Source organism: Seriola aureovittata, chromosome 10, assembly GCF_021018895.1.
Source record: "Seriola aureovittata isolate HTS-2021-v1 ecotype China chromosome 10, ASM2101889v1, whole genome shotgun sequence".
NCBI classification, from domain to species: Eukaryota; Metazoa; Chordata; class Actinopteri; order Carangiformes; family Carangidae; genus Seriola; species Seriola aureovittata.
Genome location: NC_079373.1, coordinates 3,590,805 through 3,712,700, shown reverse-complemented (window position 1 = coordinate 3,712,700; position 121,896 = coordinate 3,590,805). Strand labels below are relative to the sequence as shown.

At 40.2% G+C, this 121,896-nt stretch overlaps 3 protein-coding genes across 3 annotated transcripts; all 3 read left to right on the top strand.

Moving 5' to 3' along the window:
* Window positions 1–301: 301 nt before the first annotated feature.
* On the top strand, window positions 302–19,993 carry ldhd (lactate dehydrogenase D). The gene is made up of 11 exons (XM_056388094.1): window positions 302–459; window positions 4,094–4,206; window positions 4,751–4,892; window positions 5,198–5,339; window positions 8,476–8,635; window positions 8,796–8,995; window positions 13,100–13,228; window positions 13,499–13,626; window positions 14,046–14,136; window positions 15,234–15,345; window positions 19,079–19,993. Exons 1-11 carry the CDS (start codon window positions 367–369, stop codon window positions 19,257–19,259), a joined length of 1,491 nt encoding a protein of 496 aa, XP_056244069.1. The 5' UTR covers window positions 302–366; the 3' UTR covers window positions 19,260–19,993.
* Window positions 19,994–24,440: 4,447 nt separating this feature from the next.
* znrf1 (zinc and ring finger 1) lies at window positions 24,441–91,510 on the top strand. The gene is made up of 5 exons (XM_056387837.1): window positions 24,441–25,581; window positions 73,311–73,406; window positions 85,527–85,632; window positions 88,064–88,155; window positions 89,648–91,510. Exons 1-4 carry the CDS (start codon window positions 25,188–25,190, stop codon window positions 88,119–88,121), a joined length of 654 nt encoding a protein of 217 aa, XP_056243812.1. The 5' UTR covers window positions 24,441–25,187; the 3' UTR covers window positions 88,122–88,155; window positions 89,648–91,510.
* A 4,323-nt stretch (window positions 91,511–95,833) lies between these two features.
* Window positions 95,834–100,089, top strand: gins3 (GINS complex subunit 3). The gene is made up of 3 exons (XM_056387595.1): window positions 95,834–96,334; window positions 97,028–97,261; window positions 98,836–100,089. Exons 1-3 carry the CDS (start codon window positions 96,164–96,166, stop codon window positions 99,064–99,066), a joined length of 636 nt encoding a protein of 211 aa, XP_056243570.1. The 5' UTR covers window positions 95,834–96,163; the 3' UTR covers window positions 99,067–100,089.
* Window positions 100,090–121,896: the final 21,807 nt, after the last annotated feature.

The window sequence follows — 121,896 nt, the reverse complement described above, 5'->3', positions numbered from 1 at the left end:
AGAAAAGGTACATAATTGGTCTACATTATTAATGCATCCACCAAGTTAGGAAGGAACCTTTCATGCCTTAATTAGGATTCTGTTTATGGAAAATACAAGTGAAAACAGGAAAACTATTATATGAACACTTCCTTCTCTAAGTTTAAACAGTTAGCCTTACTTCCAGGTTCCAATTGTTTGTATAATAATAATTACACAAACAATACATGTTACAATAATAAGTATTTTTGAGTAACTATCTGTGGCTTTGCTTTAATTCTTCGATGGTTTTATTTTATTCTGAAAATAACGTACCGGAAGTCGTATAGTTGTCACGCTCAAAACTTTGCTAGTGTCTCCGCGTCACTGATCTTTACACAGTGAACCATGGTGATTAGCTTGACATTGAGCCGACGGCTGCCGTCTCGTTGGCCCGGCTTCCTGCAGTGCTACAGTACTAACACAGAAAGCTCCGCAAGAGTAAGTTGTTTCAAAAACAGTTTTACATTTGCTCGTTTCATTAGTGGTCACATGTTGAACCAACGTAATATCTAAATGCAGCAGCACCACGTCGAGGGTTTCATGTCTTTAGTGCAGAGACAATCTTTGTTTCCTACTGTTGCTTTAATAACGCAAATAACAGATTAATAACTCTGTGACATAGCTAAGCTACTAAAGCACGTTATGCAACAGCTTCCTGTTAACCAAGCTGTTATCGTAGCAACCCCTTTTCAACTAGATTAGCGATATTTGAAACAATAAAACTAACCAGTAACGGTAATGTAACCTACTTGAAAGACTGACGTTAGCTTAATTTTTAGCTGCACCTTTTGAGGACTTGTTTACCTGTGAGGTTGCTAGCAAAGTTGTTGTAGCACAGGTCGTGTGGCAGCAGGGTTGAGCGATATGGGCAAAAATGCAATCACGTATTTTCATATTGATCCATATTTAATTCCATTAATGAGGAAGGAAACACAGTCAACATATTTGTTATACACCAAGGATACAACACAATGTGTTTAGGGGAGCAACACTGAATATATATATATATATATATACTCTAAAGGATCCCTTTTAATTTGAAATTTAAGTACATCCTAAATAAAATAACAAAACAGTTTTATCAAAAAGCGTAAGTTAAATAGTTTCACAAACATAACATTACATTCTAAACACAGCAACATTGTTGGGTCCAACTGTCACCTTTGTGCAACAATATTTAAGAAAAGTCTAAATTAGTTTGTATTATTACTCAAAACGCTTGTTGCTGCTGGACTCAAAAGTTTCAGCATTCAAATTTTGTTGGGCTTAGAGATACCATGTCACATTCAAAATGGTACAAACCTTGATTAAATAACTGATTAAATGTGTTTTAATACCTAAATCTCTATAGACATTTTTGTTTTTATGCACTCCCATAAGAGTTGTGGCAGGATGTGTGATTTGAGTCGTTATCTATCTTAGATTGTAACAAATTTAGCACCACAAAGATGCATACATTTCCAGAAATAACATTTGAATTAAATGATGTATGGTTGTCAGAAGAGGATGAAGGGAAGAAGCCTTGATACTTCAGCGCACACCTGAGGTAGTGTGTAGACAGTAGCAAGGTAGGGTGCACTGTGCAGGTCAGGAAAATGTTTATGTGTTAGCAACAGTCCAGTACCAGGAGTGTGGCCTCATACCTATGACCAAATCACAGCCGTGCTGATATTCAGTACATCACTCCCTCTTGTATGATATTGCTTAAATAACACATTTACAATTGAGAGTTAGTTTTTTTTTTTTTTTTTTTTATTAAAGGCGAGGTTTGTTTTGATACTGCCACCTTGTTGAAGCCACAGTCAGTGGTTGGATATAACAGACAACACAACCTCGTAGTTGTGTCATAGTCATTAAATGCCAGCGGATCCACAAGCCTTCTCTGAATTCTGCAATATGATATTTGTCTGATGGAAGTTCTATATGTACTGTATGTACATGTAGGTACTAACAGGAAATCACAGGTGGCACACATCACAGGACAAACCAGCCTTATCTTCACACTTGATGTGGCCTTGGACAGACCCTCCACAACAAAACCTGTGGAGTAAAACATCAAGCTTCACAAGGGCTGTAGAACAAAGACTCTAATAAATAGCCAGTCAACATCATCGCATCCAATTGATAAGCTTACAATAGCTTTTAGAAAGAGATATGTGTGTCAAGTTTGTCATCACCCAGAGTTCTGACGCACTAAATCAGCAGATTTATGGAAGACCATGTTTCCCTCCAGCCCTAGAAATCAAGCTCTTACTCTCTGCTGTCTATACACATCTTCATCTCAACTGAACTAAATAGAATAAAGCAAACTCAGGAAAAGACTGGTTCAACTCTAATGCACTGTACTGTATTTCCTCTACAATTTTCAGGTGTGGTAAATGGGATAGAGGTGGTGGTGGTGGTGGTGATGATATAGATTTAAAAAAAACAACAACTATTTAACAATAACGAATTGTGATGCAGGTACTGGATTCCTTGGTATGGTATGGTGATACTTTTTTTAGTAATATACTGTGTGTCATATTATGACATGTCGTTAAAAACACTTGTACATCAGACTTGTATAAAAGACAGAGATCCATTCCTATCTTGATTGAATTAACCTGTAGGAAACAGTATGGTGAAGTTATGCTCGAACTCCATGGTGTGAACATTTTTGCTGAAATACTTTTGCAGTACCGCAGAATAACTGCAAAATTTACTGCACAGCTGAAGCTGTGGTTGAATATATAATGCTATGGATATGGCTATGGTAGCTGTACTGAAATTATGTTTTACTGCTCCTATTAACATCAGCTGAGGATGCACCAACTCACAGCTGTGGCTGTGGTCACAACCAGCGGCGCTCTACTGCATAATACTACATGATACTATACCATAATACAGATTAGCCTCCATTGTTCATGAGGAATGCAAAACTTAATGTGAGGCAAAACAAATATTATTGGGAGTCACCACAAAGTTAGTTCAGAAAAAAAGTCCAGTTATTTGCAATTATTTTGCAATCATAACCTGTAGTGATGACCTTTCTGCTGGGCTGTTTATCCAGCTTTAGAAAAATGAACCATTTCCAAATCACCAATGTCTTGTAACCTCTCCTCGCCACAGTTTTCTTTATCTTGTGTGGCCATGTGACTCCTCGTGGCTGTTCATGTGTATCAGCTACATAACTGTATTAATAGAGTGATGGTTATCCCTGTGTGGGACTGTCTCATCCACTGTGTGGTGTATAGTCCTGGAAGCTCCCAGAGAAAACTGCTGGGAAGTTGAGCTAGGGCAATTAACCAGATGTACACAGGGCAATTAACCAGAAGTACACAGGTAGTCCTCAACCTGAAAGTCTTTTTCTTCTATAAGAGAAAACTATCGTTTGAAGCACTTTCAGTTAAACTAGCGATGGGTGAATGAAGCCTAATTCTTTGGGACTTACTTTCTATTTGTGCAGGAGAAAGATTTATAGCTTTGAGGCTTCAAATAAAGGAAGTATAGCAACATCTGGTGGTTTACAAAGTATACAGCAGCCCCTCAAGACTAGTGGAAGCACAACGAGACCTCACTGATTTTCATAGTTTTAGTCTCGTGTGTCAATAAAAGTCTGTTAATACTTTATGTGCTGCATTAAATTTAGATGTTACTGTGCAATACGTCACAGTAAAATAAGTAATGAATACATTGTCCAGAAAGCCTGGATACCAAATATTTTTGATGACACAAACTATTACTACATATTATTGGTATAGTTTAGGCCCAGTATCATTTTGTTTCAACTTCATGGTTGATATTATGTAACATCTCATGAGTTGCACTGTGATGTGATTGGAGAAAGATATTCATTATATTTAATTTAATATTTACCACTAATGTCCTTCATATTAGATACATGTTAAACTGACTGGTTTGAATAGAGTTTGACGTGTTGTTCTCTCTAAATAAAAAAGCTGAGCTTTTCAGGGCCAGTGTTCCAGTCAAGTGTATTATTTCATATTTCATCTTTACCTCCCACTCTCTTGCGATGACTCACTGCCCTTCACTGTGTGTATCTGTATGTATGTATGTGTCTGTGTCTGCGCAGAGTGCTGTTCTGGACAGTGTGCTCTCTACGTTCAGGTCTATATGTGGTGAGGACAATGTCTCATTGGGTGAAGCTGTCAGAGAGCAACATGGCAAAGATGAGTCTGTACACAGGTTAGTCTCTTTCACTCTGTGACACAGACACACACTTATGGTACAACAAATTGTGTGACATTACACAAAAAGGAAATGGTGCCTCAACAGACATGCTAAAAGCTAAAAATATATGGTCAAGGAGGTGAAAGAAATGTTACAAAGCAGCATCAGGACATTCACACTGTGTCATTGAAGCCTTGTAGACAGCTGGAGCAAAACACATGTTAACACACACAGATAAAGACGCATTTAAATAAGATCAGTGTGCCACTTGGCACCTGAGCTTCAGGGTGTATATGCACTATGCATCCCGTGTTGGTCATATTCAATGAACCTGATTAAATATGAGGAGAGCTGTTTGTTCTTCTCCCTGTTAGTGTTATAAAACTCCATCAGTAGATTTCCGCCCACTATTAAGTTGTCAAACCAGATTAGTTGGCAAACAGTTGTGTATTTACACATCCAGCAGATACAGGGGAATATTAGTATTCATGTGGTGTGACAACCTTACCCACTGTTGTTTCATTCATTGTTTATATAAAACTATATTGCTGCTGTCCAGGTGTTGTCCCCCAGATGTGGTGGTGTTTCCTCGTTGCGTGGAGGAGGTCAGTGCCCTGGCCAAGGTTTGCCACCACCACCGCTTTCCCATCATCCCTTTTGGCACCGGGACTGGCCTGGAGGGAGGGGTCGGCGCAGTGAAGGTGAGAGAACGGAGGCATTTGTGTGTGTGTGTGTGTGTGTGTGTGGATGTGTGTGAAGTGATACTTTGGTATAGTAAGGGCAGTAATAAAATCAGTGGAGCCATATCATTTACTGAGGAAGCAAATAGAGAGCAAGATTTTAACTGAACTTAAAATTTCATCCTGTGAAATTACTAGTTACAGTGTGTATGATAATTTCAAAGTAACAGAAGTAGAACCTTAGAACAGTAATTTACAACGGACAATCTAAAAACACAGTATAAGTATTCATGTACTGTATACATGTGTCTTCCTTCTGCTCCCAGGGCGGTGTGTGCTTCAGTCTGAGGAACATGGACCGGGTTCTGGATCTCCACCAGGAGGACTTTGACGTGACAGTGGAGCCCGGTGTGACTCGGAAGGCCCTCAATGCCTACCTCCGAGACACCGGCCTGTGGTTTCCTGTTGGTCAGTCACACTGTCTCCCAGCTTTCATTGTATTTTTTAGTAGCTTAGTGCGAAACCTGAGAATTTTAAATTAATTATTTTTAATAAACGCTCACAGAAGAAATTTCTTATAAAACTTTTGAATCTGAATAGTAAAATAAACTACAAGGAGGCCATGAGGTTCTGTCAAAACTACTTACTACAAGTCCTCCTCCTAGTCCCTCCTACATCACTGTGATTCATTATGTCCATCAGTAGAACAACAGTCCTCCTCCTTCTTGTCCTGCCAAGGTTTACAATGTAATTCACTAAATCAAACCACGAAAACGAAACAAAAAACGCAGCTAAATACTAGACTTGCTGTTGCTCTCCTCCGCTGTGTGCTGCCATGCGCTCTGCAGACACACATGCCAACAAATTGACAATGTTTGGTGCTACAGGGTCATATGACCACTCATTGGAAATGTATTGCTGTGAGCTATAACAAGGCTTTCAGTTCTCCATTATGACCAGCAGATGGCACAAAACTCAGTGTGTTCTTCAGTGAGGCTTTCACTCAACTCATAAATCAGTCTCCTCAGTAGAGGGTGAATGTGAAAGTGTATTTACAGGCTGGAAGGTAAGATTCTGATTTCAATCCCTTTTGATCTGTGTTTCATGAAAAAGCATAACTGAAACGTAGAGTTTTGTCTTTGTGGCTGTAAAATATTAAGTATAAATTTGAATCTCCCTCTGGGCTTTAATGTTGTGTTCATCTTCTGATTTGTTTGGCATGGTTAGAAAGGTGAGTCAGTCTATTTTTGTATGATAGAAAACATGTTGTGGCATGAGGAAAAAGTCATCAGTAATTTTTCAAACATGACAGGACCTTACATTTATAATTAGATATATTATGACACACATTTTAACCCTTTTTATGTGAAATATGACATTAGTGGAGAACAGAACTTATGGATATCAAAGTAAAACAGTGTAACTGGTAAACTGATGGATCTGGCAAAGTGATAGGGTGATATGAAGATGATAGAGTAGTGGGGTAGGTGTGGGGGTGTGTATGGGTGAGTGGAGATGTGTTGATGGATTATATGGAGACTATGAGGACAGAGGGGAGCGAAGATAGATGAGGTAAGGAAGAAAGAGTTTGGTTTATGGGGGGCTGAAAGGTCAAAGTGCGATGGTGTAGGGAGTGACTGCCGATTGCCAACGGGTTGGCACACTAAAGCTGCAGTGGGAAGAGCCACATTCTCAGTCCTTTACCGTATCAGCGGGGAGTGCAGAAACTCTGGGACCTCAGAGGGAAAAGTGCAGCGGAGCGGCTGTGAGCTGCTCTGTAATAGAAATACCTGTTAAAAAAATACTTACAATAAACCCTAAATCGCTCCTTTGTGTGGCTTGTTTTCGAGAGTCTTCTTTGCTTTGTTGCGGTGTGCAGAGCAGAGGTGGGCTCATTATTCTCTCCTGATTGGTTTGGGCTTGCAAGAGAAGAGACAGAGTGGAAACCTCGTCTGGTACCTTGTTTTAGCTGAACAGGGGGTGAAATGTGAGACGGTGATCTATCGTCATCTACTACTCTGTTGTTAGGTTGTGTAGGGAGATGCTCTTCAGAGGACATCCAATGGCTTTTGTGTTATAATGTGTATAGTTTAGAGGGTAAGGAACTGAGAAGTTGGTTTATTTCTAGTGGATCATAAGTTGTGGTTCCGGCTGGGTGTTCAGTTTTAGTTCTTTATAGCATTAGGTTGACTGGTTAGCAGAGATCCTGTTCAAAACGTTGCTGTCTCAGATTGTTTGTCAAAGTTAATTGTGTCTTCTGGCTTAATAAACTGTTTGGTTTGAATCTGGTGCTGATTCATTTTTTATGGAATAATCCTGATGGATTCTGTAAAATGTAATGATATAAAGTTTTGATTTCTTTCTTAATGTCTCTATCGCATCAATTTGTTTTTCTCTTTTTGCAGCCTGAGAAAAGGAATTCTTTTTTCCCTCATTACTGTTTTTGCTGTTTCCCCAAAGGTTGCATGCTGACATGTCTGGTCAGTCATTGTCTACTAGAAAGGATTTCCACACTCGTTCAAAGTAGTCAATAGTAGAAGTTCTTTATCTCTGAGTAGTGTGTTGTTCAAGTGCCTTTTATAAAAGAGATAGAGAGTGATAGTACCTAGAGTTACCAGTTACTAGGTAATGTTATGCTTACTCGTGCATGGTGAATAATAATTAGTATAGATCTCAAATAAACCGACAGGGTGGATTTGTCAGGTTGTGGATTAAGGGCTAGGTTAAAATCACCTCTTGTGAAACGTTTTAATTTTAAGAAACTATTCCACATTAGTTTTGAGAATTGGGAGGAATTGCTGTGAATAAGCGAATGAAATGAAAGAGTGGTTGCCTCTACATCAGATCTCACTTTTCTACCGTTAAGTTGAGTAAATGTAGCAGTGTCCCGCGTAACAAGAGGAGTATTTCATACCCAACAGTATGGAGGGTTGGCCTTTGATGTTAATAAACAGCAACATTAACATTCCACTGTTGAAAATAACCATAAAGAAGTCAGCCAACATGAACACGTCTGGCTGAATGAATGAAGCAATAAGAAAAGGCTGCTCAGTCCGATAATCAGGCTAACATGTTTTGTTCCACCTCCCTGATGTCCAGGGTGTGTGATTCTGTGTTTCAATCCAGCCTGGTCAGTCATGTATGCCAGCAGCATCAATCTAGCACGTGGATATCTTTCACTTTTCCATTTCCCTGTTGGTCAGTCACATAAAAACTGTTTCACAAGATAAATCTTTTCCATTCAGGCGTCCACCGAGGATGTTATGTGAAACAGTTGAAGTCCTCTAATAAGATTTTGTCATCTTGCAGAGCTGTCAGAGTCAGTAATGCCAGGTTTGTTTTCCAACGGCTGAGTTTGACTTGTATCAGTAAACTGACACTGAGGCAGATCATTTTACACATCTTTGTTCCTTCAGAGGTGACACAGAAAATGTTTCTCAAATATGTTGTTATGTAAAACAATGTTTTTAAAATCAAATTTTAGCTGCCATTAAATTCCTACTTCCAGCTGGTGACGATACTGGATAAGAAATCTCAACAACCCCAAAGTGAAGAACTTTAAAGTAATTTAGGAAACACTAGTGATGTGCTGTTTCCATCTCAGATCCTGGAGCTGATGCCTCTCTGTGTGGTATGGCTGCCACCAGTGCGTCTGGTACTAACGCAGTACGTTATGGAACTATGAGGGAGAATGTTATAAACCTGGAGGTGGTGCTGGCTGACGGGACCATCATACACACAGCTGGGAATGGCCGACGTCCCAGGTAACCTCACTACCTTTACTGTTTCAGGATTTCTCCAACTACACGTTAACAGACATTCACATTTTCATTCCCAAGCCAGAAATATTTAACATCACCTAATGCATCTTTAAGCCTCTTATTTATGTTTTCCTTCCCTGCCTTCCTTGTTGTCAACCTTCAGGAAGACTTCAGCAGGTTACAACCTGACAAACCTATTTGTGGGTTCAGAGGGCACCCTGGGGATCATCACCAAGACAACGCTGCGCCTGTACGGCATCCCAGAGGCCATGGTGTCAGCAGTCTGCTCTTTCCCCTCTATCCAGGATGCTGTAGACAGCACTGTGCAGATCCTCCAGGCCGGAGTACCCATCGCTCGCATCGGTGAGGAGATGATGCCTCACAGCCATACAACAGATAACTGCACCATTTCAACATGACAGTCAACGTAGCTCAGTATATTTTATTGATCAAGGTGGGAGCTGTTGGTTGCTGACCTTGGTGACAAATAACACTGCACCACTTGTAGCTGCTTCACAACAAAGCACTGTGTTTAACTAGTAATGTGAACAAAGGAGGGAGGAGCAGATCTTTTCCAGTTTCTACACTTCACTGCACTGGATCACACTAATTAACGAGTCCATTGTGTATAGGGATGGGAATCGGCTGAGAACCGGTTCCTAACTGGTTTGATCCATCGACATCATTTGCTTTTATGCTTAACGATTCCCTTATCGATGCCTTCCACTTAGTTCCACGTGCCTCGCAAAACAATGACGTCACGCTTTCGTGAGAGGCAGTCAGCGCGATGGGCAACGAAGGAGTTGAGGAAGTGTGGCTTAAATTCACACAAAATGACGCTAACAGCGCAACGTGCAATGTCTGTGGCACTAAGATTTCAAGCAAGGGCAGAAACACCAGCAACAAGCTGAAACATTTGTAGACACAGCACGGCATTAAATATCAGGAGTGGCATGTGTTTGAGAGAAAAATCCACAGGAATCAATAAGGGAATCGATAAAGAATCGGATTGATAAGAAGAATCGATATTGGTATCAATAAAATCTTATCAATTCCCATCCCTGATTGTGTAAATATACAGCTCAGTGAAGATACTTTGTTGGTTACATTTTATTTTCTGCCACAAGGTTGACAAGTTAGGATCAACCATTCAGTCTTACAGTAACAATCAGTTTATAATACGACATTCAGAGACTCGGGAGAACGGATGCTATTAATAGCAAACATGTAGCATGTAGGCCTGCTGTACATAAAATAATAATAATATGATCTGCTTAATGGTTTCTGTCTGGAAAAAAAAATTCAACGACATCAATGAAAGTATATGATATTTATATTGATGATAAATGTGTTTACATCAACCTGTTTGATTCACATTTTCAATTTTTGCATTAAAAAAAAAACACCTGAAATAAAAAAAAAAGTCCAAATATCACAGAAATGCTTTTTCACTTGGCTGAAGTGTTTGAATAATGTAGGGCTGGGACGATTATCCGACGTAATCGACGTTGTCGATTATAAAAATTATTCGACGTGGAATTTTAGTGTTGACGCGTCGTGTAAAACCACACATGGTAAATGTTCATAGAACAAAACCGGAACATTCTAATGGGACCGTTTATATCCATCGTCTTTGGTTTACCCGGATACAAGCGCAGCGCACGGACTGGGACAACGCGGTGACGTCATTGAAGTCGTTGACTACGTGAATGATTTGCGTCTGTGTAATCTATTTGAACAACACGGCGGCGTCTACCAGCAGTACGACGGAGCGTGTGGAGCAACACGCGGTAAAAAGGCTCGCACACGGTCCTCCAAAGTTTGGGAATACTTTAATCTTGACACCAACAGTGCAGTAGTCTGCAGACTCTGTGTGTGTTGGACGGGGCAAATTGTTATATTAAATGACTAACTGGAAAATAATTTTAATAAAATTACTGTTAGGTTAATAAAAAAATAATCGTTAGATTAGTCGAATAATCGAAAAAATAGCCATTTGGGACAGCCCTAGAATAATGTATGAAACACTTCAGCCAAGTATGTATGACTCTATTTGTCACCCAAGCTACCGCTGAAGAGACCCAACTTTGGCAGAAGAAAATATCAGACTCTGGTGGCTCACCTGGTAGAGAGCATGCATCATTAAGTCTTAGTCCTAACCGCAGCGCGCCCAGGTCCAAATCCAACCCGTGGTCCTTTGCTGCATATCATCTCCTCTGTCTCTCTCCCTGACTTTTCTGTCTCTCTCTCACTGTGGCTATCCGCATGAAGGCAAAAAAAATACCCCAAAAACTTCAGATACATGTACTGTATGTGTTGACCAGTGAGAGGAATGTTGCTCACAGTCTGCTTGGAGCAAAGCAGCAGCAGCTGCTGGCAGGAGGAAAGTGGTTATAGAGGAGATTCAGAGGCAGGAATATGCTGCTAGATGCACAAAGCAGGGGTTGTGCATGCGTTTGGAAAGTGTAGAACAGAAAGAAAGAAACTTAGCTGGAGGGGAGTGTGGGGCGTGGAAGCAGGTAGGAACTTGGGGATGTGGAAGTACATCTTTACCTTTATGTTCAGGTGTAGCTTCACCACGGCACATTCTGTCAGGGTGTAAAACAAGCCCAGGGTGATACACCTGCAGACATAACCAAGGGCTGACATGTCTGTCAGGAGCCGCTGAGGGTGAGCGCCTCGAGGTAAACTCACTGGATTGTTTAGGTATGGTGCAGGACAGCTGCAGACAGGGAGGGGCTGACAAGAAAGAGTATGTTTAGGAAAACATCTCATACAGTCCCTCAGGAGACAGCTACCACTAATCTAAGCCCAAATCTTGTGTTGTGGTTAGACTCGCAGTGTGTTGTGTGTTTTGTGGAGCTGGCAGGCTGTAGAAGTGGCCTATGAGAGGTAAAAGCTCAGAGCTACAGAGCTGGTAGTGGAGGCAGTGAGCAGCACTTCTACAGACAGAAACATCTTGTTGATGAGAGAGGTCAGAGGAGAACGACCTGACTGCTTCAAGCTGACAGAAAGGCTACAGTAACTCAGATAACCACTCATTGGCGTCACTGGATGCTCTTGACGGTCATTTGGCCCCCAGTGGCTCTTCAGGGGCCATCTGAATGCTGATGGTATGTCAAGATTCTCTCAAACTGCTCTGTTGATTATTGTTGCTGTGCAGTAAACGTTTTTGTTATAAAATTAAATTAAATGCGTTGTTCTGGATGAATAAAATATTTAATAAACAAAGAAAGAAATCTTACCTCTGTCCCTCACTAAAGAATGACCTTTAATGTGGTTGTTAATTAGGGCTGCACAATTAATCGAAATATGATCAAAATCGCAACATGACCAAATGCAATATCCAGATCACAGGAGCTGCAGTCTTTTTGGTAAAGGTAAATTGTGTCACATCATACCATAAATAAGTGTTGTGGTGCTACAAACCGCCCGGCCACTGTTTTTCAAATTAAAATGCAAAAATGATCATTTGCGATATCTGCCAAGATAATCACAAGATGATTTTTATCCCTATTGTTGACCACAGATTTCAGGTAGAGATGAAGTTGAGTGCTGCTGCATTTTTCTATTGTGGGACTCTCGCCCTCCAAAAACACACTAACATGTCTCTATACATCAAAGAAGATAGGTGCAGTTAGAAAAGGCATGATAATCAGACAGGCATAAAAAAGCAGTAGGGATTTGATTCATTATTCTACATACTATGTGTAGACCCTGTCTAGATAACTTAGATAATGGCAGTCGGCATCAAGGATAACTGTTCAGAGCCAGTTAAACACAACAAGGCGTACACTGAGGAAACAAGAGAATCGATGATCTCATCGATCACATAACTGTTCATAAAGACCAAAGTCTGCTACTCAAATAACATGAAATGGGTGCCATATCAGTGTGGTAATTGGTTATATAAAAATGCAGCACATCACTGGTCAAACATGAGTATTACAAAGTACATGAACTATTTCCTTTATGTTTTTAAACATGTAAGCCAAGTTTGAGTAAGATGCGCTTTTGTTGACATTTGAGCCACAGAGAGAGAGAGGGAGGAAAGAGGAACAGAGTTTAGGACAATTGGGTCAAAGAAAGGCAGAGATGAACCTTTATTGATCCCTCAGAGAAAACACTTTCCTGCAGCAGGAGGATAATAATATCCAGCTGAGAGAAATGGATAATAAAATTAACAGTGAAAATAGATCAATGTTAGTTATTGGCAGTTGGAAAATATGTTTACAACCATTAAGCAAAAGTTGACAAAAGTCAGAAGAATGACCTACTTAGATGCATCACACTAAAAATTTGTCTTCCCTCCCTCTGTGTGTGTGTGTGTGTGTGTGTGTGTGTGTGTGTGTGTGTGTGTGTGTGTGTGTGTGTGTGTGTGTGTGTGTGTGTGTGTGTGTGTGTGTGTGTGTGTGTGTGTGTGTGTGTGTGTGTGTGTGTGTGTGTGTGTGTGTGTGTGTTACCCAGAGTTTCTGGATGATGTGATGATTGATGCGTGCAACAGGTTCAGTGGTCTTTCCTATCCTGTGACCCCAACTCTGTTCCTGGAGTTCCACGGCTCTGAGCAAAGCCTCGAGGAACAAGTCAACACAACTGGTGTGTTAAAGTACAAATTACAAACACAAATAATCAAATCTCTAATAACTGACTAACTGTTGCTGTTCGATGAAAGCCTGATGTAGTGTGTGTAGCAGAAAATTTTCAGACGTCATAATTTTTTCTAATTTTATTGTGTCGTAAGTTTCATTTTAAATGGGTGAAATTGACATTTTTGAGCATAAGTTTACATCAATAACTCACGATGACAAACATTTTTGACATTTTTGCTAAGAAATTAAAAATGTAAAACTGTAAATCTCTCTACAGAGGACATCACCCACAGTAACAGAGGGTCAGATTTTCAGTGGGCTCGAGATGCAGAGACAAGGAACCAGCTGTGGAAAGCTCGTCATGATGCCTGGTACGCTGCTCTGGCTCTCAGACCTGGCTGCAAGGTAAGGAAAGACAACTGCCACTTTACCGGTACTCCTAATGTCTAATGAGTATTAATGCTTAACCCCCATCATAACCTTTCCTAAAGGATAAAACAGTGTTCAGCTGTAGTATCTTATTTTCATCGTTTACCACAATATCATTCTCCCCTGCGACTGCTGCTACTCGAGCTAAAGGTATGGGGTTGCTGGAGGTGTGATCAACAACAGGGCAGTTAATTACTCCTCTGGTTGAGAGGCTTTGTGTGAGAACTCCATGCTATCACCATCACCAGTGTGAGGCACTTTTACACCTCACTTTATTAACAGTTTAAATCCTAGTGGTTGCAAAAGACGACCACTTAATGCTGTTCCAATTCAGTGACCTGACGCGTGCGTGCGTCTGTGTGTGTGTGTGTGTGTGTGTGTGTTTGTGTTTGTAGGCCTACGCTACAGATGTGTGTGTCCCTCTGTCTCGACTGCCTCAAATCATTGTGGAGACAAAAGAGGACCTGATTGAAAACAGACTTACAGGTGAGCACCGTGCTGTTTACTAAATTAGACTCAGTGTTAATGATGTTAATAAGGCTTGATGTGATTCATTGTGAGTATAATGTCTCTGCCTGCATCATTGTTAACCCACAAATGTGTCATAATTATTACAATCAGAGCATTTACTGTAGAAAAAGAAAAGGACGTCTTGCAAGGCTGCTTTAAAAATCACTGCTTCTAATGATTACAAATTGATCTGATCAAATGTTCTGATTGCAGACTGATCGCACTAATTCAAAATGACCTTTAGATCAAGTTTTAATCAACTGCAACTTTCCTATGTCGATTATTATTTAGTCTGTAAAATTTCAGACAACAGTGAAAATACTCTATACATAATTTCTCAGAGCCTGAGGTGATGTCTTCATATCACTGAACAATAATATCGCATTTCATCACCATAGAATAAACAAAGTTTGGAGCTGTTACTATGTCTCTAGATTAATACTGGATTGATGTATGACTCATAGCCATAGTTAGTAGATGTCTGATCAAGATGAGAGATGAGTGTTTAGCTAGGAACTGGATCATGTAATAAAGGGATTAAGACAGAAATACTGGACTTGTCAGGTAGAAATATATAGATATCTGCTTTTTAATAAAAATTCAATAAATTAGTATATAAAAGAGCAAAAAGCTAAAGCTAATAAATATAGCATTTTAATTAATTAAAAGTCACAAGACAAGATTTACTTAAACTGATAAAAGAAGAGTTCTTTTCAGTACGTCAGTTAGACAGTGATGTTCACCAGAACCCTGCACTAGTCATGCCAGTAAAAGTAAAGCTATAGCTTTAATTAGATTTACAGCAAAACCCAAGAGTGAACTGAACTGACAGAGTGTTTTATTGCTTTCCTTTTTCTTTTTTTTTTTTTTTTTTTTTTTAAGAGGAAGAATCTATTAATTATTATTTCATAAATTACATACTTTTACTTTAAAGTGCATAGTCTCAACAAAAAGAAGAAAACAGCAGCACTGACAGATCACTAAGGAAGATAAAAACATAGAAGAAGAAAATAAAATAAAATTCATCCTGTATGTTTTCCGGTAAAATGAATGAGAATGTTATCTACCCTCAGGTCCCATAGCGGGTCACGTAGGAGACGGTAACTTCCATTGTCTGATGGTGGTGGACCCCAACAACGCAGAGGAGCTGCACAGGGTCCACCTGTTCACTGAGAGACTGGCCAGGTAACCCCCCCCCCCCCCCCCCCCTCTTCTCCTCTGACACCTATCAGTTTCCCACAATCCTCCACCACACAGGACCTTTGTGAACTACTTCAGGAATGATGAATGTTGTCATACGAATTTTACCCATTTACTGTACAGTCTTTGTTGCTGACATTAACATAGATTCGACTTTAAAAGACTTATTTGGTGGGAGTCAGATATTTACAGGAGCATCGGTGTTGACCTGAATTTCTTGTTTCGTCAAAAAAACTCTAATTGCAGTTTTTTTTCAGGTTGTTCAAGTACATTTTTTAAGCTGCAGTAAATGTTCAGCCCTGAGGCCGGTCAGGTAGACAGGCCTCACTGCTCCTGCAACTTCTCCTTCTTCTTCTCTTCTGTCAGTCACTCCTCACTCACACTTTGCCAAATCCTTTTCACTCCGCTCGGCTACCTTCAGAGAAATTCACCTGCCCTTTGACATCCCGCTCTCACCCATCTCTTTTAGTTGATATTGATTTCGGAGGACTAAACTGTAAGTGCTGGGTTTTGAAAATGTTCTTGGAAGCTGTGATAGCGTCCAAAATCTATTTTGTAAAGCTGTAAAAAACCACTGGCTGTACTGGGGTCAGTCATAGATCCCTAAGGGTAATGGCACAGAGGAAAATAGATTTGAATCCTCAGGTAGATAAAGAGAGAAAGATTTGTACAGTACTGGAAAAGGTGCAGGTATAAAGTACGAAATGGTTGTGGTTACAGGGTTATCAATATTTTATGTACATAGTTAGAAATAGTTATTTTTAGGATTTAAGTTAGAGATGGAAACAGCTGTATGCAAACATTTGTGCACCTTGGGCAGATTACATATATTACATTGCCTTACATAGTAAATAAAACCCCTGCAGGAAAGAGACATTAAAAATGAGCCTTTAAGCAGCTTTTAAAGCTCCCCTCCAGACATGTTGTAAACTGTGTAAAAATCCTCTTCTCTGACTAATATTTTGTTTAACATGGTTCTTACACATAAAAAGAAAAAAAATGTAAGTCTGAAGCTTCTCTACTTTTACTATCTCATTGAGAAATCTGGATCAGACCTTATGCCCCGCCCACCACCTGCTTGCTCCAGGTGGACAGGTGAAAGAGCAGAGAGTATCAAGATGGTTAGAGAAGGAAACATCAGAGAGACTCAGCCACATGTCTGTGTGAGACATGACTCAGATGAGGAGTCTGTTGAGTCCAGAACGGATCAGAACGGTTAGCGCAGTTAGCATCTTTTATTTGTTTATGTTGTAACTGGCAGTGGCTGACACAGTGTTAGCGGTTGTGCTAATGCTAACACTCTCTCTCTGTACTGACAGGTTTATTTAGCCCCGCCCCTTCATCCCCACAAGTTGACAGGATTGGTTCCTGAGGTTTGTGACATATGAAACCCTGGCTGTCTGAATCTGTTTTTATGAGGCTGTCATTGGTTCTCTGCAGTTCAAGGTGGAAACACTCAGTCATGGTGTTGACTGATTATTTACTCATGATATGTCTTGTATTATATAACAACACCATACGGACATATTAACTTTATTTTCATTGAAGAAGGGTCTTTACAAATTAAACAATAGTGGTGCTACGTGCAAAAGAATGGGCAGCGTACTAAGTCAGTACCTGGTGTGCCCTTTAACAGTTTGGAAACACAGTAGCAGATTTTGTACAGTCTGTTCTTGATTTAGGAATTTTCACCCTCTCTACCTGCAGATCACTTCAAGTTCTGAGATATTTTGGGCTGTCCTGCTCACACAGCATGTTTAAGAGAGAAAGTCACACAACTGATTGACTGCGCTCTCAAGGATCGTAGACAGGAAGGAGAGGTTAGATATATTTGGCTAACACACCTGGATCAAGAGTAGATTTTTTGAGAAGAGGTTTAGTTACAGCCGCTTTAAAGGACTGTGGCACAATAGTCTGTTTATATATCTAGTAAGGAAGTGGTAACTAGGGGTGAAACTTCCTCGAGCATTCTAGTTGGGATCGGGTCTAAGAGAGGTTGATTATTTATTAAGGAATCGCTGAAGTTGTTGGAGGTTGACTGTCTAAACATATATCAGGTTTCACAGTTTGAGGATAAATCTGTGCCGTTGAGGGCAGGAGATAGTGAATTTAGTGTTTAATAGTTTGAATTGCATCATGAAAGAATCTCATGAAGTTGCTATTACTAGCTATAGCTATAGGAATTCATGGGTAAATAGATCTATGACTGTGTCAATGGCCACAGTGCTGAAAAGAAACATGGCGTTGTTTTTATTTTTCTCTATTAATGAAGAGTAATACGTGCCTTTGGGATTACAGAGGGCCTTCCTATCTGTTTTAAGACTATCATGCCAGACTAAGCAGGATTCTTCCACTTTGGTGGAAGGCCTGTCCTTTGTTTGCTTTAATTTTCAGGTTGGAGAATGAAATCATTGAACTAACCTCCTTTTTTTTTTATTATCACCTTTTTTAGAGGAGCAATAGAGTCGAGAGTCAGGTGGAGTGCTGCACCTGCTTGCTCCTGCAGGTCCTTTACAGTCATGTGGAGGTTTTGCTTTGCCTTTTTGTCCAGCAGATGTGCAGAGGTTCACACAGATGTGTTGCACTCGCAGGTTGATTTCTTTTCACCTCTTCACCTTCAGTTCATCCCAAACCAGCTCCATGGGGTTTAAATCTGGAGACTGTGCTGGTCTTCATCATGTGAAGTCTCCATCTGGTGTATTCTTCTAATTATCTTACTGTAGGATGAACCCCTGACCAACCAGTCTGTCCTACTCTGTTAATGGTCTTTTTCACACACCATTACCTCCCTGCAGTAATGGTCCTACTAATATATCAGAGGGCGTAGTAACACGTTTGATCCAATGCTGCCTTTGTACAGGCAGAGGGTTTGTCAGTCATCAACCTGTAGGAATTGTTTGCATTAACTGGCTTCATTTACTTCCACTGCTGCAGGAGATCTGGAAGTTAACCATTTTCTTCATCCCTGAAAAAGGGATGAAGAAAATGGTGTGAGATTTTTCAGTTTTTAAGAAAAGTCGATTTATAATTATGTGGGCACTGAATTACAACAGAAGTTATCTCAAGGCACTTTTCAAATAGAGCAGGTCTGGGCCTTTTCTTTATAATATTGATTACAGAGATCCACTAATTCCCAACAAGAGCAAACACTTGGCGACAGTGGCAAAGAGAAACGTCCTTTAAAGAGGCAGAAACCTCGAGCAGAACTGGACTCAGGGTGGGCGGCCACCTGCCTTTTGTGACCTAAACTACTTTTTTATACCTTTATTTTGTATCATTTATGGTTTTTCACTGGACTCAAGCTGCTGACATCTCAATAAAAAACTGGAGAAACATTTAAGTGGTAATGTACTGTACTGTCATGGTGGATAAAAAGATCCTCAAGAGGCCTTTTAGTGCAAAGTATACTCCTCTTTTACATCTATTGTTTGGTGTGGTGTGTCAGACTAAAAAGGCTTCACTTCGTGCGAATCTGAAAGTTCCATTGAGACATTAAAATGGAGATGTTACAATATTCACCTTTAGATATTAGTTTAAAAATGGTTAAATTAAATTATAAGACCAAATTACAAATTGTTCTAGTTGATAGTAGCAGCTTCAGTTTTAGTTATTTTGTTTAGTTTTATGAAAAGTCATTAAAATCTTAATGTCAGGGGCTGCTACAGAACTGAATAGACAACTTTGTGCAGTGAATCAATGTGGTTTGTTCTCCCTGTAGGCGAGCTCTGGCCATGGACGGCACATGTACGGGGGAGCACGGAGTGGGTTTAGGGAAGAGAGCGCTGCTGTGTGAGGAGATGGGACCCATGGCGATCCAGGTCATGCAGGGTCTGAAGGACGCCCTTGACCCATATAACGTGATGAATCCTGGGAAAATCCTGCAGCCAAGAGAACTATAAACAGTATTTTAGTCACTAACCATGGGAAATCTGCTCACTGTTGATGGCTCGATCAGAGACTGTCACAATGAAGTTGTTTTTTTAGAGCGTGTTGCATGTAGAAATGCTCCTGTTAAAACAGGACATTTGGAAAACACTGAACAGAGATGGATCAGTCAAAAGTGAAAAGCAATAGGATGTGACTGGGAAGACGCTGTTATTCTAATGTGGGGGGTGTTAGATTTTACATAAATCTGTGATGATTTCACTGGTGTTGCTGTTTCTGCCGTCAGGTGCACTGTGTGCTTCTGCATTGTTTTACAGGGGGATCTAAAAATGTATGACTGGAATCAAGAAAGTCAAGAATGGTTTATTTTGAGTAGATTGTGACAGGTACATGGAATAATCAAGAATAATCAAGCAGTACAAAGACTCTAAATTATCTGTGGCTTTTCAACACTAAAAATAATCATTAGTTTGTGCACTGTTTACTGTGTTACACTGTGACACATGTAGCCGTCAGAGATGTGGAAGGCTGCCTTATTTCCCATAGAAAATGGACAGAGCAACAGCAGGTATCATACACTGTCATAAAACCACAACATACTGTATGTCTGGAAAATATCAGCATTGAAGTTGGTACATGGTGTCAAACAGTTTGAAGGAACAAATTTGTTGAGATAGCAGTTGTTCCCAACCTGTGGGCTGTGAGCCACTATAAGAAAATGTAAGTAATAAAAATGTTAAAAAACAAATTGTTGTTTTCTTCTTCTCATATCACTGTGACAAGCCAATGATGGGAACTGTCATGTTGTTGCCACCGGACCACATCTTATACTTATTTGCTATTTCAGAATGATTGCACGCTGAAAGATCACATCCATGGCAAAAACAGGATAGGTGTCTAGCAACAGGTAGAATTCTTCCTACATGTTTCCCCTGTTTTCAGTTCAGGCCTCAATGTTCGATCATTATCATCAAAATAAAAAGTGCTGTGAGAGCGTCATTTGGCCTCTGTATTGTTATAGAGTCAGATGTGGGCCTCCAATATTAGTGGGCCATGAGTTGGAAACCATTGCTCTAAGGGAATAGTTCAACATTTTGGGGAATTTGCTTATTTGCTTCATGCTGAGGGTTACAAGAGAACTGATACCAATATTTAGTTGGATCCAGCAGCCAGTTAGCTTAGCTTAGCTCAGCATAAAGACCTGAAACAGGGAAACGGTGTTTTCCAGGCTAGCATTTTCCCCTCTTGACAACAAAGCAAATAAGTGTATTTTCCAGAATAATAAACATTTTCTTTGCGCAGTTTGGTTAAATATTCACATTTTAACAATTTAATGTCAGTTAAAAAAGTATGAGTGAATTGAATTGAAGTCTGTAAAGCAAGCAATCATTACACTGGCAGTGATCCTGTTTAAAACGCAATGCCAATAATATATTCTGACTTCTGACCCAGAGAAGAAGCTAATTTTTATATTGTCACAGTTCATATTCTCAGAGAACTCCCAGCATCCTCAACAACTTTAAGAGTGTTTGTTCTTGGCATCGACTGCACCAGCGCTCAGGCGGCTGAAGGTGACACAGCAGTGTATTGTGACACTTGATTAATATGAAGAAGTGTATGTTGGCATCAGAGGGCAGCAGCACTACAGGATGAGGATTTTTACTGCTCTGTAGCAGTGAATGCCGCTGGATGGTTGTGAGGCTTTTTTTGTGAATCACATTAGAAGACAAAATAAAATGCTATTCATTTGTTCCTGCCTCACTAGGCCCATAAATATTATTGTCACAGCTCACAGCCTTTAACTGAACATTAAGAATGAATAAACAAATCTATGCACGGCCACTGAGGTACAATAAAGTGTCTATTTAATTCTCAGTCACAGTTCGATCTTCCTGCTCCTTTATTCATCACTTTAAAGAGGTTTTGTTGATTGTGCGTTGAGTAATTACAGGATTTAAAATAATTTCCATGTATTGGTTTCAGTTGTTAACAAGTGTGTTTTCATTGACCCACTTATCAGAACTGTAGCTGCCACTGAGGACACCAAGGTCATGTCCTCAATCTTCACTATTTCAATGCATTTAAGCGGATTAAAGACTTGATTATATACACAAAAGAAAAATTTAAATTGAGCAGTGTCTACCTTTATTACATACTTGTCAATCCAGAGGCGGCTTTGAGGTCAAATTCAGACCATAGAAAATATAACTGAACAAAACCTTACTCTTTAAAGATGAATTACCTAAAGTCTTTATTAAGGGTAATGAATCATATGCAAACAAGCCATGCATTACATATCACTTATAGATCATTGCACATATATGCTACATTATACGTTATAGATCACATTGTAGATCACTTAACACTTATCCGCCATAATTACAACTGCTTAATAGTTTCCAGGGTGAGAAATCCTTCTGCCTCCTGTTTGTTTTTTTCTTTTTTGTAATAATCCAGTTAGAAATGTTGCCGATCCATCAATAAATATTCATCAGGTTTGTATTTACACGTGTTAAGAAGATATTAATAAATAAATATCCAATTTTTTGTTTCATAAATGCTCCATAAGATGAACTGAGGAGCTAGAGAGACGTCTGAAAGGTGTTCTAGTGGAGGATGAACTGCCAGTGGAATTTTTCTCAACATAAAAGTTATTAATGATTTATTTACACATGAATAAATCCATTATACATCTTACAAACCCTTAATAAAGTCTGACTTATCACACTTACTAGTCGGGTTCTTCAGGCTGAACTTGGAGCCTGATTGTTACTATAACACTGTGTGGCCCTGTCTGCTGCTCTAGTTTTGTTGTGAGCTGTTTTGTGCATGAACTAACATTGAAATGACACAACCAAAGTGACCAATTACTTTTGAACCCCAAACCTTTAGGCTTTGTCTGTTAAAATGGCTTCATCTCCCACCCTGTTGTTTCTACATGGATGTGAACCTGCTCAAACCAAAGCTGAGGTTTGTCATTTTAAATGCAGTGTCCATTCTTTTATTTTAGATTGAATGTGCTGAAGCTCAGAGCCTGAAGAAAAAAAAATCTATAACTGTCCATATGCCTATAATCTGGACGGGTATATAGTAATATTCCCCCTATATTCAATGTGTGGTAAACCAACAGAAGGCACTCAGATTAAACAACCAGACAACAAAGTTTCCCCAAAGCCCTGCAGGCTTATGCCCCCCCCCCCCCCCCCCCTGGTCTTATATTTATACACTGACTGTATTAGAACCATTTACCATTGTATTTTAGAACCGGTTTATTTGTGTGTGCGAGTCCGAGGAGCAGAGAGGGGACCATTTATAGACCTGCTGTCATTAAAGCAGGAGAGATGAATACTTATGTAAGAGAGACTTTACCTTATTGGGCAGTGAGGCCAAGGAGACGGATACAAGACTGACTGTGTGTTATTGCGAAGAAACAAAGAGCCAAAGAGAATAAAACCTGCCTGATTACACACACATGCACGCACAGGATTAGACCGAGTAATCCTAAAGAAAATATGTGAGAGCCAGTAATCCCAATAATTTAGCATATGGCAGAAAAATCTGTGCATAACTTGGGAATGGCAACAACATGGCGTCCCGGTTGAAGGCCTGAAACCCAAAACTAAATCCTCTGAAAGGTAACTTTAGATTTTATAGTGGAAAAGTCAGAACAAAGAATAAAAGATACTGAACCAACGTTACAGAGTAACAAACATGGTAGAAATGTATGTTTTCGTTGCCTCACTCTTATTTATTTATTTATTTTTGAATAAAAAGGGGAATGTAAGGATCTTTTGTGTGGGAAAACACTTTGAAGCCGTGACCACAAGTCTGAACCAATCCTGTGTCAACAGCTGTTGCAGTGATATGTGCATCCGAAAATACTTTGCAGGAGACTCGGAGCTTTCAAACAATGAATAATTTGTCAAGGTTGTGTGAACATTGAGTCCAGTACAGACAAAAACACACTAAAAGTAGAGCTACAGAGGACTGTGTGTTAAGGAATGACCTTGAGTTGGGATCCCCTATACATTCACATATGTCAATTTCCCACATTTTCTTATGCGAATAAACTGAATTTCTGTGTAAGATATGCTGCTCATATATTTAGTCTTCTAAATGAATTCCTGAGGTTTTTGCTTTGTAGTCTTTGCTCTTAAACACAAATTAAAGTCAGTTTAGGCTCCGAACACAGGCTGCACCTCCTCATGTCCTCAAATGCATTTTGAGACATTGCTGTGGAGTTAAGTTTGTCAGCCTTTGGGGCCCCCCCAACAGCATGGGACCCCCAAGCAGGGGCCTGCCTTGCCTGTGCACAAGCTGCACCTCTGACTACAGACATTACTTGTGCACTGCAGCTAATCTGAGCACACCCCTGGTCAATATCACTGACATGTTCAGTAATTGCAAATCCTGTCTGTTTAATATAATAGTGAAGAATGTGCTGCCAGTGTTCACCCGGCTACTTTTCATGTTCTGTGGCAAAGTAGTGCAGCTTTGTGAGCAATGGTTTTCCTCTTGGGGCCCATCTGTTGAGATTGATTGATTGATTGGTTGATTGATTGACTGACTTCATGTGAAATCCTTCTCACTGTCTGATCAGTCACTGAAACACCCGTTCCCACAGATAATCCTTGTGCCAAGTCTGAAGAACTTACCCATGTTTTTCAATGAAATGTTGTGTAACTAGTGAACTGTGTTGAGGACAACCACTGCACCTGTTATTGGTAGTATGGATCTTCCTGTACCACCTGACCACCTGACCCCTGTTCAGGTTCAGCCCACTGAAGCTATCCTCTCCATCTTTATAAAGTTTCTCACTCTGGTTTTTCTAACTTGTTCAGGTCAGTTTACCATGTGGAGCCACGTTGCATTAGACACTACCCAGGCCAAGAAGCTGTGGTGTTCACGGGTTCTTTTATCACCTTGTTCATGTAATCACCCTTAATTGGAAATCACAGGTGTGCTCACTTCTGTTGCACCGAGGTCTCAGCTTATTTTCAATGTAGTCTATCTGACCTGTTTTAATTAAAGGCTACATAAGATCAAACACTCCACAACACTTGATTATTGTAAGGGAGATAACATTTCAGTGATGTTGCTCAGGGGTTCACTCAGTGTTGTTGTGTACTGTAGGTGTCTCCTCCCAGCACTGTTCCCCGTCCTGTCTGTGTTTATGATCCGAGCTTGCGCACTGAGCGTCTCCATTGTCTGGCCCGTAGCAGCAGCAGCACCAGCGGCAGCGGCGGCGGCGGCGAAGCGGAGAGGATTGGAGCGCCGATGTGAGCGCAGGCGAGCGGCATCACTGTGACCCCAATCTCCGGGGAGAACCGCTGGTTGGACACCGTCGGAGCAGACATACAGTGCGGAGGGCGACGTCATTTTTATTTTGTGTGTGTGTGTGTGTCAAAGACAGACCGTCGTTTTTGGCGGTCAGACAGACAGCAACAGTTGTCACGATGTCTGAGATCAGATGAGGCCAGAGCAGCGGAGTGAACATTGCGGCGCTGTTGTGAACCGGTCCGGGTGGGTTAAACGTGTTGCTGCCGCGTCCCGCCTGCAATGATCCAACCGTCTTAATCACCTGGGACGGCGAAGGGAGTGTGGCGTACATCTGTTTGTCAGTCTGGGCTTTCGCCGTCGTCCTGCTCGTCAACCATCCCCCGGTTGTTTCGAGGTTTTGTCTGCGGGTGAGGTGAATCCAGACGTCAGGGGTGGCTCATGTTCCGCTCAGCAGGGAAACGGGCTGTTGCGTCTGCAGAGAGTCAGAGCTGACGAGCCAGCTGAGACACACGGACTGACAGGCAGGCAGGAAGGCCGAGAGACAGACAGGAGCGAGGGGAGGGGGCGACAGCCTGTTTCGGCTCTCTCGACCCCTTTGCGGATCGAGCCGAGCCCCCTCCTGATTCCACCCAGAACCCCCACCCATTTGTCTCCCGCTTTGGATGGGGGGAAAGCAGAGCACGGCGGGGCGGCCCCGGGGTGCTTTTCCTGGTGTCTCTACGGATGACAGCGCGGTGCCACCCTCGGCCCACTTCGGCCACTACCGGCCGAGCGGCACCATGGGCCTGCGGAGCCGCTCAGTGAGCTCCGTAGCCGGGATGGGCATCGATCACAGTCCCGCCGTGCCCTTCGGCTTCTACACCCCCAGAGGGACGGACCCGGATCGAGCTGGAGGGGGGTCAGGGGGCACTACAGCCGCCCCCCACGGTACCGGTTACCAGGACACTGGGGGCGGAGGGCACCACACGGACGGGGTGCTGTATCTGGGGTCCCGGGGGTCGCTGGCTGACACCTTACCCCTGCACATCGCACCCCGCTGGTTCAGCGCGCACAGCGGTAAGGGCGGTCTACTCTATACACACACACACACACACACACACACACACACACACACACACTCTTCAGGCAGAAATTTGGGTGACGCTGAAGGATTAATCATCAGAGAAAACCACATATAAACTCATTCCCACGGACATCAGCTCCCACCTAGACACCTCCAATCACGCTCACCTTGTTTACCTGCAGGTAGGAATGACACCAATGCGGTGCCATTAAATGTCACTGCTGAGAAGGGACGTTGAGCCCAGCCTGAGGATGCACTAAGAAAGAAAGACAGGAAACAGAAGAAGGCAGCTTTGGGCTTCAAAAAAATAAGCAGACCTGTGCGTAAAACAATATGTTTCCCTCAGGTTCTGACCCTGTGTTGGCTGAGGTGGGTAAAATGCACAGGAACAGCAGAAAACAGTGGGGCCTTGGGCAGATGTCAGCTTCTCCACACTTAATACTTGACATTTTTCTGCAGGAAAATGTCTGGAATTGAAAATATTGATTTCTGCAGCTTCAGTTAAATAAAATCTAAGTACTTTCAAACATCCATTTCATCAAACACTCACATGAAATTGCTGTTAATAGCTCATTTTATGAATTGAGAGAAGTATTTTTGCTCCATGAGAGTGTGTGTGTGTGTGTGTGTGTGTGTGTGTGTGTGTGTATGTGTGGGAAATTGCATTTGGTGAACACAACGTTGCAGGGTGTGCTTCGTCTCGACTGTCACCGCTGCACCCGTCTGCATAGGTCATTCCTTGTGTGACATGACAGTAATAAGCCTGTTGCCAAATCTGGCTGAGTCAATTAGCCCTGCGATTAGAGAGGAGAGGAGGGGAGGGGGAGGGAGAAGAAGGTGAGGGAGAGAACAATCAGAGGAAGGCATGGACTGGATGGAAAGAAGGGTTAAGCGGGTTGTCTGTGGGGCGATGATGATGATGATTCTGTGGATGACCGATAAGATAAGATATACTTTATAGTCCCCAGAGGGAAATTGTGGACCTGTCACACCACCATGTACATGCATACACCTACATCTGCACACACACATATGTAGACAAACACATAAACAAATCTGTAACCACATGGCCACAGCTGGTTCCCTTCCAACTGCATATACACAAAGACACAAACACTCAGCAACAAAGTCCTAGAGGAAGATTAGACACACACACGCACACACACTCACACACACACACTCACACATGCACACGCACGGCAGGCTCAGCCAGGTCCCCAGGCTCTCATTACCAAAGCCCTGACCGGCTCACAGCAGGAGAATAGCAGGATGGACATCAACATCTCAGCTGTTCTTCCTTGCCTACATTGCCATGACTCCGATGTGCTTTTATATCAGTGGGAGGAGATGACAGGGTTGGAGGGGGAGGGGGGAAGGTGCACATGTCAGGAATAGAAGATGAAGATTTTTTAATCAAAACACAGGAAACACCAGTATGTTCACATCCAGAAACACCTGTTTGGCTCAAAGCACCATCGTGGTGTAGTTCAGGACATTTTTCAGATGCTCCACCACTGTGTGATTATCATATGGGCGTGGTCAGCAGCTAGCTTGTTTTTGTTGGTTAAGTAGGTGAGGCTAGTAGCAGCTACATTGCAGAAGGCGAGCAGAGAGAAAAAAAAAAAACCCCAAACAAAATCACTTGAATGTTGAGAAACACGGGGAATACAATGCTTTAGGGGTGCCGGTGATTGATGCTGCACACCTCAGCCTCAGGCAGGATCACATTAAAGAGACTGACAGCCCATCAAGATGACTGGCAAGAGCTGGGGTGAGATCTGGACCATCTGAGGGAGGGGTGGGGGGGGTGTCAGGACTGACAATACTCCTGCCTGTGTGAGAGGAGATACAGCTTCAAACTGCTCTTCTTTTTCTCCATGTGCAGACAAGGGTGGAGGCAGATAACCTTACGCGATACGGCCTCAAGTGTCTGGTGAAGGTCGCTCTCACCAACATGTCTGCTCTTTGATGCTGTAATAAAAGATTGGTGGTAATGGTGAGGAGTTTCTCCCCCTTTCCATCCACCTAGACCTGTGCTCCGGCTGCTTAGCACGACCTTTCATTTAACTTGTACCTGCAGCAGAAATGCTCCTCACGGCTTTTCTGCTGCTGAATGAGATTTTTCCGGAGACTTTGCCGCCTCAGGCTGTATTCACAGCGACAATAGCGCCGTGTCAAAAAATCCAGGATCCTCGTTTATTTCTGGGAGAGCGCTGCTTTAGCTCAGTGGGATGCTGCTGCTGCCGCCACGAGGGGCTACGGCAAGAAAACGCATAGTAGTCTGTCAAAAAAAAAAGTTCACCCTGCTTTAACTTTAGCTGCAGCACAGAGCAGTGTCATCTGGGAATGCAGTGTGTTTGCCGGTCCAGTGAGAAATACAATACAGTGTATGTTGTAATGTTTTACCTGTACCTCTTCCAAGGTGTTTTCGTGATTGCACAGATGTTAGCTTTGTGCCCAGGACGACAGCGTTTGTGCTCATGCGGAAAACCAGTGTTTGATTTCAGTATTTTCTGTTCAGAAACAGCAGCGCCATCTTTGGTTGGAGGATACATTACGCTCTCCTTCACTGATATCTAAATGCTTATACAAATAAATGATAAGAAATAAAAAACATTTTTTACCTCAACAATCTGTGTTTGTTAGAAGTTGTTCCTTTTAACGGTGTATTGACGAGATCCTCGATACATCTTGTGAACTAGCGTACAGCCTGTGCAGCAAAGAAGATAACAGTGGAGCCATGTTTGTAGTTCTGCTTCTGAAAATCTGGGTTCAGTTTGTGTAAACACTGGATTCAAGCATTGGTTATGTTCCGGGCGCAGATGTTCTGATGACAATAAACATCTGTGCATCATTAAAATACCTGCTGCCAGTTAACAGATAAAAAATATTATTTGGATTTCCCCCATGAGGTTGGCGTTGTGAAACCTGTGTGACTGAGTCAATGAGTGTACAGTGTCATGATCGCATGTGGGGCTGGGGGCTCGTTCTCCCTGTGAACCAAGTTGCTGTTGAATTAACTGAAAACACTCAAATTATGGTTTATGTCTCAGCATGTGTTTCCACCCACAAAGCTTTGGTGCTGGGACAGTGGTTGTCTGTTAGCTGAACAATGCTAGTCCCGTTAGCCCCTGGACATATAGCTTATGTAGCCACTGTTGCTACGGAAATGAGTAACTGCAGCTGTTATTTAGATATACTGTATCCTTCTGGAGCTTTCGCTTTACTGATGAGTTGCAGCAGCACTAGACAAACTGTTTCAACTGCAACAATCTGTGTCAGCTGTAATTCAGATACAATAGAGAGCAGAGAAAAGGTGGTGTATTGAGGGGGGGTTGGTGTTATAGGGTTAAAGTAGAAGACCCACATCCAAGGTGGTTGGCGTGATCACACCTAGTTAGAGCGCTTCTGTCAAAACCCTGGAGCATTTCAGTTTGTGTCCAGTCAGAGCCAGACCTGCGCTCCCCCAGAAGCAGGTCCAATAGCGTTTCAAATTTGGGAGGGGGTCTCGAAAAATGGATAAATAACCATAAGCATTTCTAATGCTACAATGAATGACAAAATAGATAAAGTCTAATTAAAATCTAATGTCATGTCTAATGTCATTGGTAATTTGAAATGTACTGTATGTGTGCCCGAGTCAGTGCGCCTGACTTTATCAGCTGCAACACGATCAGTCGGGACATGTGCAGGTCATGCTGCGTTCATGTATTGTTTTGTTCACCTGTGCTTAATTACTGTGCGTGGATTTGGTGTCAGATAGCAAACTCTCAATGACTGGCTACTGGAGCGCTTCTCCTGCCAACACAGTTCAGTTCAGCCTCTCTCATCTCATCAACACCCTCCTGTATATTATCCCATGAAATGACAAATGATCAACAGATTAGTTATGAAACTAGAAACAGGCCTACATTTTTTACGAAGTGCAGTGAGATGTTTTATTTTTCCTTGTCATATTTGGTATTAAGCAATAGATTCATGAAGCAGCTGTCTGTGGCTCTGTCAGGTTTATAATGTCAGATGTATTGTCTCCACAGCTGAGGTCTTATCTGATACTGGAAGAAATATACCAGCTATCTGTATGGTCTTGTTTTGTCATGATAAATATAAATAACATTAGTGAGAACCTGTGTGTGAATGCCATGTAGGCTATATGCGCAGATTTGAAAGTTCCTTGATTTACTTAAATTACTCTACAAATCATATTAGGGCTGAGCAATGAATCAAAATATCAAAATCACAATTATGGCCAAGTGCAATATCCAAATCACTGCAATTTTGTGGTGCTACAGAGACGCCCTGGCCTACCAATCATATTCTCCAGATGTAAAGGAACATGCTTATTTGATACAGACCCCATCAAAAATCACATCATCATCACTTTTATATTTCCGTGAAAATTATTTCATTATAAATGAAATAAAATCAAATTAATTGCAATATGATTTTTTTTTTTGCATATTGCTCAGTCCGACATCATATGTATTATATTGCCGTCATTCTTTGGACGATTGATAAGCAGAATTTGATTTGGGCAACTAAAACACATGGTCAAGGTTTTGTGATGAAAAAATCTGAGGCAACCAACATGCCTAGTCAGTCAGTAATAAAAAGGTGAACATCAGTTGCAGGTCTTGGACTCAAATCTCAGTCTTCTGCATGAAAGTCTGTATGTAAATGTTGAGTTGTGAATTGTCCAATAATGGATCTAAGTCCGAGAGCTACTGGGTTGTATTACCTGATGTCAAAACATTTTAATTTTATTTTACTTTCTTCTTGGAAGCATCTGTCCGAGCTTTTCACCTGAAACGGTTCTTTATGTCAAACGAGCTAGTAGACCAGCAAACACTAGTGAAATCCAGTGAGTGAAAAGAGCAGGTCAAAGTGAAAATGCATTCGGTTATAAAGCCACTCATGCTCAGTGTGAGGTGTTTGAGTCATGGGACAAACAAACAGTAACACTTTCTGGATATGTCACTGTAGTTGTGAGATTACTTCTGCATTCAGGGAGACTGTGTGGTGTTACCCGGTGTGATGCCTTATCTTAGAGAGACATATTTAATAAAGTCAGCTCACATAGGACCAAGGCTGGGTTACCAACTGGGCAACGCGGGCGACTGCCCTGAGGCCCCTGAGCTCAACTGACATGATAAGGGCCTTGAGGTGGTTCCTTCTCTGTAACATCACCTCGAGGCCCCTGTCATTAAGAGGGCTCCTCTAGTCTTAAGACCTTCATTATTTCAGTTCTATGTGTGTGTGCTGCAAATGAATCAGGTAGAAGTCTTGAAGAAAAACTTCACACTGCAGGTTTTTGGTTGTTCCTTATGCATTAATGCACAATCACAGGGGATCATTATCTTCTAAGTAATGGCTCAGACTTTGCTGTTTGGATGTTGGGTTTCCTCGTATGGAATCTGTGCGAGACAAAGAGAAAAGAGACACACACAGTCCTTGACCTTTATATTCCCATATTCACAAAGTGGTTATTGATATAAGGAGGGTCTGATGTTGACATAGTTACCCACCATCGCACGCACGCACGCACGCACGCACGCACGCACGCACGCACGCACAGGTTTTATTCTTAGGTGGATTCTCAGAAGACACTCATCATTCCTGTACTGAAACACTTCAGACTCACTTCCTCTATAAAATGGATGTTAATCAGGCAGGCTCCAAGTGCCTCTCCTCCTGTTTGCCCTTGGGAGGTGTGTGTGTGTGTGTGTGTGTGTGTGTCTATGTGTGTTTGTGAACGAAAGACAAAGAGGGAGGGTGGGGGGCCAAAATCATTGTCATAAGGGAGAAGAGATTGTCTCTTTGAAATTCAAGACAAAGGCCAGTGGTGATACAGGATTTTGTGTGTGTGTGTGTGTGTGTGTGTGTGTGTGTGTGTGTGTGCGTGCGTGCGCGCATTTGTGTGTCTGTGTGTATTGATGAACATCCATTCAGACTTTAAGGGATACATTTAGGCTAATGTTAGTCATAACACGGACCAGTAAGAGCCTTACATTAGCATTTGTAAATAAGCCTCATGTGGTCTCGCCTTGAGATTGCATCCTCTCTTGTGCACTGTCCAGACACACACACACACACACACACACACACACACACACACACACACACACACACACACACACACAGCTTCTTCCTCCCATCCAAGAGGTCCGAGGTCAAGCAAGTCTGGAACATGGATGAGTTTGAGGACTTGGCATTCATTCATGTTTGCACAACAGCTTTATTTTGATCTGGTCTCCCTTCACTCTGCCTCTGCTGACAGAACATATGGTCGTCTGCATCCATGTGAACCAGACGTTATAGGGACTAACTGTAGTTCAGTGTTGTGTCTGAAGTTTATATTCACTATTCAGTCATAAGCACCAGTGTTGGTACTGATGAACTGAACCAATATCTTTTTTGTTATTGGTGTTACCCGGCAACACTGGCACAATTTAGATCTTAATTGGTTTGGTAGTTTATTTCCTTGGCAACATTTAAACTGTTGAAAAAGGTGGATGAGAAGATGATTGGATGTAGCTGTGATGTAAACAAAGACTGATACTTAGACTGAAGAGGAGTTAATGGTATCCCCTCACATGGAGGTTATTAGTGCCATATGCTGATGTTTACTATCGGTAAGGCGATGTTGTACTTCGGTCCATGCACCCTATATAAAACAGGTATCATATGCATTCGTGTTGTGGCTTTTGCATTGTGTTGAGCCCTCTGGGCCACCATAGATGACCACTCCTTGCAAACAGTTGTCACTAAAGAACACTTTATTTTTGTGGTAGCTGTAGCTTTGTGGTTGCTAGCATAGTTTAGTTTGAATGACAGTATCAGAAAATTGTTAAAATGTATTTTACATTAATTATTTTTAATGAGTTGGGAGTTGCACATGTTGTATTGGCTCCAGTGTTAAATGTCCCAACATGCCACACACACTGTTAGCTCGATGTCAATGATCATTATGTTTCCAAGTCAATTTTAAATGTCATTTTATTTGTTTCCAGTGCCTGTATTAGTAGAACAACATCGACATACATTAAGCCACAGGAGCAGTATACCATAGACACTTGTTGCTCTTCACTACAGATAATGTTTTTTTTAACAGTTTTTACACCTTTTACCACAAAGTGTGTATTGACAGTACATATGTTATATTGGATTTTTGCTCATAATGCTTCTACATAAAATGACATTATATTTTGCATACATAGATATTAAAGATTCACATCAGGACACATAATGCTGACTGGATTATGTATTAATTAATTATTAATCTGTTGATTGTAAATGTATCAGTATAATATTCATCACCCATGTATTTGTGTTCCAGTCTTGCAGGACAATATCTACTTATAGTGATGACAACATCTTAAAGCTTTTGCACTGGTGTTTGAACACTGGCAAAAGATCATTGTCTGGTTTAATACAGAAACAGTCACAGTGGCTTGAGTTGACCTGATTCAACCATAACCATGATCTTTCACTAACATTAACCAAAGTGCTTCTGTCACCTAACTCCAACCACAGCTGGAGTCTGGATGTGAACCCTAGTCTTGGGTGCTGTTCATAAATGCAGCGCTTCATTCATAAAAACCTCTGAACATAATCCAGCCAGCGATGATGTTTGTCAGCAACGTTATTAAGAAAATAATTCTGTAATATATAACCATGATGTGCATAGTGAATCCCTTTGACACAAACAGCTGTAGCTTTGTTTAGCTCGCTGTCTGAACGTTGTCTGTTCAGCTGTCGTCAGAGAAAACAACAATGTGAAAATGTGAGAAAGGTTTCTGAACAGATTCCTCATTAGCTCAGCGATCAACATGGCAGCCACTTTAATATTTAACAGCACATGTTGTGCTAAGTGTGTTGTGGGGATTTCCAAGGCTACTTGAAGATCGTTGCCGTGGGTCACTGGCACTGTGGGAAAGCTGCAATTTATGGTAATTTAATTCTGTAATGATCCTAGTCAAGAAAAATGTGTATGATGTGAAAAATAATTCTCAGAGAGGTTGCCCACATTTTTCAAGTTCCTTTCATTAATTAGATTTTATTTAGTCACTTTTGAGCAGCAGAACAAGCTGAAAACCCAACATTGACATGATCTCATATTCAGCTGTCAGGCCATACTTGTTAGCAAATATCTGCTAGGTCTCCCATCCAGCAGACACTTAGCAACTTTAACATTTATCTGTTGTTGGGTTTCCGTCCATCTGATGGATGAAACTGTTTGATTGATGTTTCCAGATGAGAGAGAACAGGGATGGGTGTTTGTGACCAGGCGTATAAAGTTTTCATGCTCATGTTAACGTCAGGTTGATAAAGAGCACCTGTCAATCATCAGTCTTACATCTTACCTGAAAAGACATTTGTATTGAACCCTGCCAGGATTAGCAAAACAACATGTGTGTGTTGCCTTTAGGAATTAGCAGCGTGGTTGAATTACACCTTTGACAAATCAATGGTTGGTTGAAAATATTATAACTGTGCATATAAATCATAGATTTATACAGAAGGTAAGTTATATAAACACTAAGCCTTGTTTCTCAACATGAGCTTTTGCTTTGAGTAGTCTCATGTTACACATCTGCCATCAGTGAGGAGTACGAATGGCTGGACAGTCTGAAAACAGTCTGAACCTGGAGACCTGCCACTATAGGCTGGAGACCCTGTAATTATTATTTCAAAAAAACAGACAGACGTGACAGACTGAACAGGCTGGAAGAAAGCGAAAGAGAGAGAAAGATGGACGGGATGAATGACTCATTAAAGGAAACAGAACAGAATAAATCTACTCATTGTGGCAGCGCATCACTATGACTGAAGGACGAGGCGGAGACAGACGAAGCAGGGTCGTAGTGAAGAATAACTAAAGCAACTGAACTCCCTTCAGTCACCTTTTTACACTGATGCAAAGATTTCTGACCTACAGACAGTGTAGATCAGTGATTCTCAGCCAGGTGTACATGTACCACAGGGGAACCTCTGCGTGGACCAGGACTGTATGTGATATCCTCTAAACAATTTCTAAAACAGTGATTACATCACAGTTATTAGTCCAAGTAACATGAATAGGCTATTTTATGATGACGTGTGGAGTTTCCATGTTCTCCTCCTTGCCACTGTGATTTGCCCACGGTTGTGGATGTGAGTTTGAGTGGGATTAATGACGTGCAGGAAGGATCAGTAGAGAACAGACCATAATATCAAGACTTAGATTTGGACCATAAACTGTAAATAAAGATGGACATAGCCTCCGTGACATTACCCACAGGTTCCTGAAGAGTTGTTCTCAAGCTCAGAGTGAGCTGTTCCACCGTCGCCATCTTGGCAGTGCCTGACTCCGCCCCTAACTTCCAGCTGATCCAAAAATGGACAAAGAGGAGGCGAGACTTTGGTGCAAACCAATTTGTCGCAAGCATACGCTCACCCGCCTTTCACTCAACCTGAATACGTCACCAATTATGCAGAATTATGTACTAATAAACTGTGAACAGGTGAGTTATATAAACAGTTGTCATGAAGGAGGAAATTAGCTTTAGAGACCAAAACAGTTTTTTGCACCGGGCTGTAAACATGTTTATTTCTGCTGTAGAGCTGGAGTTTTAACATGGGAGTCTATGGGGACTGACTCACTGTTGAAGCCAGACTCTAGTGGTCATTGGGGGTTTTGGCACTTCACTGTGAGCTTCATTTTTCAGCCTCGGAGGATGCTGCTTGATTTGGACACATTGAATAGGTAAATATAATACAGGCAGATGTGACTACTGTGGGCAGGAAGAAACAGTAGCGCATGTTATAATATGAGGTAGAAAGACTGCATCTGATCCAAAACTTCAAAGAAGAAGAAGAAGAGGACGAGGGAGAAGGAGACAGGTTTACTTTTAACAGCAGGATGTATTGTCATTATTTTCAGTTTGTCTCAGTCAAAGACGTAAAGAACATTGTCGTCTGTTGTGCCAGCAGGAAAATCCTGCCTACTGCGAGAAATACAACATTTAATTTATCGAAACATCTGCTACAGCAGCGATGTGCAACAACACCAGCACTGACAGGGAGGCCTCGACTTCCAGCGATACAGGCGCTCTGACTAAGCAACAGAAAGTGGATTTCAGACCAGGGCACGGTGGTAGAGAGACGTTAAGTGGACAAGATCTGAAGGAGCTCGTCGCCGGGTTTATCACAGAGGAGATTTTACCTCTTTCCACAGCTGACTGACTCTCATTTCGACGCATTATAGAGGAAATACCCGTGAAGAGCAATGTCAAGCTGCCACAGAGAAAGACGTTTGCTGGGTACCTTGTTGAAGGATAAGTGTGATGGAATCTAATGTGAAGCCCACACCTGAAGAGGTGTTTACACCACAGCTGACGTTTGGAAAGCGATCAACTAAAGCTTTCAGGGTGTAACTGTTGGACCAGCAGCTCCACACGCCCGCTATAGCAGATTAAAAAAAAACAGACACGTTTGATGTTATTGGCGCAGAGATATAACAAATTCATTCATCATATGGACAAAGCTGTAGCCACTGTCACAGACAATGCATCACATTTATCCAAGGTGTTTTAAATACATCAGCTTGTTCATTCTGAGTCTGATTCTGAACAGGACAGTAACAAGGATGTCACCGTGACGGATCTCACAGAAGTCAGTTACTCTTCCTCCACAGCACAGGTGTGTATCGCATACAATTAACCTCATTCCTACTGTTGAGAAATACTTCGCCTCCAGTGCAGAAACCACTGCTGTTTATGGGAGTAGTATCGTGAAATGCACAAGACAAGTCGATCTACAGCTACATCAGAACATTGAGTGCTGTCGTGAATCCGCTGATGGCAGCATTGGACGTCTAATGAGGGAAAAACTGTTATTATGGGATGTTATTCCCTCTTCAAGAATGACACCTGGCTTACCAGATGTCATTGTGAAGGTTTACCTACATTTCTAGATCTCTTATCTTTTTGTACATTTATTTGGGCAGATTTGTTGCGTTGCAACATTAGTCCAAATAACAATATTCATCACAGCTAATAAAGTAAAGAGGTCAATAAATAGCCTGAAGCAAAAATGTATGATATTGATGCCACATGGTTTAGATCTATAGTGAATATTGCACATAAAAAATGGCTCAAATGCCAAATTAAATAGTAATAATTGTACAACTATAATAAAAAGATAGCTGGTGTACTGGATAGCAGCTTGTTGCAGCTGCCACTTGTCTGAAGTTTGGTTGAGAGACGAAGTTAGGAGACAGTAGAGTGCTCCTGCAGAGGAGGGACCTCTGTGTCCTCGACGTCAGGCAGCCATGATGGAATGGACCTTTTTTTGCATTTGAGACAGAGCCGGAGGACAGCTAGTTGGCAGAACAAGTAATGGACTATTTGAGGTCATGGGTGGTGTGAGGTTGAGACTCTGGACCAGTTCTCAAATGTCATAACCATTTACATGAAGTCAAAGTCCTGAATGGCAGGTCTCGCCACTCTGCAGCCGTCTTGGCAACGCCCCCGGACAGCTATTCCAGGCTAACAAGCAGACCCAAGGTTTCATGATGCCAACTTTGATGATGCCGTCTGCTACTCCCTGCCACCATCAGTCGTCATAAACTTCAACTGCGCACATGTGTCAGTACAACAACACAACTGGCTCGATATCAGCTGTAATCAAGTAGATGATTGGGTGTTTTAGCGATATCTAGTTCGTGGAAACGAGTTATTGCAATGAGCACAAAAAGGTTATTTTGAGATAAAGATGATAGCTGAGATGTGAGCTGACCCTGAGTCACGACAGTGCTTTTAAATTGTGAGTCAGGTTAGTCAGCTGACTCTGGCTCGGATCACGTAGCCAATCTAGAGCTCACATCTACAATAGGGACGACCTAAAAAAGCCTCAACACACTGATCCGAGCTCAGTTTGTGTCTGTTTAAGAGACGTTATCTCTGGCTACAAGAGGTGAAGTCGTGGAAATTGACTGAACAGTGTGGATTCAATTTAATTCATTTTCCCCTCTGCTGGGGAGCTAATGCTAACTAGCCGGCCATCTGCAGATATCACACCGATGTCAACTCAAACAAACAGCAGACGTTCAGTTTCTGACCTGTCTGTGCTCAAAGTGATAATAAAGTGGAGGCCTGTTTTCTGACAGTCCATATGCAGCTTGATGGGATAACATTATTTTTTAAAATATGCATATTGATGATGTCCTTGCAGGTTTTTATTATTCTTATTCTGTTTTGCACATGTAGGCCTAAAAAATGAGTCATTTTGCATTTGCAGTTTTATAACCGGTGTGTTTACAGTTCAGCCTGTAATGTGGACTTGACACAATTTTATATTCAGGGAAACAACAGTATTGCTCTCTTGTTGAATGTGGGAGAAAATTGAAGTTCCCAGGATAAATTCTGAGAAGCTCTTTATGCGACATTAGTATTTATCTGATGTAACTGAATCACAAACAACCGAGCTGTATCAAAATGAATCAATTCTGGACTTTGAATCAAAATCAAATCACATTAGAATGTGACACAACTGTTTTCTTGTGACAAAGAGATTTCATTGTTGCCAACAGAACATGTGGTGTACAGACCTTGATTTTCTGATACCAACACAGTTAGCACTGCAGTGTATGGACACCAGTGTCCTTTTCACTGGTAAGCTAAAACTCTTGTGGAGATTCACAATTGTATATTTTAAATCCTACTACACACCTGATCCAGAACCTAATTCTCAGTGCTGTACCTGTGCAATGTTTGTTCACCAGTCACAAGCTGCTGCATGTGGCAGCAAGACAAGTGAATAATTAATAATTAATATCACTAAAAAGTGGATTTTTTTTGAACATGTCAGTCACACCATTTGAAATAATAATAATGGTCGTAGGCTTTGGCAGCCCAAATATCTGATGTATTATATAATCGCAAGGTTTGAAAAAAATGTAATTATATTGTTGTATTTTATGTTTCAGTAATTTATTTTAATAACACATAATTATATTATTGCATTTAATGTTTCTGGTGTTTTTTGTTTACAACACATAATTAATTTCAATATGAAAAATATCCCACATGGTGGAAAATATTTAATATTATTGGCCCAAGCCTGACAGGTTGACACACACACACACACAAACACATACACACACACAGTTCAGGAGAGTGGAGCCATCTTCAGTGTTATTAGATACACAAAATATTTAATTATGAAATTACATTTGCTAAATTCAGCAGGAATGTCCTTGTTATTCACTTACTGGTAGGATAATAAACAGTAAACAACTTTCAGTACAACCACCACTGATCCAGGTGTTTTATTAACGAAATTTCACACGTCCACACACACACACACACACACACACACACACACACACACACACACACACACACACACACACACACAAGAACCTACTGTTCTCTTATTCACATGCACAACAGACACACATTGGAGAACACAATTTTAGTCTCTCACACTGTTGACCTAAACCAGGTTAGAGGCTGAACCAATGAGTCTTTTCACAACACTGCATGTAATCCCCCCCCCCCCCCCCGCTCTGTCGTCAGGTGTCTGCTTGCTATTGTTCTCAGATTACACATGTGGGCAAATCTGCCGCCTCCATACACAGGTGCTTTTTAATTTAAATGTAAATGGTGATAAAATAAATCATGCTCTCTCTCTGTCGCTCTCTCTCTCTCTCTCTATCTCACACACACACACACACACACAGATTTGTGTTACACTTCAGCAGCTCTCCACTGATTATGATAATTCTAACATTGACTCTGAACTTAAATTAATATAACAGGTACTGAGAGATTTGTTCATATTTGTATGCATTGCATGAAGCGAGTGAAGTAGAATCACAACCGTACAGCGATTCCTCCTGTTTCGTTTCTTTCAGTTGGAGCGAAGTGAATCTTTGAGGAAAAAAAAGAGCAGTTCAGCTCATATTTAGTTAAATATCATATTACAGTTCACACTTTCCCATCCATATATCTTACTGTAAACTTTTATATTTTGTAGGTAGATTGATGTTCCTATTTACTTCTCATGTAGAAGGATGTGAGTGACAGATATCTCAATATGAGGCCAAATGAAAACTGGACAGATGACACTAGATGTGGGTGAGAAACAGCCGTCACTTTTTAAAAAGTCAAGTTTGAGTGAATTTGAATTAACACATAATTGAAGGTCAGAGACGCTCTAACTCTTCAGTCTGTAAATGTCCCCACATGCTTTCATGAAAACATTATTAAGCATTATTTGTCTTGAGATTGTGATTTTATATTGTAGCTGCAGTTCTGTCATTATTGTTAAAGCCTCCCAGTGGTCACATATCCTTTCATGTAATCTTGCCATTTTAAGGTGATGACGTTCTTATGAACTTGTGGAGAGGGTTGTGAGGATGAGACATTATTGTACAGCTGATGGAGCTCCTCTCATCTCTGGTGCCTCCAGTCAACTATAGCTTTGCTCGATGGCGTCCCTCACTTTAAAGGTGTAATGTGTAAGATCGTGCTACTTGCTCCACCTCCATAGGGGGCAGCATTTCACCTCTTCGCCCCTGTCCAGTTAATCATGCTGTTGTTTCCCCCATGTTCCTTATAATTTAATATTTATATGTGCATTTATTGTCAATAGTTGTGGATAGCACTGTAATAATGAGTACTTGTAATACAAACAGTATCTTTTTATCTACCTATAAAAATATGAAGGTAAGCGGTTACTGCATGACACATGAGTGTCAGGCCACAGCAGCATGAAGAAGGGATGATGACATCATCACAAAGGCAGAATCAGAAAATAAGGTTTATTGCCAGGTAGGTTTTTACTTACAAGATATTTGGCTTGGTGTTTGGTGCGGTATCCAATAAACATATTGACAGGAAATAACAATAAAAAGGCAATATACTGCAACAGTCAAAAAAAATAAATATACATTGATACACATATTAAAAAAAAAATAAAACTATGAAAAAAACTATGTACAAAAGGAGTAATACTCCAAGGTGTCACTGTAATGTGGTGATGGTTGATGAGGCCAGAAGCAGAAGAAAAGGCAGGTGCTGGTCCATCGCTGGGAATGACTGGACTGGAATTCATTCAATACATGTGATAGAACAATTAGTTTAGATCATACAAGTTCTTTATATTCAAACATGTTATCTCTGTTGTGTGTGTGTGTATAATAAATAGTAAGGATTAAATAAATACAGTATTAGGCAGTGGTATAACTATGGTATAAATATTCATTATTATGAATCAGCAGTATGAACATGTATACACTGTGGCTCTGATGTAATCACAGTTCAGTGGCAACAAAGCTGACATAGCAGGATCTGTGTTGAAAAGAAGCTAGAAATACTCCGAACAGCCTGACTGGCACCAACACTCATGGTCAAAGTCACTGAGATCACATTCCTCCTCATTCTGATGTTTGATGAAAACATTAACAAGCTCCTGGCCTGTATCTGCAGGATTCTGTACATGACACTGCTGCTGACGCACGATTTGCTGATCGCATATTTGCATGAATAAGCAGGTGTGTACAGAAGGTGCTCAGTCAGTGTATATTATATATTGTATATACAGTATATATTAATAAATCTAAATACATGGGGAGTACTGGGGTTTAACTGTTAACCTGAATCATGTTGTAGGTGTCATGTTATATGATTTAAGAGATACTTATCAGGTGATCAGTATTTGTCTTGTGCCTGTAATAAAATACATTAATGGCTATGACAGAGTCTGGCATTTTGGAAAATGTATAAAATTATAATTTTTTGTATTATTTGTCTTATGTAGTGTTGTATTATGTATCATCTACTTTTTATAAAATCCCTCCTCATGCTGTATTAACACATTTCCTACTTGTGATAGTGTCGCCATGAAACGAGCAGGAGTGGAGACAAACAGTCTCCCGGCTCAGTCTGGTGCAGAGAATGATTAGAGGTCTGAGGCCTGAAATAAGTCTTCCTCTCTGCTGCTCCGCCTGTGCTTGCATCATCAGGTTTAGGATTTGGAAGGATAAAAAGAGCCTTCCTACCAGATACAGATTATTGACAAGTGTATAATGGCGTCCATAGGCGTTACTCTGACATATACACGGAGACAAGGCCTGAAATCAGTGAGCAGCTCCTTCAAGCATAGAAATAATCCAGCACAGATCTTCCCACACAGACTGCTACGGCACACACAGGCAAATAAATACTGATGCATAGCGTACGCAGGACACAGGGACACACAGGCATAATTACAACGAGTCCCGTCTACACAGCCGGGTGTTGTGGCTGGATTTAACGGCCGAGGGTTTCAGGAGCACGGGGATTGGGGGAACATCTGTGCCGCTGAACTGTCTGGTTGCAGGATTCAAGAATATAGGTCAGCACTGCAATTTATTTCTGTTTTCTCTGCCTCATTCTCTCTCTCTCTCTCTCTCTCTCTCACACACACACAAAAGTATAGATACACACTCTCCCCATCTTTCTTCGTCTCTTCCCTCCCTGCTAACTCAGTGCAGTGCACACACAGAGGAGGCATGTAAGGTCACACACAGACACATCTACATTCTGCATGCATGCAGGGGTAGAATGAAATGACGGAGAATGAAGGAGAGACTGAGAGGCGAGGTTTGGAGATGGGTTTTTGTTGCTGTGACAACCACATAGCTGCCTATCACTGCTGTTTTTCTAGACACGCGCAAGCCCCACTGTGCATGCTCTCACGCAAGCACAAGCGCACACACACCCCTCACCTCGGCAATTGTCGCCTCAACCGCACTGTTCCCCTTCTGACTGACTGAAGCGCACACACACACACACACACACACACACACACACGCATTTACAGAAAAAGAGGTTGCGCTCGAGGTCAGGAAAGAAAGTGTCAGGGAGTGAAAAAACGATTAGAGATATGAGAGTCTGGAGAACAGTAGATAATGTTCACTTCTTGGACAAGCTTTCATAACAGGATATCAAAGGTTGTGTGAGTCCTGTGGCTGAATGTCAGCAACATATGTACTGTTATTGCAAAGGACCGGCCAATTACAACAGTCGGCGGGCAGGGCGACTGTTGCTATGGTCAGCGCCTAAATGTCGTCAAGGCAGAGCAGATTGAACAGGAGGAGCAGGGATCCACAGCCAGACCGCTGTACTGACATCTGACCAAATGTCTCTCTCAAAGCCTCGTTCACTGTCACACGTCATCACTTCCCTTCAGTCAAATCTGTTTGTGATTGAGTTTTGCAGTCGACTTTCATGCTGTTTGCTGAACCCACCTCTCCTTGGTCTGTCTTTTTCCTGCATTTCCCAGAGCACACAAATGTATTGCATAAGATCATTCATTCGTTATTTACTGTATGTTCTTTATGGGGCTGAAATTAGCTGTTAAATCAATTGGTTGATTAACTGAAAAATATATATAATATAAAACAGTTTTGATAATAAACAAATTGTTTGAGTCACATCAAGCAAAAAATGTCACGTTTGATCTGGGGATCAGTTGCGTTCGCAGATGCCGGCCTGGTTAGAGGAAGGTTCCAGTTTCTTTTTCTTCGTCTTGACTGATCAGTTTGTAGTTTGAGCCGTGGCAACTGGCAAATTGTGATGGATATTTTTCACTCATGTCTGACATTTAATAGAGCGAACGATCCAGTGAGAAGATAATTGACAGATTAATCTAAAATGAAATGATAATGGAAATAATCGTGAGTTGTAGCCGTAAGCCGAACATGGCATTTGTTTTGTGAAATAATGTAGCACCATCAGTCTTTTCCTCTGAAGGTTAATGTTTAAGATGAGAGCAAGGTGGTCTTGGTACATACAGTGTATCTAACATAGTGTGACACAGTGTGTTGGTGTCTGTCGACTTATTTTTATCCACATTAAGAAAACCAGAGTGATCTCCAAATATCACAAAAAAAAAAGGTGTAAAACTTTGTGTATGGATGAAGGCCTGGGGTTGGCTGAGCGGGCGGCTGTGGCTCAGGAGGAAGAGCTGGTCATCCACTGATCAGAAGGTCAGTGGTTCGGTCCCTGTTCCCTGCGTGTCAAACACACTCACGACTTTCATGAAGGGTCTGACTTAAACGTCCATTGAAGCTTCTTCCGAAGAGACAAAACAAACATTAATACCATATTTCAATTATGTTTTCTGCATTTTCCTGGTGCTCTTTTAATGACGCCATCTTTTTGCACCTCTTCTTCTCCGCTGGTTTAATGGGACTTTAAATTTTGTGCCCTAGTTAGTTTATCTTAACTCTGAATATTCACACAAGTGGAGGGAAATTCATTTGCAATTACATTAGAGTTTTTTTTTTTTTTAATGTGTGTTACATTCGGATGAAAACCTGCAGAACTACATGCATAATGATTAAGATGTTACACTGGGTGGTGCAGTTCAACTACAACGTCAGAGGTTTTATTAGTAGCTCCTGTTCTCTGAGACTGTTTCCTCTTTCAGAGCTGAAGGATAATGCAACTTAAATATCAATAAGTTTTCAGGTCTAGAACATTCTGATCAGCACATGATCTTAGGAGACTGGGAACAGGGTGAACAACAAGCCTGGCTCTGTCCAAAGGTAAAAAAAAATCCACCCACCTACCAGCACCTGAAAATCTCACTAACGTCGTTTCTCGGGTTTTGTACAGAGGAAACAGATGAAAGACATTTTTACCTTATTTTAGAGAAAACATTAATTGATTTATAGTAAAAATGATCCATGAATTGAGGCGTAGTTGAAGTGTTGCTCATGTAACATCATTACCTAATGGGCGTTGAGGGACCTCGAGTTATATCCGTTGTTGTTTACTGATCCCTGTCAGGCCCTCTGTTCTCTGGAGAGCAGGGCTCTGAGGGGTTGACTGAGCATTCGGAGACTCTCTGTAGCAAACACACTAATTTAACCCCCGGTGATGCTGGAAGCACAGGCCTCACTGTCTTCAAGCTGCGGCCCCCGTCCTTTCTTTCCCCCCCCCCCCCCCCCCCCCCCCACCGCTTCACCTGCCTCACCTTCATCAAAGGTCACATTACCTCCCCGTGTGACAAACACAACAAAAGACATGTTTCTCACTGTTCTGTCTCTGTACACTCTCTTCTCTCTACACCCACAACATCCATCCTCTCCTCCGTCTCTCCATCTCTCTCTTGTCTATTTTTCTCATTCTCTTGGCTCTGTCCTGTTCCCATGGAAACTGCTGGTCCTTCCGGTAAGGTAAGGAGAGTTTTGTTGGCGAGAGTTGCCTTAGTTGTAAGTTGTGATGTAATCGAACCAACAGTTCCCAGGGCTGCTGTTTATGGTCATGACAGTGGTAGGCTGCTGACGACGATCAGGCTTCCTCCTGTCTGACTGTGGCACAGAGTGGCTCTCTGAGGTGGAGGGTGTGTGTGTGTGTGTGTGTGTGTGTGTGTGTGAGAGAGAGGCTGTATACATATATATTGCTATTTGTGTAGAGCTCTGAATGTAACTCCTGCTGCTACACAATCAAGTTGGAGAAAACAAAATGGAGGTGACACTAGGAGCCTGGTGATAATAAAAGACGATGGAAGGAGTAAAAACACTAAAATAACCAATATAGTGTGATTTATTTCACAATGACAAAACATAGAAACATGCATTATTATACCAGCAAATCAAGATAGTGTATCGGCATCAGAAAGACAAGTATCAAAAACAACAACAACAACAACAAAACAGTGGCCTCATGAGGATAAATGGTCTCTTTTCATTGACAAAGCAATAGCTCAGTCTGTGTTAGTCTTAATGGATAATTCCAGTTTATCACAACTTAGTAGTTTTGGCCATCGTTCCCCTCAGTAATAATAACACTGTAATCTCAGAGTTGATTGCCGAGATCTGGAAACACAGTAAAATCAGGTTGTAAACAAATCCCCAGATTAGCTGAATTTAGGCCACGTCTAGACGAAGCCGTCTACATTTTAAAACACTGAAACTATTCGCCTCCACATGAGCGTTTCCGTGTCATCTGTCACTTGCTGCTGAAGCTGGAGTTATGCTGCTTGGAAGCATTAACTTAACAGTGCATTCAGAAATTAAATCTAAAAATTTTGAAATTTCAGCAAATGTATTAATTAGCACAAACTTAAATATCAGATTGACACAACTATTCAGAGACTTTGATATGACACTTGAATTTTCACACACATCTGTCGATATAAGGTCTCACAGCTGACAGTGCAGATCAGAGCGAAAACCAAACCATGAGAGAGAAAGGTTCTGCCTGCAGAGCTCAGGGGCAGGATTGTGTCGAGGCGGGAAGGCTACAAAAACATTTCCGCTGCACTGAAGGTTCCCAAGAGCGCACTGACCTCCAAAATTCTTAAATGGAAGAAGTTTGCAACAGCCGGGAAAATACTGTATAACCTCTTTGGCAGAGAACAAACAAACAAACAAACCAACTACAGTGTCATTCAGCCGAGTTGAAATATTGTTGAAAAATGATCTATTTCGCAATGTTGAGGAAAGACATAAAAATTCCTGGATCATCACCAGAATTGAATAGGTTCCTTCCTGACCAATGCCCCATCCCTCCAACAAGTTCAGTGCAAATCAGTTCAGTATTTTCTGCGTAATCCTGCTGACAAACAGACAAACAGGCACAGGTGAAGAGATAACCTCCTTGGTTGAGTTAATTATAATAAACCAGATTGAGGGAATACACGTTCTCACACTCAGAACAGGTAAAAAAAAAAAATCAAGCCATGTAGTAGTTTGGATGAGATTATTTCTTTTTCCAGTCTGATGAATTATTAAAACTGCTCAATTTTAGATGAGGTTTGTAACTGAGGAGAACAAGACTCCACATTTATTTACCTGGACATCAAAGGTGATGCCAGCTTCGAAGATGACTATAGATATATTCAGATGATAGATTACCATCTACTTTCTATTGAGTATTTTTAGTAATATTTCTGGAAAGAAGGCCAGATAATACTTTTTTGTCTCTATATTGTGTCTCTGGGTAACCACAAATGGATAGGACTGAAAACTAGTTTTGTCTAGATAATAATAATAGTTTTGGTATTTTTACATCCGCTTACATCTGTACAGATGCTTATAGGAGTCTGAGTGTTACATCACCTTTATGTCTCATCCTGGTCTCTCAACGTTTAGATTTTGGTCATTTTTACAAAATACATTTCATTACTAAACATCAAGAATCCAGCTCTCGCTCTCCTCACCTCCTATCCATCCTTGGGCCTGGCTGGCTCTGCAGTGTGACTAGAGTTGCTCTCAGACTTTCCATCTGTAGTATTAATGGTGTCTTCTCTCTCCTCCTCTCCGATCTGTCTGCCTGACACTGGCCGCCTGGAGTGCCTGTGTGTGTTAAATCTCCGCCTTCAGTCTGCCATGCCACAGAGCTAAAACCCCAGAGTGGCTTTGTTGTGCTTCTGCAGTAGAATCTCTGCCTTCAGCCTGTCTGCCATAGAGCTAAATCTCAGCATGGCTCTATGTATGTATGTGTGTGTGTGTGTGTGTGTGTGTGTGTGTATGTGTGTGTGTGTGTGTGTGCATGTGCGTGCATCTGCAGTTGAATCAGTTTCCAACTTCCCTGCCACAGACCTAAAAACCTCAGCTCTGGTTTTCCCTGAATTAAAACAAAAATTTAGAAAGACATCCTGAGCATGTGGATGTGATCGTGCCTCTAGCTTACCTTCACTGGAGTGACTTGGCACTGCATTTCCTGCTCTGCTATTCTTTTTCTTGCACCTAAAAGTTGCACCTTAACTTTAAAAAGAGATACTCAAAAAATGCAAATTACACCAAGTCCGGACTCCCGTACTTCGGAGTTCGAACTTGAGACAGGTGAGCTCAATAGTTCATTTAGCTTTTTATAGCGTTAGCAGTATGAAAATGTGCTACACAGTGTTAGCGCTAACAGCATCTGTACTTGCAGCAGGTGAAGGCAAATTTAGAGCAATTTTGAAATTAGATTACATTTAACTAGATGAAAGGTTTGATCAGACAGAAAGCAAAGTGAATTTTCTCTCTCTGTTGTTTGTGCGAATTTGACTTCTGGACTAAAAAAGCCAATTTACCAACTGGTTGCATAATATTGGGAAACATCCTTATTTTTTGCAGCTTATGTTCACCATGTTCACTGTCTAAGGTTAGCATGTTAGCATGCTAACATTTACTAATGACCACAAAAAAAGCTGAGTTGAAAAAGTTGAAAAGTTGAATGTTCAGCCTACTGGTGGTGCGAGATGAAAAACCAGGGGGTCAGCAAAACTATTGGGATTCACTTTCTGGGGATCAGGAGTGTCTGTACTGACACCGCCGTCTCCACTCGGTTAGCTTATGAAAAATGTGAGGCTCATTTAAAGCTGAGGCACAACTGAACTTAAGCCAGTTCTTTTTAGCCAACATATTTTTAGCCAAGCAAGTTGTCTACAGGAAGACGAGTACTTTTGTACTATAAGTAACTTAACTTATTAATGTTGCTGGAATGTCATAAACACATATAAATAAATATGGCAGCTACACCTCATACTGTGGTGAGATACTGTAGCATGCGGTGAAGGATGATGTTACATGAGGTACATATATATATAGATATATATATATGTGCGTATGTGTGCGTGTATAAAAGGTATATTATATAATATAGCTACTCCAAAAATGGACAAAGGCATTGTTGCAGTTTCAAACCATCGCTGCCTGACGATAGTAAAAGCAAAAGCCTGAAATTGCAACAATGCCTTTATATGTTTTTGGAGCAGCTCTAATCCAATCACCACCTCCTTTTAGCTTTGATAGGAAACTATTTTGCCTAAATATCTGAACAGAATTCCACCTATAATATAGTGTGAGGGTTATAACTTTAGTGTTGCCCAATCAGCTTTCAGTAACAGGCCTCTCTCTCTGCCCATTAGCCTGCCCACTGTTGTAAACAGTGAGACAAAGTGGAAGTGTTTCTGCTTTCATAGGTGGTTTTAGTAAACTGGTGAAATCAGCCTGGATAAGGTAGAGTGAAAAAGAACAAACAACTGTCATTTTACTTTGTATCAAAACACCTCTAGCAGATCATGACGTGAGGCAGCAGAAATCTGCCAGCTTTTATTTGTATCAGCATTTCTCTTGCTCAATTTTCCCTTTTACTTTTACCCACATCGACTTTGTTTCATTTACCACCATGTCCGCTCAAGGTGATATTGATTATACCATTACCTGTGAGTTTTACTTGTGGATGGTGACCTTTCCTGTTTACTGTCTCGCCGATCTTGCTGTGTCACTGTGTTTAAGACTACCCAGCACTCTGCATCTCCCCTTATCTCTTTTATTATCTTACCCAAGTACCTGTCTGCACCACTGCTATAACATCTGCTCATGCATTTGTCCTCAAAGTAGCGTCCAGGGACCTCTCTGGGTCCTTGAGGGCCTTCACGAAGGTCCTCTGCAAAATTAGCAACATTAGATTAATTTGAATAATTAAAAATAGGAACACTACAGCACTGACTTGGCTTCGGTTGGTGCTTTTTTGTTTATTTTGAATTTAAATGTGCAGATGCAAGCCAAAACTTATGGGGAAGAGGGAGGAATGTTATGCTCACTTTGGCACTAGTGAGAGTTATCTTACTCAGCTGCCTGAGTAACCAGTTGCTATGTGCTGGTGACTGTTGTTAACGCTGAAAATTCCTCTGAGTTATTGTCTGGTGGTTTAGCTAATTATCCAGAGGCTCTTGCTAATGCAAAATGACCAGCTTCAAAAGAGCCAGCTGCAGATCACACAGTGGAGGGGCGGAGCAGTGATTTTAAAAGTGGGGCTCTAAAGGTGTGACATGAGCACTGCAACCCTTTGCCCTGAATTCAGTCTCCACAACATGCCAAGTCAAAATGAATGCCATTTTTTTCTACATTTTCCTCATCACCATATGCAAATATTATTAGGTTGAAGATGTAGACAACTAAAACCCTTCACTCCAAAATAATATACTCACCAGCATTCACATAGCAGACTTTTTAGTGTCTGTTAAAAAAACATGTTTTTCACCAAAACATAAATAATAAGACTTTAATTCTCTTTTCTTATTTCATCTATGATACACAAGATGAAGTTGAGCTATAGTGCACTGATTCTGATAGGATAAGGACAAACCTTAAATCTGATTTAATTTGACTGCTCACCTGTGCAGCATTACCTTCATCCTCTCTTGCTGAGGCTGATGCCTGATGTGATTTCCTCTCCTAAACAAGCAGGACACAGCACTAAGAGGGCTGAGAAGATGTAGGATTTTTTTTTTTGCTTCATTTAAAAAAAAAAAAAAGGTTTTAAGGTAAAAAAAAAAAGCTTTAAGTTACATAAATCGACACCTACATAGCTTTAGTGCAAGAAAATTAATTATTTAATAATACCGTAGCGTGTATAAGGAGCCCCACTGCAAATATTTTAATTGCCAAGTACTTTGTGATAGATAAATAATTGAACAATATACACATCTCCATTGCTTCACATTGTGTCAAACACACCCTCAAACAATTGATATTGTGATTGGCAAATAATCCCAGTCCCAGCAGACGCCTGCAGTTGCTCTGTGCACCCTGAATGACAGGCACATAGAGAGGGCCAACAGAGATGGAAAAAAATTTATGGATTTTTTCACAGGCCACCAATGCAGCAGGGATTTCGACTTGGTGCTCCTGATGGCCAGTCCGACTATGACAGATGTGTTAGAGAGAGAGTGAGAGAGTGGGGGAAGTGGGGCTGAGTGAATCAGTGTGCTGTACACAGCTGTACAATGAATAAGACTTTATTCATTTGAAATAGTAAAAAATAATATAATAATAAATCAGTGAATGGGAAACACTGAAATTCTTTTGTAACTCTGAGCTGTTATTCCCTAATCTTACTGCGGCAATGAGTGACAGACGTCTTGTTTCTGCATGTACACAACTGTTTACTCTTCAATCAGTCATCAATGACTACCTCAGTAAAAAGATGGGGAGATGGAATCATGGTTCTGTAACATAACACCCATGGGTGCGACGTTCCTGGAAAGAACTTTGGTAGCTATCATTGTGGATAAGCAGTACTACCAGCTACATCAAAACGAATGTCATGAGACTCCTTTCTTTGGGTGTAAAATCAATTTACTGGTGGAAGAGAAATGTAGAAAGGTACCCTTGGTTTGTGAAGTTGGCACAACTTTGTATGTGCATCTCTGGGACATCTGCTCCACTTGAGCAGGTGTTGTCAGCAGCTGGACCAGCTACAGTGATCAAACAGCGCTCAACTCACCATGATCATGTAGCTACGGTATTTTCCTATAAAATCAGTGAGATTGACATCTGTTGGTTTTAGATTGGTGTCACCTACAGTATGTCCTCCAATGAAGCCTAGAAGTCATGCGTCTTAGCTACATTAAATATTTCTAATATTTGATTCATCTAGCAGTTTGCTTAATAGTGACAAAGCAGAAGCTGCATTTTTAAGTCTTTTTAATATAGAGACTTTTGTTTTGGCAAGATTCAGGAGAAGCCTGGCTGTATAGACAGAGGACGTTGTTTCCAACATAAGTGATGGATTTGAACCTATTATTAATTTTGGAATTGTATGTGATGATTTGTTATGTTGCCATCAAGTTTATGGTTAAGTGTCTTGTAACCCCACATGGGATGGGCAGCAGATAAGGTGCAAGATAATCAAAGAAACAATATTCATTCCTTCATTAGTTTAAAGGTACGGAGCCTATTAATACAATAATAGATGAAATGAATATAATGTTGGGAAACATGCTTATTGGCTTTTTTATTAGCATTATAGAGATCAATACCATTCTCATATCTGTCCATTGAATATAAGTCTACAGCTAGAAGACGGTTAGCTTAGCTTAGCTGGACACAGATAAACAGTTAGCTTGGCTTTGTCCAAAGGTAACAAAATTTGACAACCGGCACCTGTGAAGTTCACTAATTCATTTTGTCTTAACAAAAATTAACATGTCATGTGGACTGGACTTTTTCATTGCTGAGAGCAGCAGCTTCCTGGCATCTCATATCCACTGTGGATGGATTAAGGAGAACTGGATGAGTGTGTTCAAAGATGGCAACCCAAGCCTCTACAACCTTCCTCATGCTTTGAGTTTGAGGCCATAGAAACTGCATACTAGACTATACTGGTATAGACTAGAGTCCTTCTCCAGGTGAGTTGCTTGAGGGCAACCAGACAACCATACTCCAGGAAGTCATTACTCTTGAACAATATGTCGAAATATTCCTTTAAAAATGAGTTTAAACTCTCACTTTGTTGCAGTGATGCACAGGTGTGCTTCAGCAGCCAATGACATTACCGTTAGCTGTGGTAACAGGTGCAACAAGCCACCTTTCTGACAGATGTAGAGCATGCTGGAAATTTCATCCAGAGAGGGCAGTGACCGGAAGATTTCCAGCCTGATTGTAAGTAAATTGCCTGACACGGTCATTTCCTATAGGAGAGAAACTCTACGTAGAAGCCTCTGTTGTTAAATGTAAAACTGGCACAGTCCTGAATGAGCTGCTCAGGTGAAAACTGAAAACAGCCTGTTGGAGCTGCTTGGACTCACGGTCACTCTGCAGCTCCACAGCCATGAAAGTCAGAAACTGTTTGTGTTTGTTTTTTCTCTCTCTCTACATTTTAACCCTCATTTTTTTCGCTTTCCTCGCTTCGATCTGCCCCTCTCTCCGTCCACTTGTCTCCCCTCCTCATCTCACCGTTCAGTGTTTCTCCTCCTCTCACTCTCTCCTCCACCGCTCAATCCCATGATTCAGCTTCACTCCCTCTATTTAGTCTTAGTCTTCTCATTTTTTATTCTCTATCGCTCCCTCGTGCACTCTCTTTTTCACCAATTCCCCCTTCAACTTTCTGTCTCGCCGCCTTCTTTTCTCTGCTTTACTGCCCCCTCTATTTCCCTCCCTCTGCCCTCTCCTCCTCCTCACTTCTGCACCATAAAGTAGACGGCTGGATGATTCATCTCTCCCTCTGCCCCCGGACTGTTGTGATCCTTATTTTACTGCACAGTTAAACCAGATTCCCCTTTCCTCCTCCTCCGACGTCTGTCTGTCCTCTGCAGCTATTGACACTTGTCAACCAAAGTGTCTACTGTTGATACAGATAACTGCCAGGACTGGAAACAATAACCGAGCCTCCATCTAGGTATTTTATGTGAGGTTTGACTACAGTCAGGATTTTACAGTGCTATTGATTTGATCTTGGAGAGTTGTTTGTGCAGCCATTATGCTCCGAGGCACTGGTTTGATTTAAACTGGCTCCTCTTGATTACTGTGGCTATCTACAGTCCAGCCGTCCCCTCCTGGACATTATTCATCATTATGAGACAGGCCGATCCATGTTTTAATTATATTGTCTGCTCCAGTATTGTTACGTCTCACAGTCATTCACTGCGTACGAGCTCCTTACTAAACACTGGTTGAGGTGTTGCTCCATGCGACTGATGATGTTGATATAGAGTCAGTCAATGAGAGCTGTAATGAATGAGTCAGTGTTTGCTGACTGATATCTTTCCTTCTCATTTAAAACTACATCTCTGGCAGAAGCTGCTGCTGCAGGGTTCAGGTTCCACTTGAACTATTACAGCATAACTCCTCTGTTTACTCCGGCCGGAATATAACAGTCCACCAGCAGAGTGACTTCTGACTGTCCTCATAATTCCACACAATCTGCCGTTGCATTTAGGTTTTAAGTTTCCTTTCAAGACAGTGGGCTATATCTTTGTGAACTCAGTGGTGCAGGACAGAGTGCTGTCCAGTGTGCCCTGACCAGCACAGAGTATCAATATCAGTACTGACAGCTTCAATACTGATTCTTAACTGTCCTATTTTCAATACCAATTTCATCAAATCCATTCTAACAAAAAGAAAATTACTATACACATGACAGTACCAATTTTAGTTTCATCTTTGAGCTCGGTCTCTTTACACACTCACACTCACGCATGCTTGTGTAAATAAACAGCCAATCGCCAGCATTATTAGATCTTGATCCAAGCATGCTGATTGGCTCATTTACGCTGATGACATTTATTTATTAACTCTCGGTATTGAAATTTGGTCAAATAAATGATTACCAGCCACGACAGTAGCTGAGTTAAAAATGGCGGGTGTGTTCCAACCCGTGAGTGCTGAGTGCTCATAGAATAATGTAGTAATAACCACTGAGTACTCATGGGTCAAAGCGTCATGGTGACAGACATCACATTGTCGTGTGATCCCATCATTACTTGATCTTGTGATCAAAACACAACAGAAGAATCATCGTATGGCTCATCATGTGATTTATTGGCTCCAGCGCTCCGTGCGCTCTGCTGAGAGACCTTTGGGTAATTAAAAGTTGTTAAGTAAGGGAAGAAGAACGGTGAGCCAGCGATTATGGCAGAACAAGCCCTGACAGGGTGAGTGAAGACCCCTGAAGGATTTTATTGCACACCATAGTAACTTACACCAAAAACCTACCATAACCAATGATCATAACGTGTCACAGGTTAATTTAGTCATTAATAATCTCAGTATAAATAGAACTCAGATTAGCTGCTATTTTTAAACTTAACCAGAAACTGTCTACATAATGTGTGTGATGAAAATTTGTGCCTCATCTACTGAAAGTCAGTTTTTAGGAAGTAAAAACACATGTACAGTTTTTAGACCAGTGAAGTGTTTACATGCTCTTTAGTCCCACTGTGTGTGAGGATGTGTAGACGGACATGAGGCAAAGAAAAGTCAAACCAACTTGAAACACCGAGTTTTGAAAACACCACCTGACCTGTGAATCATCGTGTCAAGAGGCTGATGAGACAGTGAAATAGTGACGCCCACATTAAATGTGACTGGACAGACATCCCGTCCCCTCTGCTCTGTGTTTCCATGTATGAGAGATTAACTTCTCATATTTATTTATTTATTTTTAGAGATTCTTTAAAAGATTTTTTACATTTATTCATCACCAAAAATGCACTTCTCCTCCTCTGTGGTTGTATAAAGAAATATATACAGGCAGTTTGAATGTACTGTGGTGGATTTTTGTGCTGATTCATTAATGTGCAGTTACAGCATGCTGTGCAAAAAGGTGCTGCGTATATACTATTTCAATTAGTGGCAACAAATTACCAACAAGATAGAAACATGTACATTTGTTAAACTGTTAACTGCACCAGCATGTTGTAGGCTGTATAACTCGCATAAAGTTCATGTTTGTAAATAATTAAAAACAACGTTAATTTACAAGACAGATTATTACAAATATTGTTTCATAGCAATTAGCTCAAAACAGATTTAGGCTGCTAAATAGGTATTTTCATAAAGTATGATTAGCAGTTTAGCCAAATCTATATCTATATATATCTATATCTATCTATAAAGTATCTTCTAAATTAGAATGATCTAATTCAACTTAAACTTAAAACAATTCTTAATTGTAATTAATGAAACACTTTGTCAAGACAAGCTTTGTTTTACGGCATTGCATGGTATTTTATTGCATAGCATCGCAATATCAGTAAAATAGCTACATTTCTTGGTCATGCCGTCCAAAATATGAAAAATATAAATATATGATATGGACAATTATTTATAAAGTACATTAACACAACTGTAAAGATTACAACAACAACAACAACAACAACAACAAATTAACGAGTCCTATGGTTGCAGGGGAAAACATATTTACACTTACTGTGATACAGTAAATATAATGAAGTATAAAGTATAGTGCTCAGTGTTTTTTTCCATTGACGTGATTTTCACTGCAAAGGCATAACAATCTGTTATCCTCCACCTTTAGGATTCTCACAGACATGGAAAGACATGAATGACCCCACACTAACAGTGGAGGCATTGATGATATTTATTTTCTTACAGTGATAAAACGTTGACCCCTTTTTGAAGTTACAAACCACATGTGCCAGTCTTTGAAATGAATTGTTCTTGGCCTCATGCTCAACAGTTTAGACAGAGGTACAAACAAAACCATCATCCTCAGATAATGTGTCATAAAATGATGTTTTGGAATGAGATTTGCGTCATACAGAATCCTAATGAGACTTTAGGGCTTTTGGAAATACTGCAAGCCCATTTGAACAACTGGTGCAAAGATGATGCTGCACATTTCCCTTTGCCAAATCAATTAACGGCAATGTTGATTTTTTTTTTCTGTCTACAACATCCCCTCATAAAAAGAGTAAGATCAGTAAAAGGCAGCCCATTTGAGATGTTGTCTGTCTCAACTGACACTCGGCTCGTTTCTCTCATTTCCATATCCAAAGTCAGAACTGGAAATCCTGTCGTTCGGCTGTTCAAGTAAACAGCATTAACTTGACCTCTGAAGAGGCTACACCTTGAAGTACATGATAATATCACCTGTGTTCTCTGTAACGTGAGGTTAAAGAAGAGTCCTTCACACCTGTTTTGCTTGGACGATTTAGGCCGTGAACTGTGCATCGTTTTTGAAGTATCCACAAAGTGAATGAATGAATGTATCGAGGGGTGGTTGCAAGATCTTGCCAGATCCGTAAACCTCCGAACCTCTTGAACCCCGGTGGCGAAGTCTTTGAGGTAAAGATACACAAGTACTATCTCATGTGTTTTTGTTTTTGAATCTATGCTCCATCAAGGTCAACAAAACAAAGTGCAACTGTATCCCTGTATCACCGTAATAACACATTTATCCGCTGCCAAGACCTGTGGGCCAGCAAGATTCCTTGAGGTTTAATGAGGTAAATCTTCTCAGTGAAGTACTTATTCATTTTATATGATGTGTCCTCCACTTCTTCAAATATGTGTTTAGCACTTTCAGACTCCTTCATTAATACCTGAACGACCTCGCTGCTATGCGTTGCATTCAAACTACTCAGTGAAGAAGCAGTCGACCACATTTCTCTCAAGCAACTCCTTTGTACAATCAACGCTTCTGGTCACATTTGTTAAAGTCATATTTTATGAACATATGTGCCATAAAGAAGCTGCACAGTCACCAACATCGGCACATTTTCTTCAATATGATGCTACAATTGGACATTGCTAATATTCCAGTGATATCATCGTCACTTTCAACAAAATCATTAGATGCCCATCTTTGGCAAAGTGTTGAACTGACACTGTGCTCACTGATGATGGGTCAGAATGATCTCTTTGTAAATGAAGTGGAGATATGTCCTTGAGTAGCCATCTTGGCTGCATAAAACTTCATTGTTTTGTCCATCTTATAAGCAGTGTATTCCACAGAGGTGCTAAATGAGATTTTTCACCTCTGGCAGCACAGATTCTACATTTCAGACAGGTGAACATTTTGCTTTACTTTAACGCTTTACGCATTCAAAGAAGAAGAAAAAAAGAAAAAAAAGTGATGACAGATAAGACAAGTTACACACCTGGTACAGGTTGAAGAGCTTGTCCACAGCACGTCAGGCCATCAACCAGAGGAAAGGTAACCATGTCATTCTTTGTTGTAGTCTTTGGATCACTGATGCATCAGCCTGAGTTGGTGAGTTGTGGATGATGTTGCAGGGTCATTGCAAAGGGATGCTCGTCCAGGTTTTAAGACAGGAAACGGGGGACACATTTTGTGTTTGTTGAATCTTTGTCATTCAGTAAATGATTGAATACATGCCAGTGAAGAATCATCAATTTATTGCAGATCTCAGACTGAGAGTTGTGTAACAAATCTCATTTGACATCAAAAAATGAGACGCAAAATTAGAATGTAGAAATGCTTCATGCTAAATATTCTGCATGTTGTGTATCTGCATCAATTTGAAGCAAATAAAGCTTGAATTTATTTGGATTCTTCACAGCAGCTGAAAACACAATGTCTGACATTACCACCTAGAAATAAGTGGTTTTTAATGAATTACAGCTGCACAAGTCCAGCAGACACATAGCATCATATGTGTCTACCTGATGATTGTAAGTCTAATATTCTCTCTTTTTAGCTCATTTGTTCTTCACCAGCTCTTCATACAAATAAATCTGGCTCTACAGCTACTGGATGTGCCAGTTTGTTCAGCAGCCTGTTTCTAACTGTGTCTGCTGTGTGGTGCTGGGCAGGTAGTGGACACAGAGCTCGTTTGATGAAAACAGCTGCTGAAAGCAGCTTTCACCATGACCAGCACCTTTCATGCTGCCACTTAACCCGTTTCATTTTATTAGCTCAGGCTGTTCAACGCATGTGTCAACGCTGTCAAGCTTTATACACAATTTTTACACGTCTTATGTTGGAATCCACAAAATGTGTTGCAAGTGGGGCGTCGAGTGGCGCAGTGGGTTGAGCAGGCGCCCCATATGTAGAGGCTACAGTCCTCGCTGCAGTCGGCCCTTTACTGGATGTCATTCCCCCTCTCTCTGCCTCCCCATTTCCTGTCTTTCTCTACTGTGCTATCCAATAAAGGCACAAAAAAGCCCCAAAAAAATATACTTTAAAAATGTGTTGCAAATGTAGCAACATGTTTTTTTTTAATGCATCCGTTCACAGAATACTGATTACTCAGAGAAACCAGATTATGTGGTTAATCAGAGAACATGTACATACATACACTGTAGTAACCTGGTTACTGTAAATCTGCATATACGTGCAGTGGGTCAGTACTCAGATTTCTCTCCTACCCCTGACCTTATTGTTGAAGCATGGCTTTTTTATTTTAACTGTAGAAGTGAAGAAGAGGTACAAAACCAGGTTTCTTATTTTTGTGACATTTAAGCAATCAGCAAACTGGGAAAAGCAACTGTATCCCGGTTACTTAAGTGCATGTAAACACACTGAATGGGTCTCAATGGCTTCAATAGGTGAATAGATTGAATGTATAGTTTGTTGCATATATAAATGACACTATCTCTGCCCGTTGTTTAATTCAGTGAATGTGTTGGCTTTTACTACCAGTAGCACCAGAAGTGCATAGTGAAAAAAAAAATTCCCCAAGTCAATGAGCATGTTGTTAACATTTGAAAAACTGCAGCATCGACCATCCAGCTACCAAAATCTCTTTCCACATACTCCCACTGATGGTGCTCTGTGTGAGTTTGCAGGTCCTGTAGTTTACTGACTACTTCCCTTTTCATGCAGTGTCTTACAGAATATGTAGATTTATCAGTGTAAAATCAAAATACACCACTCTGACAAATACCTTTCTTTCAGGTCTTACCCAGTCAGACGACATTATGAAATGTTATGTTTGTGTGTCCAGTAAAAGAATTGTTCGAGAGCATGTTTACTGGAGCTGAACAGACACACTGAAATCTGGGTAAACTACAAGCCTAGCTACTGCTAGCTACTTAGGAGTTGGAGTTGGAGTTGGAGTTATGACTGTGGGCAGCAACTCAAAAGTCTTTATAGTGGGGGTGCAAGGTTTTAGTATTGTTCCAACTTGTTGATGCACTCATGTAACTTGTAGCTTTCTAGCTAACATTATACAACAAGGGTCTCAACCCTTTTTACAAAGAGCCATGTCATTACATGCAATTACAGAGCACACACACAGACGCAGTGAGCTGCTAGCTGCCGTGTAAACTAGTAAAATGGATCTGTCTTGTCTCATCCCAAGGGTTGGTACTCAAGTAGCCTCTGTGTGAGACGCTTCGATCGGTGATTGTGTGTTTTTAAAACTTATTTCTGGGCTGCAGCTCACTCTTTCATCCTTGAGTGCAGTGTAGCTGTGGTGTTTGTGGTTGAATAGCACTGTGCTGGACAGGTGTCAGATGTGTTTACAGTGTCTGTGCTCTGTAGGACGTCACAGCAGGAAAAGGGACGAAAATTTGCTCGTTCACCAGGGTGTTGTGTTTACATCAATGCCAATCGGAGCTGATTAATACTCACGTCTATTGTAGAGTCATTTGACCCGGGTATGAATACCAATTGAACCCTTTTCCATAGCAGACAAGCCTGGTGTTAGCGAGTCTTAGCAGGTTTTTTGCCTAGTGGAAAAGGAGCTTAAGTTGCTTGGAAGGTGTATTTTCATCTTCTCTGGTCTTTTTGCTAAATGAAAAGCATCCTGGATGTATGTTTGTCCTGAAGATTAGATTGATATCAGTGTTCTCCTCTGACTTTGATAACAAACTAAAACTGAATCTTTAAAATCAAATACAGCAGCTTTCAACTTACTGAGACAAAAAGTGTCTGTGCAAACATTTCATACTCAATGTAGCTGCTCTGTTTATCTGCAGTTAAGACACTTCATGCCGTTGCCCTGGCACAAGTGTCTTTGTTAGTCTTGAAGTCTTCATCAGGGGACAGTGGTTATATGGGAGCTGAGTCAGGGTCTCAGGCTCAGCCAGGCTGGCCAGGGTTGATGAAATATGCATTGGCCAGAGACTGAGTTGTGTGACCTCACCTGTGAAGTGTGTGTGTGGGAGAGTGTGTGTGTGTGTGTGTGTGTGTGTGTGTGTATTGTCTGAGCAGGGGTTGACAAGAATAAGTCTCCACGGGACAATTTAATAGCACTTGAGCTCAGAGTGTGTGACAGCTTTATCTATTCAGCCTCTTTCACTGTTGTTATTGCATAGTCATGCAAGGTGTCCATGGGTGGGTGGAATCATTTAATTTGAGCAAACAGGATGTTGTGTTTCGGTGGATTTTTACACAATTTTTTACCAGGAGATTAACACAGACGACACTTTGCAAACATCATGAAGCTCACCAGGTGTACATCATTACCTACTTGTCATTTCATTTATAACTAACTTTTTTAAAGCTAAGTAGAGTTGCTGCTAGTTTAAAGGTTTACATAAAAATCATATAAGTTAGCATATGATCACATAAAGTAACACCACACATAGGGCAGACTCAGGGTCGTTAGTTAAAGTTTCAAAGTACATTTACCTGAAAACATATGGCAACACCATATTTAATAAATATCCTTTTCTATTATTAGGTACATTATTTTAAACTCAAATTTTAATGCAGTTTGAATTCAGTTTTCTTTCAAAAGAGTTTTCCGCTAACTCGACCTACATGCGTAAGTGTGGTTCTTACACATTAGCTAGTCAGAGTAGCTAGCGGAGCAACATTGAAGGCTACATCTACACTAATACGTTTTAGTTTTAAAACACATCACTATTGCTACGTTTGTGTTTTTGGCGTTTTTGAGCAACTCCCCAACTGCAGAGTCAACAATCTGCTTCCTGTTAACACTGGCACATGCCTGCCCAGTGTACATTAATGATCATGTGATATGTGTTTTAAGGTGTGTTGATGTAGACAGAGATTATTTTCTGATGTGGTCTGGTGCTTTTGTGGATTTACATAACCAAAGACTGTATTTGAAGTACGTGCAAGAAATCCCAAAATGTCTCAATGCAATTGAAACACAATTATAATGCCGTTTACCTAATGCATAATGGGATCCTGAATATGGCTAATAGTGAAAATGAATTCATGCTTGACTAAATTAATGTAAGCTAAGTAATATACAGATACAGATCTATTATGTCATATATAGATGCATACAGACATGGTCATTTAAAACCTCCCCTTTATGGGCTCCTATGTACTCAGATATCTGGAATGAAGTGTGTGGTCTAACTGGTCTTTCATCCTGCATTCATCCTGTATTGTATGGTATTATATTATGTAATAATCATTTGCATTGGTTTATTATCAGTGCCTCTCTTTCCTTTTGTTCAGTGAAGAGCAAAATACTTGTGTTGTAAACTGCAACAATGCTAATTATCCGTCTCTCAGTTAAATTCCTCTGTGGTGTAATGAATAGAAGTTTATTTAAGGGTGATCTATTATTGTTTTTATCAGTCAGCACAGCAGTGTTTGGCCATTGCTCAAAAATATGTTATCAGGATTGTGACTGATACAATTACATGATAAGAGGATTAATCACTGTTAATCATAAATCTATGTGTTTTTAATTACTTTGGCCATAATTGGCTGTTTCTATTTTTATGATTAATAGCTAATTTTGAACAGATAAACTGCAGTTAATATCTAACTTTATCCATACTTCAGAACTTGTGATTATTGAAGAGACCAGATTACTCCTTTTCATATTCACCAAAGCTTGTTTCCACTTAAGGCAAGAGTGTGACTGTCCCCATGTGACAGAGAAGTTTTCAAGACTTCAATCTGCTCTAAGAAAATTCCAAAAACAAAGATATATGACTGTGTTCTGCCAGAATATTTTTTTTTCCTTCTCAAATACTGTGATTGTTGCTCAACTCCTTCAGTGACTGCAGAGCCAGTGTTGTGTTAAGGAAAAATCATATGCTGATATTTGTATTGGCCAAAACTAAAATAGAAGTTCTCATCTATTTGTCAAAACATTAATATTATGTGTATGGACAAATGTTGAAAAAATATAACGATATATAATAGATGAAAAAAAACCCCAAATAAATAAAACTTGATCTTGCAAAAAAATTTAAAAAATGAATGTGTCTTTCAGGGTTTTTGTATGAAACAGATTAAAAAGTAAATCACCAATATAATCAACCCAAAATAACAAGAATTCAAATCAGTGTTCACAAAAATAAAACACACCAACTTAAAAAGCAAAAAATCAAATTCTTCTCTTTGGTCTCGCAAATGTATCTGTTTTTACCCATAAATGCTTTACTAAAATCATCACATCCAACATAATATAACTAACCTGGATATACCTTTAACTTCCATCTTCTCTGTGGTATTCCAGTCCAGTCATCACACTTCATACACATCACATTTGTTTTCTTACAGTGTATTAAAAGTCATCTGTCGTTAATGTGACCAATCAGACATGAGCGCTGACCATGTGATGGTTCCTCCTGACAGACGATATGATTCAGTGAGATGCTGTCCTCCCAGTGATGAGCAGCTGCAGGAGAACCCAGACGGGAAGCCTGATGACTGATTTAGCATTTGAGTCATTATCTGGCTTTGATCCCCACCACTCACTGAATGTTAATTATTGTATCACAGCATAGCGCTGCCTGTCTGTGAAACTTTGATTCACTGATGTGTTTCATCACTAAAACATCACAGAGGGTCTACCGACAGCAGGCTAACACAACATTCACTTTAGTTTGAGTGTGTGCTGAAATAAATGCAGCACCTGCAGCCGCCACGAAAGACAAAACGGAATTAAATGAGTTGGGTTTTTTAAGTTTCACATTTTAAAGTTCATCATGTAAATGTAGAAGCTACCCATAGCAGTTTCATTTCCACTAAATGGGTTTGGTGCATAACTTTGCCTTTTTTCTAAAATGAATATATGATTATTATATACAGTACACAATAAAACTGAGTATATCACAAAATATTACATAATTACAAATCCTGTCCATTTAAAACTTTTTTTTTTTTGTTGCCAAAGCCCAAAAAGAATTAAGCTAATTGATTTTTTGGGGAAAAAACCCTAATTGACTAATTAAAAAATAATGAAAGGTCCATTTAAAGAACCAAATGGAACAAACATCAGCACATCCCTCATTATTGAAATTCTATTCTTTCATTTATTTACATATTTTCTAATATTGTGTATGTCCCCCTGTATTTGTGATGGCAGATTCAATCCTCATGAGCATGTGTGATACTAGTTTAACACAAATCTGTGCAGAGATGTTCTGCTCTTTGCTGCAATGCTTTTGTTGCTCTACCTTCTCCTCTAAAGTACATCTATAGTTTTCTGTTGGACTCGAGTCAGGGGGACAGACCAGACCCTGGTCATAGTCTTCACTTTTTTCTTCTTTAAAAACTCATGTGTGATTTTTGCAGTGTGCTTATAGGATCATCATCATGTTGTTAAAATTATCTCCTGCCAAACTTCTTCAGGCTGTGAGTCATCTTTTAATTCAGTATTTGGGTACAAACCTGCATACATAGCACCATCTATAAATGTCATCTCTCCTACACCTTTTGCTCTCATGCAGCTCCATATCAGCTCACTCCCACCTCCTCGTTTCACAGCTGACACTGTGCAGTCACTGAGGTGGTCCTGGCCTGGTCCACACCGAACATGCTGAACCCCCATCTGATCCAAACAAATTTATTTTGGTTTCATCTGCACTGCCAACATTCATCAGGCCTCTTTTCATGGTTTTGGCAAAGTTTAATGTTGCAGTGCTGTGCAGCTCTGTGAGCAAAGGTTTTCCTCTTGGACTCTGTCTGTAGAGTTTGATTTCATGCAACGTCCTTCACATTGTGTGATCAGTCACTGAAATACTGGAACAAGTCAGAAACACTTACCTGTCTGTTTTTCAGTGCATGGTTGCATAAATAGTGAATTGTGGCCTCTACGCCTTCTGTTATTGCTTGGCTCTTCTTATATTTTCTTACTTGTTCAGACAGCTCCTCACCACGTGGAGCCATGTTGCATTAGACACAACCCCGGCCAACACTGAGAAGGCTGTGGTGTTCACACTAATTTTATAACCTCGTTTATGTAATTAGACTTAACTGGAAGTTACAGGTGGTAATCAAATTTGTTGCAGTTGCCATAGCTACTCACTTTGGTTGTATTGAGGTTGTACTTTTATTTTCAGTGTCTATCTAACCTTTGTTTTTAATAACACCTATTAACACCTCAACTTAAAACATCTTGGTGATATTGCTAGGTTGGTTGACCCAGCTATTCATAAATCCTTTACTAAGTTTCTGTGCAAAATACTCACTACATCATTAATAACTACTATCTAGTTTCAAACTAGTTATTGATAAAACTGAGTTGCTACATTAAAACAGGAAGTCATTGTAGCATCACAACCTAGGGTTTAACATAGTTGACAATATAGCAGTTAGCTTCCAGTTCTTTGTAAATTTACTATATACTTTTTTTTAATGTCTGCACACATGGAGCAATATGTTTGTTTCAGATTCATTAGTATTCACACAGTTTAGACTGAGGGGAAATATCTGCTTTTGCTAATGTAGGTAGTTTAGAGATGTAGCAGTAGGCTACTGTGTTATTAGCTTAACATTTTGTTATTTTAGGTGCTTTGTGATATTATGTGAAATGTAATTTTAAGTCTTTGCAAATCAAATTCTAGGTCAGATGTGAGATTCAATATGATGTTTTTTAACGCCTCATAGCACGCTAATGTTAGCTTTGTCGGTTCATTCAGTTAGCTATGCAGCAGTTATACCAGGCAGTTACTGGGTGTAAATGTTTAGTAAGAACTAATCGCTTTGTGACAGCTAGTTTATGTGTCACAACCCACAACGCTTTTACCTAAAAGGGACTTAAAGCTACTGGAAACAATGTAGAACTGCCAAGAACAATAATACCAGTCACCATGCACAGATAACAGAACACAATCTACTCAATTTATGCCTGCAAACACATAACCCCAGAGCATGCTGGGAAACTCCACTCACTTATCCCAAATAAAAACTCCAGGAACACAAAGTTACAAGTCCAGTTTACGTGCGTGAACTTAGTTTAATACCTTTTTTAGGCAAAAACATTACTCACATAACACGAGTTGAATCAACAGGATAGTGAGAAATAAGTAAACTACACTAATGTAATTCAAGTCAGCATGGGTATTACCTTTTACAGTGAACCGAGCGCCTGAATGCATCAGAGCACTGAAGCTACTGCTGCTGCTCTGCTAACATGCTGCACACACAGTGCCCCCTGTGGAGACACAATGTCAGTCTGAACTTAGACAGGCTCCAGAATATTGGAGTTTTGTATGACACAAAAGTGGCTCATTCACCAAAGGAATGCGAAGCTGATCGGAAAAAAACAGAGTTAAAGGGGGATAAAATCAAAAAATCAAAGTTGCAGGTTGCATTGTTTTTCTTCCTGCTGCTGCAGAAAATGTTGGTTGGGTATTTTTTGTTTATTTATTTGTTTATTGTTTATTCTTATTTCTATCAAAAGACTCAGTCAGAACTACACATACTGGATAGGCAGGGTGGGCCACGCTGACAGAATCACAAAGAGTACGGAGGCAAACTTTATACTTGCTTGACACGCATATACAAGAGACATACAACATACAAGAGAAGTACAAAGCTTTTTCAGAAGCTGCTGGAGATAATGACAAAGAAGACAAAACAGCTCAAAAGTAGCGGTAATAGTTTTTTTTTTTAACCCTTTACTGCTGTACAGGCCAACAACATTCACTGAGTTACAGACTTAAGCATTGAATAGCTGCAAACCCTAAATCCATTAATCTGGGTCTGAGTGCAGAGTTTGGCCGTCCCATGAAGACCCCAAAAGTCCAATTAGTTTAGTTTAAATCAAAGCAGCCGTTGCAGCTCTGTTGTGCTGGGGTGAGGCTCAGCAGCCTGAACTGAAACCTGTTGAATGTGTTTGTATCGATGCCTGGTTGTGACTTGGGGCTTGTTTGTATAAATGTATTATACAGGATGTTGCTGTACTGTACTTAGTGTAGTGTCCACTGTGTTGTAGAAAAATGCACATGGCACTACTGGGAGGTTTCAAACATTCTGATTTTATTCTGTTTAAATTTGTCAAAAAGGATTTATAAGATTTATAAGGGATTTTATTTTCCCCTGTTCACCTTTTCAGGTTACACTGCTTAAAGATGAATTCACTGTTCCCTCTATACAGCTGTGATAATACTGTGGACTTTGTCTCTGTTACGATCAATGTAATAATTGGACCGAACAGTTTGTTGTTGAGAAGCTGACGAGAGTTTAGGTTGGAGGAGCGGGCCAGGCAGGGGATCAGGAAACTGAGCCAAGATAGACAATGGAGTGGATAAAGCAGAGGTTTGGTTCTTCAGCCGGTACAGCAGACAAACCAGGAAGTCAGGACATGGTGGACCTGAGGCACAGGCAGACAAAGGGTTAACAAGCTGTTGGAGCTGGTGAAGACTGGAGTGAAGAAGCAGGGTTTAATGCTACAAGTGCTACAGGTTCAGCTGAGTTGATGAATTGCAGGTGTGCAGGTGGATTAGCAGGAGAGGCAGCCACGCCCAGGCAAAGACACACACACACACACACACACACACACACACACACACACACACACATACACCTACAGAGTTTTATCAACACTTGTCGATTTCAGCAGCCATCAGTAGGTTAAACATCTCCAACTGTGTAGACTGATGCAGTGCATATAAAACAATTGAAATTATCAGTCAAGTCGAGGCCTTTACTTTACAATCATCTGAGTTTTCTTCTTCATGCTCTCAAGTTAGTTGTTTTGATATCAGGGGGATTAGTTCATGGACTGTCCTGTAAACCTGTTTCATCAGCAGGGTCAGGGCCTCATCTCTGCTTCATTAGGGACAAATTTTTTGTGTGGCTGCAATTTACAGGATTCATCCCTAAAGTAATCAACTCAGGGGTCAGTGCCAAGGTCTCTTGATTTATTAGAATAAAGCATCTTCATTTTGTTCACCCATCTTTCCTAATGAAGTATGTTGTACATTAAGAATTTGTAAGAGTGGAAAAAGGGCAGCACAGTGTGGGATAGGAGAGTCCTGGGTTTGAACCTGCTGGCTGGCTGTTCTTCCAATGTCCGTGTGTGTGTTCTTGCCTTTGAGTGTGTCTTTGATGAGGGAGGGATGGAGTAAAGGAGCTTTAATGTCCCTGGGGGGCAGTTTGGTTTTATTTATAAAATAAAATGCCTTGTTAAAGATTAAATCAGTGGTTCCCAACCGTTTCAGCTTGTGATAAAAAAAAAGTAGTTTTTATTAGCAGAAAGGCCAAAGAGCAGCACAAAAACAAAAATCCAATCTCCCATCCATTTCCAAATTTAACTTTAAAATCTGTCTCCTCAACAGCGTCAGTACGAGCTCAGCCCAGGAAAAGCTGCTGGGCTCACAGTCTCCTCAGTGTCAGTTGGTTTAAGGCGTCCCATGGCCACTAATGTAAAAGTGCTGTGTGGCGTTTACTGACATCACCTGCAATCCACAGTTCACAAAAAACATCTGAGAGAAATGTCCCAATTTGACATGAAGCAAAATCCTCAGAGTACTGTACAGGCTCACTGGCACAAGCTGCTCAAATCCACACGTGCCTCACACACATCCAAATATACACTCTCACACAGGCACCACCAGGCTATAATTAATTTATAATCTAGTCCTGTGATTTATTTTTGTCCCTATCTGACCTTATGTGCTCCTTGAATGTGAAATGTCCTCAAGGATTTGTGGTGCTTGGCTGAGCTGAAGGCAAACGCACACACGCACACACACACGCGCACACACACATACACACACATGCACACACACACCTCCCTGACTGCACAGCTAGAGTCCTGCTGGACCAAGTATCATAAACCTTCATTTCTCCTCGAATGCCTGAACCGCCTCACCTTCCTTCTGCACGTCTTTTTCACTCATTTCCTTCATCTCTCTCTCTCTCTCTCTCTCTCTCTCTCTCTCTCTCTCTCTCGACTCGTCCCCATGGAGCATCTGAAAATAGCAGCCCAGGGAAAAGTGGGTCAGCTGCCATGTGGAAGAGGGTGTGTGTGTGTGTGTGTGTGTGTGTGTGTGTGTGTGTGTGTGTGTGTGTGTGTGTGTGTGTGTGTGGGGGGGGGTCTGTGTCTGTGTGTAGTGAGTGTGTCTGTGTGCGTGTGTGTAACCAAACAACTGTACCTCTGTATCTCAGATTTGGAAGTTTTTCTTTAATGAAGTGTGTAACATTCGGGCAGACAGCTGGTTGTTTTCAGCCACACACACACACACACACACACACACACACACACACACACACACACACACACACACTTCAGAAAGCTGGAATCATACATTTGCATAACATGTTTGTAGCTTTATTCATTCATGTCATTTTTATCCCTTTTCACATGGAGACAAATCATAGAAACAACAGACATGATTTTTTTGGATTAATTCTTAATTCTAAAACCCACATATATCAAATTTACAATTATATAAATCAGAGATAAACAGATCTTCACACTGGAGAAGTTGGAACCAGGGAATGAAACAGTTAACTGGTTATGATATTGTTGAAGATTCATTTCATTCATTCTCACGATTAATTGATTAAACGACGACTCATTTCCGCACTAGTTACTTTGTCTTCTTAACTAAAGAAATGGAGTTATAATGTCTCTGGAAAATGCATCTCTGGTTAGATTTTATGTTTTTTCAACTGCTGTTCTTGAATTTCTCTGTAACTCAAAGCTGACACTAAAGCTGACTCTTGTAAAATAAACCCTCACTCATGTCCGCACACAAGAAGCCTGTGAAATTGAGAACCAAAAACAAAACAATGCAAAACAATCAGGGGAGCTCCACCGATTTCACACTTGTACCATGCAGCCTGTTAAATCCCCTGATGACACCGTCACCTCCTGGTGGTCCCTGCTGTTCTGACTTCCTTCTGAGCTGCACTGAAGTCCTGGATGTCAAAAACCTTTCTGCAGCTAAACCAGAATAAAACAGCTGCTCCTGATCAATAAACGAATGAACTCAGTGCGAGTGTCTTCCACCTTAGATCACTGGCAAATTAAAATCGTTCCTGTCGGTTCAGGATTTAACAAACATTATTTCCTCTCACCTCGACTATTATAATTGTCTTTATGCAGGAATTAGACAGTCAGCCTGATCTTTACCGCAGCAGCGAGACTCTCTCCCCTGTGCTGGCCTCTCTACAGGATTGATTTTAAGATGAATCTATTTTCCTTAAAACACTGTGTGGACTGGCTCTGGGTTTTATCCCTGAACTCCGGTCTTATTCCACATCCACATCTCCCGCTGAATCTCTGCTCTTCATTCCAGCTCTCAGTTGAAATCCAGGGCATTTTCCATCGTTGTGCCTTAACTGTGGAACAGTTTGACACTCACTGTCAGACCGTCCCCCATCGCTTCCTTTAAAACCCGCCTGAACACGCATCTTTTCTTTAGCCTTTTGATAATAATCATGAAGACATACTTATTTGTTTGTATTTTATTTCCTCTCTGTGCAGTGCTGTTGTGCTTTTATGACTTTCCCCAGATATTCTGTGCTTTTATTAATTTACTCACATCCTCTTAGTTATGTCTGTGTTTTCTGATTATCATCAATCAAAACATCTCCTAATTTCATCTCTGTAGAGCCTTTGGTGTGTTCAAAGGGTCTGATACAGGGGTTGAGGAGTCACAAGACCACCGTTAGACCATCCATCTGGTTTAATAAAAGTTGTGTTGCATTATGGGAACTCTAGGATCCATCCATGCAACAGACCTCTTGCATGTTCCCCAACCTTATGGAAGAGTGGCACTAAATCGCTGTAGTGTCACAGTAGTAAGTTCAAGCACATTTCTTCATAGAACAGAAACAGAGGAAAAGAAAAGAAGGAACAGTAAGGAGACAGAAAAAGAGAGAAATAGGACAAAACAAACCAACAGACATATGTAACACTGTCAGGAGCACCAGCATCACCAGACTGAAAACTGGAAAGAGCGCAAAGAAAAGTCCCACAAAACATCCCCAGAGAAAAAAAGAATTCCCCCAAACCAGCTCACAAAGAAAACCCAGAAGGAAAACCCCCTGACGATGCTGTTGTTCATATACTGGTAGATCTCATTATCAACCACATGGCTATAACATGAGATCTTCAGTCTGTTCACAATCGCTGCTATGATCCCTACAAGACTGAGGCGTTGTCTCCAGAGAGCATCGCCTCCCAATAGAAGCTGATGATGTCATCAGAGGATCAAGGCTTAAAAACAGAATTTGCACAATGAGGCTTGCAAAGTTTTTGCTTGTCTTTACCATAACTTTGCATAATGAGTAAACACACACAGTCAGTTTGGTAAACTCAAACAAACCCCACCTCCGTCCAACCTGCTGAAACACAAGATCAAAGTGATCTCTGGTAAAAGCACAGGATTGCTGCTGCTCTCTCTTCAAACTTGCCTGTGTGCGATCTTGGCTCATGAGGCCCAGTGGTTGATCTAATTATCTGTTATGTGTTAAACTAATATAGTTAGGCCTAATGGGCTCCGTGCAAACAGCCCAGGAGGGGACCACTGCCACGGCTACATCATCATAAAACAACCAAGGGACACGTGGTGTGTGTGTGACAGTGAGTGAGAGGATAGAAGTGGGCAAACATGCACAGATGAATGTTTGAAAAACAAAATACAAGATCTCAGCAAATGAGCAAACGTTTATAATGTAAAAGTATTTGTCGACAGATACTAAGGATAAGTCTAAATACAACACTTAGAGGCTGTATACTGTGTGTATTTAGTACATTCAAAAGTGCCATGGTTACTGTAAATGTTGAAGTCTATTTGAAGTCTGTTACACCTGTTTTGAGAAGAAGTCAATCAGAGCTTTGTAGGCAGTTTTCTTTATACGCTACACTCAGCTGCACGGATCTGAAAAGACTGACACCCTTTACCATCTAAAGACAATGTGTCATTAAGTCACCAAGGTTTTAGTCTCACACTAAGATTTTGTAAAGACTGGAGATCTCGCAGGGTGTGAGATTCTTTCCCATCATGCTCCTGGTGGATATTTACAGGAACAAGACTAATATTATATAAAGTCAGTAACTCAACACTATAATTGTCATGATCTGCCCCTAAAATGACTGTGTTTGGACTTTATATTTATGATTTCCGGTTTTATTTTGAAATAAAACCGCTGACTCGCCGACCTCAGACCAAACGACTCACATTCTTGCATCTCCTTGCTCACTATGAGCAACTCACTTTGCTACTTCATGTTCCGTGCAGGAGAAGGCGTTGCTGAACGTCACTATTTGCATGAGCCAAGACTAAAATATTTGAATAATATTAAACATGTTTGATTTTATTCAAATGTCAAGATGAAAAAAGACTGACTAAAGACAGCTCGGATGATCACCTTAAACTAAATGATCGGGCAACCCCAGCAACACTTGTCTGTGATTTGGAACTGACTGGTGAAGACATAACCCAAAAAAAGAAGTCCCCCGACAAGAAATCAGCTAACATGAACATGTCAGGCTGAATGAATGAAGTGACAGAAGACGTCACTTCAGTCCACTGCACCAGCTGTACAGATATGAGGCGTAGCTAGCTAGCCACGCACTCAGACTGTGTGTGCTTGTGTTCAGCTCACCCTCACTGATCTCAGCGCAAACTCACTCTTTCTCTTCTGTTTTTTCACTTGTGTTGGTACAGTCAAAAAAAGGTTTGGGGATAAATGCGAAGTTTCAAAAGTCTAAATTTATGTAGATGTGTCCCCTAAATTCACCCCACGCTTGGCAAATTAGTGTCTATTAGCATCCACTTCCATTTTTGCTCCGACTTTTCATGCCTTCTCCATAATTATGGCATTATATTTTCAAGGTTGTATATCCATCCCATTCTCCCATTCATCCATTCTTGTAAACATGATATCTCAAGGGGGAACGGTCACTTGGAATCAAAGATGAACTGATTACAATTTGGTGGTCAAAAGTCAAAGGTCAAGGTCACGGAGACCTCACAAAACACGTTTTTGGCCACAAGTCACAAATTATTTCGCTAATTATGACACAATTTAACAGAGATGTCTGGTGACATTTTATATCCAAAAGGTCAAAGGTCAACTTCACTGTGACATCATAATGTTCTGCAAAAACACTCATTATTCAATGCTGTAACTGAGGAAGGGGAGATTGTGATCATATTTCCTACAACTTGACTGGTTGGTGGAGGGATACAACCACAAGGCGGTGATTCTAGTTTGCCTTTGCTTAAGTCTGCTTGAATCTAAGGTCCAGCCAAAGCTAATAAGAGGCTTCAGCAGTTTCATATAGCTCAATCAAGCATAACAAATCTACATGTGATTACCAGGACATGTCCCTCTGATGCTGCTCGGCAAGGAAACACTGTCCATCGAAACACAAGGAGAAACTAACTATTTAACCACTTCAAATTCAAACCCTTGAAGTATGGATGTGCTAAGAAACAGATTTTCAGATTTCCCTCAGGGCTATAGGATAGTATAGCTATCGCTATAGCTAGAAAGTATACTTGTTATATAAGTATATAAGTATACACCCCCCCACCCACCCACACACACACACACACACACACACTCAAGGGCAGTTATTTCCATTCAAAAGTAATAACTTGTCACAGTGTTTTTTTTTACTGTGTTTACATTATATAGTTTGTGTTCATCTCAAATCATTGTGCTGACCTTTAGTTGAATGTAACTCTTTACTCCTGCTTCACTTAACGTTAGCTTTTATGAAACAGTTCTTACTGGTTCAATAGCTTCTTCTCAGAGTACTGGGAAAATGAGTAGGGGTGTAAAAATGATTTAATGCTTCAAAGCACATCTGGCACAGAGTATTTTTCTTTAGATTTTTAGTTGATAATGGATCTGTTAGGACCAGAGTGGACCTGTTCTTAAAGTCAGTGAAGGACACAATAAAGAAATGTAAAACATCTGTAACATTAAATAGCATTTCAGCATTGGTATGATCATATTTAGAGTTAGAGACTTTATACCACAGAAAGATATGGCACAGCATCCACACCCAGTTTGTCATGGTCTGTCATTAGATGGGGTCCAGCGACCCTGAAGAAGAACAGCAACACTTAAGTGCTGATGGGTAATTTACAATCAAGGCTCCTAGACTTCAGATCATCACCTTAGAAGATAAATGGATATCATTGTTTAAAACTGAAACACATTTTTCACCTTTTCTTTTATGGAAAAAAACACCCTTCAACCTCTTCTTAGGAGTATGCTTTCTAATGATGTTAACAGGGTTGAAGGTGCTGCACAAACACGGATCATGGTGATGTTGTTACTTGTTTATTTCAGAGGTATGTGTATATATTTGAATTTTCCACTTATGTGTTCTCTGTTCTTCTTCCTAGGATTCAAGTGTCCTGTCTGCTCCAAGTCTGTGGCGTCCAATGAGATGGAAGTTCACTTCATCATGTGTCTAAGCAAGCCTCGCCTCTCCTATAATGGTAAGGAAGCACTGTCGTTTCCTTTTCTTTGTATGGCAGGAGGCCTGAGCTGTTATTTGGAAGGAAAAGTCCAGTCCCACCGGTGTGCTATAAATAATGAATTGATTTTGGCTCTGGCCTTGGTCATATTTATTGGTCTTCCCAATATTGTGCCAAGTCTCCTGTTTCTGCTGCTGTGCTGATAAATATTCATAACAAGATGGGTGGCTCTACAGACGGCAGTGTTGTTGAGCTAGTCCTTCCAAAACATGATAAATATGAATGAGGGGAATGAGAGAAATCATAAAAATTCATAGAATGAGTTTATACAACCTGACATGTTCAGTCATCCAGTTCTGAAAATACAAACACAGCTGAGGCTGCTAAGATCCCTAATGGCAATCAACAGTTGCGTGTAACGTCTTTTGTTTCATAAGATGTTACTGGTTCCATCTGAGTCGTTATGTCTGTGTTTGTTTTTAGCATTTCATGTCATTTCACTGCAGCTGTAAACTACAGTGCTAACTCTGAAAGAAGCTAACAGTACAGTGTCACTCAAATAGTGACAGAAGTAACCGGAACTACCATATTCTTAGAATGTTTTTACCCTTAACCTGTTTAATAAGATTCAAATTGTGTAAAGGAGCTATTTGTAAGTTTTGCTATTGCCACATATCCAGCGTTAGCATTAGCAGCTGTTTACTTACCAGTCTAGAAGAAATGTTGTGAGTTCATAATCAAACTTGATTCATTTACTCACCAACAGCTGTCTCCAGAGGTGGAAAGCAACGCCAATATTAACTCATGTCTCTATCACGTCCTTTCTTACTGAAATTAGCATGCTAACCAGTTAGCTGCTAGCATTCTCTCACTGTAGCCTCCAAGACGTAGCACTGCTCAGAGGGCGTATTGTAACTAGTAATTGTATGTCTTGTAAACACAACAATGGCCAAAGCTGTTCATCACCACCACTTTTACAGACATGTGTCTTTTATAACGGTGGTCTATGGGGGAAATGCTTTTGCAGTACCACCAGCGAGCACTGGGACAGATTAGCAGCAAGGCTGAATGGGAGCACCGTATCTGGCTCCCTTAATACCTCCAGGCGTATGTTGTTGAATGCTAGCAAAAATTTTTTTATTCTGATTAAAATTATGAGTTGTTTTTAATTGTCACCACTGAACACCCCAGTATCATGTTTCAGCTTCTCTATACATGTGAAGCACAAAGCTTCAGAGCCAGTTGTTTACCAGAGGTAGCATTATATCAATGATTACTGTGGCTTACTTATGAAGTGCATTAATCAATGGAACAATCGACTAAAGTATGTTGTATTCATTAGCATTTACGCCTGAATCCAGGTCTTATCTTTAGAGGTTACTGAACTGATGGAAGAGACGCTCTGTTAGAAAGAGGGTGAAGACTTTTTTCTCTTTAGTACAAGTGAATGAAAAATCCTCTGGCTCTCAAAAAATTTTAAATTCTATATTACTGATTTATTAAAGAAAATAAAAGGACTGGATTGTTACCTTAGGCTGACAGTTACAGCTGAACACCACCTACATACACAACAGCCTCTCGTGGCCCAAATATTTCAGTGTTTTTCATTTTACATGTGTACGATTTAGATGTTAATTTATTTTGAATATTTGAGTTAATTTACAAAAAATATATTTACAGTGTTTATACAGTTGACTATTTACATATTTATGTTTATACAATTATTATTTACATATTTACAAGTTTAAATATTTACATGCGCATCTTTGAAAACATTTACAGTAACCTCTCAAGTTTTCCTCTTGTTTACCTCAGTCTAAATCCTCCTCATATCTGATTGGTTAGTTTAGCAACATAGAGAAAGAAAGGGTTGTTGTTGTGAAGCAGACGAAGTGTGGAGAGGAGTAAAAACTGCTGCCTCATAGGTTAATCCGTCTCCATCCAGCTGTTTGTTTTATCAAGAGTGAGCCAAACCACCACACATCCAACCCTCATGTTTCACATGTTTTCAACTGTAAGAAAAAAGAGACATTTTATGCAGCTGCAGCCGTCAGAATCTTGTGAAGATTGGCAGAATGATTAGTATGGACTATCCGGCATGAAATGAAGAACTGCTGTGTCTTTGTTTTCATTGAAATGAGGCGAAACAGCAACACTCTGCACACAGCCAATGAGCTGGACGAGTTAACTCGCTACTGAAATGACAGGGAATCATCTCTGTCTGGTGGGACTCGTGGCCATGGACTGTGTGTTTATATCCACAAGGAAAGGTTCCCAAATGCTGTGGTTCCATCCAAAGATTGTTCTCCACTTAGCGTAGCTTAGAATCATGAAGTGCTGGCCTTATTCTCTGCCGAGGGAGGTCACTGCCGTTTGTTGTTGTAGCAGCCAGCAACAAACAGCACACCCTGATGGATTTTTGATCATCGCTGCTGACTTCAATCATGTAAATTTAAAGAGAATTTTACCAAAATTCCACCAACATGTCAAGTTTGCTACAGGAAGAAAAAATACACCGGGCCTTGTTTAAATCCAAGTTGTTGCTGCCAGTGTAGGAGTTCATACCCTTAAGATCGTCTAAACTATGTTGCACTGAGATCATTGAAGAATGACGTTTTGTTTCTATGTATGTATGTCAAACATATGTGAGGAAATGGCTCAACCTGAAACTCAAAGTGCAAGTTTATCAGGAAGTTCCCTTCCAGAAAAACACAGCAATGTAAACACGTAACGACTTAATAACCACTTAACGCTGCACAGTTAACTTTACCAACCAAATTATTGCGTATTCCAGATAAGAATGCATGGCACTTGCATCTTTCTAACCTTTTCATTTTTTTTCAGTATGATTTTACACATTAATCAAACAGGATGAGGAGAAAAAAATAACTTTAATATGCTGACCTTTCTGCTTTTTAACATATTACTTGTCAAAAGTCTCAGTTCAGGTGCTTGAGCTATAAATTTAGAACATAAACAAGCTTCTTCAACTTTCATTCAATTTGTCATAACACAGATAAAGTTTACCATCAGTAGCTTCAAAGATCAGTGCTCAGCTCGGTCTCACTGGATCTCCATGTGATGTAAAAAAGTGTGTTACAGTGTTGGGCTGTGGAAGCCAGGAAGTGTTGTTCCAGTTCACTATTAAAAAGAACTAGTTCAAAGTTCAGTTCATACAGATGAAAATTAACTTATGTCTATGGATACGTCATGCGGCGTGCCGTAAAACTGTTGTACAATGTGAGCTGTGAACGCCACTCATGTTTACGTTCATCATTTGTAAACTGATCTATCTATCTATCTATCTATCTATCTATCTATCTATCTATCTATCTATCTATCTATCTATCTATCTATCTATCTATCTATCTATCTATCTATCTAACTCTATGCTGCTAATTCCATTACCATTATACTAGCAGTGTTCTGTAACATGACATGTACATTAACATATTTAAAACAACATTACTAAATCAATACAGCCAATGTATATATGTATATACACATTGTAAAGCCCTTTTGGGCAAATTTGTGGTTTTTGGCAACAGACATAAAACTGACTAAATAGGTAAATATATTATTTAATTCATTATCTGCACAAAATCTTCCTCTTCACAGCCAAAAAGGCTGGGCCTGATATTTTCCTTTCTTTTTTGGAGCTTAGCTTTGTAGCCCTAGACCCCAGCACAGGGCAAGGAAAGAAGTTTACATTCATCATTATATTTTTGACTGTAAGCAGTGCCACACCATACGGATCAAAGTACCTACTTGTCCACAGCTATGCCAGCAGAGTCTGGAGGGAGTGATATAGGCTCTATATAAGGTTTTTAGTTGAGAACTCTGAATGTTACTGACTGGGATATTACTGAAGTCAGTAATATTGACTCTGCAGAGGTGAGTTTTGTTCCTGTAGGGACTGAGTCTGAGCTACATTCAGACTAATATCTTTCATTTTAAAACAGCGTTCTAAAACGAAAACGATCTCTGTCGAGACAAGCGTGGAACTGTTAGAGAAGGTAACACATGGTGGCAGAAAACACAGGTTGAGAGTTGTTGTTTTCTTTCAGAGAAGCGTCATGTGATAGGAACGTGACAAATCAGGGAAGGATATGTTGTGACTGATAATACCCAATCAGGAAGTGAACGCTGGTGTCTGCGTTCTCATTTCCAAAAGTCTCAGTTTCTGCCAGCCCAGACCAAAACACCACCCTGGAGTTTTCAAACTAAAAGTCCCTGTTTAAGGGGCTTGAAAACTCTGGAGTAGTGTGAACATCAGAGGTAAAAATATAAAAAGTGATACGTTTTAAAACTAAAATGTCTTTTGTGAATGTAGCCTGAAAGTTGTGATCAGTAATAAAATTCCCATGAGGTCTTCATTTTCTTTGTGCTACTCTTTTTTACTGCTGTTTTGAATTGATGAGTGTGTTGGTCCATCACAGCTTTAGTATAAAAGATAAATATCTAAATTTTCTAAAAGCCTTATGGTCACAATACAAATCAACAAATTATTGTTACTCTGTGTCCAAAGTGACATAATAAGAATACTGCTGCAGACACACTGTCTACCTTGCAGTCTACTATTTATTTCCTTGAGAAGTCTGCTGTTAATTATGGTCTGGGCTGCTGATCCTGGTTCGGTTGGAGACACATGATTGACAGCAGCCTTGACTGTTCATTGCCCCTAGCAACCTGTTTATTGACAGCTACTTGTTTGACTCCAGACATGTACATGTACATCTGATATGGAGCCTAAAGGTCACCATGTAGGAGTCTGTGTTTGTGTGGGTACGCAGAGTGCGGACAGTAGTGTTGTGTTTCTGTTGATAACGATAACGTAACCACAGACTAAATGATGCAAAGTTGTTAGAGGGAGGGAGAGCAAAGGAAAAATTTTTTACAGCTCTGCAAATAGCAGCCAACTAGGCCCACAAGGCCAGTGCAGTAAGAACTAATGTAAATTTCAAGCTTGCAGCTAAATTCAGGCTGAGTGGAACCAAGATTGAATGACAGAGACAGGGAGAGTGAAACTGTCTTAAAGAAGATGGGATCCAGAGTGATGGAGTACCCTGATGGCTGATAACGGATGAGAGGAGAGAGGGTAAAAGGAGAAAGACTCCCATAATTCCTCTGTTTTTTTTCTCCAGCTCTGTCTGTCTTGTCACTCTTTATTTCCAGCAAATTACTCTCTCATTCCCCCTCTGTCCCTCTTTCCTCTGTGAGTCCGTCTGTCCGACCGCCTCTGTTCCCGCTGTGTAATCTCTCTGTAATTTCTCTCTGTCTTTTTTCCCTCCCTCTCCCTGTCTCTCATTCTCTCTGTTCTCTTGGATTTTTGAGACCCACAAAACAGGCCGAGCTGCAGCTTATCTCAATTCCCAGCATGCTCAGGCGTCTATTGTCAATCACCTGGACCTACTGAGTGTTACACATCAACACATCTCTGAGCAAGGCCATTACACACACACACACATTTGCTGTACAATAGATATCAGACTGGAGCAGATGAATTAGTCTGCAGACTTTTCTGCTCTATTTGTACTGACACTGATGATTAAATTATTGCTTAGTTGAAGCGTCTAGCACAACTAGTCCATAGCTGGTTTTTAATTATCATTGCTCAACTGTCTTGTACAGTAAATCCTAAAATATATTATACATCATCCATGTTTTAGTTTTGTTTCATTTACAGGGAATAAAATGATAAACATGTGAATAGACCCTGAACTAGAAATAACATTTACAAGCTGTGCTTCCAGAATCCAACGCTGACATGGACTAGACATTTTCAAATGTCTACTCTTAGTATCTGAGAACTGACCCAGGACCTGAGTCAGGCTGGAATGTAGTTCAGTAGGGTCCCATTGGCCCCAGCTCTGACAGGACCTCAGGTCCCTTTCTGATCAGGAATCAGGAAACTAATATTTTGGACATCAGGTTCAAGTACATTTTTCACAGGTCTGTTTTGGATTGGTTCAAAAATATTGACACAAAAAAATGTCTAAACTCTATGGATGGTGTGAAAAAGAAAAAGAAATAAATTGTTAATAATCAGCATTAGATCTGGTGTCTGCCAGCCGAGCAAGCACACTGTAGTTTTATCTATAACCTGTGTACAGAGTGATGTAAGGTTGGAACGTGTTAACCTGGTCGATGCTGAAACCCTCAGGAGAACAGTATCAAAACCAAAGCTCTCCACATGTTACTTCACCTCCAACCTCCCCTTAATGTTGACTTCTGTATCAGGTTTTAGAACACATCACAGCATAGAGACTGCCCCGCTAAAATAAGTGAACAATATCGGAACAAATCTTGACAGCAGCCACCAGATTCTTATAGATAATTATAATTAATTGTCCAGAATTAAGAGGTTTACCTCCTTGCAGAAGAAAACTTTTTTGTATCATTTTTTGTAGCACTCCTCCATCCAATACTACCTAAGGTTACCTGTGGGGTACCATAAGGATACATTTTGGGACCACTACTTTTTAATTTGTAGAGGCTGGGCAGCGGACTCAGCCCAATCTAAGAAGCAAGAAATCTAGGAGTGGTTTTTGACTCTGATTCTAATTTCAAAGCTCATGATGTATGTGTCATAAAAACAAAATGTTATCATCTGAAGGACATCTACAAAGTGAGGTTATTTCTCTTTCTGAGCAACACAGATTGATTTATAACCAACAGTTTTGAGTATTGTAACGCTCTCCTTTGTGGTCTAACAAACAACATGATAAAGCAGTTACTCAAAATACTGCTGCACGAGTGCTGACTAAGACCAAAGGGAGGGCACACATTATTCACAAGTATTCAGACCCTTTGTTGTGGTACTGTGGTCTGGCACATCCTGTCTGCTTTAATTGTCCTTAATTGTCCTTTAATTGTTTAGAGTCTGATTAGAGTCCACCTTTCGCAAATTGAGTTGATTGGACATAGTTTAGAAAGGCACACACCTGTGTGTATATAAGGTCGCACAATTCACACGGCCGAGGCATGGATCAGAGCACGGGTGTAAAACCATTTCTAAAGCTTTGAGTGTTTCCAGGAGTGGCCCCAAAACTGTGAAATGGAAGAAGTTTGGAGCAACCAGGACTCTTCGTAGAGTCTGTGAAACCAAGTCTTGGTCAGGGAGGTCCCCTGCAGAGATGGGAGAACCTGCCGGAAGGACGACCATCTCAGCAGCTCTCCATCAATCAGGCCTTTAAGCTTCAGTGGCTAGACAGATGCCACTTTGAGTAAAAGACATATGACAGCCTGCTTGGAGTTATTTGAACAGCAAAGACTCTAAGAGCATAGGTTGTGATGAGACAGAGCAGAACTTCAAACATTATGTCTGACAAACACAAGGCACTACTCATCACTTGGCTAACACCATCCCTATGGTGAAGCATTTTGACAGCACCTATCCACATTACGATGTTTTGGTTCATAAAAATATTACAAATAAGTTATATATTAAAGTGTTGCATGGTTAGACACCAAACAGAGCACATTTAACAAGGTTGGAGATGCTAAGAGACTCTTCTGACATTTTCACTGCATACCGATAACAAATATGACTCTAAATTCTCCATCCTTGCTGCCCTGAATGAGCACAAAGTTAGACTGCAGCTTTAATTTTGTGCATAAATCTATATGTACTAAATGAAATGGACACAGAACACAGAAATAAAATGTGTTATGTGTGTATGTGCTGTGTATTTTAGTTGGTGTGACGCAGGTGAGGGTTATTGGTAGCACCGAGTCCACGTGAGCTGACCACTGGATCTTTTCTGGGCTTCGACTTTGCATGATGATATTTTAATGCCTTCCACTAAATATAGCCCCTCGCACAGAGGGGGGGGTGCAGATACAGACATAGAAGTCAGGAGGGTGGTATGGAGGCGCAGAAAGCGAAAGAGTGAGTGTGCAGTTTACCTCCTGCAGCTCAGGTCATTGGAGGACACGAAAAGGGACAAGAAAGAGGGAATTTAGTGCTGTGATTCAGAGAAGCACAGAGCGACTCCTCCAGCTCATAACTGATGTGAAGGTGCTAGATGCCAAATGTCTTTTGGCAGGCAGGCAACCGGGAGAGACAGCTGAAAGTCAAGAGGGAAACAGGGGCAGGTGAGAAGAGAGCTAATGATGCAGAGACCTGGAAGAGTCTGCACAACCTCACATCCCATTTCCTCATGTTCTGATCACAGTCTCATTTGTAACATATTTCACATGTCATGACTTTTGTCCTGGTACAATTTATTTTGATGTCATCCATAATTTCATATTTTATTCCTGGGAATTTCACCCCAGATTTTTTTCAACAGTTTTTCTAAAAAGCTAAAACATCTATATATCCTAGTTTAAACCAGTATCTGCTGTTGTACAGGATGTTAAAGATGGAATGCCTCTTTCGTTTAAGATAATGCAATTACTTTGTTAGCAATGCGCAACATTTCCCATGAGTTCCAGAAAGTAGTAGTAAGTCAACTTTGAATGAATTTGACCTAAAGTCATTTGTTTTATTCATCATTATTCATTCATTTGCTTATGTTTTGATGGATGAATAAGGAATGCAATCCATGAGTCAAACTACTTCCACTATATGGAGTTAAAGATTCATGCTCAGAATTCAGACAATCCTATAAAAGACAGACAGTACATATAGTGTAGCAAATAGGGAGGGATTTTGAACACACTTTTTACGTACCCTGCACATGTGTTATAATCCTTGATTAAATAATATATATTACATAACATATTGTATATGTAGAATGTGTATGTAATATTAAGGGTAGTCTCTTCTTATTTACATTCTGTGATAGCAGCCTAAGGATTTTAATGTCAGATTACCTATCTGTCCAGATAGATTGCTGTGACATTTAGGGTTTATTCATGCTCCTCAGATGGTGAACCATTTTCAGATCACAGCTTCAAATTCCAACTTTTCACTTTACTTCTCACAACTCTCATCAGTGTCAAAGCTGCAGGACAAAGTGATGAACTAGATCAGAAAATACTTTTCAAAAGGACACAGACAAATTATATATTTTTAAATTTAATGTGGAGAACTTGTTCAAAAATCTTCAAACCGGAATATTAGTTTCTTCAGCACTTTCATATGCACATTGCAGCTTCATGACTACACGTGCAGGTCTTTAAACTCTCAGTCTGCTCTATAGCGTAGGACAGTATGTTACCTTCTGTACTGCAATGACCTAGTTCCAGCTCAAACTGGATTTCAGATCACATGCTCATAATGTAGCTGCAAGATCATGGACGTTCTTTTAGATTAACAATAAAATCAGCTGTAAAATTCAGTCAATGGAGGTTAGCTAGACCAGGGGTTACATGCTCTGGTCTGCGATAAGCTTGGGCACTAACTTTATCCAGATGACCCCATCTTTTTAACCATTTTACAGGTGAAAGAAACAAGATTGAACAAGCCTCTTCACTTGATTATTAAAGCTTGGATCAGATGTTGACTTTAGATTGAATTCACTCTGCACTCGCTGTCAAACAGGCAAAGTCATGTCACTTAAACTATGCAGACTTTTTGGGAGCTGATTAATCTGAGTGTTTCCTGGTTGGATTTGTGTGCTAAGGCAATTTGAGGAAGAGGAAGAGGACGAGTAGAGCTGCTGTGTTGTTGTTGTCACACAGTGTATGTAGATTCCTATGATTTAACCCAGAGCGCTCTGTACGAGAGATGCTGGGTGTTTTCAGGAGGGTGGCAGAGGATGGAGGGATAGAAGGGCGTGCTACAATGAACAATAGAAGAGAGGAAGAGGGGTCAGGAGAGGATAGAGATATAGAGAATGGGAGCGGGAGGGAGGAGGAGAGCTGGGTTATGGGAGTTTGTTGAGGAACTAAGCTGATTTGCAGTCAGAGCACGTCTTCTGTCTCCATCTCATCGTCTGCCCCCCTCTCCTTATCTATCTATCTATCTATCTATCTATCTATCTATCTATCTATCTATCTATCTATCTATCTATCTATCTATCTATCTATCTATCTATCTATCTATCTATTGTTTAGTATTTAGGCAATAATATGTGACATACAGATGTGATGTATATTTATTCAGACATTGTACTTAAATGTTACGACTTTATTATATTATTACCATTTATCTAACAGCTGTAGATCTTGCAGCTATAAGGATTTTGTAGATAACATCAGTTTTACATCCAAAGCAGTGTGACAGTGGAAACTTTTTTGCAATTTGTTCCTTTGGTATTTATCTATATTTTCATATAAACAATGGATAAAATGAAAATGTGTAATTTAAAGGATCACTCTGAGCTGGGAATTATCATTCCACTCTGCAGTTTCTCGCAGTGCTCTACGGTGCTTTTTAGTGTTTTTTTTACTGGTGGAGACAAAAACAGAGCTAAAAGTAGATTGAACTTCGTCAAATCAATTACAAGGTGTCATTAATCTCAGCTCCACAATTATTGGCAAAACACAAAGATCTCTTGTTCATGCAATAGTAAACAAGTCCTCAAAGGGCGTTTATGATTATCAGTAACTCCACACATGATCCTTATGAATTCTTCAAACCAGTGTCATTAGAAATGAGTTTATAGATCATATGACCAAGTAGAAGAAAGTTTGGTTTTATTCCAGAAGCCATAAGACTTGTGAACATCATGTGATGGACAGTTTATCTTTGTATAGACTGATGAGTATAAATGCATTTCTTATGCACTGGTAATGAGCGTCTGTAGTCTTGGACCATAATCAATCAGGTCCTAATTGGCAATTGGTTTTGTATTTTTGTTATGTATTTTTATTTTTTTTTTGTCTGTTTTTAAATTTGCAAATAACGTTGCCTAAAATATGCCCTTGGGGGAGGAGTAAAGCTCTGAATTGAACAGACAAAGAGAACAGTAACTATAAGCAGTTAAAGCAGAAAAGGGTGCTATAAAATACAGCAGTTATTAGCTTAGCACCAAAGATTACACACAAAAATACAGATAATAGGTGACTAGCTGCAACCACCTTGGCTCTTAAAGCCACAGTATGTAATGTTGTATTCACAACTGAATGTGGAGAGGCTTCTGACTCACTGAACACGCTGGTAGCAAGCTAGTATTAGTATTAATTAGTATTAGGCCACAGAGTCTTTGTTGCCCCACAGTGGCAGAAATCTGGTGTCATGGAACATTTTGGACCCATCAACCCACATATTGACCTGAAGATGTTGAGGATTAGCTCTATAATCGAAAGATCAATACTTAAGTGCTAATTAGCAAATGTAATTAGCATTGCCAGTGTGGGCACCCATACAGAAATGTAACACTGTATTTGACAGACTGTATATAGCCCTATATCAAGAGTGATGTTGCCATATATGTCACCTATCAGGGGATATGTTATTAGCATCGTTTCCTACTTGGGTGACAACTAGCTTCTGTTCTATTTGCAGAGTAATGCAGAGTAGAGTAGAAGTGATAGTTGTCTCAGACGGTTTTGAGAGTTGAGTTGTATCAGTATTTCTTTATATTATATTTCCATCACCTGCTCAGCTTTTTCCATCTGTGGCATATTTGAAAAACTTGCAAACTATAAAGGTTGTTGAGTTACTATGTCACCTGGTAACTGTGATCTGTCATCACCATTCTTCTTTTTAATATGGTGATTTCGATGTGTATTCGTTATTATTCTGTTAGGATACCTCTCAAATCATAACATAAAAACACAGTTAATGTTAATGCTACAATATTCCATTATGGAGTTAAATATTATTCAAAATATTTCTTAAATGAATTAAAATAAAATGGGAATACATTTTATAGCACTTTTGGCCTTAGTGTGAAAACCATTCATGACTTCTTAAGCCTGCATTCATTACAGTTAGTAAATGTGTGGAAGGAAAAATACTTAGTGTTGAATTTCCATGTGATGGGCATTGTTATTTCTTTACTGTTGAAACAAACTCAAGACTCCTCCTCATCTTAAATGTCCTCATTGTGCATTGGTACAATCAGGAACTAACAACTATCTACTGTGTATAATACACCAAGCTGCTCCCCCTACTGCCCTCTGCTGTGTTTGATATGCTGTCAGACTATGAAAATGTCACTGTTTTTGGTACATACTGATATGTGTTCTGCTCTTTGTGTGTGTGTGTGTGTGTGTGTGTGTGTGTGTGTGCGCCTGCCACCTTAGATGATGTGTTGGCGAGGGATGCCGGTGAGTGTGTGATCTGTCTAGAGGAACTGCAGCAAGGGGACACCATAGCCAGACTGCCGTGCCTCTGCATCTACCACAAAAGGTGATACACACACACACACACACACACACACACACACACACACACACACACTTGAATCACTGCCCGTTATATCATTTTGCACTTCTTCTAATTAAATCCACTTACTGGATAAGATAAGATGGACAGTGCTCGTTGCCTTTGATTTAGATATTATATATATTATATCACTGGATAATAAAGGTGCTGCGTGTAGCATTTCTAAACATTCATATATCACTGTCAAATCAGCCTTGATAGCTCGGGATAATTAGCATAAAGAAATGAGAGCAGGCTGGAGATGACTGATAGCTGCTAGTGAGTGTCAAAACTCTTACAGCTAAGTGGCTATTTTATATATTTACCATCAGAAACAGTGTTTTACCCCAGCACTACTGGTTTATCCCATTAGCAGAGCTTGGTGAAGCCATTTACACTAACTGAGCAATTTATTAGGAACACCACACTAACACTGGGTAGTTCCTCTCTTTGCTCTCAAACAGCCTCAGGTCTTCATGTCATAGATTCCTCAAGATGTTGAAACTTTCCTCTGACTCTGCTCCATGTTTGAGACTTCAGCTTTGTGACATGGAGCATTATCCTGCTGGAAGTAGACATTAGCAGATGGTACTGTGGCCATGAAGGGATGAACATGGTCAGCAACACTACTCAGAGAGACTGTGACACTCAGACCAAGACTGATTTGTATTAAAGGCCCCAAGTGTGATAAGAACATTCCCAAAGCCATCACACCACCAGCAGCCTGGACTGTTGACACAAGGCAGGTTGGGTCCATGGATTCAAACTCTGACCTGACCATCTGCTGCCTCAGCACAAATCCACATCCATCACACCATCTGCTGTTGTAGTCCATCCATCTCAAAGTTGGACATGTTGTTCCCTCTGAAGCTTTTCTGTTCACCACAGTTGTAAAGATTGGTTATCTGAGTGACCGTAGTCTTTCTGTCAGCTCCAACCAGTCTGTCTATTCTCCTCTGACCTCTGACCTCTGACCTCTCTCACCAACAAGATGTTTCCTCCACAGAGCTGCTGCTCACCGGAAGCTTCAGAAATTCATTATACTGCTGCCACATGATTAGCTGATTAGATAATTGCATGAAAAAGAAGGCGTACGAGTGTTCCTAATAAAGTGCTCAGTGATTGTATATGATCATATTGATCCAATGCTTTTTCAGTCTCATATTTTAAATTGTCACTTCAAATCTTAAACTGTGATACAGCAGTATTTACATTTTAGTCATTTCAAGAATAAAACATGAACTGCTGAAAAACAAAAACTTGGAAAAAACAAAGTTGTAAAGAAAGGTGATGATGCACAGGATTAGTTGCATGCTAATTAATAAAGGTAAATAAATTGAATGGTCGTGGCTCAGCACTTCTCAAATCAGCGGCTGTAGATTTCTCAACACATGCGTCCTGCTGCCTTCGAGTGGCTGCAGGGATTTAATGAACTGAAGGAGAAGTTTTCATACATTATAAAACAGATACTGTCAGAATCAATCAGTCTTTCATTCATAAATCACTCCTGCTTTAACCACATTAAATGCATTTTTTAACGCCAATTTAAATGCATCTATTGGCTGGAGAGTCTTAAAGTTGCTTAATTACATTTTGAGCATTATTTCATTATTTATTTATTTTTTTACAAAACTTAATTTATATGACAGCTGTACTGTAATTTTCCAGAAAAAGATTTTACATGCAAAACATAGATGTACTGTTTTACATAAAAACACCCAGAAGTAGTTGGTTCCTCTTCAATAACAACATTAATGTGAAATACTTCTTATATATTGCGATATATTCCAAAAGTATTTAATATTATACAACAGTATAATCCTCAGATGGTGCTAGTTTTCAAAATAAGTACTTTTATTTTTGACAAAATAAAGTTTTACTGGTTCTAGTTCTGTGGTGTTACTTTAGTAACATTTTGAATGCAAGACTTTTACTTGTAATGGAGTGCTTCTACATTGTGGTTCACTACTTTCACTTAAATAGCTACTTTCACTTTATTAAATGGTCTTCCTCTACCACACAAAAATACTGATGGTTCCATAAAACACAGTCACAATGTGAAATGTTACAAGTTTAAAATAATGCACATATGAGTGAGTCTTATTTATATGTTTACATTTTGTGTATGTTCTGTTACTGTGGAGGCCTTCCTACATGCCTTTGTGTTGCTTCAGCAGCAATCCTCTGTAGTACTGAATCCGTTTAACACTACACTATCATTCAGTCGATATCTTACGATGTCCCTTGTTTAATTAGATGTATTTTTGTATTTTTTAATTATGACTTTGCTGACTGTAATTTTTCTCAAGCCCTGATGACTGACCTTTTGATTAGTCAGCTTAGTGCGCTAAGTGTCCTCTGTATTCTGTAGACTAGTGGTTGTGTAAAGTAACTGTGTGTCTATGTGTATCTGCAGCTGTATAGACTCATGGTTTGAGATCAATCGGTCCTGCCCTGAACACCCATCTGACTGACTTACCACCAGGCCCACTATGAATACTGTTCAAGGTGAGACCATGCACACACTGTGAATGCTAATGTTTAAAAGATAAGAGTGTGCAAGTAAAGCAGAAGCTCATATTTACTTTAAATATCCAGATTGACTTTTTCCTCCATTGATATAATGGATTTGATGCATTTGACTGGATACAAATTCAGTTGAAGTATTATAGATATTGTTGTGAATGGGAAGCCCTTTAAACAGAACCAGAAATTGTTAGAAATTGGTGAGATTTTATTCCTGTATGAATCTGTGTCAGTATCTGTGTTATTATTAGAAGTATTATTAGTATCCTGGGTTTCAAAAGACTAATTGAAGCTTTTAGAAATAAAAATAATTTTAATTTTAAATTTTTATGATGAAAAATTTAAATGATAATATCTTTATTTGTATAGAACCTTTCAAAGGTCAAGCCACATAGTTCTTTACAGAGAAGATACAGCCACAATAAAACATAACACCTAGAATAGGACACATTCATACTGTAATAAGACCAAGAGTCTACAGCCATGCTAGCACCTCTATGAGACTGTACTTAGACACACAAGTGCTCTGAGCTAAATGCTAATTTTAGTTTGCTAACATGTTCTCAGTGACAATGGAAACATGATGATGTCAAGCGGGCATGTTTGACTGATGGGAATGTCATTAGTCTTTCAGGTGAAGGTTCATAAACTAAAGTGTTGAAGAAATGAATATGTTGACCTGATGACAGCACCAAGTCATAGGATCACCAAAGTCATTTGGATTCATCCTGATGGGAATGAATGCCCGCACCAAATTTCATTGCAATCCATCTAATAGTTGTTGACACATTACAAAAGAAAATGGGGGAAATGATACATCCTCTGGAAAACATTCATGTTCACTTAATCTGGTAATCTGGTAATCCAGCCAGTAGATTTTGACATATTCCACTGGTTAAGTGAAATTTCTGACCTAGTCGTGCTGGGAGAAAAGTCACCCAGAGGTTCACCAAAGTCATTAAGAAAATTCCATGACAATCCATCCAGTAGCTGCTCAATGGGATTTAGTATGAATTATACTAAAACACATAAATGTTAACCTCATGAAGGCTGTAGATGAAAGGGATCAAGTCAATGAATGTCTGTACTGAATTTCATGGTAATCCAGTATTTTTTGAGATGTTTCAGTCTGTACCAAAGTGGTGGCTGACCAATGCACATTGCACATAGAGTTGAAGTGCTAGCATGGCTAACAATGACGAATCCTAGAATAATATTAGGGTTAAAGATGAAATCATCTGAATGTCTTCTCTTGAACACAAATATTGGTAGAAAAAGTCACATCTATACAGTCTCTGTTTTTCTATGGTTCACTCTTATATACAGAGTGTGTTTATGAAATTGCACAAATTATTATCATCTGAGCCACTGAAATCATTTTCATCCACGAATATGTTGCTTAATGAACCACATTTAACTAAAACACTCCCTGTCTCTCTCTCTGTGTCTGTCCCTTCCTCCTCTTTGTCTGCAGAACATCTCGTGGTCCTGCCATGGATATCTGGACACAGACGCAACCAAATCCGATGAAACAATCAAAGCGATCAACACATACTTATCCTGACAGAATCCATCATCCTAACCAAGATAATTATTCCTTGTGAACTGAACCAAAAAAAACGTGACCGTCAAACCATTGTACATTAAAGGGCCCCTCCCGAGCCCACCATTTTACATCTGCTGAGAAGACTGCTTTAAAAATCCACATTCCTTCCTCCCCCCCCTCACATATCCTGGCAAACAGAATCCCTGAAAGGGCTTCATCAGGCCTCAACTCCCCTTCCAAATCAGCCGTGGCCAGTTGCCTCTCTGAGGTGCTCAGGTCCTTACAGGTCTCCAGCAGCTGGCCTTCCATCTTGTATCTGGATCCAATCCTGTCGGTCATTTGTGTCCAACCCTCCCATGGCCTTAACTGGGGAGAGGAGAGGGAACAGAGCAGGGAGGGGGCAGGAGGGATGAGGGTGGAAGAAGAAGAAGAAGAAAAAGAAGACGAAGATTGGAAGAGAGGACAAATGGATGATTGTTGAATTGCAGAAGCTTGCTATGAGAAACAGTCTTGTACAATATTCAGTGGGCCTCTCATTTCACAACAGGACTCCGACTCAGTGACATCCTCACATAAAAGACTCGGTCCCGGTGTGCTTCTCTCTCATAGTTCCTGCCTCAGTTCTGTGTCCTTCCTCGCCAATTTGACTCATAAGAATTACATCAAAACCTTAGATCGGGTTTATGCACACCTGGGCAGGCAGGGAGGGTTTAGCATAAAAAAAAATAAAAAAAAACCTGGGATGTCAGCTTGTCTTGTATGTACAAAATAGAGGGGGGAAGCTGAAGACGGACTGGGGATGGAGGAGTAGTCTGAGCACGCTCAGTTCTGATTGGGAGGGACGAAGAGGCCAGCAATGTTGTTTACGCTCCTACTGTGTAACATGTACGTTAGGGATGCTCTAGTGTCAGGCTTCATCCTGTATGTGTATGTACACCATGTGTGTGTGTGTGTGAGTGTGTGTGTGTGTTCGAGAGACCTCGGAAGGGTGACAAAATAGCTTTTGCTGAAGCATAGTGACTGTGTGTGTGTGTGTGTGTGTGTGCGTGCGTGTGGTGTGTGTGTGTGTGCGTGTGCGTGCATGCGTGTGTGTGTGTGTGTGTGAAACAGCATGAAAGGTCAGTGTAGAGGGCCCACTGAGACAGTGCTGTGTGTCTATGTATTGAAATGTTTACAGTGTAGATGTCCATGTTCCCTGTGTGTGCGACTGGCAGTCCTCCCTTTACTTTGCTGATGTTTACAGCTACAAAGAAGCGACATGACATATTGTAAATTATACATGTAACCTCTCTCAGTTCTTTCTTTTTAGATCTGCCAGATTTTTTCATGTGATCACAATTGGTCATTTTCTAGTGAGAGCCTTGAGTGTGAGAGTATGTGTGCCTGTGTGTGTGTGTGTGTGAGTGTGTGTGTGTGTGTGTGTGTGTGTGTATCTCCGTGCATATGACTGTTTGTGCATGTGTGCTTGAGTGTGAGACTCATGCTACTGTCGGTTCCCCACATTGTGTTTCTGCTAGAGTAGGTCTGGTTAACTTCGACTGGAGACGTGAGCCACTCAGACCTGAAAGCGGACTCTGTAGTCCCACTGTGGATCCACTGAACGGGGCTTATTTATTCATTTGTTCATATTTAACAATATTTGTTTAATATTCCAGTCATGTGAGGTGTTACTCACTCTTCAGAATGCCAGAGCTGATTTATGAAGACTACTACAAACCAAATCATACAAACAAACTGCATTTACAAAAAGCTACTGTAAACAAATGGTGGAATAAATTGTGCTAGATGACACTCTGTTTTGAACTTTGATTCTGTGATCCATATACAACTTACACAACAGACCAACACTCAGCTTCCCATCTTAAAGCTCCATATTTCACACTTTTCCAGTGTTTTATTTGAAGTGTTGATCCATAAGAAGATATATTTGTGGTTTTAAGAACTAAAAACCATCTCAATGTAGTTTTACATCTCCTCTCTCAGGCTTCTCTCTGGAGCTCTAGTAACAACAGGTCAGTGAGCCAATCAGAAGAGAGGAGGTTTTGAGCCTCTCTTCTGATTGGCTCACTATTTTCTGAGTGATTCAATAAAAATATAGTAGATTTCAGGTAAACACTCAGAGAAACCAAATCCTGCAGGGTTGGATGGTGGGTCCAGGTGGTCCAGGTGGGCGGGGCTTGGGGCATCGCTGAGGATGGTGACTGCTTTGTTGTGACATCACAAAGTTCCAGAAGTCCTGACGGCTGGTTTTAAGGCTCAGTTGCTGAATACAGGCTGTGTGTATTTCTCTGTGGACTGAGGCCTTGATACTTTTACAATCTTAGTATAGAACCTAGACCTGCTTTATAATCAAACAACACATGGACATCTACCTTTAGACTATATGGGACCTTTAATGCTGACATTACTATTAGCCTATAGACATACAATGCGATCATACCTGTATATTAATGGTACATCAGGCTAAAGTTGGTCTTCAATGAAAAATCCACCGTGAAATGTTCAACACACCCCATGAGTTATTTTATGATCAAATGTGATGTATCCACTTTTTCTAAACAGGGTTTGTGTGATCCTGTTTCAATTAGTCATTATTGTTTTTTTGGCACGGTGGATGGATCTAAACACTACAATACCCATGAGTCTTAGCTACCATTTCTATGGAGAAGAAGCCAGAGAAGTAAAAATTAGAGCTGCAGTGAATTGAAAATGTTTTGGGACATAGGGACACAGTTGCTGATATCATCTCAAATTTAACCACAATTTGGAAGTGGACTTTAAACTGCTGAGCCTTTTATGCATTCTCTACAAAATCCAGCTTTCACTGTTTCACTATTCACTGCTGCACACATCAGAGGTTTGTGATAGGTTATCAGATATTTTGTACCAAAATACACCTCAGGAGTTGTGATTTTATTTAGGAAACAAACATTTTCTAATGCCTACTTATTAATATGTTTTGTAGCTGCAGTGCATTCTGGTCTATTGAAGCTACTGAAGGTGGTCAACATTGGTCTGTTTTACTTTTCATCGACTAATTTCTACTTGAATTATGGTTGAACATTGGTAATAATACCATCTGCTATCAAACTCCATTGTAGCTTAAGGAAATATCCTAGTTTGACATCACTTTGTCTACGTATGGCGACCTTTATGATAAACAATGTTGAACCAGTTGCAAAAAAAACACGCTGACCCCACCTCTTACACCCTTGACTCCTGTTTCACTGTTGGAAAATGCTGTGTAAGAGTTGGACTTACTTCTACAAGACTTTGTGGGAAACCTCGTCTTCAGGAGAGTTTTCAGATCGACGTGTGTGTGTGTGTGTGTGTGTGTGTGTGTGTATCACTGTATGTGTCCGTGGAGAACTATCTGGGCATCTGGCAGCCTACTATATTTTCATCTATCAATCATTCTAAGTCTAGAGGTATAACTTTGCACTAAACTTAAATTTTGATGGGTGGAGAAGTTGCCCCCCTTGCTTTTATTGCTATATAGTCACCTTTATAGGTGTTAATACCAGGAAGTAACTGATTGCAGTCTACTCTCAAAGGGGCCTCTGTAGAGCTCTGAAGCTGACAGCTGCAGAAAACTGCCTAAAATGTGGAAAGTTGGGAGTTAACCATTTACTCAACATGGGCTGCTCTGTTCTCTGAACCAGTCATGAGGATTTCCATTTTCTGTAAAAGATGAATGATGAAGTCAGCACAGTGCATTGGGGCCCTTATCATAAGAGTCTTTCCATAAAACTTCACTTAAAATGTACATTAGGAGGAATTATAAGGTCTGTAAACATATGTATGGATGCACCACAGTTAGTTTAAAGCTGCACGAGTAAAAGTTATGTGATTCAGTGAAGTGGGATGTGAAAAGGGTTTCTCATAGTGACGATCCCAGAGTGAATAATCACCAAGCTCTGCCGTCCCCCTCTGCGCTACATAGTGTTTTAGACTTATTAAGCTCAATGTTTTTGTTTTCCCGCCAAAAGACAGAGTTCATAAGTAGCTGGTGAACATAGTGGAGTATTTAGTGACTGAAGAGCCAGATATTGAAGCTGCACTAATTTGTATTCTTATATTAACAATGTAGTGTTGAACCCACAAAGAAGAGTTTCTTCAGCTCTGTGGAGATTGTAGCTTGTGTTTTGTTTCGGTTTTACAGGCTGAAACTTTTGTTTTCTGTTCACTCTCATCACTTTCATCAACAGCAGCAGGCTCCTTTTTATAGCAAGAAAGTTTATGTACACTGTAAACCCAGTCTACGCTTCTTGCCCAGCACTTCCCAGAAGAAAAAGTTAGACTGCTAGTGAACATTGTCTCTTTAGCACATACTTCTATCAGGAGCTAACTGAAAACTGAGCTAAAAGGAGACAACAAACAAATGACCCCAAATGATTGCTGATATTGCTCTGTGTCTGACTGATGTGTACATAGGCAACTGTTTGCTAACACGTCCGTTAGCCATAAAACTCAAGAAGGTAATAAAATGTCGAGGTTGTGGCGTTTAGTTTGTTCCACTCCCATCAAGTCACCAAAAAATTGATTACTAATTACACACAGAACACAATTAGCATTAGAGTGTATGATGCCATAAATTAAAGCTGCAATTAGCATTTAAAAATACTACAGTTCTTCAGAAACAAAATTACACACTCTTAACAAATGAAGTTCTTGCGTCAGGACATGGTCATATCTCTGCAGAAAGAGTGATGAGTTGACTCTGAGGAGTTGAAAGTTTTCATTTTTAAATCAATTTTTTTTGTTATTCTTCATGAAGCATCCCGCACTCTTTTGGTAAACATATGCTTTGTGACTTGACTTTAGAAATCGTGGGAATTTAATTTCACATTTTGTTAAACAGTCGCCTCTTGCGGCCTTCAGAGCAGCCATCATGTGACGATGTCTAATGCGGCTTTAGCGAAGTCTGAATGTGGTATGAAATTGTTTTCAGCAAAAGTATTCAATCCCAGAAGAGTTTTTTCCTTATTATATCACATCTAATATTAAATCACTTGTGATCATAATATGGATATGATACCTCATGAGCACCACTTCAAATAAAGTGTTACAATCCTTTTAGTGCTGAGATCATCCCTGTTCCTTATTAAGGCCATGACACATGGAGGGTTTGAGGCAGAGGGCAGTGTTAACTTGAGCAGGATCATGGTGCATAACAGTGGGCCATGAGAAGCCAAATAATAATGATAACTGCTAACCTCATTGCCTGTTGTGTGGCACACAATGTTCCAAGTGTATCATGGTGCACGACTAATAGAGGGGGATGATCTCTTTTAGGAATGACGTATGCTTCAGGCTGCTGCTGCTGCTGCAGTTGACAGTAACCCCACTGAACTGCCTGCTTGTCCACTCGCCTCAGACACACAGATACATAAATACAGTACCTTCATTTAACATGAAGGACCCCTTTTAGTTCGTGTCTTATTTTACTCTCCATGGATGTGAATGGCTGCCTACCTTTTGAGGGCAGCGACTAACATATCTGATGACCTTAATATGCAATCTTTGTGATCAGTAATAATGACATATAATAATCTGTAATATTAAAAAATGTCGAAATAAGAAAGATGACTGACCTGTTCTACCTGTTTTCTAGATTTGTAAATGGATGGAACCCTAACAGGTTGTCATCGACTGATAAATGTGATCAGGTCAGTTAGAGAGAGGGATAGAGTAAAAGAGCAATATGTAGTATGCTAATTTGTTAATTTTAAATTAATATAAATTCAGGCAAGGATTTTCCTGTGCTTATTTGAAGTACTTGTCATTGTTCAGAACATCTCATTTCTGTATGATACTAACAATAATACTAATACTAAAACTAATACTATACTAATTCTACCTTTATTACTGGTAAACATTTTCAAAACGGAGGAAATGGGACTTGAAATGTATAATGGTAATATTCTGACCTCTAATGGCTAAAATCGTAATTGCAACTGACTCTTTTTTTTTGGGGGGGGGGGGGGGGTGAATTTAATTTTGATTTTAATTTCACTGTCATTGAAATGATTGCAGTTTTGTCAGGGTATTATATTTCCCTAATGTAGATAATATATTTTAGATTTTGTTAAATTTTATTTTTAGCTTTTAAAAAAAAACTGAAAACAACCACATTATTAAAAAAAAGAAAAAAAAAAGAAAAAGAAAAAAACAAAACGCAACCAAACAGTAATGATTACAATATGAAGCAGAAAAAAACATCATAGGTGTGGAGAGCAGATCCCCTTTTTTACTCCGTTCGATCAGATTGACTCGATTGCTCTGGTCTAGGCGTAGACCTCACAGCAGTTCTCTGATTGGTCCACACGTCCTGGCGCCAAAAGTGATAGGAGGAAGAAGAAAAATCCAACAAGAGAAGTTTATGCTCAATATTTGGAGTATATATTTGGTGTATTTGCTGCTGTTGCTCCCATTTAAGCAGAAATGGATACACAGTCGTATCTTCCCGTACAGCCTGGGGTTGGGATGGAGGAGAATTTCCTGTCTCTCGACGATATTTTGCTCTCTCATGACAGACTTCCCATCCGGACAGAATGCACTTTCCCACGTCTTGGATTCCTGGAGAAGTCTAGTGACACTCAGGACATAGCGGAGGTCGGTAACGTTATTGAGGCAAATGTACTAAACACATAGTCAGTTAAGATATTGTGAATGTATTTTTTCTGAAAATATCAGGACTATACCAAACAGTAACTCAGATATAAATGCTTTTGTTGTGTAAAGAAACGTACGCTAAACTCGATTCAATGTTTTGCTGTTTATTCTTTCCTCTTTGTATTGGTAGAGTTACATATGCGGAAGTTTTATTAATACAATTTAAGAATTAACATGACTCAGTTTAAAATCCGGCATATTTATAATTTTCCGAAAAGCTTTTGAGTCAATAAAAATTAAACTTCAACAACGTTAAGTCGCAGGTCGACATAATAGAGATAATACGACCTACCTGTGAAAATCAGACATTGATCATAATGAAGTTTTGTTTTGTGGTCAGTAACTGGATGGGGATGCATAAAACGGTTCAGTTGAGATTGAAATAGATTTTCTGTATGAAACGAATTCAAAATAATCTAGTTAAAGAAATATCACAAACAATAGAAGGATAGAAGAAGATTTTAGATTCCATGAAACTGCTTAAGTACCAGGATCCTGGTATTGTGCATGCTGGCTGATCATGGGACACAGGCCATTCAAACCTGTGCCTGCAGCAACACACATATTTGCAGTATGGACTCTAGAGTGCACGGACCATGACAGTAACTCTGAAGTCTGTTTCCTTTATGTCAGGGTACAAAGATGGAGCTTCCTCTGTGGTTGTCCAAGGGTCTGTATGAGAGAAAGAGGAGGGTGGTGTCAGTGGAGCTTCCTAAAGTGTACAGACAGGGCTGGAGGACCGTGTTCAACGCTGACCCAAACGTGGTGGATCTGCATAAGATGGGGCCCTACTACTACAGCCTGGGATCCCAGATGCTACACTTTGATAGCCCAGAGAATCCAGATATTGCACAGACACTGCTGCAGGTGAACACAACAGCTTGCACAACTATACCACAGAGGGGTTAATTTAATGTGAGAAGGTCCAAAAAAGTGCTGCTATTAAATATCAAACCTCACCACTGATACTGGTGTGATACTATTTATAATTGTGTCCAGGTCTACGCTGGACAACCATTAACAAATAATAAATATTTAAATCAGACAGGGGTCCTTGTTACACACATTATTTACACATTATTTACAAAGATTTATTTCCTTCATCAAGGACACAGCATGTCTCTGCAAACCCCTTAATAGATTTATGAAAGCAGCGTGTACTTACGACCTCTGGGAGGTGAGACACACCTGCAGGAGAGGAATTATTAAGTGTGCTTAGACTCTGCTAAAGACAATAAATTTTAAAATGAACAAATAAGTATATCATAGTGAGAAACGACTACATAAGTGCATGAGAGAGAAAGAATTGTACAAGCTCACAGACCCTAAAACATTTCTCTGGGTTGCTTTCAACGTATCAATACATGTGTGGTTAAATTTAATATGAATACATGTTGCATTGTTACCACAGCCCAGAGTCTTCACAACACATTCTCACAGATCAACAGACACTTAACAGATTTAATAACAGTCACAGCAGTGTCATTTCATACATTACAACTAGGGGGTGCACTCAGATCAGAGAATATGTCAGAATACAGTTTGTGTGATGCAGCTGTTACCAGGCAGATTGACTCTAATGTCATAACACAGGGTTGTTGCACACTTTCAAACCTTTACACTCCACAAGGTTTTCACAAACTTTAAGTGGTACATTTGGATTTTTGGATATATTTATGGACATCATCCCCATTACCTCAGCTAGTGTCCGGGGGGGTGTAGGCTTCACTATGTCAAACTAATAATGACCCTTGCCGACTTGGGTCTGGGCGGTGAGGTGCACAGACAGGGCCGGTAAAAGCTTTATGGATTTTGTGACGGTCCACAGGTGCACTGATGTGGCAGGATTTCTCCAGGTGCTCCTGATGCCCAGTCCCAGTGTGACAGACGAGTCTGTTGTCAGTGTGTTTGTGAGAAAAGAGAGAGAGAGAGAGAGAGAGAGCGGGGCAAGGAGGGGCTAAGCGAATCAATGCATGGCAAACAGTTCTACAATGAAATAAGATTTTACTGATTTGAAATGGTAAAAAAAAAGAAGAAAATCAATATGTGGATGTCAGTGTTAATATTATATATATATATATATATACACACTGTGCAGCACAGGCAGTGGCCCAGGCTCTGTGCTCAGACTAAAGAACCAAAAATATCAAGGTGGAAATCAGGAATTTCATCTGATAGCAGCTTTATAAATTAAATACAAGCTTTATTTACTGTCAAATGTTAGAACTCAGTGTAACTTAACAGGGGCCAGTTCAGTTTTTGTAAAGATCTTAAAGCTATTCACATGAAATTATACATATGTCAAGTTTAACATAAAATTTTATGTCAAAGGCTGGTTCAAAAAATGATTAATAAAAAACCCATTAATATAAAATACCTTAACTGCAGTACCTTATTATTTTTCTATTGGTTCTGAAACTCTTCATATTGTCTTTCATCAGACATTCATTGGCCGGTTCAGACGGACAATGGACTCTTCCCAGAATGCCTACAATGAGGACACATCTGCACTGGTGGAGCGTCTGGACTGTCTGGAGAAAGGTCTGTTCAGGTCCGGACAAAGTGGACTCAATGGTTTCCAGAGCTGGGAGAAGGGTCAGGCCACACAGCTCACTGCCTCCAGTCTGGTTCTCAACTACCGCAAGAGGAAGATCACAGATGTACCGCCCTGACCCCGACCTGCAGTTAACAGATGACAGACGCTGCTCAGACTCTGGTCAGTGCTTCAGAGCAGCAGCAGACTCTGACTGACTTGTGTTTTCTTTGCCCATGGACAACGTACAGTATACATTATAAATATGTTTTCTTCTTTCATTGGTTGTGCAGAAACTTGATTTCTGATGAGCATGCAGTTGATCTAGGAATATTAAATTCTTGAGACTTTGATTAATTGTTTTTTATCATATAGCAAAGTAAAGATGCCAAACGTGCTGGTGACAGATTCACAACTGTAAAGAGTTGTTTATTTTTTCTGCCTTAGGATATTTAGGCAGGTTATGCCATGTACACACCACATGACTTTCAAAGTCACCAGTTTGCATTACTGTTCACAATACTCAACATGTCTTATAAAATCATTGTGGTTTACACACTGCATGACTGATCAGTGTCAAGGGGTCACAGATTACAAGATCTTTCACCAGGAGGAATCCCCCAAGTCTGTCTGGTCTCCAAACTACATTTTGTCACGAAAACACATGATAAATGACACAGGAAATGATGAATACCATGCATGAGACAGGATTTTTTTTCTTCCAAAATGAATGTTCACATGAAACGGGCGTTCTTGTGCACTGATTTTCAGCGAAAAAACAAGGAATAAAATAAAATAATGTGGATAAGAATGGGGGATATGCGGGCAGCAGAGATTGATGTTACACAACTCCTACCCCAGGTATCCTCTCATCTCATGTGTTGTGCTGTCATTGGCTGTAGCTCAGTGCCAGTCACTAGCAGGTCACAACACTGGTCACACTAATGGATTTGGACTCCCTGATATTTAATCTGCTAAATACCTTTTGGGCATCTGCGATGTGTCAGCGAGTCTCTTGGAATGTGTCTTTGAAAATTTCACAAATAGAAATTGACCAATGTCCTTGGCAAATCATGTAGTGTGAACTAAGCATTAGTAGTAGTGGTGGGTGGCGGCTGAACTTTTTTGCTTTTGTAAATGTAATTCTGTATTAAAACTTCCATAAAGCAGGTCAACTCAGCCATTTCTAAATTGCCTAGTAGGCCCTACTGTCACATTAAAAAATATTACAGAGATAGCGCCTTGTGAACAGTGAAAATGCTATATACATATATATATATATATATATATATGTATATAGCATTTTCACTGTCACACAAGATAGAAATGAATATAATTAGTATTGTCCTACTGTCTTTAAGTGTGACATAATGTCCTGTGGTGTGACATAAAAGAACTAAAAATTAATTTTTATCTTAAAAAAAAAAACCAACAACCCAAAACACTTGTGTGTTGCATTAGGGGACAAATTGAAGCAAAAACCAACATAAAGTGTCTTAGTGAGGTGTTGGTCGCCTCGTAATGCCAGAACAACTCAACTCAGAACCAAAAAGTGACATCATCACTCCACACCATGGCTCACGGCAACTCCTAGTTTTAGTACAAAAAGGAGTCCACGGTGCACGGACTAACTCATTGTGATGTTTGATCCACAAAGTGAGGAAACTTACTGACATTAACTGTTTATTAACGCCACGGTGGCCCTGAGAGCTCGATGCACTGCAACTTAAGAAAACACATGCAAACAGACAAAAACACAAACAAGTTAATAAAACAGAAATTTGACCACACGTTCTACAAGTACTGACAAAAACAGAAGTCTTTCCAGGGGACACAAAAAAGTGATGAACCTGGATGGGACGCACTTGCATGAGTATATTAGCATATAACATATCCATGCGCACTTGTTCAATGCTTTTAACTCCAAAAGTCACAAAGCTTTGAACAACAAGTGCTATGATATATAATATAATGTAATACTGATAGTGGTAATCGTCAGACCCGTGTTAAAACTGACTCACTTCTTAATGAGTCACTTGTGCTGCTGCCTTCATACTGCAGTTGTGATTTACAGTAATCACCGCCTGAATCACTGCACCATCAAAACACTGAAGCATTATGTAATGTGGCAAAATAAAAGATATACAGCATTTCAAACAGGTTGTAACAAAGGGGGAACAGTTATCAACAACACTGAGTGAAAGACACTCAGCAGTACACCTGTTCACCACGACAAGCTATTCTCAAACTATTCTGATTGAAATCAACAGGTCCGACAGTCTAACCGCCAAAAGAGATAACCAATGATCTTCACTATACTGGTTTTCACTGCCAGTCTGTGATTGTGTTGCTGGTATTGTTTTGTCGCACTCTGAGTGTACAGTATATGTGTGAGACTGTTTTGGCCTTTAGCAGCTGATATCATTAGCTTGCCTCTAGTGGAACTGCTCGTTATCCAGAGGTGACATTCAGATACGAACGTGTGAACATTTCAAATTCCACACACTGTCCCTTCAAATTTCACAGACCTCACTGACAATAACTGTTTTATTATGTTCATGTTGATAATGGTAAGTGTCAGACCAATGTTAAAGCTGACTCACTTCTTAATGACTCACTTGTGTTGCTGCCTTCATAGTTGTGATTTATAGTAATCACTATCTGAATCACTGCACCATCAAAACACTGACGCATTATGTGTGTGTGTGTGTGTGTGTGATTGTGTGTGTGTGTGTGTGTCTGTGTGCGCCTGTGTAATGGGTTTTAAAAGTGAAATGTCTCTTGAAAAGTGTTTTGTGTGCATGCACCAGCATGCATGCAGCCTGCTGCAGTTGCTCCTGCTCATTTTCTTATTTTACCAACTTTTTTAGCTTTCTTCTTCTTTTGTCCCATTATTTAAAGCTCCATATTTGACACTTCTTCTGTGTTTTATTTGAAGTGTTGATCCATAAGAAGATATATTTGTGGTTTTAAGAACCAAAAACCATCTCAATGTAGTTTTGCATCTCCTCTCTCAGGCTTCTCTCAGTAGTAACAACAGGTCGTGAGCCAATCAGAAGAGAGGAGGCTCTGAGCCTTTCTTCCAGTTGGCTGACTGTTTTCTCAGTGATCTAATAAAAATATAGCAGATGTCAGGTAAACATTCAGAGAAACCAAATCCTGCAGGGTTGGATGGTGGGTCAGGTGGGAGGGACTTGGAGCATGGCCGAGGGTGGTGACTGCTTTGTTGTGACATCACAAAGTTGCAGAAGTCCTGACGGCTGGTTTTAAGGCTCAGTTTCTGAATACAGGCTGTGTGCATTTCTCTGTGGACTGAGGCTTTGATACTTTCACAGTATTTATACAGAACCTAAACCTGCTTTATAATCAAACAACACATGGACATCTACATTTAGACTATATGGGACCTTTGAGCTGCTTTTAAATTTCTGCAGCAGAGACATTGAACTGTTAGCCTCGGGGCTATCCATACATGTCCATACATGTTGTTTACATCCACCTGTAACCCAGCAACCATGTGTGACCTCATCCATTCTGTTAAATCAAGACACTAAACTCTGCTTCCTTCATGATCTCCAGGGACTTCAACTGGAAAAAACTCTCCTCACTCTTACTCGAGGACTGGTGATTTTATCTCACACTGAACGTTTTGCACATTTGCATTATTATTACTACTATTTATAATCTTTTGACTGTTATTGTATCACTTAATTAAGTTTTATTATTTTTCTAGGTGAGAAAGTTAAGGGTCATCTCAGCGGCTCGCTGCCCAGCTCCATGGATGGAGCTCCATCAGGTTTCCCCTGATTCAGCTGAGGCCATCTGCACCATTGTGCTTACAACTGGAGCTAGGTTTGCCAACCTCAGCTCTTAACATGCTAAGTACCATACACTTTGGAGGCTGGACTCTACCAGAGTCGCTTTGTCCTCCACACACTATTAACAGTCTCACATGCTCAAGCTAACAGATGCTAAATGCAGACAACAACCCAGCAGAACCCTGTTTGTTGCTGGTGTGAGTATTTACAGATAACCAGCAGGCTGCTGTAACTGGTCATACATGGATTTATGTGGAAAAGGCATTAGTCTAACACATGTGAGGGTGGCCCAGTCCTAGCTGTGTGCTGAAGTGTTAAATGTGGGTCAGATGGTGGGCAGAGATAGGCGATAGGTCACTGGTGATGAAAATATTGATGTTGCCTCTGGGCTGTAACTATTGATCCTGATATGGGATTGGGCTGACAGAGCGAGGACTGCACACAAAGTATTAACATTACTGTGCTATGAAGATGTTGTGACTTGCGTACTGTGTCTTCTGATTCTTCATGTCTCTCAAAAACTTACTGGTTGAGTTCTTCATTTTTCAGACAAACATTTGATCTTTTTTCTACCTGTCTTGTTTGTCAGAATTAGTCGAACCAAAGAAACCCAAAGAGATCCAGCTAAGCATAAATGACCTACGTAGGACCAAAGAGACTTTTATGGGTGTTACCATACCATACCTTACTTCCAGCACAAAGCAAACCCTGCCCTGCCTATTGGGTCAATTGCTTCCTATCAAATCATCATCAGGACTCATCAGGGCTTTTGATCAGCACACATTCCAGGTCTTCTCTCATCAGGACTGTTTACAATACATGACCCTGAAAGCATTTGGAAAGCAAGAAGGTGTTACTACCGCAGATGTCACCACCACCATCACGGAGACCTGTTTTCCTGCAATCACTGCACACACACACTGTCCCTGCACTCTGGAAAAAAACTGTAATCACACCAGTCCCAAAGAAACCTCGTCCTGTGGTTAAAATGATTATCAGCCTGCAGTTTTAACTTCTATAATAACGAAATGTCTCGTCTTATATTGTTTCTTTACTTAGAGCCCAATGTTGGATCCCTTGTAGTTTGCATTTACAAAGAATGATTGTCAGGGACCAAGCAGTGAGGCAACAAAAACACAGAAATTGTTAAAAAAACAGGGTGTTTATTTACCCAAAAGAAACAAAACAAGAGTGTAATAACTTCAGCTAAACAGGTCAACAAAACATAACTATACTCAAGATACCAACTAAATAAGGGGTTAACTAAACAACCTGACCCAACACAATGACACACGAGGGAACACATATAGTGGCTTGGCCAAATCATCCTGAGCGGAGAACGAAGTCGCACCCCCAATCCAAGCTTACCTGTTCTTTCTTTTGGTATCCAGGATGGTGGCACGTGCGTGTTAGTGCACGTCTGTGTGAATGTGTTAAACCATTATTCCTACCCACGTTCATAAAGGGTCCAGCTTGACTCAGAACTGTCTCTTCTTCTTCTCCATGTGTAAGTAACTTGTCGGCTACATAATGTTACATGTGTGTTTTAGTGATCGGATACAAAAGACATGTTAATGTTAGATAACTTGTTGTTAACCGCATCATCAGTGTGTTTCGCAAACGTTGCTACCGCTAGCTAGCTAACTGTCAGCGTTGCTGTGGAGCATATCACAGCAATGCTAGCGTGGGCTAACGGTTGTGGTTGGATTGATGTTTTGTCGGCTCTCGTGAACACAGGGTGACTTTATTCAGTTGTGCTTCTTGTTTTGTGTTTAGCGGCCACTTTCACTGAGCTGGTGCGACATTTAGTGGCACATTCTAGTAGAAGCAGCCATATCACACCAATCCTTGCCACCATTCACTAGTTACCTGTGAGTTTTAGAATTGATTTGAAGATTTCTTGCTTGTTTTTAAAACCTTGAATCGTCAGGCTCATTCCTGTATTTTCCCAAGAGCCTGACTGCTGCCTTAGATCCTTTGGCTAATGGTTCACATATCTGAGGAAGAGAAACTCAATATTCTCTTTTCAGTCTCACTGACTTTTATTCTAAGGCTTTTACTTTACTGGTTGTATTTGTAGTAATTATTTTAATTATTTCATCTTGTTTAATATTTTATGCACTTTGTAACTGTGTTTTGAAATGTTTCTCCTTCTTCTTCTCATGGAGGCACAAATCAATCAGTCTCACTCGCAGGGTAATATTTTATGGTGAGAAATCTGAACAGTGTGAACTGTGGCTGGATCTAACCATCACTGTCTGATTACCCTTCTCTGCAGGCAGATCTATTACAGGCCTTTCATTACATCTGTCTGTGGGTCCTGGTGGGCAGTCTCAGCCAAAGGTTTAGCTGAAGCAAAGGGCAGACCGAGGGGAAGCGTCCAGGAAGCTGACATACAAGACACTAATGCTGCCTCTGGCTTTTGTCTACTCTAAGGGCCTCTGACATTTGGTATTTGTTGGGAAACCATTTGTGTACACGATAAAATGCTGAGAGGAGCCCTAGGCTTATTCTGTCTCCCTCTGTTGCACCCTCTCACTGTCGCTCATTTTCTACATATAAGTACCTAAATTGTAATGACGTTTTCATTCTATTCTTCTTTGCATTCACTGGATCTTTGAGTCAGCCCTGCAAATAATTTCATCACTTTCTCTCACTGAGGAGACGTTGTGCAGGCAGGGTTTCTATTCTGAGCAGGGCCACCAGTACACCATACTATGCAATTAACATTTTATCATCTCCACTTCACAGCCTGCGCCAGTGACTCTTGATCTAGAGCACATGGATTTGCAAAGAATAAGTAGTTAATAAGTAGTTAGGTTCCACACAGTTAATGAATTAAAGTTGACTGTTGTACTTCTATTGAAGTTGTTGTTATCCGTAGTTGTTGTGGTTATGTTTTCCACTGTGAAGAGTTTCCATGTGCAAAGGCACCCAAACTGTCAGATCAGAGAGCTCTGTGTTTTGTTTTGTTTTTGGCTTATTTCAGAGAAAAGTTGGTCTGAGTGAGTCTATTAGGCAGATGAGTTACTGCCGACGTGAAGTGACAAGTTACTGTATTTACCATAACAACATTGCCCTAGTTAGCAGAATCCAGTCCCCGAGGAACAGCACTGGACTGTGTAGTGTCTACAATAATAGTTGCAGGTCACATAATACCCTGGAACCATCGGTGAGCAAGTTACTTGAAAAATATCAGTTATTTATTACTAAATCAAAATTACTCAACTCCAAAAGTATTTTTTTCAGTACTTTGTTTCAGTACATGTCAAAGGTGCTACAGTTTCTGTATTTAATGTGTAGAAATAGAAAGCAAAACATCGTGACTGGGGTTGGAGATAGCATCACCCCTGTGACTGCACACAGTGTCTGGACACCCTCCAACTCTCAATATACCCAGGTGTTTTTGTTATTGTAGGCTTACCATGGGGGATGATACTCCCCAGTGTGACCCCTGACACAGCTCGGTGTTTAGCTGCCTTGTATTCTGTGTTTTCTGGCATCTTTTAGGATTTTGTTGAGATTTTAACATCAACACTGTTACACGTAGAGAGCGTCTTGCTTGTGATTACAAGTTAATGTCACGTAAAAGGACTCTGCTCACAACTGGCACAGCCATCTGCCGCCAACCAAGGTAGGCTTGCCTAATCACGGAACTACCTGAGATACCTCTTGATTTACTTTGAGGACACAGGCGGAAAAATATGGAGGAGAATAGTTATATGGTTGTTGTTTTTCCTGACTACTGCTGCTACCAAGTTGACAACGGTTTTCTGGCCCAATTCAACACATCTGCCAAAGTTTTTATGTATCTCTCCTTTCAGCATCCAGATCATCTCATTAACCTGACTGCGTGTAACATACTACAGTACACAACATTACCCTGCTGGAAATGACTGTGAGTGTCCTGAATGAACAGTTAACGTTACTAGAAGAAAAACCTAATTAATCTTCTTCGCTTGTTGACGATCCTGTCTCTCTGTAAATCAGTAATCATAGACATAAAAACTGAGCTGAAATCCATTGAGCTCCTTATCTTGGATCTTGGTGCTGCAGGGCAGGATGAAGGTTTCCCTTCTTCTTGATGACTGTAATTCTCCTCAACCACTTTGCTGCTCTGGCTAAGGTCACTGACGACCCCGCCTCCTTACTTTCTCCTGTTCTTTAGACCAATTGGATTATAGCATCATCCAACAAGCCCTCCCTGCCCACCACTTCCAGCTCCCAATGTAGCTCTCCCATTGGCAAATGTCCCTGACTATCAGCCTCACTATCTGTATGTAGTAGTAATCCTGGAGCTAACTGCATTCACACACCTGGTAACGCTGCTGGTACAGCCAACCCCTCCCTGTCCACGCTGCTGTCAGACCACAAAGCCACTTCTTCCATTGATACCAATGTGGCTAGCATAGCTATCACAGTGATTGCTAATCACCGGCTTCTTCCCAAACTCAATGGTACAATGGTACTAGAAACAATAATAAGCCTGAAGCTCTGATCTTAGGCGACATAATCATCAGATTAGTCAAGTTTTGAGAGCCTGGGCAAACACTGTCTAGCTGGTCCCACCCCCACTATGTAAACCAGATCTGAATGTGTCAGCCATCTTTTTGGCCTCAATCAGTGGTTGCAAAACTTCTTAACAGCAACAGGTTAGAGTTTTATCAGACATTATGATTCATTTTGGACTGTGTGTGGTTTATATAAAACTGATAGCTTCCATCCAAACTGGAAAGAGCCCAGGGGCCTCATTATAGAAACGTCCTATCTTAAGTCTTAGATTAAGATAGGAGGAATATAAGATATAGATATTTCCCAATTTGGTTTGACAGAAACAAATCCTAACTACTTTTAGGAATCCTATCTTATCTTACTTCATCCCTCCTCAGGTTAGGACATCCTAAATACTCAATCCAACATTGCTAATCAACTCTTACATCTGTTACATAGCAACAGATTCTACTCTTCTCCTCTCATCTCATCTTGCTGTAACCCTTTTTGTAACCCTTTAGATTTCCCATTGAAATATGCAAAAATTGGAACAAAAACAACAATGGGTACTTGACCCAGTCTGCCCTGGGCGCTGCACTCTGGTTGTGTATGCATGCTATATATTGCACATTTTTGTGTGTTTTCTTGTCTGTATCCAGATGTAAATATACAGGAGTTCTGTGCTCATGTTGTTGAATTTTGAGCTCAGTTTTGTTTTATTTGTTGTTCTGGGTATTTTGTTTATAATGTTTTTTAATCAAATTTATCTCAGTGTCTGTGGCCCACCTCATAGACACCTATGCTCTGTCTGAATCCCATCAGGCAGTAAACTACCTGGTCTGGACATTTCAGGAAAGCTCCCTTGAGTTCAACTTTACCGAGACCAAGGAGCTTTGCTGTGGGAACCCAGAGAAACCAGACTCATAACAGCCGTCAACCCCTCAGTATCGAAGGCCAGCTGGTAGAACAGGTGCAATGTCAGCAAGGACATCTTATCCCTGGTTTACAGGACAATGAATCTATACTCCCCTTCAACATTTCAGCCTGTTACAGCACCCTCACCACCAAATAAAACTATAATCCAATAACTACACAGGCTAGCAAAATAATTGGTTCACCCCAAACTCCCTTATCTGAACTGTGCACCTGGTCAGTAATCAGGAATCCTTCCATCAGTGCTTCCAGTTACTGCCATCAGGTCGACGCCACAAAGTCCCACTGGCCCCGAAAAACATAGACAAAAAATCTTTTATTCCCTCTGCGATCATCATCTGAACAGATTAAAAATAGGTAGCCTACTGTAGTCTGACCTGTTTAACACTGCTCTTGTCTAGTTTTATTAGTTTTTAGTCCTATTCTATGTGTGTGTGTGTGTGTGTGTATGTGTGTGTGTGTGTGTGTGTGTGTGTGTGTGTGTGTGTGTGCAGTTTAAATGTGCACTATTGTTGTGCCTTAGGAAAACTTGTGTTACTTTGTGACAGACAATAAATTTATCTTGAATCTAGACATTAATGCATTTTCTACAATTACTAACTGTATTTCATTCTTTATACTTGGCATGAAGACAAAGCATACACAAGAGTGAACGCAGAAACATTTCAATCAGGAGCGATTTCATTCTGAGTCAACGAATAAACTTTTATTGCCACGTGCAAAACAAGGGAGGAAAAGTGAGAGATGTGAGTCTTAAGCCATAAGACCCCAACGTGATGTCGTCATATTTAAAAGGGGTTGAGGCTGTGTGAAATTTAGGAAACCCCCCAGGACAATGTGACTGGCTCATTGATGAGATCTGATTGGTCACTGAAAACACCCAAAGTCAGCTGATTACAAGAAGTGGGGTGAGAGAGAGAGAGATTGAGAGAGAGAGAGAGAGACAGAGACAGAGGGTGAATTGTGACTGAATGAGGCATAAAGAACTTAGCTTCACTAAAGGGAATAGACTCCAAATACAAAAACGCTGCAAATATGAAAACTTATTTAAGACTGAAAGAACAATTCATCTGTTGATTATTTTCCAATAAATTATGTAGATTATACACTATATGTAAATAGTGAAGAACTTTAACAGCCACAGGTGAATTGTTCAGAAAGCTTGTTTTGCCCAGCAGCAAAACCCAAAGATTTCCACTTTATAGGAGAAACTTGTAAACATGTAAAGGTTACAGCATCTTTTTCTTCCCCACTGTGGTGTATCCTCTGCTTCTCTTTTTAATCAGCCTTATCTTATCTTTTAAATCCTCTATTATCTCCTGTCTAAAACCTGCCCCACCCTTTCACCCCTTGTGATGATGCCCCAGTAGAGAGGGGGAAGTGCAGGAGGAGAAGAAGAGAGCTTATACAGATGACAATAGACAGCAGGAAAGGGACAGAATGTCAAGAATGAGGAGGAGAAAGACAGAAAAAGGAGAGAGGGAGCAGTGAGCTCTGCAGCAACCAGCCACATCTCAGCGATGAGGTGTGAGGATTAGCTGTATCTGAAGCAACGCCCCCGCTATGCTCTCCAAATGAGTATTATCTCCCCCTCAACCCCCCCCCCCCCCTCCTCCTCCTGCATTGGCACAAGAGCAGCAGCTCATACAATGCCATGTTGTCAGGGTTGGTAAGAGGAGGGAGTCCAACGCGTATTATGTGTAGCAGGTGGCAGGCAGCCTGAGGAAAAAATAGGCAGCTATTTGGTAGATGGTGATGTGCGTGTCTGACTATGCAATAGTGATACAAGTATTTGGACTGGGTAGTGTGATTGCTTTGGACTCTATAATTTACTATAAAGGGATGGTTGGTCAGAAATTACACAATACAACATTATTGTTCTGGTCATGGTTATCTTTTATATTAGTTTGCACTTATCAATATTTCTTTATGTCATCAGTGGGACAAATTATTATGTGTAACATGAAAGGTTTCACTAATAGTGATGAACCCACAGAGAATTACCGTCCAACCCTGCAGGCCCCCTCAGCTCTGTGAAGTGTTTGTTTAGCATCTCTCAGCTCATTCTTCTAGTTTAAAGGGCCTATTTGCCAGTTTCTGCCAGTGAATGTGGTCTCTTGCACTTTCTTGCAGCAGGTGGTGGTGATTGTCACTTGACAAGATCTTAAGCCATCATTGCATTTACAAAACAAGAGGTCATAATATGCCCTCTGAGCAGTGCTACGTCTTCAGGGCAGATTGGAACAGTGAGCATGGCTAGCTGCTAGCTGGTTAGCATGCTAAGTTAAGTAGAAGAAAAGATGTGATAGGTAGAAGAGTTAACATTGTCATTGCTTTCCACCACTGTAGACAGCCCTTAGTGAGTAAAGGACTGATAAGAACTGGTAAGTAAACAGCTGTTAATGCTAATGCTAGCTATGTAGTCCCCTCGGGAGTTAGTGAGAATCAAGACAGAGCTAAAATGAGATTGAATCTTGGATTTACCTTTGTTTGGTTGTCAAAAACCCAATTCTAGATTAATGCTAATGTTGCTCTGTGTCTGCTAGACAGGAAATTGTTTGCTATCATATTTGCTACATCGACCATGTAAAGCAATATAATACATTTTCTGCTTTGTGTGTAGTCCAACCCGCCATGTGGACAACAAAACACCAACAAAAACAATGGAACTATAGCATCACTCTAACAGCATTCTGATTCAATCTCACACAAATAATCCTTGATGATGAAGACCTTGTGTTATGATTAAAAACTTGGGAAATTTTTCAGCCAATATGGATGAGAATATCAAATCAAATCATTAACAGCCACTCAGCTTGCATGTCAACAGTCGACCCATCTTCTTCTGTCTGCCGATGAATACCATGCAATATGGTTGAAAACTCCACAAAAAAGCTGTTGAGTAGACCTTGAGTTGGATTGTTTGGTTTGAATGCTGTATCAGATGCTTTTACCTCCAAGCGATAATAGAAAAAAACAACAACTATATTTTGTGTGTTTCTTGACATCAAGATTGTCATGCATCTCTACAAAATATTACCTCTCAGCTGCTTCAGTTGTAAATGATCAAAATGGCTTTCGTCTTCCAAAAAATCAACCTGTTCAAATTCTATTCATCTTAAATTTGTGATTTTTGAAAATCTTACATACTTACTGTTTCTTATATTAATTAATACTCCTTTTGAATTAAATATCGACATCATCCACATCAAAGCAGCATGTCTATAGAGTCCAAACATCAGTGTTTGCATATGTAGAAAGTGTCTTGTTGCTTGGAGGGTGGTTATAATATGTAAACATGTAATTTCTTTTTACCAGACAAAAAATTAAATTCATCCACAGTCATTACTGTAAAACTTTACTCATGTAGCTGAAAGGAATCACAACATTTTAACTGGAGCTTTTGTAGGAACAGTTCACGTTTCATCAGCTGTTACCTGCAAGGACACCCTGGGGTGCCCACAGCGAGCTCAAGCGGTGCACTGAGGTTTCAACAAAGGTTAAAGAATTCAGTATTACACACAGTAATTCAATTCATTAGGATTCAGTTCATTTAGTCTCAAAATTATACAGTTTAGACCAGGTGGATTTGTATGTGACATTTTGAAGCAATCAATGCTTTGACGTGTGAGAACTTTTTTATAATACAAGTGCCAATCAGAGATCAGAAATGCTAGGATGAATGTCTTTGTAATGGTAGTGGTGAATAGGGAGATTATTACGTAACAAAATGTGAGGTAACAGGTTGCATCCTAAAATGGTGCAAGTATAATTTGTAGTCCCAGGACAAAGATATTCAACAGCTTACATTATTTCAGCATTCAGCTCCTCCAGCTCCCGTCAGTCTGACCCTCATGTTTACACTTCAAGAAGTTGTTTTCTCTGGGTGCTTTTCATTTGTCTCCAAGCAACATTATGCAACAATTTCAAATTGAAATAACAGCTTCAAAATCATTTTGATGCTACACTGACTTAATAGGGAGAATGGCGCTCCGGCTCCAGTCAGTGTTACTCAGGAGTAACTTCCATGAGTGAAATGCAGTGTGTCCTTTTCTCTCAGTTAATGATGACATCTGCACTAATTACAGATTTCTGCGAGGGATGGTCTTGTGTGTTCTTGCTCAAGCCTCCTTCAGGTCCCTGCTCCCACAAAAAGGAATAAGAGAATCGAAACATCCTTCATGATAGTGGACCCAAAACAATTTCTGGGTAGCAAGAAGACTTGAAACAAGGTAATAAGAAGAACCCCCTCGTCTACGTAAAGGAGCTTCAAATAAAATGGAGGAAAAACAGGTCACATTATTTAAAGGCTTCCCAGTTATTTATGATAAAACTTTAAACAAGACTTAAATAACAATATGTGTGAAAATAGATCAAAAGCTACAGATTCGAATGCTTATATTTAGTATTAGATACTATAAATTTATTAAGATTCATTATAGAATATTCTAAAAAAAATCAGACCCCTCAGGGTCCCCTACAGATGTCTTGCCTAGGGCACCAAAATGAGCAGAGACGGCCCTGTTGTGTTGGCAGCAGACACACTTACAGCTCCTGTGGCATTACTGCACAGAGTGAGTGCTTTTTAGACTGGATCAATGGGAATGGACGTAGGGGACAGACATGCCAGGGGGCTGGCTTTGTGACAAGGCCATGCTGAGTTCTGTGTGTTTGCACAAAGAGATATAAATAGATTTAAAGTCAGTTTCAGGGGGAGGTCAACAGGGATTTCAGTGATTTTGATGGTGGGTGAGGGTTTGGGTCCAGGGAGAGGTGGCTGTGCCATGTGGTGGATCTTTGGGTAACATGAAAGACCACAAGCACGAACACAGATACACTATTACACAACAGAAGATTATAAATTGTAGTGCTTTCTTCTATATCACACATAATTGTAAGAGATAAAAGGCGATTGGCAATATGCAATGAGAAAAGCAAAATACTACCCTGTAGCTACATCAGGAGTCAAGTCCATTCAAAACCCAATATCTGAAATCCCAAATTTGCCTCAAGGGGCTTAACAGTATGTACATCATACACCACCTCTGTCCTTAGACAGTTGAATCATGTAAGGAAACTGCCCCCAAAAAACTTTAATGGAACAAATATGGAAGAAACCTCAGGAAGAGCAACAGACGAGGGATCCCTCTTCCATGCAATAGATGTCATGTGTACAGAAGAGAACAGTGTAGCAGATTTACAGTATGGACAATCAGAATGGTAACATTATAGATTTTAATGAAGAATATGATCTGGAAGGACACTGAGCAGCTTTGAGGTGCCACCAACAGACTGGACCTGAGCCACATGAGCTCCTCTCCACCATGAAGACCTGGACAGAGGACAGAAAGAGGAAAAGACAAACACACGAGGTGAAACCCAAGCACATCATTCGCACGTCTAGGTGAAGGAAACAAACACACAGAAAGAGAGAGACAAGGAGGAGGCTGGGACTCCTGAAGGATGAAGATCCAGGTCTAAAACATCTGGAATGAGGCACTGACAACCAGGAGAGGTCCCAGGACAGCTGAAAATACGGAGAGAAAGAGCGAGAGCGAGAGCGAGGCACAATGCCATGACGCTCATGTGCCTGAGCGAATAAACAAACATAAAGAAAGAGATGTTGTGGTTTTCAGAAAGTTTACAGTAATCTCTTCTGCAGGACCAGAATGGTTAATGGATTCTGTGAGACTGGTAACAGGTACAAAGCCTGAAGTGATCAACGAAAAAGCCACTGACTTGAAGTTAAGAAATAAAGATGAGTTCCACATTTGGATTTAAATGCCTCAATAGATTCAGACAGTCTGGTGTCAGCAGGGAGGTTGTTCCAGAGGAAGGGGCATGATAGGAAAAAAGGAAAAAGCTCTGCAGCCAGCGGACTTCTTTTTAATTCTGGAGACAGACAGGAGCCCGGTATTCTCCGACCGAACAGCATGGGGTGGAGTTAGGAGATAAAGCATGTCCATTTAAAATTTTGTATGTCATTAGGGGCAGCTTAAAGTCTGATCTGACATGACATTTTCTGGATTTTGTAAAAATTATAGCTAAGAACCATTTGAAGACTTTTAGTACAAGAACCAGAAAACAAAAACTGACATGGACAGAAAGACAGATTTTAGCTGTTACGTAGGTGGAGGTCTTGGTGATGTTTTTAATGTTGTGATCAAAAGAGAGGGTTAGATCGAACAACAAGTAACACCATTCACCACTTTAGTAAGTGCAGTTTCAGTGAAGTGTAGTTTCAGGCCCTGGAGGATGAAAAGGCCTTTGGGGAAGGGGTCTCAGACTTTAGGACCTCACTTATGTGTTGATTAAGGAGAGAATAATTCTCCCAGCATAATCCTTGTAGCTAATCAGAGTCGCTGAGAGCTCTCTCAAAGAGAATAGTCTTTCAACCAAATCCCACTGTAAAAACATATGCTGGAAAATGGTCAGTTCCTTTACATAAGTGTCTCTGATTGAAATTAAAAGTCTTAGTTGGTTGTTTGGTTGAAAGAGCCTATGACTGAAAGTTAATATCTAATTTGCCAGGCAGAGAACAAAACAATTTTAAGACTTAGATGTAAAAGCTTGTGACATGTCAACAGATGTCAAATGATTCCAAATGACACAAACATGTCAGAAAAAGCTGCCGCTAGCTGTCAAAGAATTTATAAAGGGATCTCATCTCTCATCCTTCAGACTTGTCACGTAGCATCACACATGATTCGCAGTAGGTAGTCACCTTTTCTCCGAAAAAAACTTTACATTTAATTTTATAATTTCGCATTCAGCTGACATTGTGGTCTACAGCAATTTGCAGTAAACTAGCTGGGTCTCAAGTTTTTTGCTCCAGGCCTTTTTTGGGGACAGGCTACATGACTGTTGATGGACACACTGGGAAATTGCAGAGATTGAGCCCGTGGCTGTCAAGACACTGATCACTGACAGTCTCCAGCCTCACTCTTGGGCGGCCTACTGGTTTAGAGGTTGCTACAGTCTGATGACTACAACTGAGATTAGCCTGTTAGCATGTACCACAATGAGGAAGTACGTATAGAAGTGAACTTTTACATTTCTATTGATGTAAACACACAAATGGAGAAACAAATATAGGTCAAAACTACAGCATATGGCATCATAGGCCATTTGTATTTTTCCTAGTGTAAGTTGGTTTTAGGTTTTCATCTGTTTGTTTCTGTCCTATTCTCAGTGCTCACATATACAGTATTTTAATACAGCTGAATTCCTAATAAAACTGTTCTCATTTACATGTTTTTCTGTTTGTGTTGCCAGACAATGGAACAAGTTCACACCAAATCATTTTGAAAGAGCAACAACCAATGGGGTAACTCCAATACTCAGCTGGCTGACAAATATTTTAACCTTTTTAGTCAGTCATGCAGCATTCGGCTGACCAATGGTGTAACTTCATCAGTCAGTCAGTCAGTCAGTCAGCAACAGACTTGTTCATAGGGCTAGCCACACTATTGCTGTCCAAGTTTTTCAATTTACGTTTTATCAAAACAGCTTAAGACCAAAAAACAGAAAGCACAAATACACACATCTGCACACATATGCACACAAAAATAAAATCAAACAGTAAGCCTGAGGTTAAAGAAAAAAAAAGATAATATATTTGCTTAGGAGTTCATTCCATCACTAAGTGTCCCTGGCAGATTTCTACTTCTGCCTTCAACATACAAGATTAACGTTTCTATTCATTGTGCTCGCTTTATATCTTGGACAGTACAAATCAACTCTTCAATTAAGTGTCTGATGAGATTCAAATAATTACAGTTCACTCACAACAGCTGCAGACAACGTAGTGCAACAGCAAAGAGAGTGCACTCATAATATTCTTAATTATTCTTAATTATTAATATATAAATGACAGCCTGAAGAGTGTGTAAACTTGAATCTGTATTTCTGAGAAAGATTTTTTTTTTCTTTTTAATAATTATTGAGCCTACTCATAATGTGGATCACAGACAATTAGTACTTACCAAATGGTACAGAGCCTTTTAGCCTCTTTTAACTAATTGTTTTGTTTACAGAACACTGACTGTATGGTCCAGTTTGTCCACAGCAGCCTCAGATTTGTGTTCTTGGCCATTCTCCTCTCACCTCTCATCAGCAAGGCATCTCCAGAGAAGCTGACACTCTTTTTGACATCATTCTGAGTAAAATCTCTAGAGACTGTTGTGTGTGAAAAGCCCAGGAGATCAGCACTTTCAGAAATACTCCATTCAGCTTGTCTGGCACCAACAATCATGCCAGTGTTAAAGTCACTGAGATCAAACTTTTTCCTCATTCTGATGTTTGATGTGAAGATTAACTGAAGCTCCTGACCTTTATCTGTGTGATTTTATGTGCTGCACTGCTGCCACATGATTGGTTGACTGGGTAATCGCATTAATAAGGAGATGTACAGGTGTTCCTAATAAAGTGCATGCTGACTATGTAGTACTATTCAGATATGCCTTAAACAACTCAAACTGCATCACATTAAATGTTCCATAACACCTGCATATGCTTATTGAATGAAGGGTTGAAGCATGCTTCTATATAGATATATCAAATACATTTAAATTAGATTTGACTTCAGTGTGATTGTTGAAAGCTATTTGATCAAGACGAGTCAGATAGCAGAGAGTGTTTTGGCAAGCTCTCTGTTAGTTTGAAGCTGCTGTCTAGTCAATCAGACTGTGGTGTGCTAAGTAGGTCACACTGTCTATGAGAATAGAGAAACACACACAAGGCGGGAAAAAGGAAGGAAATGATGCTAGGATGGATGGATGAATAAACAGACAAATAGATGGCTCAGGTTCAATTTTCCCAATTCTGAATCATCATGAAAACATATGAACAAAAATTGTTTCAAAAAGGGATTTTCATGCAAAGTTTCAAAACTCGGTTATAATGGCAAATATTACAGAGTCAACAGTGCACATTATTTAATGACCTGAAAGCATAAGTCAACTAAACATTCACCTACTACTTGCATGTGGATGTGGGATGTGTACAACAGTCACAAGTTAATGCAGTTTAATTACATTTCTTAGCTACAGTCCATAGGGAGCAAAATGCTTTAAGCTTATTCTTTGTTACTTAGTAGTCTACATCATGAGCCAGCCGGTTCACTACTTAATTGGTTGGTTTTTATTTTCTAAATGGAAAATGCCAACATCACTGAAGCACATGACTCGCCACTCTTGGATGAAATACAAATGAAAGACATAATTTTATCCGAAAAGAGAGCTCATGCCAATTACCAACGGAAAGGGAAGAAATTGCCAAACAAATTATGGCAATTAGTGAGTTCTCTACAGATGGGAGGCAACTGAGGAAAAGGAAACATGGGGAGAAAAGTTGGTGGATGAATAATAGGAGCAACCTGATGATCATTACAAATCTGTCACTAAGTTTGACATGGTGTCATGTGTTTGAGGAGGATTTGATTTTTGCAAATGATCATTAGTGAACTGAAGTGACTCACTTTCAGTCAATGTGTCATTTCGCAATATTGCAGGGAGCAGTTATTATTTATAGAAACAGAGCTTGCTGGTTAAATAAGTGATGACACACGACAAGGTGTCATATCCAAATATGATAGATGAGGAAGAGTAGAAGATTTCTCTTCACAGAAACTATTGCTTTCTTGTGTGTGACCAAAAAGGTACTGATGTGTTTAATTAACCAATGAGGCAATAAAAATATATTGAAGACTGACTTTTTAGCTGGTGTGTTATCCTTTTAGCATATAACATAATGAGCTGGATGACAAATATTAGCAAGCTGGTTATTCAAGTCAGCAAAACTATTTCTTCATGGTTATTGTTTACTTACAAGAACAGCGATACCTTATTCACTGTGATTAAAAGGAGGCAGGAGCTCTTATCTTCATGTGCTAAGCTAGGAGTGGGGATGTCAGCTTTCAATATGTCCAACTGCCTCTGGGCTTGTCTGTGCATAATGTCGTGCTATAGCATATTCCATATTAAGAGTACGGCAGTGTTGTGTTCAGATGTGTATATATTCAGGGGCCTTTTTTCAGGACATGAATGACAAGATTTTATCTTTTATTTTTTACCATTGGATGTGTCAGTGGCCACGGCAGACAAAGAACCTGTGGGTTTATTTGATAACTAAGATCTACATTAAAATTCCTCTGTGTGAAATATGCAGTGTCAAAGTACATGTACTCTTTCAGTGTTATCACAACGACGAGTAAAATTTCTCCCTGTGTAATTGGTGAAAATTTACATAGTCAAAAAGACGTACTGTAAGAAGTACTCTGGAAAGCCCAGCCCACCTTATTCATTTAATATAGAGGGGTGATTGTGTTGTTTATTTATGGTTATTAAATTGGTATTTCTGGTATTCAAACACCTATAACCTTTTTAGGGGACATAATGCAAATTTCAGACAGTGATAGATGACATTGAGTGCAGCATAAAACGTTTGTTTGTAGTGTAGATGTCCTAACGTGCTCAAGTTGTAAAAAACGTATCCTGCTTATCTCTTCACATCCTATGATTTTGTTAGTTATGCTATTCTGAGTTAAAGTTTGAGTTTGAACCCTGAAGTAAGTGTGAGTTTCCCGCTGAGCTAACAGCCAGCTATTGTGGAGCTGCCATGAGCTACTGGCAAGCTAACGAGTAAGCCTTGGGACTTTATCAGTTCTCTGTCGAGTGTAAAATCACACTAAAGCAGAGTTAGCGCTTTATGGACTTTGGACTTCAGCAGTTTGGGTGCTAACCCTTCAGCTAGCACCCTGTGGATATCTTCAGCCGCACCTCTGGCGTCGAGTGCATGGATGTATTATAAGAACTGGACACGGTGCCACCGCTCTGCCTTGCAGCCAATTCTTCCCAGTGGCCACTCGCAGTATTGAAGCGAACAATCTCCTGAAAAACTGTTGACAGGACACCTCTGGCTGTAAACACAATCAATTATTAATCATCATTCTGTCAGGGTGTAAGGTTAGTCTGTCGCAGGGCAGGTATACTTGGTGACATAACCAGGTTCTAAAAAGTTTAGCTGCAGGAATTGAAGAGTTACGGAGGCAGGCAAACTTAGGAGGGTCTAAAATAAAGAGAGTTGCAATCAAGTTTGTTCAAGAGGGAGAGAAAGTTGGTAAGACAGCAAGGAGGCAAGGTTGCTTAGAAGGTGCTTGTGATTGGGAAATGCAGGTAGATTTAGGAGGAAAGCTTGTTGTTCCCCAGGAAATAGCCAGTACAAAGCTAAGGCCTGACATAGTCTTGTGGTCTAGGAGTAGAATGAGAGTAGTTTTCATAGAGCTGACTGTTCCGAGGGAGGCTTCAGTTGTAGAAGCATATGAAAGGAAAAAGCTTATGTATGTTGAGTTAGGGGCAGAAGCAGAGCAGCGAGGATGGAAAGTTAGGATTTGTCCAGTGGAAGTAGGATGTAGAGGATTTGTAGCAAGGTCTGTTGTCTCTTTAGTGAGGGAGTTAGGAGGAAGTGGACAGAGTGTGAGGAAAATAGTAAAGGACATGTCAGATGAGGCAGCAAGATCCAGTCAGTGGATTTGGATGAGAAGAAGTAATGGTAGCTGGGGGCCCAGCAGGGGGAGCACTTAGGATAGACAGACTCTTAGGAGAAGCAAGGAAGAAATCCAGGTGAGGAAGTGTTTTTAAGTGGGGGTGTGGCCTGTGTGAGCCTCTTTGAGACCATGCGGTTAGTCCAGGTGAGGTGGCCTGTATTGTTTGCTTGTATTGAATTGGTTTGTAGTGTGTCTTTGACTGTTTAGGTGAGTTTGTTTGTTTGTTTGTTTGTTTGTTTGTTTGTTTGTTTGATGTCTTGGAGAGTGGGGGAGTGGGGGGTTCCCACCTGATCACCCCAAAGACATGTTAGTTATCACTGCTCATTAGTCTGTATAGCTAAATTAATGGTTATCATAGGACATGTTAAGCTTAGGGAGCTATTCACTGGGTCCATTTTCTGTAGCACAAGCTTTGTGTTTATCTTAAATTCATTGTATTGTATATTTTTAAGCAATGGACTTTTAATCTTGAAAATGAAAAATAATCCTGAAAATGCCCATCCCTAGTTGCTTTACTATTAATGTTTTTTCTTTCTCCTGTTTCATGGTAGCCTCTCCTGAGCAGTCCCAACCTTCATCCCTCATAATTTGTCATACTCATAGGATACAGTCATCATTATAGATAGCACTTACAGCCAGACACTGGATACAGAAGCTAAGCAAGAGTTGACACACAAACACCAATGCTTTCTTGTGACACTTATGTTCAATCAGTTCTTTCTCAAGGATAAAAAATGGCATAAATGGAGATTGCATATTATATAGCTTGAAGACATTGTTGAGATCATGATATCACTGTCATGGTCTGACCTTAGGGGACTCTTTCTTACGGACTTACGGACACAGTTTGGACTCTTGGTTTGGACTTTTCGTTTATTTCCTGTTTTATTTTCTAATCACTTTCCTTGTGTGTCACATGGTTGTTTTACTTCCTGTCTTTGTCCGGTTTCCCTCCATTGTGATTTTCTGGCCCTCCCTATTGTGTTTCACCTGTGTCCAATCACCCCTGCCTTCCCTTGTGTATTTAAGTCTGTGTCTCACCCTTAGTTTGTCTATATTTGTCGATGCTGTGTTCCCCAAGCTCTCCTTGAGTGCCTGTGTTTGTTACTGAGTTTTTGCCTTGCATTTTGGATTTCTTGCTTTCCCTGACTGGACTTGCCTCATTCCTTTCAGTAAGACTTTGTATTTTTTCATTTGTTGTTAAATAAATCCTTGAACTAAGCCAACCCTGTCCGAGAGTCTGCCTTTGGGTCCTTTGTACCTTAACCCTGAGAGCTGATTTATTTTTTCAGCGTTTAAGTTGACTTTAAATTGCAGTAGACATATTCCTGACATGCTGAATTGTTTTGCATCATGTTTTAAATTGGTGGAATCTATTCTTACCAAGAAATCAGGTGGAGAATGTAGCCTATAGGAAATAAGCCTTGGTGTGAAAAGCTCCTAGTGGACAGCGACGTGTTCTCAATCTAGTTTTCAGATTGATTTAAAATCTAAATTAAATCCAGGGAATTTGACTGATGAATCATCCTCAATCTTGCAGTACATCGCCATCCAGATATGTTAAACAAATGCATGCCAGAGGAATTATCACCTTATTCTCCCAGAGACCCAAACTCTAAGACTGTCTATGTGAGTTGCACACAGTGATGGTTGTGGTAATATTAAATGCTTTATTGCCCTATCAGGGCTTTTTTTTTTTTTATTTTCCACTTTCGAATGTTGTTAATGCACATAATGCTTCTCCAGCAAATAATAAACAAACTGTTGAAGTCAGGTCGGTTCCAAGTTACTCAAAGTGTTTTGAAACGTACACAGCTGTCATCAGTATTGATAAGAGGGTATTTTCCCATATTGTGTGACATCAGTTGAAGGACCATCTGGTGAAGACATGCCTGGAGGACCAACTGTCAGACACGAGTCCCAATTTGTCCCAGAGACTGCCCTGAGCAAAGATGAGTGAAAGGATGTGATTGTCTATCACCACAACATGCTCCAAAGGTGAGTCACTCCCATGTTAAAATGTCTTTTACTTTACTTACTTAACAGCAGAAATAAACATGTTTACAGCCTGGTTTAAGAGGGGAAGGGGGGGGGGGAATGACTTTGGTCTCTAAAGCTAATTTCCTCAATCATGACAACTGTACAGGGGGTTGAATTTATATGTAATTCAACCATTTAAATT

Excerpts from the sequence above, each read along its gene's own strand:
- ldhd (XM_056388094.1), top strand. The coding sequence starts at position 367 with ATGGTGATTAGCTTGACATTGAGCCGACGGCTGCCGTCTCGTTGGCCC. Across the intron at positions 8,636-8,795 it reads GGGAATGGCCGACGTCCCAG|GAAGACTTCAGCAGGTTACA; the intron begins GTAACCTCACTA and ends GTCAACCTTCAG. Across the intron at positions 13,627-14,045 it reads CTCTCAGACCTGGCTGCAAG|GCCTACGCTACAGATGTGTG; the intron begins GTAAGGAAAGAC and ends TTGTGTTTGTAG.
- znrf1 (XM_056387837.1), top strand. The coding sequence starts at position 25,188 with ATGGGGGGAAAGCAGAGCACGGCGGGGCGGCCCCGGGGTGCTTTTCCT. Across the intron at positions 25,582-73,310 it reads CTGGTTCAGCGCGCACAGCG|GATTCAAGTGTCCTGTCTGC; the intron begins GTAAGGGCGGTC and ends TCTTCTTCCTAG. Across the intron at positions 85,633-88,063 it reads CTCTGCATCTACCACAAAAG|CTGTATAGACTCATGGTTTG; the intron begins GTGATACACACA and ends GTGTATCTGCAG.
- gins3 (XM_056387595.1), top strand. The coding sequence starts at position 96,164 with ATGGATACACAGTCGTATCTTCCCGTACAGCCTGGGGTTGGGATGGAG. Across the intron at positions 96,335-97,027 it reads ACACTCAGGACATAGCGGAG|GGTACAAAGATGGAGCTTCC; the intron begins GTCGGTAACGTT and ends CCTTTATGTCAG. Across the intron at positions 97,262-98,835 it reads TTGCACAGACACTGCTGCAG|ACATTCATTGGCCGGTTCAG; the intron begins GTGAACACAACA and ends GTCTTTCATCAG.